We start from the raw sequence: 144,179 nt of genomic DNA, 5'->3' as shown, positions 1-144,179 counted from the left end.
GCAACTGAATATTATATTTTTCATTCATTTGTCCTTTTGTTCATTCGTTCCCTGACTGTGTTTTGATTACCTATTCGTACCAGCTCTCTGTTGTATAGGAATGGGAGAGGGAACAGGGGTAAACCACAAAAGGATGAGAAACATGGTCTCTGCCCTCTTGACAGTTTACCAAAAGCCCGCTAAATACTAGATTCTGGATTACTAATTTGCCTGACAATGCCCAGCTAATTCTGGGGCTTATCTCCTGAAAAATGTTAACAACAATAATAGTTAATATTTAGAGAGTATTTTTGCTATGCCAGGAACTCTGTTAGGCTATTTTTCACTTTCCTTAAAAAATTCAAACAATGCATGTATAGAATTTAAAAATTCATATAGTACTATAAAGGTTATTATAAAACTCGGAGGCCCTATTTTTTTAAAACGACCTGACCAGTTCTTCTATTTACCTCATTTTCTTATAACATGTTCATATTATAATTGCTTGGTTTTACATTTTTGGATACGTGTCTTTGGCTTCTTTTTTGGAAGATAAGGAATCATGTCTCTTCCATACCACAACCCTAAACACTTCTCCTCCCCCTGGTTCTGCTATCTCAATAGTCAGTGTTTAAATTTGTATATATGATATAGTCCTCATGGCTGAGTCACATAGTGTGTTTTATAATATTTTATCTTTCTTTTTCCCATTTTGGTATGTGTTTCAGGGGATAAAAATTGCCCTACTTTTTCATTTGTTCCATGTAACTGTCACAAATGCATCTACGAACTCTCTTCCAGGTGGCAAACCTCTGCATATTATTGTCAAATGCATGAAGTAATCTGTTGGTTAAGTGTTTTGTTTCTTGGTTTTGGTTTTTTTCCTCCCTTGGAAGCATCCTCCTGGAGTCCTTTCTTGCTTTGGTCTCATCATGCTGCTTCCCACCCCGGCTGTACCACGGTGACCTTTAGCAGCATCTTGGAATTACCTTCTTTTCTCCGCTAAGTTGGATCTCCTGCTTCCTGGATCTTTTCCCTGTCTGACTCCCTTACTTTGATGGAGTATCGCTTCCAACAGTTTTCTGAGGAAAGGTGTCTGGGAGGCAATATTTTGGGACCTTGAATGTCTAAAAATATCTTTATCTCCTCATACACTTGACTGATAATTCAGAGGGTTGTGGCATTCTAGGTTGGAAGCCATAGTTGCCCTGGTGTTTGAGGGTATTATTCCATTGCCTTGCAGTCTTGAACATTGTTCTTAAGCCCAATATCATTCTAATTCTTTATTCTTTTTAGATGATTGTTTTATTCCTCTATTGCAACTAACTGGACATTTTCTGAGCTAATATTCTTAGGAGCATTGTCTTGCCACGTTCTCACACCAGTTCTAGGAGACAGGTATTGTTCTTGCCACCTTCTTAAAGGTGAAGAAAGGAAGACACAGAGATGTTAGACACATTGCTAATACACCTGGCAAGCAGGTGAGAGGGCTGAGATTTAAACCTGAGTCAGTTCTGTCTACATCACCTTTATTCTTCATCATGATGCATGAAGACGTTCCATAAACTTCAGGTTTAACACCATACTTTGTTTGAGGCCGTTTCTGTACGTGCCCACTCTCCCTTGGGTCCAAATCTAAGGTGCTGAGGCAGTGCTTACAGCCCATTCAATGCCTGGCTCACCCCATTCCCTTCTCCCAACCACCCTGCTGTCTCAGTACGTGTTAGAGCCTGGTGCGTGTGCGGACCATGATGTTCCTGGAAACTGAGTACACTCACAATCTGCATTTCTCATCTTTTTACAACTTCTCTTTTCAAACATCTGATATTTGAAAATGCAGGAGTCTTATATCATTTTCCTTGAGTTATATTTGTGTTCCATATTTCTGCCACTTTCTGTAAGGGAACCTTATTTATATTCCAGTGATTTGTTATCTTTTCCTTGGCTATAGATCATACTTTTTCTTAATTTGACGTACATTCAAAGTACCTGAGATAAATTTTTAAAAATTCCTCTTCATTTTACTCCTGGCAAGTACCCTTTCCTAAGGTCTCCATTGTGCATCTTGAATTAAGAAGGATTCATATTTAAGTGTATATGCAAGGGAAGAGTGTCACTGTCAGGAAGTGCAAAGAGCAGGGAACCTGAAGTCAGTGGGCTCTCATTTCAGTCCTGGATCTACCAGCTACTTGTTGTTGACCTTGGGTAATTCATCCAACCATTCTCTGTCTTTGCTTTTTTGTCTCAACAGTGGGTTAATTACTCGTATCCTCCCTGCTGTTACCGGATGTCACAAGGACGAATGAAAAAAAAAAATATGTGGGAAAATACCCTGTAATTCTACAGTAGTCTTTTTCAATCTGTCATTCATTTATAATCATCAAGATTTGGGACATATCTATATTATTGTGCACTATTACTTAGTATTTAGTAAATATTTTTTCTTTAAGTCAATTTACTTTTAAAATATAAATAAATTTATTTTTAAGGGGAGATTAATGGAAGGGAAATAAAGACAGGGGAAATCTAGGAAGAATCCTAGGTCAGAGAGTGAGAGTTGCTCAATGCATGTGCTAAGGAAGAACAGACAGGAGTGAGTCTTGGGCGTGGGCTTGAGTTTTCCAGGGTGTTGGATCAAAAAATAGGCAGGTGGAATGAGTAAAAGAGAGGAAGACCCAAAGCAGTGGGTTGATTTTCTGAAAGAGAAATCTAATCTGAAAGGGAGGATTGTGGTAGGGAGAAATAGATACTGAGAAGTGTGGTGTCAGTGACTGATGAGTGGTAGGATGGTGCGCTGTCGGTAGGGAAAGGCTGGGACTGAGGAAGAAGAGTTAGGGGTTTAGAGAAGGTTTGGTTTAAGGAGGTCATATAAGAGTCAGGGGTGAGGGATTGGGGGAACTTGAGGAGACATAAGCCTGGTTTAGGAACACAGGAATGTTGAGATAGTTAAGGGAAGGGATGCTGATGAAAGGTGGTGAGGGATGTTGAGGAAGACTTGAGGGATGGGAATTGCTATGGTGACACAGCAGCCGGGTAAGCTAGGGGACCCATTTGGAAGTGGGCAGATCATTGAGATCAATGTGTCCTCACCACATTAAGTTTCACAGACTCTCTTCTTGGGGAACAGACTCTATGAACAGGGATGCCCATGAGCAAGTGGAACAGTCAATGTATCACAGACATGTCCTACTTTACATTGTTGTGTATATTGTATACTGTATACTGTATACTGTACTATGTGTGTTTACAATACTCTGGAAAACACTGCTTTAACACCTCCTGTGAATAGATGGAATTATTTATAATTAGCTCTTTGAACACACTTTATTGTCTTTATAATTCTCTTCCACTCTTTCCTGATAAATATATCCCAGGGTCTAGAAACTCAAAAGGATCCCTTGGGCCCAGTTGTCCCTGTATTTTTATGGTGGCCGGGGAGCGGGTAGAAGATAGATCTTGGTAAAATTTTAAACTTCTTGAAGTTCAAACTCAGAACACTTTTGAACATCTGGTAAATGTAAATCCTTCCCCCTTTTTGATTTTCATTTGGGCCTTTCTCAAAAAACTAAAAGTTCTTGTTCTCACAGCTTTGGCTTATATAGGAAGGGGTCTGAAAAAAAGAAATGTGGTGGAAACAGTTACGTCATAAACTATTTCAAGACCTGCCCTAAAATGGGGAATCTGGGAGATAGCCCAGCACTCCATCTTGCTGGATTCTTACAAGGGAAAGCCGAGGACAAAAGAGCATTAAGTGTCCTAAACATTATCTTGGGATTTGGGTTTGATGCCTGGGAGGCCCAAGCCTACAGCTCTTCCTAAGCACAGAAAGATGGCAACAGCTCTAAGCCTGACCTGTACATCCTTAGCTAGAGTGGGGTCATTGACAAGGACGTTGGTTATGGATGACTTCGAGCAGTTGTGTCAACACGGGGAAACAATGAGGAAATGATTTAAGGAGAAAAAATACCAGCTTCTGTAACCTTCCGTGTTTTCCTCTTTCTTCCTTCCCTACCCTTCCTTCTCCCAAGGCGAGGATTTAAATTGAAATTTGGGTTCCTTTGCAGAATCCTGTAAATGTCTGCTTTTTAACATAAAACTAACCACGGTGCTTTTGAGAATCCACGATCAGTGCTTGGGCTGAGGTGGTAAGATGTGGAAGCTATGCGGGAGGTCAGAAGTCATCTAATTCTGACCCCTCACTTTGAAATGAGAAACGTATGGGCCGCTGGGGTGAAATGATGTGCCCAAGGTCACCTAAATGGTTAGTAGCAGCGTCAGGGCTGGGTTGCAATTCCCTGCCTCCATCTGTTGTAAATCCTCTTGGACAGGCTTTGTGGCAAGCTACCAGGGAAGCTTATTGGAAAGCATTTAAAAACGTTAGACCGTCTGCAGATGTGATTTTAAAGGTTATTTATTTGTTTTACTGCAGATCATGACTTCCCCTCCATCCGTCTTCTTGTTCCAGGGCCAGATTCTGCCCTTTGATGTTCTTTGTGGCATTCAAGTTGCCTTTGGCCTGAATCAGAAGCAGGGTTTGACCCAAAGCTACTGGTGCCTTTGTTTGCTCTCAGAGGACGTCCCCTCCCCGCAGGAGGCCCTGAAAAATCAGTTGTCTTAGAGTTACTTTCTACACAAGATGTGTCCTGCTGTGTCTGTGTCATAGAATCTCTGAGCTGGATGAGACCTGTAAGGTCATCAGTCCAACCCCCGACCCAGTTCAGGCACGTCTTCCAAAAATTTCCTGGCATATGGTCACACAATCTTGTGGCTGAGAGTTAGCTTGTGGAGCAAAAAAATATCTTGGGTTTCTTTTCTCAGGTAAAGAAGCTGAGATTCAGAGAGGTGAAGTGATTTATCTTCACCCAGGTGGAGGAGCTAAAGCTAATTCTGGTTTCTGACCCAAGTCTGTAGCTCTGTCTAGTGTACCATCTTATCCTTAATTAAATGCTTGCAGGAAATGTTCAGTGAATCATCCATGCATTTATTCATTTGTTAATCATCGTTAATTTACTAAGCCCTTCCTTTAGTAGTTATAGGCAAATTGACAGTAGAGCAAGAGGAAAAATCCTCACACCGAAGTCTTCTTTCCCTAAGACAATCAGTTTCTTGGAAGTTGTGTTAGTTTTCTAATGGTGCTGTAACAAATTATGACAACCTTGGCTTAAGACAGCACAAATTTATTATGTATAGTTCTGGAGACCAGAAATCTGTAATGAGTCTCACAGAGCTAAAATCAAGGTGTTGGCAGATCTCTGTTCCTTCTGGAGGCTCTAGGGTAGGATGTGTTTCCTTGGCTTTTCTAGCTTCTAGAAGCTGCCTACAGTCATTGGTCCCTAGTATGATCCCTTCCTCCATCTTCACTGTGTCATCCTAACTGACCCCATCATCACTGACACTCTCTTCCCTTTCTCCCTTCCCTTCAAAACTCATGGGATTGCATTCAGCCCACCTGGGTAATCCAGGATACCCTCCCCATCTCAAGATCCATCATTTAATCACCCCTGAAACGGCCTTGTATCATGTAAGTTAATGTATACATAGGTTCTTCGGTTTAGGATTTGACAATCTTTAGAGGCTTGTTCCTCTGTGTACCACAGAGATCCCAGACAAAGCAGCTAGAGAGGGCACCAACAGATGTGCAGAAGGAAAAAACCACAGAGAACTGATACTTCAGCCAAGTTGTAAGGGATGGGAGAAGTTCACCAGCCAGTTGAGGTAAGATGGGACATGACATGTAGAAAGAATAGCATGTTTTAAACTTCCCACATAGGAGAGGGAGCACATGGCACTTCTGGGGAATGCTTGGTCTCTTAGAATGCCTCTCAAAGATTACTGGCCTATTAAAATATCTCTCCTAAAACCTCAACAATTTGCACACACAAACCAATTAGGATAAGAGATACAATGAGATATCCCAACTAATCCCAGGTAATATTGTAAGAATATCATTAGAGATGGAGGTTTGCATTTCAAGTCTATTGAGGGCTTAGATAATCAGAAATGATCAGGTGGTGCGGACTGACCAAATAGATTGCCTGGAGAACAAGGAGAGGCCTAAAGGATAAGAAATGGTTTAAAAGGGTGGTGGTGGGAGGTGGCTACAGAAAACATAATCTTTTTTTTTTTTGGCTTCAACTGTGTGATTTCACAAATGAGACACACTCATTGTTGCCAACCGAATCCTAGAAATTGCTTGATTTAGGTCCATCCAACGGTGATTCTCAAATTCCATCCTTGTAGAACACCTTATTTGAAAAGTTGCTTTGAGTGGTCCTTGGCTATACTTAATCAGTATGATCTTTCTCCAGTTCACAGAAAACAGAATAAAAAAATTAGAATTTCTTTCAATTTATAATTTTTCTCCCTTACCTTTTTTTTTTTTTAAACCTACTTCGACTTTCCTGTTAGCAGGTACACATCCAAATGAATGGATGGTAATAAATGCAATAGATGGAAAAATGCAGATATTGTGCTAGGGTTTGATATGTAAAGAACTACAATATGCATCAAAGAGCCCTATTTCTGATTTGGTATGAATAGATGTGCCTACAATTTATTGGGCCCCACAGAAAACATCACAATTCCCCTTTGGGCTATTATCACAATTTGTATGACCACTACATTTTTATAGTAAGTAGTTATTGGTGCTAATTATGTCCCAGGTTGTTATAAAACTAAGGGATATAGAAATACAGAAAATATTTTGAAAGTACACTTTCAGACCTTGGATCCAGAGAGAAATTAGGCAATATTAATTTCTTTGGCATCCTTTAATTCACTACTAAGTGATTTATTTGCATCCTTTAGCTTTGTTATCTTTAATCCTCCATACCGATTTTATACAAAAGGAAGCAGGAAGAATGCCTAGTACATGATGTAGTTCAATCAATGAAAGTGGGACACATAATTAAGACAACAAAGTAAAAATCTTGCCCTAAGTTGCCTATGATTACAGACCTACGAATTGGCAGCGCTCAACATGAAATACCATCAAGTCAACCTAGGTCCAAACCCTTGCTCTTTGCCCCCTCTCAAAAGCTGCTGATGTCTAGGAAAAATAATGGCTAACATTTATTACGTGTTTAACCTGTGTCAGATACTGTTTTAAATGCTTCATATGTATTCACTCATTTCTTCGTCACTGAAAAAATCTTTTGTGGTAGACGCCATAGCATCCCCACTTTCCAGATCAAGATACAGAGATTTTGAAAAGTTATGGAATTTGCCCTGGGGCGCCTGACTGGCTCGGTCAGTAGAGCATGCAACTCTTGATCTCAGGGTTGTGAATTTGAACACCATGTTGGGTGTAGAGATTGCTTAAAAGTAAAAAAAAGAAAAGTTATAGAATTTGCCCAGGATTATAAGCTTTTTTCTTCTTTTCCTTTTTTTAAATTTAATTTCAATTAGCCAACATATAGTACATCATTAGTTTCAGATGTAGAGTTCAGTAATTCAGCTGCCATGGCCCTCACTCTTAATACTTCTGTAGTTCTTATTCTATAAGTCGGGGGTGGGGTGGCCCTGGAGTTAGTCTGTCTGTGTCCAAATCCCTCTGTAAAATTTAAAAAGCTTACAGTCTTCGTTATCCATTCATCTGTCAATGGATATCTGGGCTACAATGGAATATTATTCAGCCATCAAAAAAGATGAACTCTTACCATTTACATCGATGTGGTTGGAAATGGAGGGTATTATGCTGAGTGAAATAAGTCAATTGGAAAAAGGAAATTATCATATGGTTTCACTAATATATGGAATATAAGAAATAGAGCTTCAGAGGGGAGGGGGTGGGGGAATGGGATAGACTGGTGATGGGTAGTAAGGAGGGCACGTATTGCATGGTGCACTGGGTGTTATACGCAACTAATGAAGCATCAAACTTTACATCGGAATCTGGGGATGTACTGTATGGTGATTAACATAATATAATAAAATAAAATTAAAAAAAAAAAGAAATAGAGCAGAGTGTCATAGGGGAAGGGAGGGAAAACTGAATGGGAAGAAATCAGAGAAGGAGACAAACCATGAGAGACTCTTAACTCTAGGAAACAAACCGAGGGATGCTGGAGGGGAAGTGGGTGGGGGATGGGGTAATTGGGTGATGGGCATTAAGGAGGGCACATGAGGTGATAAGCACTGGGTGTTTTATGCAACTGATGAATCACTAAATTCTACCTCTGAAATGAATAATACAGTATATGTTAATTAAATTGAATTTAAATGAAAAAAAAAAGGTATTGGTTAGTGGTCACATCCTAATCAAACCCCGTTATCTGGTAATTCAAAAGCATGTGTAGTGGAGCCCTAGACGTCTCCTAGTGGTACCTAGGCTCCCTGTAAAGTCTGAGGATACATCAATAGGGTTTTTGTCCATACTTGCTCTCCTTTTATCTGTTGTATATTTTATGCTTCTCACATGGCTTAATTTGAATAATGCTTTTCTAGCTTTAAAAGCTGGGAGGCTACTCTCCTACTTACAAAATCTGGGTGTGATCATCAAGGCATCCTTTAAGACTTTAATACTTTTTTCCTGCTTCCTTTCCCCAGCTGCAGTGGGTTTTCACTACTGTCCAGGGCCAGTATTATTTGTGGCTCCTTACCTATAAGCTTAATGCTTTTGCTGTGTAGGAGAGTGTAGAAGGATCCAGGTCGGGCTCATGCCTTTCCCACAGTGGCTGCTGGCCTACTCTCTGAGACCTATGTCATGAGGGGGAGTCCCTTAGGTTTCACACCTTGCCTCCAGTCATTCTTCTGAGTACCCACTGAGGTCTGTTGTCTGTTGAGAAGAACCAGTGAGTGGGTGGAAATTCCCATGGCGCCAGGGGTTCTATAATCTCATGTTACCCTGGTGTGGCTTTTCGCAATGTGTTAAAAATTTTAGTTGAATTCTTCTTAATAGCTTTTATGGCTCCTGTTAGCATCTGCCCTGGGTAAGTAAGTGCTCAGTCTTGGACCTTCTTGAAGGCATGTATCTTTCTTTAGATTTAGTGTTAGTTGATGTCCTATGACCTTAGTACTCTAATTGGTTCAAAAAACTGTGTGAATTTGCAGATTGTCTGGCATTGTGTTTGCAGGACCCATGGCAATGCCACGCTCTCCCACTGTACGTGTCCTAAGTAGAAACCAAAAGTCTTTGGGAATATTCTTTTTGATGGAATCGCAGACACTCAATGCGAATTTTACTTTGGGCTTCTCTCTGTCATCCATGGAGTATCTCAATAAGCATTTTCGGGCATCTGGGACTCCCAAATCTTAAAGTCTACTAGGAGCCATAAACACACCACCAAAAAAATATTTTTTGAATAGCAAGTAAGTGCTAGGGTAAAAGTAATCTATGCCAGTAAATAAAATGGGTAAATGGGGCACAACCTGAGGAAGAGACAAAGGGGCTACGTTAGTTCTTAAAATAAAAACATTTTCCTAGTGTAGAAATCTGGGTAGGGCCTTCTAAGAAGAGCGAACAATCTGAGTCGTGGAATTAGTGTACATTTTGCTTTAACATAATGAGATGGAGAGAATAATATTATGTCTTACTCACAGACTCTGTTGTTAACACTGTTTAAGGACATTCAACTTTTTTTGGCATATATATTTTTATATTTGAGAAAAATGAAATAATATATTCTATATTCTGAAAGATTCGATAACTGCGTGATAATATAATAATGCTGAATAATTCACTTTTCCTATTGTTGAACATTTGGGCTTACTTTCATTTATCTTGTTTTTGCAAATGATATTGTTATAAATATATATTACATGTAAAATACCTCTTACATTCTTTTTGGATTATTTCATTGGATGTACATTCATATGAGAAGAATTTCTGAATTAAAGATGACTTCCAACAATTTGATACATGCTACTGAATTGCTTTTTAAAGTGGTAGTGCCAATATTTATTTTCCCATTAGCTTAGGAAAGTGCTCATCTCATCATATCCTCACTTGCATAAAAAAAAAGTAGCTAGTTTGATAGGTACAAAAAATGGCGCGCCATTCATTCTTCAAAGTTGGCGCTCATTCGAATATGATAAGGTCTGACAACTTAAAATATTTCTATTAGCCACTTTGCTTCCTGTGAATTTTATGAATTCTCTTTTCATGCCCTTTGCCCATTTATATATTGGAGTGTCTGAGTTTTGGCTGCCCCTTTGGAGTTTTAGTTTACGAGATCATATTTATTGGCTTTAAATATTGTGAAATCTGCCAGAGTTCTAGAGCAAGGGCACTCAAATCTTACTGTTCGAAACTGCATTTGGAGCTTTTTAAAAAATACGCACTCCAGGGGCGCCCGGGTGGCTCAGTCTGTTTAGCTTCTGACTTCAGCTCAGGTCATGATCTCAGGGTCCTGGGGTTGAGCCCCGCTTTGGGCTCCCTGCTCAGCCGGGAGTCTGCTTGTCCCTCTCCCTCTGCGCCTCCCCCATGCTCTTTCTCTCTCTCTTTCTCAAATAAATAAATAAATAAATAAATACAATCTCTTAATAAAATATNCAGGGTCCTGGGGTTGAGCCCCGCTTTGGGCTCCCTGCTCAGCCGGGAGTCTGCTTGTCCCTCTCCCTCTGCCCCTCCCCCATGCTCTTTCTCTCTCTCTTTCTCAAATAAATAAATACATAAATAAATAAATACAATCTCTTAATAAAATACGCATTTCTGAGCCCTATCCATGGAAATTTTGACAGAGTTGCTCTAAGGCAAAGCTCAGGAATCTGCATAAAAACCGGGAGGGTTCTGACATACCAGCCCAGTTTAGGAAAGCCTTCTCTTGTTTTCCATGCTTTCCATAACCACCTTGGTTATCACGTTACACCTCTTAGGTTCTGCTCTTCACCTGGTAGTAAGCAGGATAAAGGCTGCATTCCAGAGGATGAGCCTGGTAAATACTAGAGAATAAAGAACACTGGCTTTTCGTTTGGCTTAGGTTTAAATCCTCACTTTGGTGCTTGCTAAGCTGTGGGACCTAGGTCATACTTGGATGATTTTCATGTTCTTTATCTTTAAATGGAGAGAATCGTATTATCTACGATGACTACTTTACTACTAAGTCAAGGCTACCAGTTCAGAAACTTTTGTCATGGTCTTGGGATAAGATAATTGGGGTCTAAAAGAGTAAGAAAGAAAAGATGGATCTAAGAGACATTAGGATGAAAGAATTGCAAGGCTATACTTGAATCACCCTTACGGAGTGCAAACCGTGGCTGGTACTCTGAGAAGCACTTACATCATATTAGCCCATTTGATCTTCACACTGACGTTCAGAATGGGTGCAATGCTCACTTTATAAATGAAGAAACTGAAATCCAGAAAGGTTACGTGATCTGCCTCATCTGGCATGACTAGGAGAATGGAGTTATCATTTCCTAATAGGAGGAAGATTGTAGGAAGAACAGGTTTGGGGATGAAGATAAGGAGTTCAGTTTTGCACGTGGTTAAGTCTGAGATATTCATTAAATGTCAAGGAGAGATATAAAGAAGACACTTGCATTTATGACTGTGGAGTTTGGGGGGGGTAGAAATATAAACTTGGAAGTCATCAGGACATAGGTTAATGCAATGGGAAAGAATGACTCTAAATGCGTGGTGAGGACAGATGAGAAAGGGAAGGGGTTCAAGGTCTGAGCCCTGGGCCCAGTTTTAAGAGGTCAGGAAGATTAGGAGTAACCGGCAAAGTGATGAAACAGTGAGCAATAGAGAAGGAAAATCAGGAGTGGATGGCATCTTGGGAGGCAAGAGAGAAAAAGAATAAATATTTGGTAAGTATGTGTCAAATAAATGAAATGACATGTCTGGGCAGAATTCAAATCCAGATCTCTTTGAACCCAAAGCTTATATATTCTTACCCAATATACCAGGGGTCAGCAAACACTGAAAGGGCCAGATAGTAAATATTTTAGATTCTGTGGCCCAATAGGCGAAATTAAGGCTATTAGGTAGGTTCTTAAATAACCACTTAAAATGTAGCCGTTTAAAAATACAAAAACCATTCTGAGTTCAAGGTCCATCAAACCAAACCAAACCAAACCAAACCAGGTTGCTGGCTGGCCCACAGTTGCATTTTGCCGACCTCTGTGCTGCACTAGATTATTCCCTTTAATTCTAAAACTATCGATTACCAAAGATATTCATACTCAGGCATCCTCCCCTTAACCAGCTCTCAGTCTCACACAAAATTCGACAATAACTTCCTCACCTCTTTTCAGCACTGCCATAGTGCCACTTTTTTTTTTCTTTTGTAAAGGTGGCCTGTATCTAATCCAGCAATTTTATTTCTCCCAGGACACTATTTCTTGTTCCATTTTGCTTAGTTGCACAGTTGGTGAAGAAACAGAGCACGAAAGCAAGCAGAGTATTTGCATGAGTGTGTCTGTCATCGACTGTGGCCTCCAGAGCATAATGGAGGGGAAGGGTATTTCCCTCTCCTCTTCTTTTCTCTCTGAATGTCAAAAGAGAATCTGTGGAAACCTCAGTGTAGGCAGAGATATTTTCCCAAGGGGTGACACAACGGGCGTCACTATGATTCATTACTCCTGCATACGAACTCTGCCCACAGAAGCACTGTTTTTAGGAAGATAAAGTTCAAACTTGGTAACAATTGATTTCTATTTTTCTCAACTTGCTTTCTACCAAAAATCAGCTCCGTGCCTAAAATCATGCATTGTGCTTACTCTCTTCTTCTGCGGTGCCTTCCATTTACGCTCTCTGTTCTCCCCAAACCCCTCAATCCCAGCACCATGAGGTCCATTCCCAGTGGAGTTTCCCATGTCACCAGCCACTTGTCTTTCCTCAATGCCACTGTCTGCCGAACTGTTCTCTTAGGACAAATGGACTCGTTAGGGAGAAAATCACAACACACATTTCTCATTCACCTCTCAGGACATGCATATTTACAGATATTTCCAATCAATCACAGAATGATTCCTACTAGAAATTCTCCCAAAGGTTAACCTGCCTTCTTGGAATTGCTCCTACTTGGAAAAGCAGTTTAATTATCGTAACCAACCATCTTTGTGTAGCAGTCTCTGAATACAGAGGATGATTAAGGGTGTTAAAGTCCTGGGCTCAGAAAGGGCAGCCCCTATTCATTTAGGTCTTGAGTTCTTCTGAAGCTATCCTCTCTCTATCCTCACTCTGGAATTGGGAATGGAATACTTTTTCTCCCTTTCCTCTCCTGCTGTTGGGTGGCAGATGCTGCAAGGTCTAGGGGTGATTAATGCCGCACAAACCTTCTTCATTGACGAGTCAATACTCTCTTTCAGAAAATCCACCTTTTCTCTCTTCCTGCTTCTGGAATGTTTCTTTTGTCCAGATTCTCCGCTGCCAGTTCAGCTGAGATTTGCTGTTTGTCCTCAAGCGTTTGTGACTTAACTAAAACACTTTGTAAACTATGAGATCTGTAAATTTGTAATTTTCCTTCCTTAGGACCCAGAACTGAGACTGGCAGAGGGAGATAATCAGTGAATGTGTCTTAAGTTCAGCTAAGGAGGGGCTTATTAATGCTGTCTGGTTGATAGATTGAAAAGGAGCGGGAAGGAGGTGGGAAGGCCAATTTAAAAGCCCAAATAATAGACTGTGAACTCCCTGGGGGCAGGGGATAAATGTTGGCCAACCTAGTGAATGATGTTGGTGGAGCTCAGCCTGGAGTGATGGCTGAGGGGGTGAAGCAGAGCCATGTCTCCAAGAAATATAGTGGAGAAAGAAATGTCAAGCAGGGAGCTAGTCTGAATGGAAGAAGATCACAGAAGGATCCAAGATGCTCCAGCTTATTTATCTGGAAACTAGCAACTAAACAGTTTGTCCAAAGAGAGAGCCATCTGACACTCAAAAGACATAGGTTCTGGGCTTGCTTCTCCCTCCTCTGTGTTGCTCCAAAAGCTAATTAATCCCCTTGGCCTCAACTTCCCCATCTGCAAAATAGACACAACACCACCACAGAGTTGCAAGAATTATTATCATTCATTTGCGTAATAACAACTCCCACTGGTGCACAACTCAAGGCCCACAAATATGGAAATTCCTCACAAGTAGGCAGACTGAGAGGTAGGGTAGTTTGGATGGGAGGGGAGAAGAGCCAGTCCCTGGAACTTTGAATCCACAGAGTGTGTGCAAGGCTTGTCCCAGTGGGACCTGAGGGCTGGTAACATGTACAAAAGAGTATTGTCTTCTCAGAATCTGCTTGTAATCTTTGCACAGGCCCATGTGTCACTTTAAAGGGTTAACAGGAAACTAGATGTCATCTTGTCAGCCTTCCTGATCTCTTCCAGCTGGAAGGAATCCTGCTCAGCTCTGAGCACCCACAGCCCTCCATCTGTACTTTTCTTGTAGCACATTTCTCTCTGTACCTCAGACCCTGGATATTAGTGCACATGGCTTATCTCCTCCCTAGATGGTAAGCAACTTGGAGGCAGGAGCCATGGCTTGGTAAAATTTATCTGGCTGATAAATTACGCAGAGTTCTGCCAACTTGTCTTGTACTAGTAGAAATTCATTAGCTGCTTGTTGAGTAGACAGGTGCATGAATGAGCTGATGGAGGGTTGGATAAACCATCAATCTTGTTCAGTAATGAATTCTGAGGCCCTCACACAGAGCCTGGCACATGATGAACAATGAACACAAATGTGCTCACAGACTGGACAGAAAGATGCCCCATTGATCCTGTTCTCACTGATTCTCTAGGGCTAGCACAGGGTCTGGCGCTTAGCAGACTCTTAAGAAATAGTTGTTGATGGACTTACTCACTGTGTTTCTGAACTGCAGGAAATCAACTAGCATAGAAGGAGAGGTCAGCAAGTTGGTTTCACGTGAAGGATTCCTCTCCAAAATAGAATAACACCAGGGTTAATATGCATCCCATGCATTTTCCTGCATCTCCAGTCTGTGGTGTGGAGCAGGAGTCAGCAAACTACAGCCCACGGGCCAAATCCAGCCAACCGTCCCTTGCTTTCATGAATAAAGTTTTATTAAAACAGTCATGCCTATTCACATATTGTCCATGGCTGTTTTTGCATACATTAAGAGTTCTGATGGAGACCACATGGCCTGCAAAGCAGAAAATGTTCACCATCTTGCTCTTTACAGAAAAAGTCTCCCAACTGCTTTTATAGAAAACTGGTTATCATAACCCAGAGAGTGACACCCTCCATGAACAGCTGTTGGGCCACAAGCTAATAGTAAATGGCTGATATTTTTGAATCTTAATCATGAGAGCTAAGTTCCTAACACACCCTCTTCTTAGGAGTAGTGATAGTTTTCACGTGCCCCCCACCCCTTTGCCTTCGCATGGCCACTCTCAACTCTGCCCCNAGCTTCTGACTTCAGCTCAGGTCATGATCTCAGGGTCCTGGGGTTGAGCCCCGCTTTGGGCTCCCTGCTCAGCCGGGAGTCTGCTTGTCCCTCTCCCTCTGCCCCTCCCCCATGCTCTTTCTCTCTCTCTTTCTCAAATAAATAAATACATAAATAAATAAATACAATCTCTTAATAAAATACGCATTTCTGAGCCCTATCCATGGAAATTTTGACAGAGTTGCTCTAAGGCAAAGCTCAGGAATCTGCATAAAAACCGGGAGGGTTCTGACATACCAGCCCAGTTTAGGAAAGCCTTCTCTTGTTTTCCATGCTTTCCATAACCACCTTGGTTATCACGTTACACCTCTTAGGTTCTGCTCTTCACCTGGTAGTAAGCAGGATAAAGGCTGCATTCCAGAGGATGAGCCTGGTAAATACTAGAGAATAAAGAACACTGGCTTTTCGTTTGGCTTAGGTTTAAATCCTCACTTTGGTGCTTGCTAAGCTGTGGGACCTAGGTCATACTTGGATGATTTTCATCTTTTATCTTTAAATGGAGAGAATCGTATTATCTATGATGACTACTTTACTACTAAGTCAAGGCTACCAGTTCAGAAACTTTTGTCATGGTCTTGGGATAAGATAATTGGGGTCTAAAAGAGTAAGAAAGAAAAGATGGATCTAAGAGACATTAGGATGAAAGAATTGCAAGGCTATACTTGAATCACCCTTACGGAGTGCAAACCGTGGCTGGTACTCTGAGAAGCACTTACATCATATTAGCCCATTTGATCTTCACACTGACGTTCAGAATGGGTGCAATGCTCACTTTATAAATGAAGAAACTGAAATCCAGAAAGGTTACGTGATCTGCCTCATCTGGCATGACTAGGAGAATGGAGTTATCATTTCCTAATAGGAGGAAGATTGTAGGAAGAACAGGTTTGGGGATGAAGATAAGGAGTTCAGTTTTGCACGTGGTTAAGTCTGAGATATTCATTAAATGTCAAGGAGAGATATAAAGAAGACACTTGCATTTATGACTGTGGAGTTTGGGGGGGGTAGAAATATAAACTTGGAAGTCATCAGGACATAGGTTAATGCAATGGGAAAGAATGACTCTAAATGCGTGGTGAGGACAGATGAGAAAGGGAAGGGGTTCAAGGTCTGAGCCCTGGACCCAGTTTTAAGAGGTCAGGAAGATTAGGAGTAACTGGCAAAGTGATGAAACAGTGAGCAATAGAGAAGGAAAATCAGGAGTGGATGGCATCTTGGGAGGCAAGAGAGAAAAAGAATAAATATTTGGTAAGTATGTGTCAAATAAATGAAATGACATGTCTGGGCAGAATTCAAATCCAGATCTCTTTGAACCCGAAGCTTATATATTCTTACCCAATATACCAGGGGTCAGCAAACACTGAAAGGGCCAGATAGTAAATATTTTAGATTCTGTGGCCCAATAGCCGAAATTAAGGCTATTAGGTAGGTTCTTAAATAACCACTTAAAATGTAGCCGTTTAAAAATACAAAAACCATTCTGAGTTCAAGGTCCATCAAACCAAACCAAACCAAACCAAACCAGGTTGCTGGCTGGCCCACAGTTGCATTTTGCCGACCTCTGTGCTGCACTAGATTATTCCCTTTAATTCTGGAACTATCGATTACCAAAGATATTCATACTCAGGCATCCTCCCCTTAACCAGCTCTCAGTCTCACACAAAATTCGACAATAACTTCCTCACCTCTTTTCAGCACTGCCATAGTGCCACTTTTTTTTTTCTTTTGTAAAGGTGGCCTGTATCTAATCCAGCAATTTTATTTCTCCCAGGACACTATTTCTTGTTCCATTTTGCTTAGTTGCACAGTTGGTGAAGAAACAGAGCACGAAAGCAAGCAGAGTATTTGCATGAGTGTGTCTGTCATCGACTGTGGCCTCCAGAGCATAATGGAGGGGAAGGGTATTTCCCTCTCCTCTTCTTTTCTCTCTGAATGTCAAAAGAGAATCTGTGGAAACCTCAGTGTAGGCAGAGATATTTTCCCAAGGGGTGACACAACGGGCGTCACTATGATTCATTACTCCTGCATACGAACTCTGCCCACAGAAGCACTGTTTTTAGGAAGATAAAGTTCAAACTTGGTAACAATTGATTTCTATTTTTCTCAACTTGCTTTCTACCAAAAATCAGCTCCGTGCCTAAAATCATGCATTGTGCTTACTCTCTTCTTCTGCGGTGCCTTCCATTTACGCTCTCTGTTCTCCCCAAACCCCTCAATCCCAGCACCATGAGGTCCATTCCCAGTGGAGTTTCCCATGTCACCAGCCACTTGTCTTTCCTCAATGCCACTGTCTGCCGAACTGTTCTCTTAGGACAAATGGACTCGTTAGGGAGAAAATCACAACACACATTTCTCATTCACCTCTCAGGACATGCATATTTACAGATATTTCCAATCAATCACAGAATGATTCCTACTAGAAATTCTCCCAAAGGTTAACCTGCCTTCTTGGAATTGCTCCTACTTGGAAAAGCAGTTTAATTATCGTAACCAACCATCTTTGTGTAGCAGTCTCTGAATACAGAGGATGATTAAGGGTGTTAAAGTCCTGGGCTCAGAAAGGGCAGCCCCTATTCATTTAGGTCTTGAGTTCTTCTGAAGCTATCCTCTCTCTATCCTCACTCTGGAATTGGGAATGGAATACTTTTTCTCCCTTTCCTCTCCTGCTGTTGGCTGGCAGATGCTGCAAGGTCTAGGGGTGATTAATGCCGCACAAACCTTCTTCATTGACGAGTCAATACTCTCTTTCAGAAAATCCACCTTTTCTCTCTTCCTGCTTCTGGAATGTTTCTTTTGTCCAGATTCTCCGCTGCCAGTTCAGCTGAGATTTGCTGTTTGTCCTCAAGCGTTTGTGACTTAACTAAAACACTTTGTAAACTATGAGATCTGTAAATTTGTAATTTTCCTTCCTTAGGACCCAGAACTGAGACTGGCAGAGGGAGATAATCAGTGAATGTGTCTTAAGTTCAGCTAAGGAGGGGCTTATTAATGCTGTCTGGTTGATAGATTGAAAAGGAGCGGGAAGGAGGTGGGAAGGCCAATTTAAAAGCCCAAATAATAGACTGTGAACTCCCTGGGGGCAGGGGATAAATGTTGGCCAACCTAGTGAATGATGTTGGTGGAGCTCAGCCTGGAGTGATGGCTGAGGGGGTGAAGCAGAGCCATGTCTCCAAGAAATATAGTGGAGAAAGAAATGTCAAGCAGGGAGCTAGTCTGAATGGAAGAAGATCACAGAAGGATCCAAGATGCTCCAGCTTATTTATCTGGAAACTAGCAACTAAACAGTTTGTCCAAAGAGAGAGCCATCTGACACTCAAAAGACATAGGTTCTGGGCTTGCTTCTCCCTCCTCTGTGTTGCTCCAAAAGCTAATTAATCCCCTTGGCCTCAACTTCCCCATCTGCAAAATAGACACAACACCACCACAGAGTTGCAAGAATTATTATCATTCATTTGCGTAATAACAACTCCCACTGGTGCACAACTCAAGGCCCACAAATATGGAAATTCCTCACAAGTAGGCAGACTGAGAGGTAGGGTAGTTTGGATGGGAGGGGAGAAGAGCCAGTCCCTGGAACTTTGAATCCACAGAGTGTGTGCAAGGCTTGTCCCAGTGGGACCTGAGGGCTGGTAACATGTACAAAAGAGTATTGTCTTCTCAGAATCTGCTTGTAATCTTTGCACAGGCCCATGTGTCACTTTAAAGGGTTAACAGGAAACTAGATGTCATCTTGTCAGCCTTCCTGATCTCTTCCAGCTGGAAGGAATCCTGCTCAGCTCTGAGCACCCACAGCCCTCCATCTGTACTTTTCTTGTAGCACATTTCTCTCTGTACCTCAGACCCTGGATATTAGTGCACATGGCTTATCTCCTCCCTAGATGGTAAGCAACTTGGAGGCAGGAGCCATGGCTTGGTAAAATTTATCTGGCTGATAAATTATGCAGAGTTCTGCCAACTTGTCTTGTACTAGTAGAAATTCATTAGCTGCTTGTTGAGTAGACAGGTGCATGAATGAGCTGATGGAGGGTTGGATAAACCATCAATCTTGTTCAGTAATGAATTCTGAGGCCCTCACACAGAGCCTGGCACATGATGAACAATGAACACAAATGTGCTCACAGACTGGACAGAAAGATGCCCCATTGATCCTGTTCTCACTGATTCTCTAGGGCTAGCACAGGGTCTGGCGCTTAGCAGACTCTTAAGAAATAGTTGTTGATGGACTTACTCACTGTGTTTCTGAACTGCAGGAAATCAACTAGCATAGAAGGAGAGGTCAGCAAGTTGGTTTCACATGAAGGATTCCTCTCCAAAACAGAATAACACCAGGGTTAATATGCATCCCATGCTTTTTCCTGCATCTCCAGTCTGTGGTGTGGAGCAGGAGTCAGCAAACTACAGCCCACGGGCCAAATTCAGCCAACTGTCCCTTGCTTTCATGAATAAAGTTTTATTAAAACAGTCATGCCTATTCACATATTGTCCATGGCTGTTTTTGCATACATTAAGAGTTCTGATGGAGACCACATGGCCTGCAAAGCAGAAAATGTTCACCATCTTGCTCTTTACAGAAAAAGTCTCCCAACTGCTTTTATAGAAAACTGGTTATCATAACCCAGAGAGTGACACCCTCCATGAACAGCTGTTGGGCCACAAGCTAATAGTAAATGGCTGATATTTTTGAATCTTAATCATGAGAGCTAAGTTCCTAACACACCCTCTTCTTAGGAGTAGTGATAGTTTTCACGTGCCCCCCACCCCTTTGCCTTCGCATGGCCACTCTCAACTCTGCCCCACAGATGTTAACCTCTGAACAACTGTCATGTATCTCCTAGGTAGGTTTTACTTCTAGAAAAAAAATTAACTTCAGTCCAAACCACGTATAATTCTCAGCTGATGCAGAATCCAGAGAAAAGACATATGAGGTTATAAAATGTGACTTGGAATAAAGCTGGCCTCTTAAAAATAATTAACTTAGAGAGAGAAGACATGGTCCCTGACCCTAAGGAGCTCGCAATCTCCTGGGAAGACAGGCAGTATAGCCCACAATTACAGTCGGAGGAAGACTGACAGGGCAGTCCATGAAACTTCGGATTCAGGGCCCCTCACATGCACAGACCCCTTCCACAGTCCTCGTAAGAGGTTCACGTGGTCCATATGTTCTTGTAAAATTTGCAATAGAAAGATATTTTAACCCAAATAAGCTGCGTCCAAATTTGTAATATGAATTTTCTGTGCTTTTCCTTAAATTGATTCCCCCTAAAACTTCATGTTTAAGGCTTCATGTCCCATAACACCCGGATCTTCTCCTGATTCCATTATCACAAGACATTGTTTAATGAGCTATGCCCTAGTCCTAGAAGAGAGCCCCTGAGGGTGACTAGAGGAATTTGAGGAAGGTGACATCTGACCTAAGGATGAGCAGGACTTCTCCAGGCAAAGAGAGACCTCTGTGGGGGGAAGGGGGTAGGATGGGCGTGGGAAAGAGCATGCGTGACTGCTTAGGGGTGAGAGAGTTTGCCATGTTCGGGGAAACAAATCATATGGCATGGTAAAAGCAGAACTGCTCCAAGAGATAAAGACGGGAAAGTAAGATTTCCTTCTTTTCTTTCTTTTTTCTTTCTTTTTTCTTTCTTTCTTTCTTTCTTTCTTTCTTTCTTTCTTTCTTTCTTTCTTTCTTTCTTTCTTTCGAAGATGAGAATGGGGAAGGAGGCAGGGGCCAGATCCTGAAAGGCTTAGCTGGGGAGGGGGAATTGTGGCTTTCTGGTGATGAAGGTCTATTACACAATATTGAGTGGGGAAATGGTTTGATTTTATCTTATCCTCAGAAAGGTCCCTTCAGAGATCCAGGACAATTCCTGGTGACCTTGTCAACAGGAGAGACCTGAGGATGGGGAGGAATGTTTTGAGGGAAGATGACTTACTGTTGGTTTTATGACTGGAATTTGTGAGGGCTACACACCTGGACTCCTTGGATTTTCTCCAAAAGTGTTCAGCTGCCCGGGCACGAGGGGAATCTCCGCATTTGCTGTTCTTTCTGGGCAAGCCTTCGCACGCTGCACTGTCCTCAAACCGTGGATTCTTCTGCTCACCACTACCTGGCAATTTAGCCACAACCCACAGGGAATAGAGGGCATCACCACCCCTGGGCCCGGCCACTGTCAGAGGGCACAGGGGACCCACGGAAAGGAAAAGCAAAAAAGAACTTAGTCCATAATAATGCAGGTAAAACGTGGGCTCAAGAAAGCTCAGAGAGAAAGAAATTCGAGTTCCTTTTTTAAAGCTGTGGTTTTAAACCCAGAGAAGTCTGAGGTTGTGTTTCTTGCATAGCCTCTTAACAGGAGTCTCTGTTTCCAGATTTGCCTCCTGAATGCCAGCAGGAGATGCCAATCCGTCCTTGTCCCTCTCCCTGTTAACCCCGCAGTGTGCCCCACAGGGTCCACATCTCCCAGCAGTGGCCCCTTGTCTCTGCCCTCCCTACCACGCTCCGGCACGGGTCAGCTTAGCTTAGCTCACCTCCTTCCCCTGCCATCTCTCTTGACCTTGGTGCTTCTCCCCCTTCAGGCCCAGGTGTGGCCGCTCCAAGCAGCCTTGGGCTTCTGGTCCCGGCTCTGTGTTCCCATCTCATGCCGTGCCTGGTACACTTTGCATTAACACCGCCTCCTCCGGTAGCCAGGCAGGGCATGGGGGCAGGGGCTGGCCTCCTTGCAGGGCATTCGCGCTGGCCATTCCCGCTGCCTAGAACACTGTCCTCCCAGCTTCTCTTCACTAGCCCATCCTTACCCGTGATGTCTCATGTATAATATCATTTCCTCAGAAAAGCCCTTCTTGACGCTCCAGCCTGGGCTGTGAACAAGATGTAGGTCATCAGAGTCCACCTTTCCAAGGCACTTGAGGTGACTTACTCTGTGTGTATTTACTAACATCTTCTTACCCCCGAGGCTGACAGCTTTATACGAGCAAGAAAGACATCTGACCCTTTGACCAAGTTACTTTTCCGATATAGTCACACTAGGAAATCAATTTCTGGGGGGTGCCTGGGTGGCTCAGTCAGTGAAGTGTCTGCCTTTGGCTCAGGCCATGATCCCAGGGTCCTGGGATCGAGCCCCACATCGGGCTCCCTGCTCAGTGGGAGTCAGCTTCTCCCTCTGCCTGCTGCTCCCCCTGCTTGTGCTCTCTCTCTCTGTCAAATAAATAAATAAAATCTTAAAAAAAAAAAAAAGGAAATCAATTTCTGGGGAATGAATGGAGGGGAGCTCACTTCTTAACTTTAAAAACAAAAAACAAAAAAAAACCCAGGCTGGGGAGGGTCAGTTTTCTGAGATAGAAACCAACCTCTCCACCAGTTAGTGACACAGAGGACGGATGTGCAGATTAAGTCTTCTCTGAAAATAGGACTTGGTCCTATTGTTCGAGGAAAATGATACACAACAAAGGGAGAGTTTTTCCAGGCAAAAGTTAAAGCATTGGTTTGTGTAATCAAGAGAAAGTCATGTGTCCCCCCCCCCCAACAACAAGAACCCAGGATCTTTGGGGAGCCCCAGCCTACAGCCCTAGGCACCGCCCTGGAAGCGAGCCATTCTCTAGTCGCCAAAATTAGGTTACGAGATGGGGGTTGGTCACAGGGTTTCAGAGAACGGCCCTATATTTAGAAGTTTGGTTCCAAATATCATCAGCTTCCAAAGGCCTACGAGGGTTCGCTTCTTTCTGAAAATGAAGAGCAGCGCGTTCGGACGTGAGCGGGTTCGGGCCGCAGCCGGGCTGGGCTGCCGCGGCGCTGCCCTGAGAAAGGGCGGCGAGGCTCCCGGGGCCCAGGAAAGCCGAGTCCGAGAGGCTTCTTTTGGAAGCGGCATTTGTTTTCTGCTGATCTAAAACATGCTCCCCGCAGGAATAACCTTCTGGCTGGCCCAGAAACGGTGACCCGCGGGTTGCGTGACGTCAGTCCTCCTGTGCGCTCCTCTCGGGGTCTCGTTCCTCCCCTGCAGCCCCCCCTTGCCATTCCTTCTGCCTTGCTCTTTTCTGAGAGCGACAGGGGGACTGAAATATGCACAGAAACATTTCCAAGAAGATGAGTCTTTTTGAAAGAAGAGGAAGCCAGGTGAAGCCATTTAAAAAACAACAAAAAAATTAAAAAAATAAAAAAACAACAAAAAAAATACAGAAAAAAAAGGAAAGGAAAGAAGACAATGTTTTTTTGCCCATTCCCCACTCAAAACCCCTTCCTTCCCAAGTTCATGTTTGCTGAGGCCTCTTTTAGTCCATCCTACTTCCTGGCCGCTTCAGAAATAGAGAGAGGGGAGCTTAACCAATGTTTCCGTGTTTGCTTTTTAAGCAAGGCCAGGTAAGAAGGGGCCCATTCACAAGAGCGCTGGGAAGCTAGAATGGCAGGTGGCGGCTGGGCGGAAAGAAATGAAACCCTAGAACATTTCAGTCCTCATGATCCTGTTATCTGCCCTTCTAATCAGAACGTGACTCCTGATTGATTTTGAGGAAAGTTCCAAACCTCAGGCTATTTGCATCCTTCCCTTTTCTCACAGAGTTCGCTCAAGTGTGTCTGGTCATAGGGCTTCTGATTTACACCGACTCCTAGTTCCTCTTTCTCAGTGAGACCTGTGAACTCTTGAAGTGATGATGCATGTGTCTGATGAGTAGCTGGAATAGACCCGTTAGCTCTGTCCTGAGGAACTTACATGCGATAGCCCTGGGGTGGGGGGGGGCATTGAAAGAAAGGGCACGGCCTTTCCTTCATCTTAACTATGTGTGTATATCTATTTTTTAAAAAGATTTTATCTATTTACTTGACAGAAAGAGCACACATGAGCAGGGGGGAGGGGCAGAAGAAGAGGGAGAAGCAGACTCCACACTGAGCTGGGAGCCTGACTCAGGGCTTGATCCCACGACCCTGAGATCATGACCTGAGCTGAAGGCAGATGCTTCACCGACTGAGCCACCCAGGTGCCCCTGTGTATATCTATTTTCAACAGCACAGGACAAGTCAAAAGGTGTAGGTCCAAGATCTGTGCAACTTGGGCATGCTACTTGACCTATGACTCAGTTTTCCTATCTGTGAAATGGGATAACAGTGTTTCACTTGTCATTTTACAGGGGGTACATTTGACATGGGGACCAAAAGAGATGATGGGTGTGGAGGCATTTTGTAAACGCTGCCTCTCTCTGTAACACAAAGTGTGAGGTTTAAGTGTCAAGTGAGTGGTGTGAAACGGGCTCTCGCCGTGACCCTTGCTATATACTGGAATTATGTGGGATGCCACGAAACACGTGAATGCCCTAGCATCATCTTCATATACTGGGGGGCTGTTCTGGGCCATTTTTTAAAACACCTACTTGTGCCACTTGAATATGCAGTCAGGTCTGGGAACTGCTGGTAAGTAAGAGTTGTGGATGTAGAGAGAAAGGGGAATTTGTGGAGCAGGGAGGGCAGAAAGGAAGATTTTGAAGGAAAACATGGAGATTTGAGTGGCAGAAAGGCCCTAGTCCAGGTGGAATGGTGAAGGGCTGGAATGGCCAAGTTAATTACTCTGGAATTAGTGTAGTCCGTGCATTTGGGAAGGCGGCACTTCCTCCAGGCATGCCCCTCAATGTCCTGGGCGGCCCCTAAGGGTCTCTCCGTGGTGGCTCTTGTACTTCTCTATATCACCGCGTTGCCATATGGTTTTGTAACCATCCAGGTGTCCATCTGTCTGTCTCACCCAATGGACCATGAGTTCTTTGAGGACACCGATTGTTCTTACTGTCTCTGAATTCTGAGCACTTAGCAAGGTGATGGACACAGACATGAGCTTCATACGTGACGGCAGGCTAAATGACAGGAATTGGGCAAGGAGTTATTTTATGGTAAGGAGTTATGTTAGGTTTGACTCTGTCACTAATTTACTGGGATGCCTGAGATTGGCTATTTTGCCTCTGTGGGTTGCAAAGTCTTCCTGTTGTGAGATGCGATGGCTCTAGGAATTCAAGTATTTGAGTAGCATTGTGTCTAGAATTGAGGTGTGGTGACATACCAAGTTCAAATAATTGGGACACTTTAATTCAGGTCAGTGCTTCTCAAACTTTAATGTGCATATTAAGTTACCTGGGGATCATGTTAAAATGCAGATACTAATTCAGTAGGTGGGGGGTGGGGGTGGGGCGCGGGCCGAGATGCTGCATTTCTGATAGCTCCCAGGTGATGTCATGAGGCCAGTCAGTGGACCGCTCTTGAATAATACTTAGTCCCAGGTGAGGCTGTTGCTGCTAGACCGTGAACCACACTTGGAAGAGTAGGTCATTAGGCTGCGTTGTATGATGCCAAAAACGACCTGTTGAAAAATCTTCACTTCACACCCTGAAATAATGGATTTTAAAAATATATATATATATATATAATATATTTTTGGTAGGGGTACTTTGTAGGCTAGAATAACAGGATTTAGGTCAGCCTAACCAGGGCTCTAATCCTATCTCCATTACTTCCTGTGTGATCTCAAAACTCTTTGTCTCAGGGGCGCCTGGGTGGCACAGCGGTTAAGCGTCTGCCTTCGGCTCAGGGCGTGATCCCGGCGTTATGGGATCGAGTCCCACATCAGGCTCCTCTGCTATGAGCCTGCTTCTTCCTCTCCCACTCCCCCTGCTTGTGTTCCCTCTCTCGCTGGCTGTCTCTATCTCTGTCGAATAAATAAATAAAATCTTTAAAAAAAAAAAAAAACTCTTTGTCTCAGTGTCTTAACCTGTAAAATAGGATCATAAACTCTATCCCAAGAAGGAAGACTTATAGGACATGAGGATTCAGTGTGACAATGTACGTAACGCAATTAGTATGTAGTAGGTGGCTGAGCCCATGTGGCTTCTCTTCTTACTGACTCAGCAACACAGGAAGTAAAGAAGTTTCAGGAATTGTAGACTGATTTTCTCTTCACACCAAGAAAGGAAGGCTGAGCTTTGTAGGAAATGCATGCCCTTTCACTTCCTTTCTTTCAGGGGCATGAAACCCCCAGGTGTGTCTTGGTACAGAATCAGTGGGACGAAAGAAGAGTGAAAATGAAAAGTGTTCAGAGAAGCTGACTCACAACTCTTCAGGGAGAAGCCACCAGCCTGGGATGCTTTGTGGGGGAGAATCTGAGGTGGTTTGGGGAAACATGAAGTAACAGAAAGAAAGGGGAAAGACACAGGGGCTCCCCCTACTATTTACCCACTCGCCTCACTGGCCTCCTTTCAACTCCGCTTTCGGTCCCGAACCCTGACTCTTGAGGGACTGACCTTTTAGACACATCTTATTTATATACCTAGGGTAAAGGGAACAGGGCAAGTCCACATTCTGGCCTCTTGGGAGGTCAGGCGTGAGCACAGGTGTTAATATCTGTCCCTTGCAGTAATGTCTGTAATCATTTCTCAGGCTCCTGAATAACGACCTCCAAAGGCAGCACCCGAGGTGATTTTTAGGGACATTCCCTCAGAGTAGGGGTACTCAGCATTGTCAATTCTCCACTGCCTTCTCTGTACCCTCCTTCTGCTTTCTGGGCACCCCCGCCCCCAACTCAAGCAGGCCCTAGACTATTCAAATGATAGTTTTGGAGGCCTCAATCCACAGCTCCTGGCTGAGCTGGGTTCATGCTCCATCTTTAGTCCCACTACACTCAACACTTGCCAATCCTAGCCAGGGCTTAGGAAAACAGTCTGATTGGGAATATAATCCTGTGACCATCTCATTGATCTATCACTCCCAGAAGGAATTTGCATTTCAGAAGAAGAGCTTCCGAAAGTAAACGAGTCTTTGAATTTGTGGCTCATTACAGTGACTGCTCATCAGGCATATTTGGGGAATGGAAAACCACGGAGCTGTACAAGCCTGAGGTTTATGTCCTGAGGATCTGCACTAGGCCTGAGCATCTCTCGTAAAGAAAGGTTTCCAGGGGATTCTCATGCACAGTTGCAACGTCCTGGCTCTTGGTGAATTACTAAGGGAGACTGAAAGTTTTCCCTTTGTCCGCTCTTGATGTAAACATCCATTTGATTATCTGTTACTGTGTAATAAAACCTCCCCAGACTGAATAAATTAAACAAAAGTGATTTCATACTTCTCAGGATTCTGCAGATTGCCTGGGCTCAGCTGGCCGGTTCTTCTGCTCCACATACTAGCAGCTGGGTCGTCACACATTTGGCTGTATTCAGCTGGTGTCCAGGCTGGCCCGGAAGATCTGAGAAGTCTTCATTCACATGTGCAGGGCCTTGCTCTCTTCCATGCAGCCTCTCTGTGTAGATAGTTTGGGTTTTCTCAAAACATGGTAGTCTTAACATAATCTAATTTTTTATATGGTTGCTGGCTCCAAGAATGAAAGCAGAAGCTGCCAGTCTTCTTAAAGATTTGTCCTGGAACTGATATAGCACTATTTTTACTATATGCCACGCAGGCTTAATGGATTCCACATTTTGATGGGTGACATGTGCATATAGGGAGGGAAGGATTAGATAGTGCTATCTTTGGAGACTGCTTACCACATATCTTCCTACCAGTTTGCTACAAAATAGGGATCTGAAACATAGCACCCTACCTCTGAGGACTGTCAATCCTTACAGCAAACAAAACAGCACAAAATGTCCTTCTGGGCCAGATGACAATTTGGGACTATTAACCTTAAAAAAACTGCCAGGGTGCCTGGGTGGCTCAGCGGTGAAGTATCTGCCTTCGCTCAGGTCATGATCCTGGGGACCTGGGATCGAGTCCCACATCAGCCTCCCCTGCTCAGCGGGGGGCCTGCTTCTCCCTCTCCCGCTCCTCCTGCTCGTGTTCTTTCTCTCTTTGTGAAATTAATAAATAAAGTCTTTTAAAAAAATAAATAAAACTGCCAGTTGTTTTATTAGCGAAAGATGCGTTTATTTGGGAATAGCAGAGAATTGCAGTCCAGAAGAAGAAAGCTATGGCAGAACCATAGTTGGATCCCCTACAAAGGAGAGGAATGCTTTTTCATAGAGAAAAGGAAGGAATTGGGAGCTGTTATGAACAGAAAGTCCATTGGAGTAAACTGGGAGTTGGAAGCATAGTGGTTCTCATTGGCTGAGTTGTGACTGTCCCTCATTGGCTGGGCTGTTGCCAGTTGAGGACGTAAGGCATTTTCCTCCTGCTGGGATAGCACGGTAGTTTCCACGTGCCAGGTCCATCCCTTCCTGCTGGGTTCGCAATTGACCACGAGTGGTAGGGCGTGAAAGCTCCCCCCTGCCAAACCTCCCAACTCCATTCTAGTGAGCCTTCCCTTCATTAAATTTCCCAAGACCGTCAGTGGCTTTCCTGAAGGAGTTAGAGGACAGAAAGGATTCCCCCCACTCTAATATTGCTGGAGAAGTGGCTCCTTGATCAATTCTAACTAGAGGAAACTCAGGCAAAACACACCGCATTCACTTTGTGTCCCCCTAATGCCTGAGGGAGCTTCATGGGATGGTGGCACGGGCCAATGGAAAAAATATGGTTTTGAGCCTAACAGGAAGGGGTTAGACTACTAGATCCACCAGGTGAGACCTCCGGTGGGTGAATTTTTTGAGCGTCTGTTTCATCTTCAGAAAAGTGCTCGTGATCATCTTCTCTCAGGCTTTATGTGAAAATGCAGGGTGGTGTTATACACAGGTGCTTACCGAACTATTTAACAAATGTTGTGCCTATTGCACTAAGCGACGTCTTCTTTCTTAAAAGACGTCACTTTGTAGAGGTATTTAAAGTTGCAGGGAAAAGAAAACATTCTGTCAAACATTTAGAGGAGAAGGAAAGGAGAGAAGGGCTGCAGCTCAGCATATACTTAATGAGCAAGGGCATATCACTTAAAGCGTCGAGGTTCATGTGTTGGGTAAGCGACTCAAAAGAATTTCTTAGATATTGATAAGCATTGTGTGTGGTTTTAGTTCATTTTCCAGAACAGTGAGTCCATCTCCCTGGGTACAGTCAGAGCTGCTGGGAAGCTTAAGGAGGGGGCCTTGGGAAAGCATCGGTGCTCTAAGCCAGGTGGGCTGTGGAGGTAAAATCTGAAGAAATCAGTGGAGAGAAGAAAGGAAGCATGGATTGCAAAAGATTGGCAAGAGGCCTGGAATTTCACATCTACGTCATCTCTTTTGTGGTAAAGGGGAAATCCCAAGATCCATTGCTACCCCAGATACACCAGTGCATCCTTGACCTATTGGAACAAGACTGTGGAGAACAATGACTATATTATTTCACAGAAAACCTTCCGATCTGGCTCAGAACACCAGTTTTCCATACTTCTGTCTAGAATATTATACTCTTCTTTCAAACCCATAGCCCAGGGGTTACTAGCAAAGAAGAATCCCAATGACTTGGTCTCTAAAGGGCTCCTAAATGGAAATCAAGTGACCTTTTTCCATTTCCAAGATTTTCTTCTTCCGACTGTGAGACAGACAACCTACAGGGTGGGAAGGAAGAGAACTAAAATGGGTTAATGTGTACTGTATGCTGGCCACTTTCCTGGGCCCTTCACAGTGTTTCTCTCATTGTATATTTTTACAACAATGCTTCAACGTAGGCATCATTAGTCCCATTTTATGGATGAGTAAAATGAGGCTCCAAGACAAGGTCAATCAGGTAAAGTTGAATTCAAAGTCCAAAGCATTAAAGCAGAGCCTTACTGTGAACTATATAGTGAGATGAGAAATCCAAGATGTCATAAACCTTTTTGCCTCAAACAGAAAAAACATCCTAGAAATATAAGCAGCTAAGCCACTTGTTTCAGAATGTGACAGAAAAATTTCACAAAAATTCCAGAAATATAGAGATAATTATAATGATTCAAATGGTTTGATTTAATATATGAAAGGGTCCTACAAATAGAGGATATTAATTATTCTCTTACATTGAAGTATCAATTGTAAAAACCTAACCTGTCATTGGTCACAATTAAAAAATACCCTAAAAATTCCCCCAAATAGAGATTTTCAAAGTTGCCATTCTTTGACCACAATTTAGTAAGCCTAGGAATCAAGGACCAAAAGTTCATATGCACAGCAAAGAGAATAACGAAGCAAATCAAATTTTTTTTTAAAGTTTAACCACTAGGAAAGTATAAAATCCTCTTCCAATGTAAGCATGGGAGCAAAGAAGAAATAAAAATAGAAATTAAATCTTATCTAGGAATTATGAAAAGACGGTTCCTTGTTATCAAAACCTATTGGATGTGAACCTATCATTAGAGAGACACGTAAAACCTAAACTGCTATAATTATTTTATTATTGGAAATAAATGAATGATTCCAATGAAGAATCTAGAAAAAGAATCATAAAATAAATTGTGAGGGAGGACACGTGAACTCACGCATACAATACGTGAAATTCATGATGTAGGAAAACAATACGGTAGAAAAGATAAAGACAAGCAAACGCTGGTTCTTTGAAAAGACCAAGGATTGACAGATTGACATTAATCATGGCAAGCCTGCTGAAGGGAAAAAGCTAGTTTGCTTCACTTGCTCCAGGGCAAATAGTGGGACATCTGTAATTAAAACCCTGCCTGTTGGGGCATCTGGGTGGCTCAGTCGGTTAAGGATCCGACTCTTGGTTTCTGCTCAGGTCATGATCTCCGGGTTGAGAAACTGAGCCCCGCATGGGGCTTTGTGCTCAGCAAGGAGTCTGCTTGAAGATTCTGCCTCCCCTCACTGTGTCTAAAATAAATAAATCTAAAAAAAACTAAAAAAAAAAAAAAAAAAAGAAAGACAAACCATGCCTGTCTGCATCCAGAACTCTGTCTAATGCATCATCTGCTATGAAAAAGCTCAAGAAAAATTGATCATTAATAAACTGACTCGAAGATGGTAAATAAAATAAAGGTTTTTTCCCAACGTTTCCAAGATATTGCAAGGCTATAAGAAGTTCAAAGGACCTTTATTCATATTCGTTTCCCTTGTAATGTCACAAAGCAAGTAATGCCTCCTTAACACTGAGGATTCGTGTCTGAACTATGGCTGGTGCCCAGTGATTTCCCATGTCAGAGCATTCCTCTATTTTTTCCATCCAAGTTGAATCGATGAGATCCAGAGAAAGGTGAGGAGATTGAAACTAGAAGGACAAAGACAGTCCAAGAGGAGAAGCCCGATGTGGACCTCAGGGGCTTTACTGAACTTGGTTTCTGTATCAGACACAGTTTCACCTAGATTGCACAGAAGGTAGGTTTCTGAACCCCTTTGCACAGAGATGTTCAGCAACCTACCCCAGGCCACATAGCCTTGGCAGTCAGGAGCCAAGTAAGGGGCTCCACACCATGGGGGGCAGGATTTGACCTCAGGCTGCCTGACTCTGTAGTCCATGCTTGCAAACCCTCTGCCGAACCATTTCCTACTCCCTGCTGAATGACTTCGGCTCTCTTGCTGTTTTCCCCTCCATCTCACTGCCTCCCCTGATGGCCCATTTCCTTGCTGGCCTGGGATCTGTGATAGGGCGATAGGGCGTTAGGAAATGATTAGGAATGGGAGGGGTGCAGCCCTGTGAAAAGAAAACTCACATGCTCCCCTTCCTCAGCTGCCCGTTCTTTCCTTCAGCTGATAGCTCTCCTGTTATATAAATGGAATGTTATACAAATGTTTCCGCCATGAGTTTCCTTTCAAAGGATGAATAAGAGAATGAGGCGTTTTGTTTTCCTTTGTTCCCCGGTAGCACCTATGTTAAGAATTTGTGCTCAAAACATGACTCACTAATTCTTGGAGCAAAGCACAAGGAAGTGAACGGATCTAATACTTCGGTGAGATGTAGGCTTGAGCTTGTGTGGGAAAGAATCAACTGGAATCACTTAGGAGAGGTTTCATTCAAAAAACAAAAATCCTCCCTCTCCTACCCCTTCCCCAACGGCTCCCGACACGACTGTTGTGTTCACGTAGCCCCGTTTGCTTTTTTGTACAATTGTCAAATATTTCAGGCAAGTGATATCCAGTTCCTTTGTCTGTGGGTGTGTGCTGAATTGTTCGGGTTTATAATCATTAACTGAATCATTGGTTTGTTGTTCGATAGGCAGTCTGGATTTGGGAATAGTTATTTACAGAACAAAGGCGGGAGGGAGGTGGTTTAAATACAGTGCAGAGTAAATACGCTTGATGAGTACCTAATTTTTGTGAACTTAAGTACAATAAGCTTCCAACTAAACCCAGAGCATTTTAATTCCTTCAGCCTATGTATGCTACCGGCAGAACACATCCTGTTGGAAGAGGGAGATCGTATTCTCAGCGCACAGATAGCCATTCTCAGAACCTGCTTTCTAGAAAGTGACCTATGTGGGCAACCTCCACTTCCCACCTCCTCTGGCCCCAGTAACTCCACTGCCTGGAATGTCCTCATTAGAATTCATTGGCTCCAGGGAGCCGCACCAATGTCAGTGAGTCAGCTTGCTGGCTACTGGGGATCTAGGAGCAGGCTGCCTGGGTGCCAGGATGTTTTCTTTGGAAGGAACCCTCTTCCTTGAATTTCTTTTCTTTGCATGAGACAATGAGGAGCTGGAAGTCACTTTGGGTGTGACTGTTTATCTCTCTTTTATATTGGTTGCTCAATTCCTTAAAAAACATAAGTCCTGGAGCAAACAGGCATTTGGGGAACCAGCTAGAAGGACTCCCCAGAGACCCTCCTTCCTGTGGTTGACAAAATTTCTTCTAATAGCCTCCACTGTCTAATTCGTCAGGTCTATGCCCTCTGTCGGAGAAAGCCCACCGTTTCCTCCCCCATACTGTGGCATAGACTGAAAATCAGGGTTATCACCAAGTTCTTCCTCATTATCAAGATGATATCACTCCCGGATAATTTAGCACCCCTCCCTCCCATCCAGGCACAACAGTACGACCGCCTGTATTACCAACAATCGCTAGCGCGGCTTTCACCATCATCACTTAACCTGTCCCCTGACCGCCACCAACAGAATCGCCACCACCACCATCAGGAATGTCGCCACCAAAATCTGTCTTTGTGGTTGCACCAGCACCACATCTACCACCACCACTAATAGTGGTGCTATCACTACTACCTTCACTTAATTCAGTTACTTACTGTGCAGTTACCTAGTTGCATAGCACAGCCTGGCACTCTACGAGGGCCTGGAGATACCGAGAATACTACCACGATTCCTACCCTGGAGGACAATAGCATATTAGAGGAACTTAGAAAATTATATAAATGGCAATATACGACATGGAGAAATAGATGCTGTAGGACAGATAAAATGAGATGCTGGGTTTGCTTAAAGCAGAGGGTAGATATTTTAGCAATTCAGGAAGATCAGTTTACTATCACTTTTTGTTCTGGCAAGCTGGAAGCTAGGAATGATTTCAGCTCCAAGTAACACAATAGCCAATCTAGAATAATTAAGACATAATTATTGCACATGGCAAGATGTCCATGGTGGGCTTAGTGGCTCAAGAATATCAGGGCTTTAGGCCACCACTGATGTCATTCTCCTTCGTTTTTGTTCATTGCTGCAAAATGGCGATCTCCTCTGGCAACTGAATTCAAAGTTAGCAAACGGGAAGGCCAAAGTAGAGGGAAACCTCCCCTCTTGTGTCTATCTACTTTATCAAAGTAGAGAAAATATTTCCCATAGGACTCTAGCAAAGGCCCCTTAATGTCTTTTTGGCTAGAATTGAGTCATATAGCCATCCTTAGCTGCATGGGAGGCCCGGACTGAAGATCTAGCATTTGTAGCCTCTCAGGCAAGACAGAAGGGGAAAAAGAAGAAATGAATTGAAGTCGCTGACGGTTAGGAAGCCAGATTACATGTTACAAAGAGAAATCCATGGTTCTGCCCCAGGAAGAAGCCTTCTTTGATCATCTAGTTCTGGGTTCTGGTGCTCTTATAATATCCTATTCTATATCGGATGCTACACACACACACACACGCGCACACACACGCACGCACGCACACACATGCGCGCGCACACAACGCACACACACACACATGCACACACGCACACGCGCACACACGCACACACACACACGCACACACAAATTTGGTGGATGAATTTTTTTAAATAAATCATACCCAAATAATGACAAAAATTATGGCCATATTTGCTTCATTATTTGTTGAATTTCTGTCTACCCATCAGATTTTAAGATCTAGAATGGGGCCAACGTCCATCTTGGTCATCACGGTATTCTCAGCATCTAGTGCAGGGCTTGGCATGTAGCAGACTATCAACATTTGTTAAACGCATATGTATAAGAATGAATGAATGAATGAATGCAGACTTTGAGATCAATTGAAGAAAAGATTTCAACAATGATAAATATTGAGATGGATATGTATGTATATATGTATGTGTGTATCTTTAGATTCTGGTATCTTATTTTTACAATAGTATTCAAAGCATGTTTAGAGATTTTTGTTGAGTACTCAATCTTTATGCTAGAAATTGCTGTTGTGTCTTCCATGTTTTACTTCTGCAGCGTTGCACTGAAAATGGTGGGGAATGATAAAGCTAAAGTGGTTCAAGTTTTATCTTCTCAACAAGGGTTTGAAAAACTGCAGAGAATTACGCAGTATTATTATTATTATTGGGGAATGATAAAGCTAAAGTGGTTCAAGTTTTATCTTCTCAACAAGGGTTTGAAAAACTGCAGAGAATTATGCAGTATTATTATTATTATTATTATTATTTTTAAAGACTTTATTTATTTATTCAACAGAGATAGAGACAGCCAGTGAGAGAGGGAACACAAGCAGGGGGAGTGGGAGAGGAAGAAGCAGGCTCATAGCGGAGGAGCCTGACGGGGGGCTCGATCCCATAACGCCGGGATCACGCCCTGAGCCGAAGGCAGACGCTTAACCGCTGTGCCACCCAGGCGCCCCTATGCAGTATTATTTGTAAGCAAGTATTTCCACTCTGAATGACCTTCCTCTTNCTTCCTCTTCTTCTTCCTCCTCCATCTTTTTCTTCTTTTGGTTGGTCATTTATAATGGTAAGGGAAATAGATAATGCAACCTAGGCCCCTTTTCAAATATGACAAAATTATTCTCTATTTTGATGTGTAAAACTCTGTAATCAATTGCAAATTATAAGCAGCAGGAAGAGTTTGGTTAAAGAGAGAAACTTTGAATAACAGATAATAATCTTTTCTTTCTTTTTTAGGAACATCTGAGAGAAAAATCATCCTTTTTTAAAAAAATAATTAAAAAATGTTTATCATGCAGAATAAACAATACTGGTTCTCTTTTACATTTTGTGAAACAGGTTGGTTGATGTGGGGTCATTTGGGGGCAGATGGTTTCTCTTTTCAGGGCATTATCATTCACAGTCATTTCTGGACTTCTAACACAGTAATGCTGTTTCCTCATTGTACTGCCTTTCCAATAATGTTCTATTCCAATAATGTTCTTTTGCCAGGTTATACATTCATCAATCACAAGATAAATAAGGAGATCACATGCTTGAAATATTCCTTAAACCTGTCTAGTATCACTTAGTTTCAGTGAAAACTTCTTGTCCATAAACTTTTTAACTCTCAGGAAGGATTTTTCTCATGGTTACTTCTTTGGTGAACTTGGCCCTATTCTGGCCCTATTGCTATGTTCAAATTACCTCCAAAACTCATTGGCTTAAAATGTAGCCATTTGATGATACCTATTGGATGCATCTGGAATTTAAGAGAGCTCAGCTGTACACTCCTGCTCCAAGCAGCACTGGCAGAGGTCACTCAGTGGTATCAGCTTGTGAATGGGCTAGGCTAGCAGGTCCAAAATGGCTTCATGCACACACCTGCTATCTTGGCAGGGATGGCTGGAACAGCTGAAGGCCAGGTGGGCATTTATTTCTACTTGCATCTACTCTGCAAGGCTGGCTCAGGCTTCCTGACAGCATGGTGGCTGGGATTTGAGAGACAGTGTTCTAAGAAAAAGCACCCTGACAGCATATATCTGAGAAGCCCAGGCACAAGCTGCAAGGCTCCTTATCACCTTGCCTTTGAAATACCAAACATTACTCTCCCAGAAATGCACTCCGGTGCATTTTATTGGTCAATCAAGTCATCAAGGCCAGCCCATGTTCAAGGCAGGCTTCTTCTCTTAATGGAAGGAGTATCGAAGAATTGGTGGCCATCTCTATTATGGAAGGAATGGTAAGAGCAAAGTCAAGAAATAGGGAAAAAGAGGAGCATTTTTTTTTTCTTCAGAGAATGAGTCATACAGTCTGGATGAATTATAAGGTACATGGGATTTAAGCTGGGAAGGTAGAATGGAAAACATAGAAGGTAAGAGTAAGACCTTTATCCTTAACAGAGTGGGAAATAGGGAATTAATAAAAGGATGTAAGAACAGGAGTGACCAGGTCAGAAAAGATGTGGGTGTTGGTTAAAGAAGGTGCTGAGTCGGGGGGTGGTGAGAAATGTGNAGATGTGGGTGTTGGTTAGAGAAGGTGCTGAGTGGGGGGGTGGTGAGAAATGTACTGGATGTGGGAGTCACTGGGATAGTTCACGAAAGGGAGGCAACTGGAGAAACCTGGGGGGAAATCTGCCCAGATCTGAATCAGGTGTTACAGGAGTAACTGGAAAGGAGGGACCAGATAGAAGAGCATTTCCAAGGCAGAACTGATATATCATTATCAAGCCCCAACTCAGTGTCTTGTAAATAACAGAGAATTTATTGAGACATGGAAACTAAAAGTCTAAGAGTGGAATCAGCTTCAGGTGTAGTTTGATTCAGTTGAATAGTAGAAGGAAGATCATCTTTGCCTCTGATTCCTCTGTGTGAGGGCTTTATTTCTTGGTTATTTCTTCGAATGCGGATAAAATATCTGAAACTGCTGTAAGCCTCACATCCTCACACTATCAAGCCCCACAGAAGAGAGCATTCTTCTCTGTCCTAGAAACCCTAGCAAAGATATCCTTGCGTTTCATTGGGTCTTACTGGGTTATGGGAGTCAGCGCCCCCGTCCTCTCTAGTCAGTCCTTCCATTCCCTAAGTTCTGCAAGGGCAGGCACCTGTGATGGATTGACCAGAACTTCTTGTACTTCTTTCTTATTCTCTTGGAATCCAGCCCTAGGCTGCAAGAAAGTTCAAGCAGCCCATGGAGAGGCCAGTAGGGAGAGGACCCAAGACTCCTAGCGGACAGCCTCGGCTGGGCTCTCAGTCAATATCCAGGACCAACCTGCCAGTTGTGTGAGTGAACCATCATGAAAATGGATCATCTACCTTAGAAAAGCCACCTCAGCTGATGCCACATGGAGCAGAGACAAGTTGCCCCTACTAAGCCCTGCCCAAGTTGGAGGCTCACGAGTAAAATAAATGATAGGTTTTCATTTAAATCACCGATTTTGGGGTGGCTCTTATGCAGCAGTACCTAACTGGAATAAAGCCCATTGTGGTATATCTATGTCACCTCCTCCAATCCAGCTTTTTAAATTAATAATGTTGATATTTTGATTTTCAGATTCAGCTTTGAATCTTTTGTGTTAATCAGTCAATTGTTTCTGAATTCACATTGGGAAATTCAGCTTGTACATGTACCACAGATGACTGAAATAGTGATTGAAGACAAAATTGTGTATAGTCTTTGCAAAAGCAGAGTAGTGTTTGGGTCCTGGGATAATGGCAATTTTCTTTCCATGGGAGAAATCTTCATAGAGAGAACAAAAGAACTTAACAAATACTCAGCTGGTGAAAATGGCCATAAAACTTTGAAAGCATTTTCAAATTCATTATTCATTTATCTGTCCTGTGTGTCTATTCATCCATCTATCCATCCATCCATCCATCCATCCATCCATCCATCCATCATCCATCATCCATCCATTTCTAGTTCCTCTCTTAACAGGCAATATAGTAATAGGCCTGACCAGTAAGACTTTCATGGGGCAGGTAAGGAGGAGAAAAATTCTCTTATTTGTAGAGTTCTGGAAATTAGTGAATGGTGGATTCATATTGGTTAAGATTTATAAGAAAACTTTTCTAAAATACAGAGACAGACCTGAAGAAAATGTTGGGAACAACAGAATAAAGCCAGACGATCCAATAGCCAGAAAATTCAAAAAAGGACAATTATGTTAGACTGGTACTTGGAAGGGTGGTCTAGACTAACTCATTTGTTCATCCAACAATCATTCATTACATGCTACTGTGTACCAGCAGTACCAGCAGCATATTACGAACTGAGGGTTCAACAGTGAATAAAAGACAATAATTCACTACCTTATTAGAGCTTACATTCAAGGGGAAAAACAGATAACATACATGCAAATCAACAAAGATCTATAAGAACATTCAAGGTACCAAGAGCTCTGAAGCTANAATGATAATTTTGAATTATCAAAACAGATAACATACATGCAAATCAACAAAGATCTATAAGAACATTCAAGGTACCAAGAGCTCTGAAGCTAGTAAAATAGGGTGGCTGATAAAACGACTGAGAAGGCAATATTAATGGTTAATCAGGAAAGATCTTTCTGGGAATACATTTGAACTGGGATCCAAATGACAAATAGAAACAAGGAAGGTAAAGACTTGGTAGACAAGCATACCAGAAGTAGTTACAGCAAGTGTAAAGGCCCCGGAAAATTCCATCAATGGGCTAGTACCCACAACTAGCTTCATGTGATGGGAGGGTTGTAGAAATTCATTGAAAGGGCCCCAGTGGCAGAGGAAGCCAGTTCAATTAGTCATTTATTTGTCCATCCATCCATCCATCCATGCAACCATCCACCAGCATACATGTTGGATGCTTTTCATATACCAGGAACTGTGCTAAGCCTGGGTGCTATAGAAATCCAAAGATCAACAATCTCTTTACTTGAGGAATGCATTATCAATCCCCACAATCACTCTCTGAGATGAACTGGCATGTGATTGAACACTCACTTTATTGGTAAGGAAACTGAAACACAGAACCTAATGACTTAACCTGACATCACGCAAGTGGTTATTGGCAGAGCTTAGCATTTTATTTTCCTTTCTTAATCAGGGAAAGTACTATGTATGACCTATTTTTTTTCAAACTCTCTTCCTTAGTGGGGTAACAATTAGAGTTTATCTATTGCTAATGCTTATTTACCATTTTAGGTTTCTTTAATTAGAGTATTTTAAATTAGTGTTATTTTAATTTTACTTATCTCCTGAGACATTCCAGGGGATGAATAACAAATGAAATAATGCACACGAAAGCACTTTGTAACCTATAAACCATAATACAGATGTGAGTTATATGCAGTCTTATATTTGAGGATATTGCTTCATGCATTAGTGCTGCTTCCTCCTCAGGGATCCCTTAGAGAAATTCAGAGTAAAATAGACTTCTGGATGGATGCTTTAAAGACATTTTATATTTTCTTTAAAAACGAGACTGTGAATTCTGAAAAGGACCCAAAATAGGTGCTTAATAAATATTTGTTGACGGAATCGATAAGATGAAATATGCCAGAAACATGGGTACCGTGTGTTCATTCAGCGTGGCTACTTGCCGTGGAAGAAGGGCCAATTAATTCAATACCACATTGCCACCCTAAGGAAACCGTCTGATTAATTTTCACATCTGTAGAGGGCTGCTTATTCGCTACCTTGGGAATGAGAAGCATATGGCTCAGGGAAAGAAGATCATTCTTTCGAGAGAAGGAAATAAAATTATCCGGGGGGAGATTACCCAGTGCTTTCAAAATATTATTAATCATTTTATTTTATTTTTTTTTAACAGTTGGTTTTAAAGCCCTGTGTTGACTTCACGTTTACTTTTGTTCCTCCAGCTGAACAGGTGATTCTTTAAGTCAAAAGCCACAATCACCTGCCTTGACCTAGAGACTACTCAGTGGTTAACAGCTTAGGCTTTGGAGCCAGGCAGACTGGATTCAAAATTAGGCTCTATTGCTTAGACATGTGTGACCTTGGAATAGTTTCTTAACTGCTCTGTATCTAAATTTCCCCTTTTTTTTTTTTTAAAGATAAGTAGTATCTACCTCATAAGATTGTTGGAAGTGAATTAATACATGAATTAATACATGTAAAGTAATTAGAACAATAATGCCCGGGAAGTATTAGCTAGTATGTGACTACTTGCTTGAGTTTCCCACTGTATTATAAAGGCTGAAAAAGAAAGGCTCCGTCCTGTTTCATTTATGTATCCCTTAGTGTCAGGATTGGGTTAACTGAGTGAGGCTCTAGTCTGAATGCAGAAATTTGGTGGAAGGGGGAAAAAATCAATACTATATGCTGGCTAACTGAACATAATAATAATAAAAAGAAGATAAATAATATTTTAATACACTACTTAAAAAATCAAAATTAATGCAAACATTCCATGGTGAACACAATACCAAAATTGTAAATAGAGACAGAACTAGTAACTTGAAGTTAATTAAAAATTATTTAAGATCATCGCTTGGTCAAGGGAAATTGTCAAACATGGAAATCTTCCCATTTGAAAATGAGATAAGAAAGAAATTGATTTTGAAACGTTATTGATTAGTTTGTTTCCAACAAAATGAGGGAAGAAAAAAAATAAATATAATGAAGGAAGTAAGATTATAATAAATTCTGTTTGGGGTATAAATAAAATACTTAAAATAATTCTCTGAGTTTTAATACTCCTGTGTTTTGATTTTTCAACCATCCTAATGTTCCAGAAAAAATTAGCTATTAAAAACTTATATTAAAATTCATTTTGCCTTAGTCTCCAATATAGCTTGGCCTGGCTCTGATCTTCCTAGCTCCTGGCTCAGGTCCTAGCACATTAAAAGTGTTCAGTGTGTGGTTGTGGAAGGAACCCTGAGCTCTACAAGGCCAGGGCAATAGGGTATCTGTTTTTGGAACCCTTCCCCCATTTCAGTGTCTAACACAGTGACTGGTACCCAGAGGGGTTCAAATCATGTTAGTTGAATGCTGAATGAAAATAATTAGATTTACCCTAGCTTGATTCAAAATTCACTTCATATCATGTTATTGGACTCAGTATAATTGAGATGTTCATAGTGGATTTCAGAAGTCCCATCTATGAAGTCCTAGCCTATGAGCCCCTTACCTTGGTGTGAGCCATTATGATCCCTCCCTTGCTTTGGAGTACCACAAAGGGCACCACACAGTCCCCAAGAGACTAATGGGAAGAGTTAGCAAGCAGGAAATTGTACCACATAAACCTCTGTGTCTTCTTCTTGCATGCCTACTAGAATTGATGGCTTTCAAACACTTGTGACAATGACCTTTAGAAGATACATTTTGTACATCATGATCCAGTATGCACACGTATGTTTTTATACATGATTACAACAGTATCATTAAATACTTAGTTGAATTATGTAAGAAGTATTCTTTTTTTTTTTTTAAGATTTTATTTATTTATGTGACAGAGAGACAGCCAGCGGGAGAGGGAACACAAGCAGGGGGAGTGGGAGAGGAAGAAGCAGGCTCCCAGTGGAGGAGCCCGATGTGGGACTTGATCCCGGAACACCGGGATCATGCCCTGAGCCGAAGGCAGATGCTTAACGACTGCGCTACCCAGGCGCCCCAAGAAGTATTCTTTATTTAAATTTTATTTAATATCATTACAAATGCATTTGTGACGACCTCAGAGTGGTTTCATGAACCGTTGAAGGCCTAGGTTCATAGTTTGAAAAATGCTGAAGGAGAGTTTTTTGGGAGGTGGATAGTGCCCGTCTCTCTGCTATGGTACCTAGTATAGCCCAGGGTGCAGGGAAGGTGGCCAATGAGCAACACCGGCTGCAGCCCTGATGCCAAATGCATATGCTTTGGAGGTGGACAATTGGGTTTGAGTTCTAGCTTTGTCACTAACAACCGTATGATCACGGGCAAGTGACTTTGCAGCCTCATTCTCTTGTAATGAGGATAAAGATGACAACAACAATGATAATAGCTAACATTTGTTGAAGGTTTATAATGCACTAGGCTGTGAATAATGGAGTAATGATTGGAACTTGGCATAGGTGTTGTGGGGACAAATGGGGTCAAGGTATAAAGTACTAGACACATAGGGGGAAATTAATTATTGCTGGGCCCTCTTTATTCTTTGTGGACCCTCTGAGCCAGGACTTCCTACTGGGAGTTAGAAGTGTGTTGCTTGCTCCTTGGGGTATTTGGCAAACTTGGAGCTGGAATGAGTCCAGCACTTTGAAGGGCCCTGTGAGAGCACACCACCAGTCACATTCTCAACAACCCATCTTCCAGCCTTCCTCCTGGCCCATTTGCAACCCTTTGGTCTGCTTTGTGGCAGTTGGGTCCAGCTGGCCCTTGTCCACTTTCCAGCCTTTCTGGGAAGGACAGTGGCAGTGTTGTTGAGGTCTGAGGCCCACAGAACACAGAGCTCATGTCCTCAGGCTACCTGTGGCATTTCTCCCAGGACATTTCATGTTCTCCTTATTGGTGTCACTGACACATGGGACCACAGAGGAGAGAGGGCTGGGCAAATTGCCACTACAAGTGCAAACCACTGGGAGGGGGTGAATTGTGTGAATCGGTCTGTTCTGATCAGGTTTTCTATAGGAAGAAGCATTTATGCTTGCTTGAAACGAGGTTCTCAGTTTTCCTGGGTATGCTGGTCCACCTTGCTCACAACTCAAGAATGTTTCTATCTTAGCATCTGGGAAGTCACCTCTTGCTTAGGGAAGAACTTGACAGTAATATCAATACTTTCTAGATATGTCTATCATCCTATATATACATGTAATAATTACCATTCATTGAAAATATACTATATCCCATTTGTTTGATTAGGCTATTTCAAAATCTTCATAAGAATATTTTGAACAGTGAATTATCATGCCTGGTGTGCAAATTTTAAAAATCAATATTTAACAAGAGTTCAGTGACTTCCTTCAAATCATCCAGCTCATAATGGTGGAGTTTGAATCAGAGCTTAAGTCTGCCTGACACGAAAGCCAAATTCCTTGTGCTTCCCACATCACCTATTCACAAACCAAGTTCTCATTAATAATCATAGTTCACTTTATGTTTACTCACTGTTTACTACATGTCTGGCTTTATTGTAAGCACTTCGCATGTATTCCTGCTAACATTTAATCCTCAGAGCAACTCTATGGGAAAGGCTTCTTATTATCCCATTTTTCAGATGAGGACTCTGAAAATAGCTATACTTGCTAAGACTTAAGTGGTGGATCTGGGATTTGAATTCAGGCAGTCTGTGCCCTTGACCACTAACCTATGCTACTTCATCTCTATTTCCTTTGGGTCTCACATGACCTATGGGAAAGAGAAAGCAAACATCAGCCCTTTACAAGTAAGGGCACTGAAGGAATTTATTTGCCCAATACGATAGAGCTGTTATGTAGAAGGGGGGCTGGATCAGTGCTTCCGGTTCAGTGCTTGCTCCACTAGATCAGGACATTGCTGTCCATGTCATTGAGGCATGCATGGTGCTCCTTACCTATCCTGTGCTTGGCACCTGCGTGTGGCGAGCAGGGAGGTGTGTGGTAGCCTCTGTGAGCTTCAGGACTTGAGTGGGTCCTGGAGCTTGGACTCAGATGGAAGATGTCTCTCCTGTTGGTATACTTTTCTGGTTCCTCTCCTCTGACTGTTACAGCCTGGCTTCAGCATGTGCTAGTCTTTCCTCCTGTCTCCCTGCTGCCCATCATTGTTCCTCGGGGACTTCCTGCATCCAGGGCACCTCTCCAGTGTAGCAATGACCTGGATTCTGAATTTTCTTGCTTATTCAAGATCTTGTCTCTAATTCTTTCTGGTCACAGTCTAGCGGCATAAAACTTTGGGGAAACCTCAACCAGCCCTTTCAAAATTCTCACTCTCTACTTTATGTACAAGTGCATGAAGCATGTAACTGAATGCTTGGCTATACCCACTCTTCTGAAGTCTTCTAATCTTTTTATTAATAATTTGGTTTCCCAACAAAATTGCCCTTGATTTTATCTACTTCTTATGGCTCCTCCAAAGAGAATAGCATAAGGCTAGCTTCACGATAAGTAGGAATAGAGACAAGAAAAAAGACAGGGTAAATAACCTTTATTACATGTCCCCCATGAACTGGACATTTTCATATATGCCATATCATTTAATTCTGACATCTCCTTGAGACAGGAACTGATTATCCCTATGTTTAGAGAAAAAAAACCTAAGGCTTAGAGACATAAAGAAATGTAGTCAGAAATGCTTTCATCATGAAATCACTGTTTCTAGGAGTTCAACATGCATGTATCTATGGGTGCACATACGTGGGTGTGCATCACACCCACACTTCTTTCTTTAGTTTTTACTGGTATAATGTTTTTTATCCATGAATCTACATAAAGCTCGACAGTTGTTTTCCCTGATTATATTGTGCATACTTGTTCACAGAATGAACATATTTTCCATAGCAACAGCAGTCCAAATCTCAGATTTTATTTTTTTCAAATACATATGCCTAAATGTGACAAACGTGTTTTGCACTGTAAGACATTAATTTAAAGAAATTCATAAATTAATAAAATCCTCACTTGAACTGGTTGTCTTAGTATTGGACTTGAAAACAAGGTCTGCATATCTATACAGACACAGGTGCATACATTAAATGCTATGATTCTATCATGTGTACATGTAATTAATCAATACTTGCCAAATCTGTCTGTTTCAGTGCCATCAAATAAATGCATTCATTGAGTGCATTAATTGTTGGGAAGTGACAAGATGTGAAATGTGTTTTGTGTTTCCAAAAGTAAGTAGATGGTTGCTTAAATAACCACTTTTAGCTTAATATATGATTCATTCACCACTTCTTCCTCTAACTTGTGATAATATAAAAGAGAAAAACTATCATATAAAGACTTTGCCCCATACATACTTCCCTTTCCCACATTCTGCAGTCCATGTTAGTCCTGTCTACTCTATCCAGAACCTCCCTCTACAAATATTTCTCCAGCTGGGCCTCAGATAACCTCATTGCTGACTCGGATTTTCAGATACATACATTATATATTGAAAGTGAACCTCTTGTTCCAAGAATTCTAAGCCCTATATTAAAAAGAAGAGGTAAATTAGTAGCTGTTTATAATAAAAGAATCTTAAAAATTAAATTCTCATTGATTTTCTATTTTTGATTATGTAAATTGAAAGCGACATCCATTGTATTATCTGGAATTTTGTGAAAATTCTGTCTACCAAAGCAAATACTCACTGAGCATCTACCATGTGCCAGGCACTGCGTTCTAAGCGGTGCAGTTAATATTTACCTACCAAAGCAATGAAGACTACATCTGCCACATACATGGTATCATATCAGATGCAGTGGGGTATTAGAAAAGTGTAGGAAAAACACTCCTTAATCTCAAGAAAAGTTTCAGTTTGTTATTTGGGGGACATAAGATTCAGTACAAACTAAGAAGTGAGCATGGTTATGAACAATTAAAATTGGTCCTGGAAAATTCTTTGGTAAGACAATCTTAAACAGGCTCTCCAGAAGGTTGGCGAGGAGACACAAAGATGAGATGAACATCACTGGTGTGAAAGAGAACAACGAACTAAAACCCAGGTCCCTGGGAAGTGTTGAGAGATGAGTTCATATATATATTTATATGAGTTTATCCGTATATGACACCAAGATCTTAGAGCAGGACGGGGAGGTGGGCATTGTACAGGCTAGGGGAACAAACCCGTTTAAATCCTGTCTCTGCTACTTAATCACTGAAGCACCAGGAAATCATTTGACCCTGTTAAGCTTCAAATGCCTCCTCTATAAAATGAAGATGATATGTATACCATAGTATTACTGGAAAAGGTTAAATGAGACAATCAGTTACAAATTGGCATGTCAGGTTATTTTGGTAAACAATGGTTTATGACAATTAGAAGTAGGTGGGGGGTCCTTCCTGCATCTGTTCCCCAACAATCTTACTTCTAGAAGGAGTACTTTGACAAAAGCCAGTCTCTGTCACTTGTATAAATACTCATTATGAAATAGCCCCAGACAGCCCTACAGCCTGTTGGGCTGGGTAGGTCCCTTTAAATATGAAAGAATCACTTCAGGGTGTGGTTTCCTAGTTTCTTTTTTCCCCACTAGAATTTCAATTCCACGGAGGCAGATGTTTTTGTGTATTTTATTTACTACTGTATCCCCAATATTGAGAACAATGCCAGACACATAATAACTGCCCAGTAAATATTGGGTAAAATGAATGAACCAATTAGTGAATGAGTGAACTTATCACCCTCCTGGTACAGAATAAAGCTAACATAATATATTCATGTGCATGTATATACTGATAAGTATTAAAGTAAATTCCAGATAGAACAGCATGGAAAACACCTGGCATATTGGTGTGCTTGTCTTCTGTGTCCTTCTCATGCAAACCCACTGAGTGTCTCATCCTCTACAATTTCTAGCTCAGAGCTTGAACAAATCAGGTGCCAGTTATATTAAATTAGGTTGAATAGACGTTCTTATGCATTTCTTTTCCTCACCTGTAAATTGGAGATAATAATTCCTATCCTATTTACTTTCTTGGGCTGCTGTGACATTCAAAACACAATGAATGTGACAAAAATGCGTAAGGTAGTTAAACATAAGACTGTATTTGCAAAATGTGAGCCATGAAATGCCTGCATCAGAATCTTCTAGATTGTGTTGGAAATGTTGGAAATGAATGTTTCTAATTCATAGTGTGGCAAATATACCTGGAAATCTGCATTTTAATGAAATCACCAGGTGATTATTTTCCACTCCTTTATTTTTTTAAGATTTTATTTTTATTTTTATGCTCATTTTTGTCTATCCCCACATGCTTTGCAAGGACAATTAGATTTCCAGCATTGCCTTAAGAGCTGAGAAGAGAGGTGGTAGTGATGATGAGTGTGACAGATTGAGCCACAATAGTGACCAGGAGCTCTATGAGGGAAGGGAAGGACACTGACTTTTTGATCATCTATTATAACCCAGGCACCCAGTATACTGACTGTCCTATAATCAGTGTTCCATAAATGGCCGTTGAATGACTGCCATCAGTGGTGGCAATGCTGGCTTGTGAACTCTCTCTGTGACGCCCAACACAAAGGAGGTGACACTTGCTCCTTGAGACGAAAGATGTAGGTCAAGCATGTGAAATTTGGTCTTGCCAAAAGGAAGAAGATTTCCTTCTTGCACTTTCTTCCCTTCCCATTTAAACAATGTCCACAAGCTGGGAAAAGGTATATAAACATAGAGACTGTGTTTGCATACCCAGCTCTGGGTTGGTAATGACCACATTTCTTGCCTTATGTTGTCAAAGTTGTCTTTGTCCCCAGAATGCAATTCATTAGCCCTGAACTTAGGAGGGTGCCCAGGGGCCTCACCCTACATTGCTGGTCTTTGCCTATGTCCTTCCAGTCTTTTCCTATAGCAGGTCAGAAGGGTCAATGAGGAGTTCCTTGAAAATTGTGCATAAAGCTGATTGCTTAAAGAGGTAGTTTATTGCCTAAAGTTAGGCTTGATTTCTTTTCATCACCCCATAAAGGAATCAAGTGATCCAAGAAACTGTTATGATTTACAAAAAGAAGGGCAAAGGGGGCAGGCGAAGGAAACAGCTATGAATGTGTTGATTGCTATGAAGATGTTCCAGCCTCCCTCTCAACACATCACACACACACACACACACACACACACGTTGCTGCTTGTCAACTTCAGTGTGTAGTAGCAGCTGGAAGCATCCTTGAGCTTGGCTTTAGGTAAAGGTTCTAACTCATTACCTAAATGAGAGGCCTGTGAAGCCACCTGCTCTTTTGCGCTAAGTCTTCCCCAGCAGACAGCAGTGGCCCAGAGGCCAGAGAGGAGATTGAGAAGAAAGGGGATAAATCCTGGGCCTGGAGGGGGAATAGATCTCTTGATTGCTACTACCACCTGCCAACCCCACTGTTTTCCTGTTAGTTCAGATCAGCTGTTTCCTGTGTCTCTATGTAAACAAACTGGGAAGTCAATCGTTCCAAATGGGAGGAGAAATTGTACAGAACACCCCAAGCACTAAAATTCTTATTGTTTGTGTGTCTGTAACTTGCCAGTAACTCCTATCCTGTGTTGTGGGAGAGCTCGGTAGGCTTGGCTCAGTTCTCATCCTCATGGTCCATGACGTCCAAAGTCCTCCCTTGATTTTTCGCTAATTCCCTGGTTTACTCTCTCATGGACACCCTCCACCTGAGACTTCTCTCTGTTTTGCCCTAAGTCAGAGTGGTTCCAGGAATTAGCCTTTATGTGTTTCCATAAAAAAATATACTAGAAATTTTTTCTGAAGATTTGGAAGTTCTAGGGAAGTTCACACTACTGACCTTGCTGCCTTCTGTCATTCCCTGACTTTTCCTGTCTCAACCAAACCTCTCTGTTCCTTTGTTCCTTCCACAATTGGGCCTGATGGCACCAAGTCTTCTCCTTATGTAAGGTGAAGAAGGAACATCAGCCATCCACACCTCCTGCCATCACACAATCCCATGGATGTCCAGAGTAGAAACACTCTGGCGTGGGTACTTCATCACCTCCTCGGAAGGCTGACTTGCTTGCCACCAATAAACTTACTTTTTTTGTTCTGATTTCTTTGTTTGCTGTCTATGCTGAAAATGCTGAAAATGAGATGAAGAAATAGAATCAGAGGCGTGGAGTTACCTGTCCTAATGCATGCTGTTGAGGAGTAATGGAACTAGGACTGAATTCATGTTTCTCTGCTCCTGAAGCCCATGTGGCTTCTACTCAACCATATCACATTCAGCACAAAGTTGAGGAGGAAGCCAGGGAGATGATGGGGAGAGCTTTACCACAGATAAAGATCACAGTTCCTATTCTTGGCAGGGCCTAACAACATTGACTAATAGCAAGCAATGCAAGCAGATTTTTATAAAGAGGAGATTTGTAAGATAGTTCTCTCCCTGTACCTTCATTTCTTAGTTTCTTTCTGCTGCAGTAAGAAATTACCCCCAATTTTGTGGCCTAAAACAATAGCAAAAAAATTTATTATCTGGTAATTCTAGGGGTCAGACTTCCAAAATGGGTTTCACTGGGTTACTATCAATGTGTCAGAGTAATAGCGTCCCTTCTGGAGGACCTGCAGGAGAATCTGCTTGCTTGCCTTTTCCAGCTTTTAGCAGCTGCCTGAAATCCTTGGCTCCATGAATCTTCCCTTTTCAAAGTCAGCAGTTCCATCACTCCAACCTCTGATTCGTTGCCCCATCTCCTCCTCTGACTCTGACCTTCCTAGCTCCCTATTAGAAGGGCGTTCATTGTGATTGTGATGGGTACATATGGATAATCCAGGATCATCCCCTCATATCAAAGTCCTTAATGACATCTGGAAAGTCTTTTTACCATGTAATGTCTCATACCACAGGTCCTGGGATTTAAGATGCGGATATCTTTGGGGGGATGGCATTGTTCTGCCTACAGTACCTTCATTCGTGATTTCTTAGTTCAAACTCCATTTCTTAAGAACCGACCATGTAGCAGGTAGTATGATAGGAGCTGGGTATATAGAAATAAAACACTCTCTCGAGGAGCTTACTCAAGAAGGGAGACAGACATAAAAAGTAGTCATTAGACAGCAGTGTGCTAAGTGCTGTGAAAGAGGTAAGTACAGGGGCCTCTGGGAGCCCAGAGGAAGAGATCAACATGCCATCTTCAGGGCTGGAGTTCATCTACAGTTCTGGAAAATGGGATGCCTGGAAAGTCTTTAAGAAAAACAGGTGAAGAGCAGGAGAGACTCAAGCCTGGTGGGTAGTGATTATTATGTGCACGTTTGTCCACATGCAGAGGGACAGAGAGTTCATCTAAAGGGGAAGTGCAGTGATGGGGAGATAGGGAAGGACAGCCATAGCCACATGCAGATATCTATAGGGGCATCAGCAAGCAGGATGGGATGGCTGCGGGGTCAGAACCAGCTCATGGCATGGAAGAGCACCTGTTGTAAAATCATACATGATGGGTAGGCTGAAGCTGTTGAAATGCTACGTCCTGTCCTTGGAGCTGGTCTGTACTCATGGGCTGGCTGCGCTTCAGATGGAAAGATCGTTTAGTCAAGCTTTGGAGGAATTCGTGCATGTGGGAGTTAATGTGGAAAAAGGAGGTGAATACTGGAAGAAGACTTTTGTAAAAGCCTTACGAGTTATGAAAAAAGTGGAAAGTTGCTATAGCTCATAAAATAAAAACAGAATTACAGTTAGTCAAATCAATATCTATGTATCTATATATCTATATCTATATTTGCGTGACCATACTGAGGATAATTTGATTTTCATAGCTTACTTATCAATTCCATATCCCACAAACATTTATTAAACATCTACCATGCACTGACCACTATATTTAGAACTAAGAACACAAAGATAAGAGGATACAATCTCTGTCCTCCAGGATCTCATAAAACAGCTTCAAAAATCCTAAAACAAGAATATGAACAAAGTGCTACAAAAACCTTTTAATAAAATTGTGTATGAATGCCTGGCATATGAATGTGTAACAGGGTTACATGTTTGCTCTCATAGCACTGGCTGCATTCCTCTCAAGTACTTTTCATGTAGCAAACATTCCTCAGGTGCAGCCATTTGTCCAGGCTCTGGAGATATGAACAGTGAGCAAGATAGAGAAGGTCTTATTTATATGTTGCTTACTTTCCAATCATAGAGTACACCACTAGTCCAGGGGGACAGCAAACAGGATAAACACAGACATGCATTACGAAGGATGTAAGTGGTGATGTTAGGGGCATCTCTGGGAGAACAAAGTTAGATTGAGTGATTAGGAAAAGTTTTTTTTACATTTCCGTTAAGTAGAAGCCTAAAGAAGATGATGTTGCAGAGTGAGGGTCTTTGGGGGACTGTAGTGAGGGAACTAGAGGCATTTGGGGTATGACAGCAACCCACTGGCAGGAGCCATCTTTTGGTGCCACACAATTCCCCGAGTTGTGCTTCTTTCACAAGCGCAGGTGAGAAGCAAGGTGGTGACTACATACTCTGACTGTCTAGCCTCCTAGCCTTATATGAGCCAAGCAGATGAGGTAAAATTTTAAATCTCTTGCAGTGTATTACTTTGCTGTTGCTATATAACAATTTACCACAAATGTAGTAGCTTAAAATGACATCCATTTATTATATCACTGTTCTGTAGCTAAGAGTTCAGGCCAGAGCTCAACCACATTCTCTGCCGGCAGTATCAAAAAATGAAACCAAGGTCCCGCTGGGGCTGTGATCTCCTCTGGAGCAAGGGGACCCACTCAAGCTCATATGGTTATTATCAGAATTCAGTTCCTTGTGGTATAAGACCAAGACCCCCACTCTTCTGCTGTTCAGGGATTGTTTCCAGTTCTTAGAGACCATTTCAGTTCCTTGCCATATGGAATCTTCCACAGACCCTCCCACACTTCAAACCTTTTTAACTTCTGGAAGAACCCAGTCCTTTGTAAGGGCTTCCTGATTAGGTCAGGCCCTCCTGGATAACCTTCCTTTTGGTTAACTCGAAGTCAACTGATCAGTTACCTAATCACAAGAGTGGAACCCCATGATGTACATGGTTCTGCTTGCACTCAGGGGGAGGACATTATAAAGGGCCTGCACAAAATGGGGCAGAAATCTTGGGAGAATCTTAGGATTCCATCTACCACAACCAGTGAATATCCAGGCTGACCTGAAATACTAACCTCCCATTTATCTGGCTGGTGAGATCAAGTTTTTCTATCTCAATCTTTCTCAAGGTGAAGCCATTCATGGCACGAACTGCCTACTTATGTCAGTTGCACCAGCCAGATATGCTAATAAAGACTAACATTGAGTGCTTATCAGACACCAGAAACCATCTTAAGACTCTTAAATATATATTAACTCATCTAATCTTTACAAAAACCCTATTAAGTACCATACATATCTCCATTTTACAGATGAGAAAACCAAGAAAGTCATTTGAGGAAAGATGAGTAATTTGTCCAAGTTCACATAATTAGTAAGTGGCAGAAGCAGGTTAGAATTCAGGCAAATAACTATGTAGCATATTGTTGTGGTATGTTAGATCCCACGGTGTCTCTCTCTGGTCTCAGAAAAAGTTCATAATCTCAAATTTTACTGAAATCACCCAACTGGCATTTCTAATAACTCCTTGACTCTACTAATGAGTTATTGATGATTTCACTGACCTGAGAGAGCCCAAACAGCATGAGGAGCTTTGAGTAGCAATATTACACTTTCTGTATATGGGGAAAAGATAATTTCCTTGGATTTTCATGAATGAATCATATTTTTATATACCAACTCCCAGCCCCTTGAATGTGTCCCAAATACTTCAGCAACCTCCACTAACAGCAATGAAGTTTTTATTTATTTTTTTGAAGATTTTATTTATTTGTCAGAGAGAGAGAGAGCACCAGAGAGCACAAGCAGGGGGAGCAGGAGGCAGAGGGAGAAGCAAGCTCCCTGGTGAGCAAGAAGCCTGACGTGGGGCTCGATCCTAGGACCCTGGGATCATGACCTGAGCTAAGGCAGACATTTAGCTGACTGAGCCAACCAGGTGTCACGCAAATGAAGTTTTAAAAAACTGCCCTTTACTCAAATATATTAGATGAGAGAGCAAGAAACAACAAACAATACAACGGGTTTCATACAGATGAAATAAACAGAACGTGTGAGCTATTTCTAGCTAGTGCTACTTCCGTTCCACCAAACAGAAGGGTAAAAAGGTTTTTCTAGTGAGTTGAGTTCCAGGCGCTTAATCATGTACCATTTCTATAAAATGGCTCTTAAACTTCGGAAAGGGGTCATGCAATGATTCATCTTTAGATAAGAGACAGAAGGAAATGATGTTCTTTCAAGTTTGGGTCTAGAATCTGTTTATCTAACCACTAGATTGTTTTTTCACTCACTGAAAAGAGAAAGGCAGTGTGGCTTGTGGAATTAGCTCCTCTATGTAGGTAATTTCATTTAAATGAAAGAGGCAATGAGTCATTAATTATGAATTCATGGCCAGATTCTCCTCTCTCTGACTTGTGAACTTTGCCAGGTCTTCTGACCTTTATAGACTGTGATGTTTTACCAGTCTACTACGGCACAATGGTCTACCATATGACTTTCATATTGTGCTACCAAATTTTGATCTGAACGGTGCATTTCTTTTAATTCTTCAAAAGGATTTAACTTGCAACAGTGATGATCTTCAAGAGAACATTGTGAAGCCGTGGGCCACCTGCTGAAGAGGAAAGAAGAATGGCGTAATATAAAGCCTGCTCCCAAAGGAAAAATGTATTTTTTATTAGAACATACCAGAAATTTCTGACAAGTTATAAAAAGCATGATCAAGGTAGCAAACATGCTTTCTACGGACTTTGCAAAACATGCTTATATTATATGTTACTGTGGTGTAATTATTGATGACTTTCTTAGTGTCATTTTGTATACTCTATTATTGTGATTTCCCTAAATAAACCTTTTGTATATTTAAGCAGTGACTACTTATTCTGCCTAATTTTCTGAAACTTGTTTAAAAATAAAAGCTTGTACTCATGGTTTAATTTCTTCGAGTGTGCTGTCAGTATTTTTAGTATTCTTCTTTGAACTTGGTTTGTCCATCTGTAAAGAGGTTTGGACTGGAGAGTAGAGTCCATAGACAGAGCTTTCTGGAAATTATGGGAGTACACTGTGAGTGGGGCTTCAGGTTTCCTACCCATACTTCAACCAGAGGAGTAGGGCTTTATCTTCTCTATATACTGTTGAGTTTTGGACACTTTTACCTTATTTTCACTTTCAAGTAACAGAAAATCCTACTCAAACTGGTTTAAGCATAAAAGATAATCTATTTATTTACATAACTAAGATAATCTATTTATTTACATAACCATTTATTTACATAACTAATCTATTTATTTACATAACATTTATTGGCTTCGGGTATACCTTGTTCCACAGGTTAATTATATTTACCTTAGGGGCTCATTTCTTCTTATTTCTCAGATCTGCTTCCTGTGCCAGCATTGGCCTCAGGTTGCAAATGTTAATGGCAGCCCCAATGGACTGGGTCGGGGTCAATCCTTCACAATATAAATGGAGTAAGGGTATTTTCTGAAAGAAAATTTAGGTATATTTTATTAAGAAAGAGGCAAAACAGGAACAATAGACTCCTACCTCGGGGTCCATTTAAGATGCTGTCTGAAAAAGGATTTCCTTTGTTAAAAACAAGTTTGAAAACTCTAGAAAAGGACATTCTGAAGACCTTCCCAGCTCTATAATTTCTCTGATTCTACTTTTCTCTCATTTGATGCAGTGTCAAATTCTCCAGAATGTTCTAGATCCACAGTTGATCTCATTAAGGCTCAGAATGGATTAATAGCTCAAAGCAGAAAGAATTGAGTATTACAAATAATGTCTCATATGTTCTCGGCAGAAGTCCTGGTAGTGTATCCCATAATTTGCATTAAACTAGAGGCCCATGTGTAATTATTTAAACGAGATTTTTCTTTTTAAAAGAGGAGTGATTCCCTGAGGGTAGATACTCATAGCTGATTGCCATTTGGTGAGTGGAGCCGGTTATTGCCTTTAGTCAAAATTTATTACAGGTACCACTGAAAGAAAAGAAAATCTTTAACTTACAAAGGGATCTGGAAGTTCTGAGCCTTCTGTGCATCCGAGCCTGGCTCTTGAAATGAGCTCCCTCCCTGCCTGCTCGAGGATTTACCGATGCTATCCCTGTCACTATGACATCAAGCAGGGTTTAAGAGCAAATCCCATACTTAAGAGCTTGGAGACCCATCTCCTGGGTCAAGCGGTGTGAAGTCAAACATCTAAACCACAAATAAGGCAATTAATAAATATACAGCAGGCATAAGGGTGTAGTGAGGAGAGCCTGGTCAGGGAGTCAGGGGCGCTACCTGTAAGAAGTCTCACAGATTCACTGTCCTAGGCCTTTTCTTCATGGTGTTCCCTTTGTCTGGAATGCCTTCCTCTCCGTTCATCCTCAAGGCCCATTTCAGAAGGCCGCTCTTCCAACAGGTCACCCTCCATCAGCTGGAATTACTGTTTCTAGAGATTCCTCTAGTAATTCCTAAGGCAGCACTTACCACTCACTAATGGCTGTTTTGGTCTTCTGCTTTCCTCCCTGGGACAAATTTTTAACCCTCAATTTTCTCATCTATACAGTGGAGCTAGTGATCCTTCATTGGAGTGATTGGAGGGATAAATGAGCAAAGCTTTGAAAGTGCTTCGTCAGTGTTTGTCATTCAGTAAATATTCAATACATTAAGGTTGTAAGTATAAGCCCTCTATAAAGGTTAAAATTGAAGATAAGGACGGGGGAAGTCTTGACTCAGCTTTTGAAGCAGCCGCATAGAGAACTGTTACTGAAGTACTTAGTACTTCAATAAGCCATCAGTTTTACCTTCAGCAAACCACCTGGGATTAACATGGCCTTGCCGATAGATTCCAGCATTCTCCAGGCCTGCTCAAAGACTGCTGAGTATCTTCATTGCTCATGTGGAATCTTTGCTTTGAAAAATGGGGTCCCACTGAGCGGAAACACATCATCTCTTCTTTGGATGTGCTGAAGTGGGCTTTGGGTGGTCATCACCCAGGGATATGCTAGAGACAATCCCTGTGTTGGTGGCAATGTTATGGTAACGTCACATTAGAGGTGACATATAGGAAGGTCTCTTTGAGATTTACGATTCTAGGCCCCTGAATGAGTTCTTTTTTTTCTTTTTCTTAATGCAGCTCATTTTTCTATACTTAGTTGAGTTACTTAATCCTAGTTCCTCAGATTTCCCCCTTGTATAGGTGGGAAAATAAATTCTAGTCTCCAGTTTATTTCCCCCATTAAGAGATGATAACACAGAAGGCAACAATGGAAGATTTGTGTTATAAAATCCTTGGAAGCAACACTGAATATAAATCTCAGATTTGACTCTAGGATATAAATGATTCATATGCCTAAGCAGTGCATATATTCCAAATACATCTGCACTTTCTCCAGAAAATGCCAGACTCTTATAGGGACTGCATTGAATCATTTCAGCCTTTTCTGAGTAGGATCACAGTGTGACGCAGTCAACAATGAACACTAAGAGCAGAATTCTATTTCTTTCCTTTTTTTTTTCCCTCTTTTCACAACCAGGATGGAAGTTGATGATTGAAAGGAAATTTACGTAAAATTTGGAATACTGTTTCAGATATTCAGCTGTGCCATATTCCCCTCAACTGCAGAACATTCAACCGCATCTGTTCTCTGATGATGCAAGTTCCCACTTGTACATGAGGCGGGCTTGCTTCTACCTGTTTCCACACCTTTGCTCCTTCCCATCTCCAACCATGGTACATAAGCAGAAACAAAGGCTAATGACTGAGCTTGCTTTTTTGGCAGTTTTATGGATTGGATTTAAAGTTAATGTACTATCCTTTCCTGCCTGGTGTCACAAGCCAGAATCCTAGGCTTGCAACGCTTTAGCTCCTTATGAGTGAAGTCTATTTGGGCTCTGCTTCAACGAGGAAGGGGTAGAACAGGGAGGCAAAGAGGTCAGAGTTTAAATCATTGCCCTGTGTTTCTTGGCTGTTTGACTATGCATGACTGTGTCTTAGTTTTCTCATCTGCAGGAAGGGGATAATCATACAGACCTCCTGCGGTGTTTGTGATATTCAAATACAATCATTATTTAAAAGCCTTTGTTGTATGGTAGGCACTCAGTAACCATCAGCTTCCTTTCTTGCTTGCTTCCTCATTCCAAGTTTAATCTGCTGATAGAAGAGGGAATAATCAGCCACAGTTAGGTGAACAGTAGCCTGACTCTAATACAATTATATAGGTACAGAGCCAACCCAGGACGAAGTTGGGGAGCCACTGACATTTGTCTTCAGGTTGGTCTCTCTCATTTCTGTACCCTCTGATTCCCTGACGGTGTCTGCTCTGGTCTTTGTCTAGTGGATTCCTACATGTGTTTTTCTCCTTCCTCTTGTCAATCGTTGTCTCTAGAAAATATCCAACAAGCTCATTCAAAACTAAGGTGCAAAGGACTGGTAAGGTTCAATATATTTGGGGGGATAGAGATTTAATCCAAACTAATGACCCGCTTGTTGGGAATATTGGGTAACAGCCAGGTCAGTAGTTGATTTCCACATCTGCATTTCTTATTTATTCAGCAAATATGCGCAGAACTCCTCCGTGCCAAGTTGTAGAGGTTTGACAAGGTCACTGCCCTCAGTGGTCTCCCAGTCTTGTGAGATGCAACTATGTAAATGTAAATAAGAATAGCAAACATTCATAGAACAAAAGCAGTGTTCTCTGTGCTTTAAATATATTAATTCATTTATTCTTTGCAACAACTCTGTTAGTTACTTTTATCAGTTACAGTTTGAGGTAAGGAAGCTGAGGCTCAGAGAAGTTAAATATCCTACCCAAAGTCACACAGCTAGACAATGTGGTCCAGCTCCAGAGATTTTGTTCTTTATTACTCACTGCCTCACTATACACAAGACAGTGGGATGACCACTTCTAGGATTCTGTTGTTAGGAAGTAGCCCGTGATGAAAAGACTATGGATAGTTTACTTGAGAAAGTAATAAGCACAGGAAATTTTATAAATATCTGTCAATAGTAGAATGTTTAAGTTCATTATCATATGTCTATATATGTCTATATGATGAAGTACTTAAAACCGCTGAAAAGTTAAGGAAACCATTCTAAACTTCACGAGGAAGAAAAGGAGGGTACCAGTTTCTACAGTATTATTCTAACTTTTAAAAAAGTGTGCTCATGTATATAACATCTCTGCACGTCAGCGGGTAAAGCACTTGTATCAACACGAGTACAACACAGTCCCAGCCCTGGAGGAGCTGCCGGTTCCGGAGGAGAGAGGCATTTCAATAACGGATTTCTCAGCAACATGAGAAGGCCATGCATGGAGCCGTAGTGCCTAAGGGATCTGGGCTTTGCCGAGGCAGTGAGAGGGATCAGAGAAACAGTACCAGAGAATACCAGCCTTGCCTTTGTCCTTCTGGAACTTCATCTTCAGAGGACAAACCAACCTACGATGTTTACAGTTACATCTCTGAGAAGGAATGAGGGAAAGTCAAAGCATATCTATCTTCTTCCAAACCTCTAGCAGCCCCTCAGCATGCTCATCTTTGGCTTCTGCTTCCAGGTTTCCAGAAGCCCCGTCCCTCTCAATCCCCTCCCAGTTTCCCAAGTAATGTGTCATTTTAATATAGGACACACTCTGGTTTCTGGAATGGTCAGTGAGTTGAAGCTCAAACCCCAAACTTTCTTTATCAGAAACTCTCTCCAGACTTGCAACTGGGTGTTTGGCTCTCAGATGAATGGCTCCCACTCTCCAGGACACCTGGCAACTAGCCCTTCCCAAAGAGGAACAAAAATCATCATTTCTATTGACTGCGTGCTGGCCATGAGCCACCCATGATCCCTGCACGGTCTCTGCTCCTTACAACAATTAGATCAATTTATCACCCTCATTTTCAAGGCGAAGGTCCAGCTCGGAGCCGGCGAGACCCCTGCCGAGGTCTTAGACAGTTGCAACAGTCATGCCTAATATAGTTCTTAGCACATAGACTCCATTAGCAGCTGTTTTTGTCTCTCATAGCCACTAAGTGGTAGGTTTGAGACCAAAATCTATGTCTGTATGGTCCCAAGCTTTTTCTCATTCTGCCATGCCAAGCACTCCTCAGTCTGGGCTCTTGCCTGCCACAGTGTTCTTTTCCTGAATATTCTTCCTCCCTGGCTGCTATTACTTTTCGAGTGGAGATAACTGCATTCATCGGGACCACCCCTTTAACTATCAGCAATTCGTGATGGCTTCCAGATCAAAGGGCTAGGGAGCATGCCCCAGTGGAGGGTGGGAGCCCTCTGGATGTTTGCAGGAACACTATTTCACACTATGTACCCGGGAGGGTAATCTTTCATCCTTTCGTTGCCTTCCTTAGAAGCCTATCAAACAACTCTGGGCCTTTTCCTTGTCCTTTTTATCACTCTCTGGAACAGAGCTGGAACTTGTGTAACTGCAGGTTCTTTTCTGTGGGAAAAATAATCTCATTTCAATACGTGTGGGTGGGTAGATTAAAAGGAATAGGCTCAGAGCTCAGTTGTAGGACTAGGGAGGGTCTGGGTTAAATAGTTGTATGATTAACAACCCGCCGCGTTTTTATGGTCGAGGAAGAAAAGGTTACTGTAAGGATTATTGGTTCAGATTGGAAATGATTCACCCAAAAGTATTCAATACTTTTGGTGACAGGAGTGGGGAGAGGAAAAGAATTGACCCCCCTACCTCCTGGAAAAGAACAGTATGAAATATACTCAGAGAAGTTTAATCCTTTTTTTTTTTTTTAAAGTCTTCCTCCTCCTTGTGGGAGAGGTCTCTGAAATTACGGAGAGGAGGTGTCTTGTAAGACAGACTGCTTTACATTCTACCTGTGTTTGGTATTAGCAGCATGTTAGATGAAGTGAGATTTGCAGATCAGCTGTCGAGAGAGGGGAACCAGTCGTCAGATCACCTCTCTGGGTGTCTGCTAAGGGCAGGTTGGTCTAGATAAACTTTTAGGTGTCTTCCAGTTTCATTAATTCATCAAGTTCATTAGGACTGAATGAGCTGGCACTGGGCTGCAGGATCCATCAAGACCCCTCTTATTTCTAGCCTGAGTTCAGAACCAATTGAGAGGAAGACACTGAAGTTAGACAGATGGAGATTCACACATCACCGGTATTACAGACAAACACTACTGAGGGTAGAAGGCTAAAGAGAACAGAGCAACAGCTTTTCTACCACCAAACATCAGAAGGAAACTAATTTGCTCACCCATTCTCAAGCACTGCTGGACTGTCATGGGGTTCCCCATTTCTATGGGTGTTGGTGGGCATCTGTCTTCCACAAAATTTGCAGCACGGAGGAGCAGTGTGGAATATATTCTCTCTGCTGTCAGATGCACCCCCAGAGAGTTAAAGAAAGGGAGGGACTGTTCCAGCAAGCTTAGCTCCTTCTTCCAAATGAACCCAGTAGCAAAGTCACTTCCTTTCCCAGTGAAGGGTAAGACAGAGAGTGGAGAGAGGACTTTGGGCTTAGGGTAAATTCCTCCTCATGGAAACCAGAAAAGTTGGGGATAATTGTGATCAAGTCAGTAGACATTCTCCACACATCTACTGTCACCTCCATTTCCCAGTCTCCCTTACTGTTAGATTGGGGCCATGTGACTTTGTTTGGCCAATGGATTTGAGCGTAAGTAATGTATCACTTGTGAGTTTTATCAGTTAAAATACTCCTCTATCCCTCTCATTCTCTGCCTTGGTGACCCTGAGGCCACATGTTCTAAATGGCATGGCTACAAGATGAAGAAAACCTGTCCAAACTGAGATGGATTTTGCGTGAAATGGAAATAACCTTTAGTATTCTAAGTCACTGAGATCTGGAGATTTATCTGTTACCACAGCAGAGGCTGTCCTATCCTAACTAAAACAATGCTCCTCCTTGAACCTCAGGGACCAGATATACTGTGAAAACAAAACAGACATGCCGTTTGTACTCATGGAACACAGTCTAGCGAAGAAGACAGACAATAAACAGATGAAAAAAAAATAAGTATACCTCATGGTAAAGGCTGTGAAGGAATAATTGTGAAGAATAGTTGGCAGGTATAAACTTAAATTTGGTGGTCAGAGTAGGCATTGCTGAAGTGGTGACATTTTAGCAAATCTAAAATGTTATATCTCAATAAAAGTGAGAAGCACTTTCACTTTCACTTTTACATAGTGATCTCATGCCGTTGAAATTCCAGTATCTTCCTCTCATGGCATATCTGTACTAGCCAGTATATTATCAAGAGGAGCTCCTCTTGCTGGGGATATCCTGGCTAGTGCAGATATGCCAAGTATTTCTTTAGGCCACTGCCATTGGCGAAGATAATGTCATCTTCCTTTCCCTGTGTGGTTTCTATTATAACAGTAAGGCTTTGATTTTTATTTGACAGGTATGTACTTGTCATTAAGTATGTCATTAAGTATATTTTCCCAAATGAGTTCAAAACCCTTTGTCAACGATATTCAGTTGCACTCTCCCTTTTCCCCACCCTGTGTGATGTGTCCTTCCTGGTTGAAAAATCACAGATCCAGAGTGTGACTTTGAAATCTCAGGATTCTAACACCATCAACCAGTGTGTGGTTAGAGACCTAACAAGCACGTACTTCAAAAGGAGCCACATGTGCACTGATATTAATGGAAAGACCTGCACTTCTACAGATGGTCCAAACATAATCTGGAAATGACCATAGTGGATGATTATTTTTATTGGGTTGTCCAGGATCCTTTCTCTCTTATTTTGGTAACAATTCCCTGATTTTCCACTGGGGCATTACCCCTCCTCATTTTTCATTCACCTGCTCTGGGTGAACCTGTGACTCAGACTTTGACTATTGAAACATGGCATTGTCCTAGTTCTAGTTCACTTAGTTCAAATATGGCTGTGTGATGTGATTGAGTCCACTGATACTCAGGCCCAAGTCTTTTGTGGGAATTTTGAGGGAAGAGAAGCTTTACCTTCTCTGTGGGATATAAACCTAGGAGAACATAGGGCTGTAACCACTAGCTTTCATTTTCTCTTAGAATGGAACTAACACTAAAGAGAATAGGCCAATTCAAGCTATAGATGAACCCATTACTCACGCCCTCCTAGTCCCCAAGCCAAGTTGAGTTGGGTTGTCCATGGCTTGCAGTGAAAACAAATATAACTGATATAGAGGATACAATTTATGTGAGGAAAAGAAAGATGGGACAAGTGTCAATTATACTATTGATTTAAACTCTTCACTCTTTTCTCGAAAATTCTAGGTACTTCAGAGTGGTAATGATAATTGCCTGAGGAAGTTCATGTTCCAATAACTTTACCTTCTTTAATGGGGAATAAATTTATTGAGAATAAAGAAAAATAGCTCCTATCAATTACAAGGTATTATTCACGGTATAAAATGGGGGTAAAAAAAACCCTACAAACTACGAACATTGCAAAAAAAAGGGGGGGGATACATGAAATACATTTAAAAGCCAGACAATAAAAAAAGAATAAAGAAAAACAACAACAACAAAAATCGTGCTGAAAGTTCTTTGCCCAGTGGGAGCTTAAACGAATGTTAGCTGCCTGACTCCTTAAAGCAAACTTAAAACTAATCAACTCATAGCTATTAAACTCCCTCTCAGTCTCTGTATCTCCCTGGGTAGTGCATTATTTTTGGGGTGTGGTTGTACTTCTAGATGGCCCAAAAGAGAGGAAGCAGTTAAAAATTGATAATAGGTCAATTATTAATAAGTTGATAACTGCCTTAAGGAGTCTTCAGGTTCTGGTCAAGAGCCATTTCTTCCCTTCTCCGTTAGGGAAGGGAAGGGAAGGGAAGGAGGGAGGGAGGAAGAAAGGAAGGAAGGAAGGAAGGAAGGAAGGAAGGAAGGAAGGAAGGGAGGGAAGAAGGAAGGGAGGGAGGGAGGAAGGGAGGGAAGAAGGAAGGGAGGGAGGGAGGAAGGGAGGGAAGAAGGAAGGGAGGGAGGGAGGAAGGAAGGGAGGGAGGGAGGGAGGAAAGAAGGAAGGAGGAAAACAAACAAGCCAAGATTTGTCAAGTGTGTCATTAAAAACCCAATTGTTATATGTTGCTTCAAGTTTATAAAAGAGAAAAATGAGGGCTTAGAGAGGGTGATAATGATAATTGATCCATACTCAGTGCTTCATATGTCACAGGTGCTTTTCTAAGTGCCTACTATGAATTAGCCTATTTAATTGTCACAACAACCCCATGAGGAAGGAAACATTATTCTCAGTCCATAGAAGAGGGAACAGAAACACAAGGAGGTGAAGTAACTTTTCCAAGCTCATGTAACTGGTCTCAGAGCCAGGAATCGAACCCAGGTGGTCTTGCTCCAGAGCCTATGCCCTTAGCCATTAGGCTGTTTTGCCCCTGTAGGCCAAGGGATCAGTGCCTGGCTGATTTGCTCAGAGTTTCCAAGTGAATTAGTAGTTGTACTGGTCATGTTTCTTAACTGAAGACAACATGATTAAATTTAGCTGTTTTAAAAAGAAAGGGATCCATTAAAAGATGCAGCTAGCTCCCACAATTGATGGAGAGCCTGAAGTAACAGACTGTGGGCTAAACCTCCAGGAAAGATGCTCAGAGCCACATCTTGAAACCAACCCACCCAGAGAGAGGCTGCCGCTGTAGTGATCAGGGCACTGCGAACCAGGAGCTGCCCCCCCAGCTGAGGATTCCAGAATGCGGCTGCTTCTGTATCAATCTCTGCCAGCGGAATGGACTCCCTGAATCCTGCCTCCTTCTCCATGAATCTTTCTCACTGTCCCCCAAATGTCCTCCAGGGCCCATTTGATTAACGGAGTCTATGCAGCTGTTGGTCCAACAACAAGAAACATAGATTCCGCGTTAGAAAGGAGACACACTGTACAGAACCACCAAAACACGGAGAGGATGTTTACATGGGCTAAATGACAGAGGCTCAACCACAGTTGTAAAGTTGAGATTAGAGGCCAGGTCCAGCCAACTCCAGGGTCTGTGTTCTTAACCATACTATTCCAAGCTGCCCACCGATGCCCTTGACCCAGAGGACCCAGGGATCACCAGTGTTAGGGGCACCTCCCCCGCTCTGTCCAAAATCCCTGAAGAAATAGCTGCCACCAGGTTCACATTCATTATCCAGGAGGGCGTGTCTGTCTTGAATGGCCAGGTGCCATTTCATCCTGAAGAACGGAAGTGGACACCTGAGGTAGAAACCTGCTGGTGTAATCTGCACTCTCCGTGGCGTCCAGAGCTTGCGCATGACCCAGTGACCTGCTTTCTCTGTGCTCAAGCCTCTCATTGCTCTCAGACTGAGTGCTCCATGAGGGAAGAGTCCGTGTCTTCTTCATGCTGTTTGTGTGTACTGCTCCTGGGACTGGCCCAGGCACGTGGTAGGTCCTCAAATAATACCAGCAGCATAAAAGGAGGAATGGAGGGATGTACTAGTGGTAGAAAAGTTCTCTTGAATCCGTGTTGTCTCCCAAGGGGGGACACATCTAGTCAGGTTGGGGACATAGCTGGTGGGGAGACAGAGTGCAAAAGAGCAGGCCAGAGATAACACAGAAGACCACGTCCTACTCCAGAGTAAGTCATCATCCTCCCGTCGACACAGTCACTTCACATCCTACCGTAAACCCCCATCGCTTCACCTCATACAGTAGACGGCAATCCTCCCTGCCACAACCAACTCACACTCCACGTGAAACAGAACTTGTCCCTCCTTATGACCACTTCATACTCTGCAGCAAACCACGATTTTACCCTCCCCCAGCCACTTCACCTTCCATGGGAAGCCCCAGTCCTCCCTGCCCACAACCCAACCACTCATCCTCGCGAAGCACCAAATCTCGGCTGCAGCCACTTCACACTTGAGAGTAAACCCCCATTCTCCTCCCACACCACTTGATATTCCAAGAAAAGGCAGTCCTCCTTCCAGCCACCACTTCACACATCTCAGGGAACCCCAACCCTCCCTCCCCACTGGCCCTTGAAGTTCCAGAGTGAACCCAATGTGCCCGCCACAAAACCACGTCATGCTCCACGGTAAGCATCCACCCTCCCACTCGGGCAACCACTTGACACTCCGTGTGAAGCACCGTTCCTCCCTCCGCATGTGTCTTTCATACGAGACCGTAAGCCTCAGTTCTCCCCACAGCACTTTTGCACCTGCTACCACGTCACACTCCATGGAAAGCGTCGTTCCTTCCCCCCCACACCACACTTCTACCCACCTCACTCCCACGTGAAGCCCAATCCCTCTCCACAAAACCAGTTTACATTCCACATGAAGTACCCATCATTCCTCCCTCTAGCCATGTCACCTTCCATATAACCCCCAACATTCCCACCCCCGAACACCTCACACCCCAGGTTAAACCCCATCCTATCTGAAATACTTGATACTTTCCAGTGAACCCCAAGACTCACCCATCACAACCCCTTCACACTGCACAGTAGTGTTTCAAATCAGGTTTCAAATCCTCACCTCCACAGCCTTCTGACACCCACATGAACCCCCAATCTTTCCTCTGTCCGCACACTGCACACTCTACAGTGAACCCCAACCCTCCTTACCACAGCTTCCTTACACCCCACAGGAGACTGCAACCCACCCACCCTCAGAGCCCCTCCATTCTTCACAATAAGCTCCAGCCCCTCATTCAGTCACTCGTCACTCACACTACACCGTGAGCGACCAGCAAAGGTAACACGGAGCCGGGAAGGGGAGGACATGTGTCCTTCTCAATATTTAAAAAAGCCTTAAAGATATTCCACATTGATTTGTAGTAATACTTTATAAATGGACTAAAATATTAAACAACCTGTGCTTCAAGCTGGAATTACTGTCTGATTCCTGTTGATCAGAAGTTTCGATTAGTAATTTGTAGATCTCCAATCCATAAAAAATGGGAAATGAGTTAAGTACGAACTGAAAACTACCATCATTTACTTTTGGATCAAATCCTTTCAAAGCACTGGATCCCTGGGGCAAAAGCAACAAGAGAGATAATTCCTTATGATGAAAAGGCTCATGGACACCACGCCTGCGGCCCAGCTCTGTCTAGAGTGGTGGGCGAGTCTCCAGAGCTCCAGGCTGGGCAGGTCCCGTGCTCTGTCAGTCGGCATGCACTGGGAGGGCAGGCACCTTGCACCGTTGCTGGTTTTATTCCCCATGCACCTGTTTATCAGGGAATTATCATCTTCTGACTCAGTCTATTGTCCCAGATATTTTTTTAAAAAATTTTTTTGAAGCTTTATTTATTTATTTTTAAAAGATTTACTTATTTATTTTAGAGAGAGAGAGAGAGCACAAGCAGGAAGAGAGAGAGGGGAAGAAGGCTCCCCACTGAGTGTGGAGCCCAAGCAACCTACCAACAGAGGGGCTTGATCCAGGACCCTGAGATCATGACCTGAGCTAAACCAACAGTTAGGTGCTTAACCAACTGAGCCACCCAGGTGCCCCCCAGATTTTTTTCTCAACCAATTTCTGATGTTTTTATTTTCTCTCTCTTTTTTCTTCTTTCCCTTGCTGTGTAACTGACACTGGCCACTGTGTTAGAATTAGTCATTTGCTGAAGATGTCATGGAGCCTTGTCATGGATCATGGCTGCCACAGTGACTGGAATAAAAATGGAAATAAATGAAGTGTTTTTTTACCCATCCTGAAACACTAGAGAATGGCATCAAGCTCACAAATGGGAACTTGGGGAAGGAGTTTCCAAGTTCAGCAAAGCCTTTACAGTTAGTGAGCCTGGCTGGAATCTGGGAATATCCTGTCCAATGGGTTGCACGGTGTGACTTTATTGGAGTTCCACAGAGGCGATGCTTACTGGGGGTGGCAGGACACACTGGAAGAACGAGCTAAAGAGTATCTTGGGGATGTTCCGAGGGATGATTGGGAAGGGCGATGTCTGGAAGTGATAAGCCTCTGTGATTGTTTATACCTTACTGGAAAGCCATGTAAATTAAGGGAAACTTCCTGGCAAAATACCTTGACTTGTAGCAACTTCACAGGCATACCTGGACGATAATGTAGAAGAAAGGTTTGCCCACACCCTGTTCATCTCAACCCTGGCTGCAATTGTCCCTCTGTCCACTGGAGTGCTCAAGTTTGTGAATGGAAGACAGAAAGCATTGCATGTGGCTTTCATTTAGACCCCAGAGAGAACCAGGGCCTTCCATAAACTGCCTCAAATCACTTCACACAACTGACTTTAAGCCAGGTCCTTACTGTTGAGGGGTTCGCCAAAAACTCCAGAAGCATGGTACTTCTAGAATTAAGACCAAGTCAGCAAGCAGTGATTCAGGGGAGCCTGTGTGCCCACTTTTGTGTTAGGCATTCTTGTGCTAATTCATAAAGACATTGACTCACTCGATAAACACTTACTAAGAGCAGGGTGCATACTAGGGATTGTGTAGGCCCTTGCAGATCCGACAGTGGGAAAAGCCCAAATCGCATCCACAAGGGGCTCCAACTCTGGTGGAGAGATATAGATGTTCGTAAACTGAATATCATGCCACAGTGTGACAACTCAGCCCATAAGCTCCTTGCCCAGTCTCAGTGGATAAAGAGGGAGGACTTCCTGAGGAGGTGGCCCTTCTGAACTTAGTTACAGAGGTGTAAAGGTTGCCCAGTTAAGAAGTAGGGAGACAGGAGAAGAAAAAATGTCTGAACAAAATTACCTAGAAAGAAACCATCTGCCATGTTAAAAAGAAAACCACAGGCCCAAGACGGAGCCACTTACACTAGACCACATCACCAAAGCAGGGCTTAATGCCTAACCTAATTGCAGTTTCAACCTCCCCGAGAAAGGCAGTCTTAACGCATCAGTCAGGAATTTTCTGATTGGAACCAACCAGGTCATCTGTCACATGGGCCCTCTTCATACCCCAAAGGGAGATGAGGTAATACTCGTGATAAGACCCTCTGCGCAAAGGGCAGGTGACCTTGCCTGAAACAATCCTTTCTTTTCTTTTGCTGATGACGCTTTGTACCACCCTCTTTCCTATAAAAACCTTCCATTTTGTACAACTCCTCAAAGCATCTTTCTACTTGTCAGATGGGATGTTGCCTGATTCATGAACCACTTAATGAAGTCAATTGGATCTTCAAATGTACTCGGTTCAACTTCATTTTTTTTTAGCAGCTATGAGGCAGGGCTTGTTAGGTGTTGCTGGTAGGGAGAGAAGAAGGGGGACATGGTATTTAAGCTTTTTATGCCAGGTTGAAGGGTTTAGGTACTGATGGGAACCAAAAGTAACTAAGACAGTTGTAGTCTCATTAGGGAGGTGAGTAATCTGATACATATAATAATCTGATATATAGAGCCAAGATCCTGAGTGCCCGTTATAGTAGAACTCCAGCTGAGTTGGGGGTGGGGGGGAATCCAAGTAGCAGAGTATCAGTCTAGTGAAATGGAATAGATGCAGACTTTAGGGTTCCTTCCAACTCTGAGGTACTTGATTCTGTGTAGTCTTACTGATCTCCTGTAAATGGGAATTACAGTAATGCCTCCCCCACACGTAGTGGTATTTATTGCAGTGTCTGGGAAATTTTAAGGGCCAAAACTGGTAGCTATTATTTTCACTGAATGATGAATTAGAGTCTTTGCAGGGTCATATACTGTGTGAAAGAGGCAGAAAGGCTGGGGAACGCCATTAGGAGTATACTTGCCATGCAGGGCACCAAGACTCCAAGAGAACTAAAAATATTATGGAGACTCTGGCATGACTCATCAGGGTGTTTGCCTTAAGAGGAGGCAGTAGAATGACACAAATGGCAAAAGCTGCAAGTAATGACTGAAACACTACCAGATACATAAATTTTCCATATAATTCTCAGAGCAACCCTGCAAGGTCGATACTACTGTACCCCTTTTACAGATAAAGAAATGGTGTGTGAGAGAAGTCAGTGACTTGTTCAAGGTTACAAGGTCAACGAAGAAATGAGAAGTCATATCTGGAGTTGTCTGGCTGCCAAGCTTGCTAATCTGATGCATGTCACCTGTGTGAGGGCATGAGCCATCAGTGAGCATGACAGGTGTGGGAGGTGATTAGAAACTTCTCTGCCTGGAATAGCTGCCCTTGCCTGCACACAGTGAAGATACAAACGTGTGGGAGGAGTTGATTGAGCAACTTTGGTGTCAGGTTCAGGAATTTAGCAAGATTCTGACAGAAAATGAAGAGCTGTTGAGGGCCGTGAGCAAGACAGTATGTGAAATGGTCAGAGCACAGGTTCTGGAGACTGCATAGGTTCAAGCCCCAGCTTTGCCACTTGCCAGGCACGTGAAGCTGAGCAGAGGGAACACTAGAGAGGAGAAAGATTGAAGCAACATGGACAGAGAACAGCTCACATCATGTTTACCTGCCCTGGTTCCTCGGAAGGAAGAGCCAGGGACCAATGAACTTTAGAGAATTAGGGTTGGGAAATGTGCCTTAGCAGGTACAAAGCTTGCTGTTTGGACAAAGAGAGAGAACAAAGAACAAAGCACTCTGATGAACTAGACTGATAAGCCCTCGATTAGAATAAGAGGAAGAGAACAAGGGGAAACCACCACCTTGATGATGTAGCCAGTGGCAAAAATGCAATGCAAAACAAACCTGTTAGTTGCCTCCATTTGTAGTGATTTTTCATGAACACTACCGAGATCTTTTTCATCAAAATTCGGGTTCTAGAGCTACAAAACAGCCGCTGAGTAGCTGAGACCATACTGATTCTAGAATGAAAAGGCTGGAATTTACAACACAGATTCTACTGCCTTCTGGTTACGACGTCCTTCCAGGTACAGCACACCTCTGAATGTAAGCTATCCTCAGGAAAGTGGGGCAACAGCATCTAACTTGATGCTAGTGCAAAAGTTGTATCACATGGAGGATGGGAAGTCACTTTGCAACTTATAGTAGGATACGAAGAATGATTACCATTACAGTGGTAACAACCTCAGCATAAGCAACGGCATTCCTACATTGGTTAGGTTCTGTGCTGTGCCTTAACTACACGTAGGAAACAGAAATACGTAATTGATGTGACTGTATATACTTTCCCCTAAGAATAGAGTTGGAGAAAGCAAATCTTTTGGAACCTAGAGCAGTGATTCTCAAAATGTGGCCCCCAACTAGTAGTAGCAACATCACCATCACCTGGCAACTTGTTAAAAATGCAAATTTGGGGCCATGCCTTTGAACTACAGAATCAGAAACTCGGGGGGTTGGAACCAGTATCCATTTTAATAAGTTTGATAACCATCGACTTAGAGAGAAGAGAGATGTGATTATCTGGCATGACCGAACAACTGACTACGTGATGAAAAATATTCCCAATGAGGAAGAAATTGGGATTTTGCTGATGGGCTCAAATTAAGTGATCTAAAAAGCTAGATGGCATTGACCTATAATCAAGGTGGAATTAAAAAATGATTTTGTTATAATGTCATCTTTCTTCCCTGCAGTGGGTTGAATAGTGTCCCCCCAAAATTCATGTCTACCTAGAACCTGTGAATGTGACCTTATTTGGAAATAAGATCTTTGCAGATGTGATTAAGTTGAGGTCATACTGGAATAGGGCGGGCCCTAAGGCCAATTACTGGTGAAGGAGAGGGAGAATTGGAGACAGAGAGACACAGAGAGGTGGAGAAAAATGTCATATGAAGATGGAGGCAGAGACTGGAGTGATGCCTCTACAAGCCAAGGAAGACGAAGGATTGCTGGCCATCACCAGAAGCTGCAAGAGAGGCATAGAGCAGATTCTCTCTTCGGAGCCTCCAGGAGGAACCATCCCTGCTGTCACCTTGATTTCAGACTTCTGGTCTCCCGAATGGTGAGAAAATACATTTCTGTTGTTTTAAGCCACCAAGTTTGTGGTACTTTTTGATGGCAGCCCAAGAGAAGGATCCCCTTTAAAAGCAAACATTTCTCAGAGTTTAACATTCTGGAACCAGTCCAATTTCCCCCAGTTTCTCACACTCTTGATAATTCTTCTCAGTGTAGGATTTTTCCTTAGGTCATATTGTCTCTGACTATGGCACAAGCTTTTATTTCTTGCCAGACTCTATCTCTGAGGTAGATATTCAGATTCAGATATTTAAGCATCCCCTGGAGATAGGGTGTAGAATAGTGGGTAAGGCATGGGCTTTGGGATGGATTTACAGTTAGTGTGACCTTGGGGAAGGGGGGGTTATTGAATCACCCAGAGCCTCAGTTTCTTCGTCTGTGAAATGGGGGTGGGGGTGGGGAATTAATATCATCCTTATTATAATGTTCTGGGAGTCAATGGTTAATAACTGTTAAGGACACAGGAAAGAGCCTGGCATATAGTAGAATATGTAACAAATATTAGGTCCTAACATTTTTTGGTAATTACTTCACTCCATTTGACTACCTGACATTAACTCATTATTCTCATCCCCTAAAACTGGTCATCCCTGGTGTTTCTAATCTCGGTGTATGACATCCCTATTCACCTGGTTGCTTAAGTCAAATATGTAGAAATTGTCTTCGACATTTACCATTTCCCTCAACCCCCATCCACTGCCATGTAGTCCTGTGGTATATATATCTTGCAAATATAATTAAGATCCATGTACTGCTCTCTATCTCTATAACTTTCCTCTAAGTTCTTTTGCTTCTCAATTGGACCGTAACACTGACACCTTACCTGGTATCTCTGTCTTACCCTTGTCCTAAATGAATCCATTTTCCATAGTGCAGAGATGAATCTTAAAGAGAAAAACCCAAGTCTGATCTTGTCACCCTACAAATATTTGTTGATTGAGTGAAGGGAGTTCTCCCTAATACCCTGAAGACTCCATGAAAGAAGAAACTGACTTGTCTCACTGTTGTATTCTGCCATCTACTATTCAGATTTAGTATCCCCCCAAATAGATATTTGTTTAATCAATTGATGAAGGGACAAAGTAAAAACAACAGCAAGAATAAAGGGGGTTCAGGCTTCATTGTCACAGTTAACACCATGTTTCCTCTGCTTTCCATACCACCATTGGTAGGAGAGAGAAGGACTGCCTTAGCATTCTGGTGCTGCAGGGAAGACCCTGCACCCTGCCTCTCCCTACATTCACAGCCTCACCACCAATGTCTTGGAGGCCATCATGCCTTCATCTTCATGTCCATCAGACAGTAAAAGAAACCCAAGATACTCAGGTCATTCTCTCCCAAACATTTCCCTAACACAGCTCTGTATACAATCTGATCAGGCCACCTCTTCACCTCACCCTAATTCCCAGACCCTCCCACTGTGCTTTCTGCAATTCCAGTTCAGCCATCAGCAATACCCCTTCTATCCTTAACCCCTTCTTTGTAAGTTCTGTTACACCTTTTTGCTCTAACAGAAACGCAGATACTCCTGGGAATCCTGTCTCCCATTAAGCCCTTTTACTTTGTAATTTTTTGCCTCCCTGTACCCTTAACCTGAAGGCAGGATAGATGTCCTCCTGTTTCCCCATTACAGCATCTAGACTTTTCTCTCTCCTTCCTCTCTGAAATGCCACCTTAACGTTTATGTCATCCATCTATACCATCCATTACCATTCTTATTATAGGCACTTTTGGACCTGGGAGACATGCCCACCGCATCCCGCCCCCCCCCATTCCTCTTACTCTTTAGTTTGCAACTCTAACTCATTCTTATAATCTCAATTACTATTCATATCATCCACTGGTGATTCCAATATCAGTGAGGATAATCCTTCCAGGAATCTGGTGTCTTATTTCTTTTACTGCCCTTCTATCCTCCCCAGATCTTGGTATTAAAATAACCATCACCTCCATAATCTGTTTCAAGATTACACTCTACCCCTGCCACACTCTGTTCCAACTTGTCCATTCCAGAACATTGACTCCAAAAAGTTTGGACTGCACAGTGACCTACAATCTCTTGATCTCTTTACCTGTTTAACTGGGAATGTAGAAGAAAGCAGAAGTCAGTTTTATCTCCCCTCGCTCCCCCCCCCACTTCTATTTTTATGTAACTGCACTAAATAATTTCTCCCAGTTAGTGTGAATGAATGCCTGTGTTTGTGTCCAGGGCCAGTTGCTGCACTTTTGCACCAGAACCATCCCCTCTTGCCTTACTCAAGGACGTTGCCCCAGAAAGCATCCTTTATCTCTCCTCCACAAATATTTTTATTAGCAAATGAAGCTAGTGTATAATTCCTCCCGTCTTCAAAACTCCTTCTCTGGATGGCACATTTCTTTCCAGCTACCGCCACATTTCCCACTCCCCTTTTTAGCAAAACTCCAAAGAGATGCTTGTTCTCATTGTCCTTACATCTGCCTCCAAAGACGTGCATGTTGCAAACCTCATTCCTAATCTTACTTAACCTATTAACATTTGACCAACTGACCACTCCCTCTGCATTAAAAAGATTTTCTCATTTCTTCTAGGATACTGTTCTCATATTCTCCACTAGTTCCATCTCAATCTCCTCTGCATTTTGCTTTCCTTCCCCTGACCATGAAACCTCAGCATGCTCCAGGAATCAGTTCTTGAACATCGCCTTTCTCCAGCCGTACTCATTGCCCTGCAGTCTCATGGCCTTAAAACGATGTATACACCGATGACTCCCAAATTACTGCCCAGTCTGGGTCTGCTCTGTAAATGCCACAAAATGATATTCAACTACCAGTCTGACATCTCCACATGAGTGTCTAAAAGTTTTTACCAAAAAAACTCCTAATTTCTTCCATCCCCAACCTGCACCTCTACATTCTTCTCTACCTTGATCCCTCCTTTAGACCAAACCTCCTAACTCCTCTCTTTTGTTCACACCCCCCACCTAATCCATTAGCAAATCCTGTTGGTTCTGTCTTCAGAATATGTCCAGAGCCCACCTACTTCTCACCATCTCTAGCACTACCACTCTTGTCCAAGCCACCATTATTTCTTATTTGAAGGAGGAGTTTGTGTCTTTTTTTTTTTTCCTCAGAACATTCAGTCTTTTTAAGACTTGCTTCTAGACACTGTCATCAGTCCAGTTTTGGTTTTCTTTCTCTTCTTTTCTTCCCCTGCCTCTCCCCCTGCCCGTTCTCTCCCTCTCCCTCTCAGACTGGATTGTCTTCTCTTATTAGAATTTAGATGATATAGAGAGGAAGAGCAAATGGAGAAATTTCATTAAGCCTTTTGGAAACCTTCATGAACGTCATGTCCTTGTCACTACTCTGCTGCCTGGATTCTTTGTTTATTCCTTTGCACACCAAGTCTCTTCATAAGTTTAGGGGGAATTAAGCTTTTAAAAGTTTTTTTTTTTTTATGGACAAATACCATTTGATTTCACACATGTGTGAAATGTAAGAAAAAAAACCCCACAAACAAACAAAGAAAAAAAAGACAAGAAATCAAGCTTTTAAAAATGCAGAGAACAAACTGGTGGTGGGTGCCAGAGTGGATCTGGGTGGGGGGTTGGGTGAAATAGGTGAAGGAGATTAAGAGTGCACTTGTGATGAGCACTGAGTAATGTACAGAATTGTCGAATAATTATATTGTACATCTGAAACTAACACTGTATGTTAATTATACTTGAATTAAAAAGAAAGGTTTTCTTATTGTGAAAATTTCAAACATGCATAATGTGGAGAGGACAATATCATGAACACGCATAATTTGGAGAGAACAGTATCACGAACCCTCATGTACCCTTCACATCTAGCTCCTGGGATCCTTGTTCCTTGTCCTTTTGCTGCTCTACCATCAATGACATTTTCTTTTCTTCATGTGAGAGCAGAACCAGGCTGAATCCCAGACCTTTGTTGCTTTGAGTTCCAGAATACTGTTTTAAAGAATATATACAGTGAGACAGTGGTGTGAAAGCAAATGCTTTCGATATGCAGAGAGCTGGCTTTGTTAACAGACAGAAGACAAACTAAAAAAGGTCTCATGACTTCCACTGAGACAGAAGTTGAAGGTTGCTGTTGGAGGAAATTATAGAGTGTCGTGAGAACATTGATCAGACGCAGGGAAGCTCTCACAATCAGGAAGGAGACGGCCCCTCTGGGGATGGATGGGCTTAGACACAGAAAAAAGGGAAACCAAAGAGGCACAGCAATACTATCTGAGTTACAGCTTAGTCCTTGGTGTGAATGTCTCGTTGGAGGATACTGAAAGCTAATATCATTCAGGAGAATTTGACATCAGAACTTGGTTACCTGCATTGCTGTGCAAAGCCTTAGGAGTCTCCAACCCCTTCAGAGAAGCCTCAGAATCAGCACGAAGCTACCACCCGCTCTGGTGCGGAAGTATTGGGAAAGCAGCAGAGGCTGCCTCTCACACACCATTGTCCCGTGCAGGGAGAGCCACGTGCATTATTGCCACCCGCCCCCACGGGCCTGGACCTCAAGACTGAAGGCCACAGCAGCACCTGCTCTAGGCAGGGGTTGCCAGCATGATGGCTGGGGACAAAAGAAGAGCATCCGCTGAGGCAGGCTGCAGAGGAAGACAGGGAGGGAACCAGACAGTCCTCCCCTGGCACCGCAAGGCTACACAGCCTTCTTTCTCTACACAAGTGTCCTCTTGGGACACAGAAGAAGAGTATTGAGGAACCCCCAAAAGAAACACATGCACCTAAAGGAGTCTATTGTGGAAGGAGCCGAGATGCCCTCCAATAGACGAACGGATTAAGAAGATGTGGTCTATATATACAATGGAATATTACTCAGCCATTAGAAAGAACAATTACCCAACATTTGCAGCAACATGGACAGGACTGGAGGAGATTATGCTAAGTGAAATAAGTCAAGCAAAGAAAGACAATTATCATATGGTTTCACTCATTTATGGAACATAAGAAATAGCAGGAAGATCGGTAGGAGAAGGGAGGGAAGAATGAAGGGGGGGTAAACAGAAGGGGGAATGAACCATGAGAGACTATGGACTCTGAGAAACAAACTGAGGGCTTCAGAGGGGAGGGGGGTGGGGGAATGGGATAGGTCAGTGATGGGTATTCAGGAGGGCACATATTGCATGGAGCACTGGGTGTTATACGCAAACAATGAATCATGGACACTACATCAAAAACTAAGGATGTACTGTATGGTGACTAACATAACATAATAAAAAATTTAAAAAAATTAGAAAAAATTAAAGGAGTCTAAGGTTACCTGAAAGAGACTGAAATCACAGCCTTCCCCAGGAGCCTACAAGCTCTTCAAGAACCAGTGCTAGGTTTTATCCATTTCTGTAGCCCAAGCAGCTGATGCAAAACCTTGCATTGAAGAGTATCTCTGTAGTGGACCAGCGCATGATGAATGGACAGACTAAACCACATCATCAGTGTCCACAGCCTTGCCATGGACTGGAAAGATAGGGCTGAACTCAGAGGAAATGACAAAGGGAGAAAGACTTGGTTTCAAAACAAATTGCATGAAGACAGGGATAAAAGTCTCTTTCAGGTCTTTTACTAGGGATGAGAAACCAAATTCAATTGAATGCAATAAGATTACAAATTTTATAGACATAAACAATATTATAGTATAAAAAAAAAGGAAGGTGGCGCAATTTTAAAGGAAAGAGGAGGCAGAGGAGGAAAACACAAACCAAAGCCAATCTTGGGCTGTATTGATAAAAAAGAGTAAATAGTTTGAGGTAGCTGATAGGACCGCTAGACCTCCCCCTTGTGAGTCAGCATTCAGAGGATGGGGCTGGCTCTGGGCACCCCATAATGGAGGAAAATTAAGAACATGTGTGCCTATAAAAGCAAACCTGTTCTGGCCTCCTGGAGGATGAGACTAGCTGGAGGACAGCCCAGTTGTCTCAGCTGTGAAAACCCTAAACTAGCCAGTGGACCCCGGCCATGTGAGTGAGTCCAAACGAGATCAGCAGAGTTGTCTCCCCAGCCCATGGCTGACCGCAGATGCGTGAGTGAGCCCAGCTGAGACCAGAAAAATGGCCCAGCTGACCTGTAGATTTTTGAGCAATATATTTGCTTATTGTTTTAAGCATTGCCTTTTGAAATGGTTTGTTATACGGTAATTACTTATATCCCACTGGAGTCAGGGGGACATGTCTCCTGTTGTGTGAACTTAAGTTGTTGGTATTATATGTACTCATGTATTAATCGGGGGACCTAGTGTTATAATTTACATGAAATGCTTTTCATAGTGTCCAGCACATAGTTAACACTCAACAAAGTTTGTCTATTATTAGTATTTTCATGAGTGAGCTGGAGAAAAATGCCAGTGAGGAAATAAAGATGTTGCTTGAGAATAAATTGCTTGAGAATAAATCCATGACATGCATTTTTCACACAACAAAAAGGTGAAATAGCTATTTTCTTAATTTTTTTATTGATATGTTTATTTTGAGAGAAGTCACTTCCTTTACACTTGTGTGTACTGGGCACATGTCCAAACAGACACAAAGAACTATAGATGATGACACCTTCCCCCCTCCTTCTTTATGACAAATGTGCATGTCCTGTGTTTTATAGGTTCCCTCATGAAGGCTCTTTCTCTGCCTGGATGATGGTGGGCATAAAAACTTAAAACTAGTCAGGGCCAAGGAAATAACATATTCTTGTAACCTTGAGCCCTTCCTAAGCGGAGGAAGAACAGAACGAACAAAGAAGGTCATTTTTTAAGAATATAGTGCAACAAAAGAAGACGCTGAACATCATACTTTCCAACAACCTCTAGAAAAAAAATTCGCCCCATTGAAATTTATATATTATCTCATTCATAAATTCCAGAATCCAAAGCATGAACAAGAGGTCTCTTTTTCTGTAAGGGTGAAGGTGTCACAAATCAAACAAGTAATTGATTCAACTTAGCATTACAAGGGACAGCTAGGTCTAAATGTTGGCCCTTCGGTCCAATTGCCCATTTTATTCCTGGATCTTCCCAAATAGCTTCTGCATTCATGGTCAAAGACTTCTGCTATTGGGAATTTCACTACTTCATAAAACAGCCTATGTCATTAGTTTTGACTTACTAGGTTTCAGGGGCAATTAGTTCATTGGGAAGGTTATCCCAGTACATACAGTAGGGGCAAGGAGAACTGACGTTTGGGACTGACAGGGAAATGAATATCGGGTATGTTTTTAATTAAATTACAGCTTTGGGTTCCTGGGGCTTACTCCTCCTCAGAAACTCAAGGAATCTCAGATTATCTAACCGGAGGGATGAGGTAGCTGGAGTATTGATCCACCAGATTGCACAATTACTGCTTGTATCTACAACTGAGAGGAGTTAATTGCCATGCAAGGGACAGGCTAGAATTGCAGAACAATCTTCAGCCTTTTAGCAAAGGAGCATGGTGGGGGCAGTCGATTCAGCTGGTGTGCAGACATCGTAAGAGCTGAGGAGATATGAGTAGGGCTCCAACAAAGTGTGCCTCAAGGTGTAAAAGTCTGCTCCTCACTGTAAAAGTTGTCTGCCACGTTTGCCTTCCCAGGATCTCCCCCCGCCCCACCGCCCCGCTAACCCTTCCTGTAGAGAATGTCCCTTTCTCTTGTCTCAGTCCACATAATTTGGAAGGAGCTGATGCTAGCTTTCCCCAGCTCACCACCTAGCTCCAGAGTCAACCCATTACCCAGTCCTGGCTGGTAGTTCAGACTCAGTGACTGGTTCAGAGATGGGTACAAAATGGAAGCCAGCTTATTCAGAGCCACTCCTGGGATTTTTCTAGAGCAATTTTGAAAGGGCAGATATTCTTTCTGCTGGGGTTGCTAAACTGATAGGTTGTAAGCCTAGATGTTTTTGAGGCCATCTCTGTCCAAACTTGAGAATGAAGCCAACAGAAGAAAACATATTCCTGCTTATACTCTGTGAGCTTCCATACCGGCTAGGTTGGATTGTCCCTGGATTTTGGACTTTGCTCAGTTTGAATTGGATCATGCCTGACACACTTAATTGAAATCTCTATCTGCATTGTAATTTGTTCTCAGTTGTCCTCGGACTACTCAACAGGGACATACAGATCAATTCCCCTCTCTCTTCCAAATGTCATCCCATCAGAGAGATCAAGAGAGTTATGCTTCATAGGCGGTATGGACATGTGTAATGATTCAAAACAAGGGTTTTGGATTCTGACAGAGTCAGATTTGAAACTTGGCTCAGGCATTTGCCAGGTGTGTGGTCTACAGTAAGATATTTAAGGCTTGTAAGCCTTATTTTTATCATCCATAAAATGGAAAGAAGGAGACACAGCCTACTGGGCAGAGCTCTTGAGAGGTAAAGCTTGGAATCTGGTTAGCAATATGATTTCTTTTTTGTTTTTTTTTTTGTTTTGTTTTTGTTTTTCCTGAAAAGTTTTTTTTTTTAATTTTATTATTATATTATGTTAGTCACCATACAATACATCCCCGGATTCCAATGTAAAGCTCGATGATTCATTAGTTGCGTATAACACCCAGTGCACCATGCAATACGTGCCCTCCTTACTACCCATCACCAGCCTATCCCATTCCCCCACCCCCTCCCCTCTGAAGTCTTCAGTTTGCTTCTNCAGTCAAAACTAGAGGCTCTGACGGCCAGGGTCACCGAGGCAGAGGAACGCGTTAGCGAATTGGAGGATGGGTTAGTAGAAGAAAAAACGAAAATAGAAGCTGGTCTTAAAAAAATCCACGCCCACGAATGTAGATTACGGGAGATTACTGACTCTATGAAACGATCCAATGTCAGAATCATCGGCATCCCTGAAGGGGTGGAGAAAAACAGAGGTCTAGAAGAGATATTTGAACAAATTGTAGCTGAAAACTTCCCTAATCTAGCAAGGGAAACAAGCATTCGTGTCCAAGAGGCAGAGAGGACCCCATCCAAGCTCAACCAGGACAAACCTACGCCACGGCATGTCATAGTGCAATTCGCAAATATTAGATCCAAGGATACAGTATTGAAAGCGGCCAGGGCAAAGAAATTTCTCACGTACCAAGGCAAAGGTATCAGGATTACGTCAGACCTGTCTACAGAGACCTGGAATGAGAGAAAGGCTTGGGGGGGCATTTTTAAAGCTCTTTCAGAGAAAAACATGCAGCCAAGGATCCTTTATCCAGCAAAGCTGTCATTCAGAATTGATGGAGAAATAAAGACGTTCCAAAATCGCCAATCATTAACCAATTTCGTAACCACGAAACCAGCCCTACAGGAGATATTAAGGGGGGCTCTATAAAGGTAAAAAGGCCCCAAGAGTGATACAGAGCAGCAAGTCACAACCGATACAAAGACTTTAAAGAGAAATGGCATCATTAAAATCATATCTGTCAATAATCTCTATCAATCTAAATGGCTTAAACTCTCCCATAAAACGCCACAGGGTTGCAGATTGGATAAAAAGACATGACCCATCCATTTGCTGTCTACAAGAGACTCATTTTGAACCCAAAGATGCATTCAGACTTAGAGTAAGGGGATGGAGTACCATCTTCCACGCAAATGGACCTCAAAAGAAAGCTGGAGTAGCAATTCTCATATCAGATAGACTGGATTTTAAACTAGAGGCCATAGAGAGAGATACAGAAGGGCACTATATTATTCTTAAAGGAAGTATTCAACAAGTGGATATGACAATTATTAATATATATGCCCCCAACAGGGGAGCAGCAAGATACACAAGCCAACTCTTAACCAAAATAAAGAGACATATAGATAAGAACACAGTAATAGTAGGGGACCTCAACACCCCACTATCAGAAATAGACAGAACACCCTGGCAAAAACTAAGCAAAGAATCAAAGGCTTTGAATGCCATACTCGACGAGTTGGACCTCATAGATATATATAGAACACTACACCCCAGAACCAAAGAATACTCATTCTATTCAAATGCCCATGGAACATTCTCAAGAATAGATCATGCTCTGGGACACAAAACAGGTCTCAGCCAATACCAAAAGATTGAAATTATCCCCTGCATATTCTCAGACCACAACGCTCTGAAATTGGAACTCAACCACAAGGAAAAACCTGGAAGAAACTCAAACACTTGGAGGCTAAGAACCATCCTGCTCAAGAATGACTCGATAAACCAGGAAATCAAAAAACAAATTAAACAATTTATGGAGACCAACGAGAATGAATACACAACGGTCCAAAACCTATGGGATACTGCAAAGGCAGTCCTAAGGGGGAAATACATAGCCATCCAAGCCTCACTCAAAAGAATAGAAAAATCTAAAATGCAGTTTCTATATTCTCACCTCAAGAAACTGGAACAGCAACAGAGGGACAGGCCTAACCCACTGACAAGGAAGGAGTTGACCAAGATTAGAGCAGAAATCAATGAATTAGAGACCAGAACCACAGTAGAGCAGATCAACAGGACTAGAAGCTGGTTCTTTGAGAGAATCCATAAAATTGATAGACCACTGGCAAAACTTGTCCAAAAACAAAGAGAAAGGACTGAGATTATTAAAATTATGACTGAAAAGGGAGAGGTCACGACCAGCACCATTGAAATTGCAAGGATTATTAGAAACTTTTATCAACAGCTATATGCCAAAAAACTAAACAATCTGGAAGAGATGGAGGCCTTCCTGGAAACCTATAAACTACCAAGACTGAAACAGGAAGAAATAGATTTCTTAAATAGGCCAATTAACTATGAAGAAATTGAGTCAGTGATAAACAACCTTCCAAATAATAAAACTCCAGGCCCAGACGGTTTTCCTGGGGAATTCTACCAAACATTCAAAGAAGAAATAATACCTATTCTCCTAAAGCTATTTCAAAAAATAGAAACAGAAGGAAAGCTACCAAACTCATTCTACGAGGCTAATATCACCTTGATCCCCAAACCAGGCAAAGACCCCCTCAAAAAGGAGAATTACAGACCGATTTCTCTAATGAATATGGACGCCAAAATCCTCAACAAGATCCTTGCTAATAGAATCCAACAGTACATTAAAAGCAATATGATTTCTGAATAATAAAACGGCCAAGGAATTTCGTGGCATTCGAAGAAAAAAACTGCAAATTTGAAAACAACGGTTGTATTTTAAGGTTAACAATCTAATGACATAAGTATTTGTCTGGCGTAGAGCAGGAACTCTGTACAGGTAGCTACAATCATCATATCTTTACTCTGAACCTTCTCTTCTCTAGGGTGATTTGGGGTTCCCAGTCCTATCATTTACCACTTTTATCTGAGTATAGTCCAGGTTAAAAATATATCTACTTGAAACCTTGCCTGGCCGGCATAGCAGTGGCTTACTCCATGGAGAAAATTGTCTTCATTTTTCGTAAAGCAGAGATTGTTACTAGGTCTGCAATCTCAAAGTGAGGGGACAGGTTTGACTTTGCAGGCTGCTGGTACTTTTGCTCCTCTTTAACTGCAGGGTGCAGTTGAGAAGCTGTGGTGGTAGAGACCCTTGAGAAATAGAGGCTTAGGAAAGTTACATGGCCTGGACCAAATCACAGAGTGACCCAAGGGGTGATGATGCTCAGGGGCTGAACTTTCACCCCAAAGTACTGGGTAGAGTGCTTTTCCAAGTTCATGATCTATGGCACTTCCTGAGCCAGAGAATACGCTCAGAGAGACAGGCATCCCCTCTGAACCATACCTCCCATCCTTAAACCGCTGCTAAAAGGTTGCTTACAAATTCTTACTAGATTAGAAATTTGTACTCAGGGACTTCCTATTATCTTATCTGTGCTTGAGTTTCCTGATAAACACTCTGGGATGGAGATTTGTGTGCAGGAAGCTTACCGGGTAGTGTCCTTGGGAACACCACCTGTAAGAGAAGGGGGGAAGCAGGATGGCAGAGGGAGAAACTGAACTGTAGCATACATTCAGTGGAAGCCCCAGACTATCCCACAGGGGCTTTGGAGTTGGAATGGCCCTGCAGATCTTTCCAGAATTGAAGTAAGCAAGGAGGCTTTGCCTTTGTACCTTCACAATGACCAGGTATGGAGACAGAGGGTATAAAAATATTCATCATAAGGGCCAAGTAGCTGCCTTTAAAGATGGCAATTCCTATCAACAACCAACATCCCCTGCACCTGGGAAAATGAGCGCCTTGGTTCTGGGTGACATTCCATAGCATCCACAGTTCAGGGAAATTTAAAAGCGCATTTGGCATTTGGCTCGATTTGAACCAAAAAATAAATTTGAAAACACGAAACTAGGGCTATATCTTAGAAGTAAGGGAAGCAGTGTGATGATAGAGAGCTGGCTTGGGGTTTAGAGTTAGACAGACCTGGGATTCCATTCTGAATATCTTACCCTTGGTGTGATCTTAACACGGTCCCTCTAAATCACATAGCCTCCTGGAGCAGCAGAGTTTTTGTTTGTTTGTTTTTTGTTTTGTTGTTTTTACTTATAAAACAATGATACTGATAATCTATCAGTTTCACGGCATATTTGGAATGATATGATAAGACACTTGGAAGTACCAAGAAGTGACTGGCATACCGAAAGCACTCCATNGTTTTTACTTATAAAACAATGATACTGATAATCATATCAGTTTCATGGCATATTTGGAATGATATGATAAGACACTTGGAAGTACCAAGAAGTGACTGGCATACCGAAAGCACTCCATAACTAGCAGTTTCCTTCCACCTTGAAGACACTGAATGGTTTGTCTGCATGTCATTCTTTATCCAAACCTTGTAGAGAAGAATGTATCAGAACGTTTGAAGAGTTCACAGCTGATGGAATGCAGGGGAATGCAGGCAAGAAATGGGAAGATAAATGCTGAGATGCAAGCAAACACAGAGTGTGTCAGGAACCGTTGGAACAGTCTTGAGGAATCAGGGAGAACTTCCTGAAGGAGGAAGAAACTGACCTGTATTCTGAATCATAAAGAGGGTGAAGGTGATGATGGTGCAGTGAGGACAAGAATTCAGGGAGGGGTCTCTCAGGTCCAAAAGCATGGAGGCAACTGAGCCTATGGCATATTTGAACATCTATAGGTGTCACAGTAGTACATTTGGAATAATCTGGGAGGGAGTCGGCAACAGAAAGAGAAGCCTTCATTTCAAAACACTTGGTAATGGCGGCTCTTCATTCATCGCTCTGGCTTGGGTCTCACTTGTTTCAAATTCACAAAGAAGTATTAAAGGAAAGAGGTAGCTGAAAGAGTTCATGGCTGTGTTTAAATAAAGTCTACCTAGAGCTTAAACCCATCGGCATGGGGCCCACTGCTCCAGCTTGTTAACAGCTCTAGATTTCAGGCTTATTGGTCCAGTTAGGCAAGTCCAGTTTTAGACTGATTTTGGTAAGTAGCCATGTATCCTTTGGATGATTGGAAAAGTTATCCTTTCAAACTAGATGGTCAACTGGAACTAAGCTCCAAACAGTGTTGCAAGTTCACTATAAGCCCAGGGTGTTCACAATACCTTTAGTAGGAGTAGCTGGGTAAAGTGAGGGGGGTCTACCCTAAAAGGCTAGTCTCTGAGGCCAGACTCCATCCTCCACTCACCCAGTTCTGGTGGATTGGCTGGGGAGCAAAGAGCCCCGTGGCCTGTCTATGACATGATTTCCACTATAAACTTTGTTTTTATTCTCTCTGAAAGAGTACTTTATGCTCTGAACCTTATGAAAGTTGAAAAAAATCCATTTGCAGATGAAATTTTTCAAGTTTGGACTCAGCCCAAGTGGGATTAAAAAAAATTGGCAAGCGAAAGTAAAATATTCCAGGAGGCTTTTAGAAATGCAGAGTGTTAACCAAAAAATAATTAAAACTTACAGAGTGCCTGGCTTGTAGACTTCAGTGGGGGTGGTGGGCTCACTCATACACATCCATTGTCCAGGTCCACTACCACACTTCCTGAAATCTCACCATAGGCATATATAGGACTTTGTGCTTTCAAAACTCCTTTCCCTTATTAACTCAGATTTTATTATATTATCACTGTGAGGTAAGCAACGCCAAGAGATGAAGAAATTGAGGCACAGGTAGACAAAGTGACTTGCCTAATACTGATTATGGCTAATATTTTGTGGGAGGCATATAGTCTCTGGAGATGAGACATGACAGGGGTCCACAGACGGTGCTGCTGTTGGACAAGTTGGGATCAAAACCTTGATTACTTACAAACTCTGAGCTTTGACTTATGCATCTGTAAAATAGGATAGTAATATTACACAGAGTGATGTAGGGATCAAGTGAGATGGTGGAGGAAATATTCCTTGTAAATTAGAGTGTCACTTAAGTATTAGTGATGTTTAATGTAATTAAACATCTAGTTAGGGATGTAAGTGGGAATTCAACTCATGTCTCCTAAATCCTGGGTCAGCATTTCTATTTCCAATGGACAATCATGATCAACTTCCAATTACCATCACTGGTTTATCTGGGAACCATTTGGTTCGACTTCTTCCAAGTTTTAAATAGATTACAGGATCCATTTTAGATTTCTCTCTTAACTCCCCAATCTCTTTTGCCCCTCGTCGAGTGGGGATGAACATGATTCATATGGAATGTGCTGCTTTTTCTCACACCAATTCACTCTGCTTCCTGAAGAATGACCTGTTACGTAACTTGGACTGACATTGTTCAATGCTCATGAACTGCATTGATTTTAGAGAATGCAACCTATATAGAAAGATATCACCCAAGTCCTCAAGTACTCTGTGTTCTCAAAGACATCAAAAGCAAGACACACCTGCTACTCTGAACATCTGCCAAATCATGTCTGCTTTTAAAGCTGTAACAAATGAAGCCAACCAAACCCCCCCAAACCAAAAATCAAAACAGTGACCAACCATGCACAGAAAAACCTGAAGTTCCCCAGATGTACCCTATCAAGGAACTGAGTACATGAATATGAGGAACTTCCTATAAATAGAGGCTAGCTCTTTATCTTTGCCTGTCTCTGATACACAGATTTTAAACATAATAGCATTATGTATGTTTCTGATTCCTATCTTCTCAAGTAGACTGTGAAGACTGAGACAGGTGTTTCATTAATTCCTGTACCCCCGCAGCACTCGGATGGGGTTGAGGAAACAACACGTATTAAGCCCATATTCAGTGCCAGGTGCTGTACGAAATCCACCACATTGATTATCTCCTTCATTCTTTGAAATAATCCTTAAGTGGTAGGTATTAGTATCATTCCCATTGACAGGTAGAGAAGCAGGCTGGAGAAGGGTAAAATAACTTGCTCAAGGTCACATGTTTCGTAAATGGTATAGCAACAATTCATATTGGGATCTGTTTCCTATTACACCTCTTTGCCTTTCACCTACTTAGTGGTTGATAAATACTAAGTGCTTATGGACACAGCCTGAGTTATCAGATTACCGTGCCTGAAATCACGCTTGTATAAGATGCAGCAATGTGGGTAGAAACAGACTTCATGATGAATTCTAGAAGGGCTAATTCTTAGATGCCAGATCTTGGACCTCGATCATAATGTTCATATAACTTCCACCCATGCAGACAGAGACAAAAGGCATGCATTGTCATTGTAAATTATAACTTTTACAATGGCTTTAAATAAATTAATTTGTTTAATCCTTTGAGGTAGGCACCACTGTTAACCTCTATTACACTTATTTTACAACTTAGTAAAACGAGGCACAGAAACTTTGCCAAAGCAGAACTGAGATTCAACCAAGGCAGCTCTGGTTCCTTTATGCCTATGGTTCTCAAACTTGATTGTACTTAGAATAATCTGCAAATCTTCTGTACTCTGGGAAGCCCACACCTCACGCCCAGAGATTCAGATTCAACTGATAGGAGGTGAGGTCCTAGCATTCATATCTTTATAAGCTGCACACGTGATTTTACTGTACAGACAGGGCTGAGAGGACTGCACTAGACTAGACCACCTCTGAATCTCACTGTGCGGAAATCTTGCTCTCTAAGCAAGCCGGAACTGAGAACATACATATTAATACGCCCACCTTTCTCATTGACTTCTGCTAACCAGGCTGTCTGAAATTTTAATATGAACTGAATTTATAAGACAATTGGTTAAAAATAAATTGAACCCACCACTTGAAATGAGAACTCTATGTGGTTTAGGTGCCAGACATCATGCTAGGAACTTTATATGGCTTATTTCAGTCAATCAAAGAACAGCCCAACAAGGTAGGTGTTATCACTATGAGTCAGGTATGTCCAACAGATTTCATCTTGCTTCCTTGTAATGTGGTTGATGGCTGGATCTTGAGGTCTTACGAGCTTATTTTCAGTCCTTTTTCGTCAAAAAGTAGTTCTACTGTGTAGTGCATGTTAAAAATAAATACCCCCTACTATAGAAAAGCAAATCCATACTTCTTCCCCTCCTTAAGTGCTCCTCCTTGTCCCACTTCCCTCAGCTGCAAGAGCGCAAGGAATATTTGTTAATTCCTTTGTGTCAAATACGATGTGCTTGAGGACTGCTTGTATAAGAACCAAATCCTTCCAATTTGGGTGGCCTCTTTGCCTCTAATCTCTTTGGAATCAATATTCATTAGGATTAAAGACCTATTTTTAGCTGTATCCCAGGGTCACCCAGTCTTCAAGTCCAAGTGGTAGGATTTATGATACCAGAGACTTATTTATCTTTGTATGTTACTTAATTCCCTTTGATTCTTTACTGTGGAGGTATAAGGTTACCTTTCTGCCATCTTTCTTTGTAACTTACTGATCTTCATAAGAGGAAGTGGCAGATTAGAATTTCAACCACAAAGGTGAAAGAATCTGTTCAAGAAGCTCTAAAGTTTCCTTAAAATCAAATGTTTTATACTGTAGCATACTTTAGATGACTGCATTGGATATTTCCATCTTAATCCATACAGTTTATTGGATATTTAGTTGAATAGATGATACTGAAAAATAACAGGACAGATTCAAAAAACACATATATCTGGCTTTTCCTGTGGCTGGGAGAAATTGACACTGGCCAATTCTAGGTATATTAATTTGTTGTTTTAATTATATTGAATTATATGCAGTGCAGTGCAGTAACACTCAAGATGGGAAATGGATGTATTTTCTGTCCTTTCCTCCACATTGAGGGATCATTAAGATAACAATCGAATAGCCTGGGTGTGTGGGTGTCAGAAAAACTTCATTATATTAATAACCACTGCTAGTGGCTGTTTATCATACTGATACCTGCTGTGGCTATAGGAAGAGTGAATGATAATTTGTATTGTCAAACCACAGGTGCTTTTTTTTNGAGTGAATGATAATTTGTATCGTCAAACCACAGGTGCTTTTTTTTTTAAAGTCACATGATACAGGGAGTTGACAGAGGTGTGAGCTCAGCTTCTAGAAGCTTCACATAGGGTGCTAGTATGTTCAAACTGCAAGTGACTCAGATAATTTGAACCAACTTCTCTTAGCTTACAGATGAGGAAACTGACACATACCAAGCTTAAATGACTTGTTCAGGCTCACGTGAGATTATCAGGTGGTAAAGAGTGACCGCTGACTCACAACTCAGTGGGTTCTCCCTGTTCACCATTTTGAATTGAGCTGCAATGCCTCCCTGACTTCCTCCCCACGTCAGCTTCTTACAGTGATCTCTCACCTTGCAGTAACCGCAAAGATTCAAGCAAGCATGAGATCCAGAGCTATTCCTTATTGCTATTTTGTTACACCTGAAAGGAGGCTTCACTGATGCTTGATTCTTCCTTCTTCAATAAGGAAAGCCAAGACAAGGACGTCTCTAGTGATTTGCCATTGTTTTATAATTCTCTCGTGTATGAACTTCCCTTTTTTGTTTATCACAAGTGATTATGTAATGATATGCTAGTATTGTGTCACTCTAATGTTCCCAACTGTCAGCCCATCCGACATCACCCAATTTTCTTTTCTTAATTTTAAATAAATTTGGGAACTATCTTAGAGTGTTTCAAGCTATGTTAGTACACTTAGTTCCAGCTCATTGTGGGAAATCCATTCTAGTTTGCAGATCTCTATGCTTTAGAAAAGGAATAGTAGATTTGTCTCCTCAGTTGCAAAGGATTTTAACCGCTACTTGTATGATAACCATCACACACAACATCAAGGCGTGGGGCAGGCATCTTTGGAATGTGTTGATTTTAACATTTTATAAGCCTATGGCTTCTATGGCGACTTGTTCTTATCTCCATTGATGCCTCGATTTTTTGATAAACATCCCACAACAGAAGTCAAAATTATCTCTAGGTAAAATAAATGTGTTCATTGGGAATTATCCAGTAGTCAGTGAAATGGGGAAATTTATCCTTTGATAGCATAAAATATCACGGATACTTTTCATAGTGGTTCTAAATATAATGCTAGACATGTGGTAGGAAAATAAATAGCTGTCCATTGACTGAATATAGCACCTCATGATGCTGATTTTCCTCCAACATAATTTTAGTGCTAAGTATATTGTATTCTATGACATCACTATTATATCTATGATATCACTCTAAGTAGAACCAACCTTCCTCAATATCAGATGTTGGGGAGGAAACCCTTCTTCTTTGCCCTTAGTGTTCCCTTCTATGGCGAAGAAGTTCCACCATGCTGACATTGCCGACCTTTGTCCCCCAGTCCGTCATTTCTCCTTGGAGCAGGAGTGTTTAATATGACTTGTGAGTTTGCAAGGAAAGCCCGGACACATGAAACCTGGTTCCTTCATAACCCTCCTCTCCTGCCCAGCACTGGCCTGCTCACAGAAGCACACAGATTCTCCACTGTTCTTGGACACGCAGGGAAACTTATGCAAACATTCTGGCAGAAGCCTGGGATATTATAGCACTGCTTATGTCTGGTGGGTACCCCTGTTTGCTTCTGGGATTTAGATGAGGAAGCCCACATGGCTGGTATAAGCCCATTTCCCAAAGCGATGCTTCTATATAAAGGTAAGGTATTTTCATCTTACATTCATCCAGAGGCAGAATGACATCATGGATGAGGACATAGGCAATGGCTTCAAACAGCTGAGGTTCAAACCTCTAATCTGTTACCTGCCCGACTAGAGTTGTAAGGATTTAATGAGTTAATATACATAAAATATTCAGAACCGTGCCTGCATGAGGTAAATGCTTTATGAAAGTGTTTGTATTAATGATTCCCTTTCGTTTTGTTGTTCCATTGGTTCAGAGCACAGACCTGGAGGAAGGTGCCATGTGTTGGCTTTCCATTCACACCAGCATAATAGAGTTTTAGAGTAACTTGTAAACTCAGTGATTAGGCTCATCGTACCCCTACATAGATCTCATCCCCAGAATTTTCATTCCTATTTTAGAATAAATAATGTCACTCTGAAATTCTTAACAAGTGCAGACCCTCCGGAAGTCTTCAGACCCTCCTGAATCTGACCTCAACTGGTGTTTTCTATCTCGTCTTTCTAACACTCTGTGCTTTGGCCCTGGTCTTACTCAGATTGAACCACTCACGGTCCCTGAGTCACAGCACGTGTCTTCACCCCATCCTGGCTCTGCTCCCACTCCTTTGAGTGATTTCTCTCCTTTCTCTGCTTGTTAAACCAGAGCCCGGCTTCCATGGCCCAGCTCCTATCCCATCCCTACTCCTTTGTCAAACCTCTCCTTCCTCCTCCTCTGTCATGGATGCCCCTCTCCTCTGTGTTGTGAAAGCAAAAGAACGTATCATTGCTATTGTAGCTTTTGTTCACCCACATTCTGTGACAGTTATGTGAACTGTGAGTTCCTAAGGGTCTGGACCTGGGACCACATCCTCTTCACTTTGGTACACTCATCCTACCCAGCCCCTCACTCAGTGATTCCCCTAAATGATTACCCAAATACTAATCCATCAAGAGGTCTTACCGATGCCTCCTCCAAAATATTAATCAAACTCATCTACCTCTTTCTTCCTCAACCTGACAACCATTAGCTCTTACCAGATCCTAAATGATCTGCCTGCTTCTATGCTGGCCCCAGTTCAGGTTATTCTCCAAACAGCCATCAGAACAATGGAAAACCAAATTATGTTACCTTTCTGCTTAATTAATGAACACGCTTAGAAGTGATACTGAAACCTAGATTTTGACCTTTTGTGCCTTCCACTCTTTCTCACCTCATCTTTTACACCCCCTCCTGTCTCCTTACTCACTGTATTCTGGGCACCTCGTCCTCTTTCGATTTCTCAAACAGACTAACGTTTTCTCGACCTCAGCCTCTTGTACATTCTATTCCCTCTGCCTGGAATGCTCAAGCCTTATTAGGATTTTTTAATTGTTGGCATTAAATCTCAGCTTAGGAGTCCCCTCCTAGGGAAGATGCTCCTGACCCCCATCGACACTGAGGATTCCCTTCCATCACGAAATTCCCTAGATCATGTAATCCAACACCTCATTATTTGTTTCACTAAACTCATAATGGTTGGTAATAATCTTTAACATATGTTTTTTAGTGGTTTATTGTCTCTGCTCCCCGTTAGACCGGAAGCTGTGTGATGGCAGGAATGAAGTCACCTTGTTATGATTCCCTTCTCAAGGCCAGTTACAGAGCAAGAGAGAAATGACAGTGAATGCATTCATGACTGGCGTTGGAAGCTTTAAGGATTCTTGGTCTAGGAATTGGAACCAGAGCGCACCTGGTCAAAATCGTTCATTTTACAAGTGAGAAAATCAAGGTCCAGGACTTGTAATGAGCTCTTCTGAGGCTTCCTAGCCAGTGCCTGCCTGGCATCTCCCGGTGTTTGTGGTATCCTTCATTATCAAGTTGTCTTGCCCTAGGCTTCTGGAAACTATGCAATAACTATAGATTGTTAATGAAATAATCTGACAGGAAAACCAAATGCTTCATGCATTTCAACCTTTCACTGAGAAATGAAAGCAAAGCTTAAGGAAATGCCATCTGACTAACTTCTAACCAAGGCAAATCTTCTCTCTTAGTCACCCCTAACAAAAATGTCAATGTTCTACAAGCGTAGTGAAAGCCACCAAGGTCCATGGCCGCTTCCCAGATCTGCTCTGCCCCACAAGGGGATCTGGGGTGTGCTGCAGAGCAGGGTGGCTTAGTGTATCCTGGGAAAGCAGAGAAACCTAGCCCCTAAAACAGACACCACCCTTTCTTTTCCTAGGGAAGGTTTCAACCATCCTCTGTGGCCATAACGTTAATTTAGTGTATTCATGTTCCCGTTTCTTTCCCTCACTGGGTCTTAGATTTCTTGTTTCTACACTGCAGTGGTTGATATTGGGGTCCTTCAGCCTCGGTATTCTATAATTTTGCTTTATGGAGTTAGTTCTCAATCTTCAATTTTTCTTAGATCTACCATGTGCAGGAAACCAGATGATCACTTCAGCTCCTATTAGCATACCATTAACATCCTCTACCGTCCCGAGCAAGGTGCCAGTGAAACCTGGAGCTAACACCTCCTGTTTTATGCTCCCTAGGACTTCACCGTCTTTGCTAAACCAGGATATGCAGATGGAGAGAAGGACATTCTCAAAGCTGATGATGAGACTCGTGACAGAGAATGAAGGGTAGTCTGACTGGCTGATCACAAGGACGCTTTCCAGGATGGCCAACATCACCTACCAAATGCCAAGTCACTGGGGCACTTGTTATTTAATAATCTACAAATATGTACTAAGCAACTCTTAGGTGATATGCATTGTGCTAGGTACTGCGGAATCAGAAATAACTAGGAAACGATCTCTGACTTCTAGAAATACACCGTCTCATGGTGAAGGAGGGAGGTGAGCTATTACCATGCAGTCAGAAAGGCACATGAACAAAGCAGCTTTTTCTGGGCTTGCTCACAGGAAAAGGTGTCACTAATTCCATCTGAGGCCATCGGAATGGGCCATCAGGATATTTGAACTAGCTCATGTAGGGTAAGAAAGAATCTGCTTGGTGGATAGGGAATCCACATCACATGGAGAAGCAGCAGTGCACAAAAGCACTGAATTTGGGCTTGGGATCTGTAAGAAATGGTGAGGAAAGTGAGATGATTTTGTGGTAATATCAGGGAAGGGAGAAGATGAAGAAGAGGAGAGTGGGAGATGAGGTCAGGGGAGCAGGTTGCAGTTGGATTGAGAAGGGTCTTAGATACCATGTTAATGGGCTTGGACTCCATTCTACACAGGAAAGCGGAGATTTGGATTAACGTGGGGTGTGTGCATGCGCGTATGTGTGTGCACACAATATAATCAGCTTTGGTTTATAGGAATATAATGGCAGCAAGGGAAGGATGGAGAATGTGAATTAGAGAGGCACGGAGAATACAGCTTTTGGGGAACAGTGAGTATTCTGGTAGCTACATTGCTGAAGAGTAAATGGGGAGGCAAGCTTTGGAAAAATGTTTCGGAGCCGATCAATGAGTGCAAGGTCTTGTATTTACACTAAGGAGTTTGTGTCAAAAGATACAGCTAGGGAATGTTACTCATAGCTTTTTTTCTGTGTCTTGTATGACAGTCATTAATGAAGCACACACTGGGAGCCCTGCATGGCACTGAGTTGTGTGAATTGAAATAATCTATGCTGAAGACAGGACTTTTCTACAGGAGGCAAAGCTCCCCACCTCCCATATATGCTTATGGCTGAAGTCATGTCATGCACCAAGGAGTGCATGGTTGACATTCTCTGACCATGCAGCTTTGACAAACTTCTGGCATCTCAGAGCCTGCATTAGCTACTCCCTCAGGAAAGCTAACCTCACATCTGGCTCCATCACTGTTGAAGAGAAGCTCAATTACATTCTCAAGCAGCAGGATAAATACAACTGTGCTCCTGAATGTAACAGGGACAAGAGGACCAGTGTGAAATCCGGACCTTTGGAGGAAAGAATGCATAATTTAAAAATGAATAAACAGAATTCTTCTCCCTTCTTCCCATTGGCAACGCATCTGAAGGCCTTGACTCAGCATTAGTAGGTCTAAATGCTCATGCTTGCCCATCCCTCTCGGCGGTGATAGATTGCATTGTTGGCTGTTTTCGCTACATGAATGTGGGATCTGCAGAGTGCCTAATTCCTCGCAAGTTCCATTTGAGGGTGGAAGAGCTAGAACAAGCTATAACCGGTAGACGGCCCAGTGACTCAGGAGCTTAAGCATTTAACTAATGAGTAAAGAAAAATGTGGCAAAGATTTGCAGTTAATAAGAATGAAAGAAGAATCACTGGGGCCTGAATTATGCAAGCTTCTATTTCCTTTTGGGACCTTATCAGAACTTCAGGAGAAGAAAGGCTACCTTTTACCTTTGAGGAATCTTCAGAGCATTTTTTTTTCTCTCATTGGTGACTGACAAAGGGAACAATTTCAACACCTCAGAAAAATGCCTCATCATTTCCTCTTGTGAAATCTGGGTGCTTTTGAATGAACTCACGTTAGGAATGTGGATCCCTACCCATGAGGGTCATTTTTAACTAAAAGCTGCTACCAAGTATAAGTTCTGGTCAGAAAGAGCAGAGCCCTTGCCTTCCCCGAGCATCCTATGACCTATATTTATCCTCTGAAGGCAGGGAAATATAATAATTGAGAGCACAGCCTTTTGTCAAATGTGTTCAAATCCCAACTAAACCTCTTTCTAGTTATAGGACCGTCCTCTCTGAGCCTCAGTTTTGTCATCCCTAAAATGGGTCTAATTATGGCTGCTTCAGGGAGTTCGAAGGATTAAATAACAACATGTGAAAAATATTTAACATCGTGTCAGGCACACAATATTCGTTCAATGTCACAGTTGTGATTATTAACAAAAATAAAAGAGATAGAAAATGCACACTGACATTGTTCGTTAACATTTATAGTGTAATCGACTCAGTTTGTAAATGGGATTTCTCCGAGTAAAGGGAAAATTTTGATTTCTACTTTTATATGATAAAAATGTTAGGTTGAAAAAAATTACCTTTATGAATGATACTTTCTAATGTTGAAGAAAGATAGAATTTTAATACTTTATTTTTAGACCATTTAATTTAGTTTTTATTTTCCCTGCCTTATTTCAGAAAAGAATTTCAAAATAACTTATAACTTTAAACAAAATAAAACAAACAATTATGATTAACTTTTTTCACCTGTAATTTGTTTTCACTGATAATCTTAGCAACATTTTTAAAAGTTGCATAATTCTCCAATTGACAAATAGGCATTGCTCAACATGTATCTACTGAATTTAATTGAAATGAGCAGAAAGAAAAAATCCAATAAATGTTTTTCTTTGAGAACGTTTCCTGTTTTGTCAACATATAGTTCTTAAATTTGACTATCATGGGGATTTAAACTCAGAAATAATGAGATTTCTTTTTATTACTTAATGCTCATGTTAATCTACTTTAAAATCAATTTTGGGGGTGCCTGGGTGGCTCAGTCGGTTAAGCAGCTAATTCTTGGTTTGGGCTCAGATCATGATCTCAGGGTTGTGAGATCAAGTCCTGCCTCAGGGTCTGTCTTCTGACAGGAGATTGCTTGAGATTCTCTCTCTCCTTCTGTCCCTTCCCGTTATGCTCTCCCTCTCACAAATAAATAAATGAATCTTTAAAAAAATTAAATTAAATTAATTTGGACACTTTAATTATTTTGAATAGGTACTAAATTCACATGGTTCAAAATTCAAAGATACATACAGTATCCATGGAAACTTCTTTCCTGTTACTGTTCTTCAGCCACTCACATCTACCCAGAGGCAACCTATGTTGCCAGTTTCTGGTTTTGATCCACTGTTGAAGTTTGTAGGACACCACGTCAAGATTAGCATGTACAGCAGTGACTACTGTTTGCCTTTGAGATTAGAGATTTGTGGATTCTATCATGGACTCTTCTCCTTAGTAGCTGGAGGTTTTTGCACAAGGGACTTACCATCTCCACGATCCAGTCTCTAAATCTGTAAATGAATACATTCATTCCAGGAGGTTATGAGGTTTAAATGAGAGGATATATGCAAGCCCTGGCACATAGCAGGCTCTCAGCAAATACCACATTCTTTCATCTGCTGTGTATTTCAGTCTTTGGATCTAAAGCTTCTTTGATTTTTCCGTGCCTTAGTGACTTGAATGTATATTTAATACTTTTTGAGTGGTCATTTGAAAGATGAGGGAAATACGGAGGCATTTCTTCATCCTCTCATTTCTAGGTTGCTGCATGAATATTGATGCATTTATTCATTTAAGGTCCATGGCCTTCTGTGTATTCCTCACTGCCATGGGTTTCCTTTCTCCTCTAGTTGCATCCTTCTCATTCTCACTCACACAACTCCAAAGCCATTGACTTCAGAAAATCCTACACTTGCCAAATGGAGCAGGAATTAGATTTCCTTTCGTTCTAGTCCATCTTTCTCCTACAAACGTAATGGACTCTTCAGTGTGGTGGTTATGGATGCTCGTTTTGGAGGCACACAGACCTAGGTTGGAATCTGGACTTTGTCACTTTCTAGCTAACTAACCTTAGGCATCTAAATTACTGTATCTAGACTTCCGTTTCCTCATCTGGAAAATTAAGCTAGAAATACCTCCACCCCTGGGATATTTGAGGGTGAAAGGAAAAATATAATAAAAGCACCTGGTACGGAGCAAGTGACCAATAAACTGTGGCTTTTGTAATTATTATTCTGAGACACAGGAGAGGCCTAGACACTTTCCAAATGTTCTGCCCTGTCTGGCCAGCAAAATGGGGGCTTACAGATATGCAAATCAGCTAGTGTTTTGTAATGGTGGTTAATGATACATGGTATTTCCATCTGCCATTTGTATTTTGTTTCACATGATGGTCTTCAATGCATCACTGAATAAGCATTGGCTGTTTTCATTCATGAGGATAGGGCTGGAACTAAGTATGGTAGACCTGCTGAAGAAGACCGTGTTGAAGAAGAAAACATCATAACTACTTGTAAACTTAGCTTTCTTGATTGTACCATGGTTACTGCTTACATTTCTTTCTTTCTTTCCCTTCCCTCCTTCCTTTCTTTCCCTTCCCTCCTTCATTTCTTTTTTCTTACTCTTTCTTTCTTTCTTTCTTTCTTTCTTTCTTTCTTTCTTTCTTTCTTTCTTTCTCTTCCTCCCTCCCTCCCTCCCTCCCTCCTATATCCCTTTCTCATTTCTTCCCTTTGTTCCTTTCACAATGTTATGTCTACTGTAGAGAACAAATAATAGACTGGTTCTGCTTTCGGAGATGGTACAAGGAGGGGAAAAAAGTATAATTTATTAGATCGCATCCACACGCCAGGCCTGATACTTTACACACATTCCACACTTTCTCATTGAGTCTTCACAGCAGCCCTGAAGGTATTAGATGCCCAGAAAGGTTAACCAAGTTGTCCAAAGTCACACAGCTAACAAGAAAATCTGGGGTTTGAAAATAAGATTGTCTGATTGCATATGTAATTGGTAGATGAGGGGGTAGTGTTGTGGGTGTGTATGTGTGTGTGTGTGTGTGTGTGTAGGGAAAATACCAAATATCACAACTTCCCTGCAGACTCTAGATTCACTCTTAGGCAAACTGTGATGGTGTTTCTTGTTCACAGTTCTCGCACTTGTAGAAAGTGAAGAAGTTTGGGTGTCCACTAGCCTTCACTGCTCTTCCCCTTGCTTTGAGGTTAGAGAATAATCTTCTTATCTTTCCCATGGGGCTTTCGGGCTTGTTCTCTGCTCACTCCTGATGTATGCTTGCCTCATCACCAAACAGGGTGTCCCAGCAAGCGTTTATTTAATGGATGAATTAATAAATAAATGAGAGAGTGAAGGAGAGTGGCTGACATCAGGTCATTTATATCTTGGCCTTTGTCTTGTCCTTCTGGATTTGTGGTATTGGTTTCTAGCAGATGTTCAAAACCTCTCTTTTGTTTGTCTCCTCCTCTAAGTTACTCCCCCCCTCCACCACTGCCATACACATGCACAAAGATGGGGAAGAAGGCTAATCTGGGCCTTCAGTTTCAGGATGCTAATTGAGAGATTTTAGAGAAGTGGAGCCCTAGGGATTGGATTAGAATCTTTCTGGGTAGATGTGGATATGGCCTTTAAAAATAGAAAAGTCCAAAATCCATGAAAAATAGAGGAGTGGGTTTTTGGTTCACTTTAATTTAATTAGTTTAATTTCCTTTTACTTTGTCCAGGAACAAAAGGAATTTTCCAGGTAGTCTTGTCTGTTTTACTGGAGTCTCACACTGGGGTTTGGGGCTAACAATCCAGCTTATATTTATTACTTTTCCTTGATATCAGAGATATAATGGGAAGGGGTGGTCATGGACAATGGTGAGATTCATATATTTACAAGTTCCTGGCCAAATACCATATCTTTCAACCCTGGTATTCCAGTTTCACCCATACCCTCAGTGGCATTTCTCAATGTTCTATTTGATTTGGAAGCCATGAGGCAACCATATTCTCCATGCCTACGTCTTCATCTCATTTCTGTTGAGATAGTGTTAAGATTTAATCTGTGGGATTCCAGGGAAGAAGAGATAAGGCATTAATCCCATTGACTAGATGATTTGGATCCCAGACTGACTTATTAATAAGTATTACCTGTATTGCCCGCTTTCTTGAGGGGGAATTTCTTAGACTTTGCCCCTTCTCCACCGCATCTTCCCCCCTCAACAGATATCAAATATGGAGAAAACATACAAATAGAGAAATCAATTAGCTCTCTTAGGGTTCTCACAGCGTGATTCCTGGGAATTGTTGATTCACCTGATTAATTTTGGTCAGGTGTATACTTAGCACTTAACCCATCAATTCCCTCAAACTCTTTTGGGTTTAAGATTCCATTGGCAATAAATACACTAAGATACAAGCATATTGAGTTTGCAGAGAATGCTGTGGATCTGCTCCCTCTGAGGTACATGGAAAAGTCCTTAATTGCAGTCCTGATCTACCATTTACATAGTAAATTCTCTATAATCATTTGCCTTGCCCAGGTTGGTGATTTTAGTCTCTCATCTCTGAATGACTGAACATCTCTAATTGCCATTTTAATCATATTACCTGGATGAGCAAAAGTAGCTCTGGACTGATTTATGCAGTTTAGCTGCCACAGAAAAAAAAACCAATCAACGTGATGCTTAACCCATTTTGAGGGCAGCTACAGGCCATAGCCATTGGTGTTCTTGCAGACTATGAGATATTTTATGTTCTGATAAGGGATAAAAATTCCTGTCTCAAATGGCTCCCCATCATACTGAGATCTTGCAACAATAACATTACTGATTCAAACATTAATCTTAAGTATCTAGGGAGCCCTAAAACATTGTAACCCACTAGCAAGGACCATGGTAATTGCCACGTAAATCCCCTCCATAATCTGGCTCTTATTATGACCAGCCAGCCAAGGTTTGCCCTTAAATCATCCTGGTTGAACAGAGCCTTGTAGAAACACTATCACCTACGCATATCTCTGCTTCTTTTCATTAACCTGTTATCCTCTTTACAAATGGGGTTCTTCACCCGCTCCCTTTTTCCAGATTAGTAATGCCCTGTTAAGTAAACAAACATGAAATTTCAAAGGGAAACAGGAGCAATAATCATTACCAGCTGCCATGTTAAGCATTGTGAAAATGCTCACGATTCACAGAGAAAAATCCATGCTGCTCTTTGAAGGCACTCAGGCCTTTAGAACTGGATAAATGTATAACTCCCAGGCCAGGCTCCATTCTATTTCAACAATAAGTCCTGAACCTTGGGAAAGGTGCTGAGAAATGAACTTTGGTTTTTCTTCACAATCCATCTAGAGCATTCAGTGACGATATTGACTTTGAAGTGAGGCTGACCTGGCCAACCCTACCACTTAACCGGCTTGGGTCAGTTACTAATTTTTCTATTCATTCATACCACAAATACTTTGTTTTGTATACTTGCTAGGCACTGCCTATACAAAAAACCCACTCACCCACCCAACCAACCAACCAAAGAAACAAAAAACCCAAAAAAACAAAACCAAAAAACCCCACAACAACCACTGCCCCCAAGAAAGACAATGGGAACCTCAAAAAAAAGTTAACCAGACTTGGAAGGTCAAGGAGGGCTTCTTAGAGGAAACAATATCTAACATAAGACATGGAAGATGAAGAGGATTAGTCCCAGTTTTCTCATCTGTGAAATTGTCATGGTATACCCATCCCTGAATATAGTTATAATGTTAAATGAGATGATGGTCCTTAAATGTACAACTGCAATGGACTCAGATCTGGCATCTGATAAATCTTACTAGTGTTTTTATCTGGTTATAACAGTTACATTTTTCAATGTATACAATTTGGAAATGGCACAGAAATATTAAAAAGGAAGAAAATAAAAGCCACTCATGACCCATATTTTAAAAATGTTTACCTTTTCTTAACATTTTAACATATTTCCTTTCAAACATTTTTGTTCCTTTGTATACTCTCATTTTGGGGTTATCTTTTTAATGTATTTTGGATCCTTATTATTTTAAAGTTAGCTGTGTATCATAAGTATTTTCCCACATCATTAAACAGTCATTGTAAACGTTATTTTCAATGACTATGTATTACAACAAATGGATTTATTATAATTTAGTTAATAATTCACCTATTTCTATTCATTTAGGCTGTTTTCAATTTGTAGCCATTATAAATTGAATTTTAGACTATTATAAATCATGCTTAAATGAACATCTTTGTGCATAAATCTCTGTGCCTATTTTTGATTATTTCCTTAGGCTAGATTCCCAGAAGTAGAATGGCTGGGTCATAGGCTATGAATATTTTTAAGGCTCTGTAGTAATATTGCCAAATTGTCTTCCAAAGGGGTTATAACAATTTACATTCTGACGGGGAGTGAATGAGCTGGCCTATCTCCACATGCGCTCACCAGCTAAAGTGAAGTTACCATTACTGTTCTTATTACCATGTGCCATTAGGTCCTCAGGGGCATAATAGGCTCTGAAAATTCAACTAGATTTTTTTCGTTTTGCCTCTAAATTTAAAAGCAGTACCTGTATTTTATAACTACTGGGAAAATAGAGAAAAATAATCAAACGAACAAAAAAAGAAAACCAAAGTATGAACAATCCCACTAATCAGAGAGAACCACTCTCAAACCAATATTTTTAAATTGTATTTCCAATGTAGATGTGCTCTCATAATTGTTCTTCTGCATAGCATTAACATTCTTTTTAAAATGCCATTTTAGTAAGGAGGGCACGTATTGCATGGTGCACTGGGTGCTATACGCATCTAATAAATCATCGAACTTTACATCAAAAACCAGGGATGTACTGTATGGTGACTAACATAATACAATAAAAAATACTAAAAAAAATAAAAAAATAAAATGCCATTTTAAAAAATTGTCTGTACAACCATTTTTCTGATAAAAATCTTTTTTTTTTTTCCTCCTAGCTCTCGGGATGTTAGGAATGAAACATCTTTATCAAATTCTATAGACTAGGGTTTCTCAACCTTGGCACACTTTGGACCAGATAATTCTTTGCCATTGGAGGGCTGTCCTGTGCGTTATCGGATGTCTAGTCAGTCCCTGGCTTCTACCCACCAGATGCCAGGAGTACCATCCACCCACACCCAGACTTGGGACAACCAAAGATATCTCCAGACACTGCCAAATGGTGCCTGGATGGCTAACCTACCCCAGACTGACACCACTGGATGACACCCACTGTCCTGTGCTTCTGGAGCAGCCGTGGTTAGGTTGGACTTAAATGACTCCAGTGAGGGCACATTCTTAATCAGCCAAGATGGCACATGCAAAATTTGGACAGCTCTGCCCAAAAAGTGCCTTCTTAAATTGATCTGAGTCTTCCTGAACTTTCTAGTCACTATCTTAGCTTCTCATAAGATTTCCCTTATAAGAGAAATCTCTTATCTTTTGTACAACTCTTTCCAGTACTGGAAGGCTAGTAACATCTCTAAACTAAAGAACTCCCTTTCTTTTTCCCCATCACTGAGACATCCTTTCAATCTCCTTTGTAACATTGTCTCCATCTTCTGAAAGTGTCTCTCTTCCGGTCTTTCACCGTCTTTTTTGGTGTGGCATTGAATGTGAGCTGAGCAGAGAACAGAACAAAATAGGTTTTTCCTGCTTCTATCTCACTTCACAGACTATGACCCCTAGGAAATTGCCTTTATCTGACCACTTTTGATTCACCAAAATGGAAATTTCCTATTCTAAAACCTAACATATTTCCATGTATTCAAACATCAAATTTACCTTTTTGGAGACTATATCATATCAATGGCTCATATTTTGTTTACTGTTGACTAGAGACTCTAAAGTTGTTCACAAATCCCCCAGCCTGGCTTGTCTGATTAAGCTGAGAGTCAGCTGCCCCATTACTAATCACTACGTGCCCCACAGAAACTAGATAGAAAAGTATAGAAAGATAGAGTGATGGACTAGGAAGGGACCAAAGAAACCATAGGCTCAGAGAGAAAATGCTTGTCCAAGTTTCACAGCTACTAATTCCTAGTAAGATTCATCTGGAAGCCTGATTCCCAGACTGCTGATCTGTCTAAGGACACCAAGAGAAACATGGAATGAGTTAGGACAAAGAATATATATGTGTGTAAGTATTTTGTTAATGTAGATGGATTAATAGAGCAAGGAAAGAAAGACAACGAGCAAGCACAACCTGCAAGGGTGGGGTATGTGAAGACGGAATTGATGAGAAGCTCAGGAAATCAGCTAATATGCTTTGATGAAAGTGGCAAAGACGATAAACTATATTTGACTGGGCAAATCTGAATGGCAAAAGGAATGGGGTCAATCGAATCCTGCTTCTTCGACGTGTTTGGGTCCTCCCTTTCAATACAGTTTCTTTAAATTAATCTCATTAATTGACCGCAGGAGTCTTGGACAGACAGCAATTATTGCTATGCTAGATCTCTGAGTGAATTAACCCTAGTCACACGAGCCCTCTGCATTTCCCCATCTCTTCTTTCCCTGTCTTCCTCTAGCTGGTCAAGGCTCTCTGCCACTAGAAAGAGAACACAATTTCTAAAATGAGCATTTGATGAATTTAGCCGAAAAGTCACCGCCACCATCCACTTTAAAAACAATAACAATTTAAAGCAATCCTTACTATTTTGTTTCTAACCGGCTTCGGTTTCCCAAGCACCTATCAAGTTCAATAAACGGACAATATAAATAAACAATGTGGCTATTTCACAAGATGCTTGCACACTTATCTCCCCTCCCTGCAGCCTTTTCCCTGTCAACTCATAAACTTTGTATGAGCTTTGTGACTCAGCATACCTGTGACAATAACTATATGGCCCTTTATAGATATCAACAGGATGTTTGATTTAGGTTAGCCATGAATAAATACTGATATCACTAATCCTACACATCACAAGTAAGATAAAAATAAATATTCTGACCTTGCAGTGAGTGAGTAATTGGACATGAATTACATTTGTCTTTTTGATAATGTTGCAAAGCAGAATGGCGGAGTGAGGGGACATCCTGTATTTATGTGCTTCCATGACAATGGGTAATTAAGTGGAGTTGAATAGTTTAAGGTCAAACTGTAGTTCTGCCCCTCGACTTGCTGCTTTCAGGAGCACAGTTGAGACTGAAGGGGTAAACAGCGATACCCTCCAATGACCAGGATGTTTAGGAACATGGGTTTTAGAATCAGGGAGAAAAATTGCTCTCGGATTCCTGCTCCGTCTAGCGTCCTGGTTTGTCTGGGCTGAGATGAGATGAAATATGAACACATCATACAGTAGGAGACACACACACGGTAGAAATTAATAGCATTGCTTCCCTCTGGGTAAGTGAAATTTTTGATTCCATTTCTTCAGGTAAATAATTCCTAACCCTTTAAAAGTGGTCATGCAGCTTTTTGAAAATATGATGAAGACTATGGGCCTACTTCCCAGTGGAAACACACACATAAGTACACCACTCATGCACACACATGTGCACATGCAATCTCACATACCCCCCATATACATCACACACCCCACATATACCACACATGAACACATGCACACAATCACACATATACCTCATACATATCACACACCTGTGCACACATACCACACATGCGCACACATGCACATGCAATCACACACACCCCATACATATCACACACCCCACATATACCACACATGCACACACATGTGCATGCAATCACACACACCCCACACATATCACACACCCCACATATACCACACGTGCACACACATGCACATGCAATCACACACACCCCATACATATCACACACCCCACATATACCACACATGCACACACATGCACATGCAATCACATACACACACACCCAATACATATCACACACCTGTGCACATACACCACACATGCACACACGTGCACATGCAATCACACACACTCCCCATACATATCACACATCCCACACATACCATGCATGTGCACACATGTGCATGCAACACATACCCCATGTATATCACACATCCACATATACCACACATGTGCACACATGCACACACAATCACGCACACACCCCATACATATCACACACCCCACATATACCGTACATGCACACACATGTGCATGTAACCACACATATACCCCCCACATATACACATAACACACACCAAACATGCACATGGACTTATACACACTTACATAACATTAAAGAAGGTTCTTAGAACTTCAGCAAGCTTATCCCTTCCAGGACTCCCTGAAAACTAGAAAAAGTTTTCTTTTGGGGGCAAAAAGCTTTAGATTAATATCCTTTATCAAATGTGTCAGTTATTTCCTAGTCTCTTCCCATTTAAAAAATAAGGCAGAAAAATGTCTGCTAGCTTGCCCAAAGTCAGGGCTGGCTCATGGGTGTGGGACCTGTGCAGACATACCGGGAGGGCCCCACACATAGAAGGACCCACACTTGGCCTTATGCTCTCCTGTCCGACTTGACATTTTGAAGAGCAGGCCCCATGTTTTCATTCTACCTGGGACCCCACAGTTATGGTGCTGGTCCTGCCCAGGGTCACAGTCATTCATCCTGTGGGTTGCCAACCAGATATTCAATCTCTCCCCACCTCTGCCTCCCCAACCCAGCTTCTCTTGCATACCCATACCTCTTTCCCTTTATTTCCCTCCATCACACTCACCCTCATTTCACAGAGAAATTGTATACATTTATTGTTTGATTCTCTAATCAGCTCCATGAGAGCAAGGCTTTGATTTCTGCCATACACCATGCCTAGTACAACACCTAGCACGTGGCCAGTCCTTCATAAATATGTGTTGAATGAATGAATGAATTCAGCCCAGGCACTTCGAGAGCACAGCATACGTAACACTTAAGCAGTTAACACGATGAACTACCATCCTATCGTCCCTTATTACAGCACCACCCTGCCCTGTACACTGAAAAAATTCAGAATTCTCTGGGGGTCAGTGGATACACATGACTCTCTTGAAATAAGGATCTGTGCATTTGACTGCAGGAAAAATAGGAGGCACTTTTCATGAAAACAAGCTAAAATTTTACTGTCACACTGGATTGTTAGAATAGTAGAGAGAGAGAAAAAAAAAAGACCCAAACGCTTCTCAAATACCTACTCTATGCTAGGAGATAGGTACTTAAAAGTATTTTATTTCATTGATTTAATTTAATTATCCCTCAACACACTTGTGTGCGCTTATTATCTCCATCTTATGGAAAAGGCTCAGAGGTAATCCCTCCCTCATCCAAGCTTCCTCAGCCAACAAGGGATGAACGTATAAATTTGCCATCACCAAATGGTGATGGTGACAGCGTATCAATTTTTATAACTTGGGAAGCTCACATCTTTCTGGAAATAAAATAGAGTATTCGTCTGGGAGCCAGTTTTCCTCCCTGTCTTTTGCTAGGTTTTGTTTTCTTTGGTAAGAGTGAAGGAAAGGGGGTCAGGAGGCAATATGGTGTCAGTTATTCATTTCCTCCCATATCCATTTACTTAGGATTTATGGTGCCAGGCTCTGTGCTGGCTGCTTGTGGGAGACACAGAGGTGAATCAGACACTGTCCTGTTCTCAAGAAGGTCACTGCTTCCCGCTGGCAACAAAATATTCAGTCATTCCATAAACATCCCCTTAGCACCTACACTGTGCCCAGCACAGGGATAATTGACAAATGGCACATCACCTTTTTCCTCATGGAGCTCCCAGCCTGGGAGAGAGGCCCCTGACTTCCAGCTAACGTAATGATCAAAATGCAGAAGCTGGTGTATTTGGTCTGAGAAGAACAATGGTCTGTCTTGCTCCCGGCTGTATTCCCAGTGCCTAGTGCAGTCCCTGGCACATACTAGGTGCTCAGTAAATATGTTAGGAGATGGAAGTGTTCCAGTGCTGTCATATGTAAAGGACTACGGGCCCGCGGTGGTGGGAGATAACATATATATATTATGATATGTTAGTCACCAGACAGTAACATCTTTAGTTTTTGATGTAATGTTCCATGATTCATTAGTTACATATTACCCAGTGCTCATCACAACATGTGCCTTCCTTAATACCCATCACCAGGCTACCCCATTCCCCTTCCCCCCTCCCCTCGGAAACCCTCAGTTTGTTTCCTGGAGTCCATAGTCTCTCATGGTTCATCTTCCCTTCTGATTTTCCCCCCTTCAGTTTTCCCTCCCTTCCCCTGTGGTCCTCCATACTATTCCTTATGTTCCACATATGAGTGAAACCATATGATAATTGTTTTTCTCTGCTTGACTTACTTCACTTAGCATAATCTCCTCCAGTCCCATCCATGTTCATGCAAGTGGTGCGTATTCATCCTTTCTGATGGCTGAGTAATATTCCATTGTATATATGGACCACAGCTTTATCTAGTCATCTGTTGAAGGGCACCTCAGCTCCTTCCACAGTTTGACTATTGTGGACATTGTTGCTATGAACATTGGGGTGCATGTACCCCTTCTTTTCACTACATCTGCAACTTTGGGGTAAATACCTAGTAGTGCAATTGCTGGGTCATAGGGTAGTTCTATTTTTAACTTTTTGAGGAACCTCAATGTGAGAAAGGAATCCATCAAAATACTAGAGGAGAACATAGGCAGTAACCTCTTCGACATTGGCCACAGCAACTTCTTTCATGACATGTCTCCAAAGGCAAGGGAAACAAAAGCAAAAATGAACTTTTGGGACTTTGCCGAGATAAAAAAACTTCTACACAGCAAAGGAGACAGTCAACAAAACTAAAAGGCAACCCACAGAATGGGAGAAGATATTTGCAAATGACATTACATATAAACGGCTGGGAGATAGTATTTGAGAGAGAGGTGATATCAGACAGGCGCTATTTGAGTTTTTCTTCATTAAGAATGTTTGCAAGGAAAGGACACTTGAGAAGAAAAAAATAAAAGATCCTGATGAGTCGAAGATAGCTGTGCTAAAATATGCATGGGGACAGTTGAGTTTGGCAGGGGTCTGGGTTCCCAGAACAGCTGGGGAAGACAAGAAGCCATGGGCGGTGGGCCAAGGGCAGGTTGTGAAGGCCTGTGTGCCTGGCTAGCAAGGAAAGACACTCTCAGACTTACAGTGCAATCATTTTGACCAGAAGTAAGTCAGTGGCAGTGTGAAGATAAAAGAGAATGGACAGGCAGAGTTATAAGAATGTGGAATCATATTTACTACTCACAACTAGTCATTATTATCAATATATTATTACCCTAACTCCAAGAGAAAGGTATTATTATCCCTGCTTCACAGAAGAAGAAATAGAGGCTTATGGAGGTTAAATGACTTTTCCTTGGTCATAATCAGTTTCGTAGTCAAAATTCAAGGCTAACGTATCTGATCCTAGCCAAGTATCTGGGAAAAATGTAGAAGATGTATGGTTAGAAGAGGCTGATTAGGTAGACCCAGGATTGCAAGTGTAAGACCCTATGGGCTTGATCCAGTCAATACACTGGAAACTTCTTGGCTGGCACACTGTTGAAAGATTTTGAATTTGCATACCTAGACCACAGACCCCGCTACTCCCTATTGCCCACAAAGCCTCTTCACATGTTCATGTGAACTGTCTGCCTCAATGAAGGCAACTAACCAAGAATGGCTAAATGGGGGGTCTTAAAAAGGCAGAGCTCATTACAACTCATTTTGAGACAATAAGAAAATTTCGGTAAAGGATTTGGAGTTGAGATAGAGAAGCGAAAAAGCATAAAAAGAGTTAATTTGGAATTGACATTTGGGACCTTTTGTGGGGAAACAGGAAACCAAGGGATTTGTATTCAGTCCAGATGTGAGATGGGCAGGAAGAGGGAAGGAACATTCAGAAAGATAATAGGTTCCATTCTTTCCCCTCTGCCTGGAGCAGAAGAGGGGGGTGGATTTGGAGGGTGCAGGAAAGGAGGAAGAGGGAGGCCCCTGATCTCTCAGCATTCCCTTCTAGTAGAGTCATCTGTGTGAGTGAAGGATGAGAAGGGCCAGTGACCTGAGTACCATGTTTGCATAGTTCCTAACTTATCTCAAATGATCTGTTGGAAAATTAGCAATGATTTACAAAGTGGTGATATTCAATGTTGGTATGGTTATGGAGAAATGAGCAATTTCCTACACAGTTCTTGGAGTAAATTGGTGAAGTCTTTTGAGAACCCCCTCCAAAAAATTGGCAATATTTTCTAAGAGCATTTAAAAAATTCCACTTCCAGATCTCTGTCCTATGGAAACAACCTGCAATGCACACAAAAATCTAATGTCCACACGGACATTCATCATAGTGTATAAAACAGTCAGAAAACTGTAAAACGTCTAAATATCCACTGTCATGCAAATTTTGGTATATTCATAAAATGAATAATATGCAACAGTTTAGTGCGTATTTAGTAAGAATGTTCAATAATCTGAGAAAGTACTGTTATAACATCAAGTGAAAACAGCAGGAAGCACAGTTGTATCCATGATGTGGTATGCATAGAAAAATTCCAAATCCTATATGCCGGGGGTTGGCAAACTATGGCCCATGGGCCAAATCTATTCTGTTGCTTGTTTTTGTAAATAACCGAAACCCAGCCACACTCATTCTGCATGTATTGTCCATAGCTGCTTCTGTGCAACGATGGCAGAACTGAGTTGTTGTGATAAGGACCATCACTTCTCAAAGCCTCCATATTTATCATCTGGTTCTTAGAGAGTTTGCTGATTCCTGCTGTACGCTGAAATGTTAATAGTGATTTCGTAATTGCAGCATCGTGTTTTTGAAAAAGCTCTGTTATAGTTATCTTTTATTTTCATAATAGACATGTATTATTTTTATAACATATAAAAAAAGAATATTTAAAAATATCTGGCTACCAGAGAGAACAGAACATTCGATACGATTTTCCTCAGTTCCGAATTCAGCTATGCAAAGTGAGGCAGTTTTGCTTACGTTGCTCTGAGTATTAGGAAGTCCCACAGTGAACCCCCAGGGGTGATGACCTGTTCCACATTTGGAGTACATTCTTCAAAGGTGTGTGTGCGGAGGGAAAATCTCATGTTTTCCATAGCTATAGATTTGGCTACAATGTTGATTTTATGTTGAGGAGGTTTGTGTGATAATGGAGAGAATCATTTCCCACAGGGGCTGACCTTCGGACGAGAAGAGGATGCCTAAATATCTCTGGGCCCCAGTTGCCTGGTCTTCAAAACCAGCATAATAACCCATCACCTGCTACTAGTCAAAGGGCTGACTCAGATACCTTCTTGACCTTCTGTCTGGCTTTCAACTCTGCATTTCCATGATTTATCCATAATATTTGCTCGGCTTTCAGCACTGATGATTTTGCTCACTTGACGTCCAGAATTAGTGGGATGTAGGGATGGCGGTCAGTATGGGCAAAAAAGCCTCTCTCTCCTCTGGGAAACTCTCACCTATCACCTGATGCTACCTGGTGACCTCTGAGAAACAGAACCCCAAGTGGGATGGTACCCCCTGCTTCTTCCCTCTCCCTACCCCATGTTCCCTCTAGTGGCTTTGACATTGTGTATTAAATGTCCTGCAATGCGTACCATTGCATGTATTGTTCGAAGAAACATGATGTCTGTGGGAAAGAAACACAATTCTGTTTGCTATGCTTCAGCCACCAAGAAAATGTACTAAAATAGCTAAACAGGCAGTTCACCGGAAGAAAAATTCAAATAGATATTTTTCTTTTAGTTCATAGTTCTGGTTTCTGTTTTTAATGGGGTTTTCATGGGGGAAAACATTCAACCTGAGAGCTGGACATTTTGAGACAGCAGAGGTGAGGACACCCACATATCTTTCATTGTTGCCACAATTTCCCAGCCAAGTTCACGCACCATCCCTCGTAGGCAGAGACTTTTTTCAAAGTGTCATGTGGGTGATGTAGGACAAAGGGCATGCATTTTCAGTTCTAAGAATACGTTGTGAGGATCTGCCATACAACAGGGTGACTGCAGTTAATAATGTGTATGCCTGAAAGTTGGTGAGAGTCAGTCTTAAGCATTCTCATCAAAGAAAAAGGAGAGGTACCTATATTCACTCTGTGAAGTGATAGATGTGTTAATTATCATCGTCTTGGCAATCATTTGACAATGGCTATGGATATCAAATCATTGGGTTGTATACTTAAAAAAAAATGAAAAAAGAACAAAACACCCCCCAAAGTGTCATGTGCAAATTATTCCTTTGTAAGTACAGAATGTAGCCAATGAGAAATTTGACGGTTAGATGACCTTCATGGAGGAAAGGGAAAAGACAGATATCTTAAATATCCCTTCTGTTGACTTGCTTAAATTATCTTCCTCCAAATAAATATTCTTTTGGGTGACTTTCCCATCCACGGCTCTGTAGGCCTAGGATTTGTTTGCCAAGATCCCATGGCAATGGGAATAGGAAGACCATATCTTCCATCCCATTCCACAGGGCATGACAAGCTGGTGAAGGCGTCACATGTCTGGTTAAATGCAGACAGTTGGAAAAGGCTACCTATCTTCCTTCCGCCCTCTAATTACTGCCCAGAAATTTACACATTCTTATCCATTGTTCCATCTTAAGCACTGCAATTCTGTTCCTCTTGCTGAAAACACATTGCATTGACTTTAGGCACAGTTTCTGAGGTTATACCTGAGCCACAGAACACATTTTACCTTATGACCTTGGAAGCACTTACCTGATATGAGTAATGTCCCTAATCATCCACTTTATTCACATTTTCAACTTCAACTAACTGGGCTCTCTCAAATCCAAAGCACACACCAAGATTGAGGTTCTCCTTTGGCATTGAGAAGATGGCCATTCAAGTTTTGATTGAGAAAGCTTAGACTATTTTAGCCTCATTTCCATCCGTGTCACCACCACTCAACCCCACTGGGAGGAGGAAGGTGTTCACCAATGACCTTGGCATCACGATATAAGTATAATAGGAAATTTGTAATTTTGAGATGTTTAGTAAATGCTCCCTCCCTCCTAGAATGCCTTCACTTCTCTTCCTTAACTGCAAGCTTCCATTTATCTTCAAGACCCAGCTGGAATGATCCTGCACCAGGGAATTCTCCCTGAACTTTTGTGGCCATGATATGGACCTGAGTCATTTCATTCATTTTTCTTCTAGTACAGAAGTGACTTGCAATTCAAGAGTCAGACTGTTTGAATTTGAATTTTGAATCTCTCGTCAGTAACTTGACTGCTCTAGGCAAGTTATGGAACCATTTTACCCTTAGTTCCTCATCTCAAAAACAGGTCTAATGAAAGTACCTACCACATAGAGCTGTGGTGGGAACTAAATGAGACAAAGGGCCTTAAAGCCTCTGCTTGGTGTTTACAACAGAGGAAGAACGTGGTGCAGCTCGCCAGTTACAATAAAGCAGTCTCTGTACTGGTGAGCTTCAGAAGCAAAAGAATTCTGTCCCGTGTATCCTTGCGCCTTGAGACCCTAACCAAGTCCGCAACTACTTACTGGGGACGGAATGTTTGAGGCTTAACTGAAAAGAGGTCACTTAAGGAAACTGTAAACTGACCCCTAAACAAGGAGAAAACTGTACAGTAATGAGAGCAAATAGTTCAAGCCAGATGTGGGTGACAGTTGGAATCCAAAGTATAGGGCCTGGGGTGGGAAAGAGGATGTGTGTGAGGCTTACTCCCCTAAATTTAGCTAAATCATCTCGAAACATGCTGAATATTTTAGGTACTCACCTGGGTAGCCAGCCACACTCTGTCTTGTGGGAAGGCTCACTACAACACCGTGATTAGTTCTATGTTCTGCTGTGTATTTTATTTCAGCAAAATTCTAAGTGTCTGATATTGTGGTTTTTTGCCTGTATAAATAAGTCCTATTAATACCAGGATCTGACTATGTATATACTGGAGTAGGAATATGAACCTGGATATGCCTGATTTGCAGAAAGTCTCTATTTCCCCCACCTTGCTGGTCAGATCACAGCCATCAGTGTCAGTGCCAAGCCCAAAAGAGGAGCACCCCCTGTTGGTCGATTAAGGGATTTGTGTTTGTAAGGTATCTGAAGATACAGATTGAGGAAGGACTTGGAGCCAGGGAGGGCTGACAATAAAGGAGATCCGTCTCTGTGAGCATGAGCTGGCTCAGTCTGTCTTGCTGTCTCCAGCCTCTGCCTCTCACACAGACTATCCTTCCTGCTTTCCCCCTTCTTTTTTCTTTTTTCTTAAATTTTTAAAATTTATTTATTTATTTATTTGACAGCGAGAGAGGGAACACAAGCAAGGGAAGTGGGAGAGGGAGAAGCAGGCTTCCTGCAGAGCAGGGAGCCTGATGCGGGGCTCAATCCCAGGACCTGAGCAGAAGGCAGACGACCGAGGGCTGAGCCACCCAGGCGCCCCTCCCCCTTCTTTTGAATTACCCTTAGAATACAAATTAGGGAAATCCCTCCCTAGTACCTCTCTTTCACCACTACCACCAATGACTTTATAATAGAACTTAATGGTGTATATAAAAAAATTGCTACCCTTTTATATATTTAATCATTCAACAAATATTTTGAGGGACCTGCCATAGGCCAAACACTGTGCTAAATACAAGACAAAGATGAACAAACCAGGAATGTTCCTTATTTCCACAGAGCTTGGAGACTATAAGCTATAAGCTTATGCTCATCCAATGCATAACAATCACTTTTTTTTTTAAGATTTTTTTTATTTATTTGACAGAGAGACAGATAGAGAGAGAGGGAACACAAGCAGGGGGAGTGGGAGAGGAAGAAGCAGGCTCCCAGCAGAGCAGGGAGCCCCATGCAGGGCTCGATCCCAGGACCCTGGGATCACGCCCTGAGCCGAAGGCAGACACTTAACAACTGAGCCACCCAGGCGCCCCCATAACAATCACTTCTGAGACCATTATTACAGATGAGGAAACTGAGATCAACTAGTGAAAGGAAGAGGAGCTGGCATTCAGGGTTACAGGTTTCTCCTATACTATGCACTGGTCCCCATCAGAAGACAGGACATGATGAAAAAAAAAAGTAAAGGCAAGGGAGAAGATATTAGGTATGAATCCATTAGTTTCCTCTTAAAATTATGTATGAAAGACAGGGAAAGATGTAGTGGATGGAAAGGAAGATGAGTTCATGCTCTAAACACCAGGTTTCCCCACTCCATCCCCTTCTCGTTTAAATGCCTGGTCATTTATTGGACACCTTTCAAACTCTAGGAAACACTCTAAAATTCCAAGCTAGGAGGGGTTTCCTTTGCAAGTCTGGCTATTGTAACTTTACGAGAAACTGGTCAATACTTCCTCTTACCAGTTACAAAGCACAGTTTTCTGAATGAATTTTGTATTCAGTAAACAGTTAACCCTTCACCTGGCTCATGTTTTTCATGTTATTACTCAGCTTTTATAATAAGATAAAGCCTGGGGCAGCTTTTCTGTACACCTCCACACATAGTCACACATATAAACACAGATCATACATATGTGCGTCCTTATATGTAACCGCTAGGAAACACATGCACACGTGAACACACATGTTTACAAAATCAAATGTGTACCTATGTATATTCACTATACATGTAAATACCCTTACACACACGTGTGTGTATATGCACGTGTGCATACGCATGTGAACGCACACTCACTGACATGGTGTTGCCTTTATACTATCTGTGAGAGGAAGGAAGTAGAAAGACCCAAAATACTCAGCTGAACACTTAAGAAACCTGCCAGTCCAATGCCTTTGGGGCTGTTTTCTCCTCTAAAAGAGGCAGGATATCACTGCTAATGTTGCCTGTTGACCCCTCAGTTCCCATCCCTCCCTGTTGTTAGGGTGGGGAGATAACCCTTGCATCAAATGACTAATATTGTTTTCTTTTTTTTTCTTTTACACAAAGTAAAATCATAAGGATAATTGAATAAAGTAGAACTGAACTCCTGAATTCGAATCCCTCATATGACACTCCTCGTTTACAGAAGACACGGGGTAAATATTAGTTACATGGAAGAATAGAGACTATTTGTATTTCATTAGAACAAAACAGGATATCTAAGAACACATGGCCCAGCCCCTTCATGTTTCAAGCAAGAGCTCAGGGAGACCCTGAGGGCTGCGTGATCAGCCTGGAGTCCACAGCGCTCACTGTGAGTAGACTGGTCTGACACCATCATCTTTTTGGTATCCAGTGAGCATGGTGAGTGACGACCACTATTACTGGGAAGCTATTTTTCTCTTCTGCTGTAAACTCCTCCTTAGTATTCAAACCAGAAACTACTGACGTACATAACATAAAGTGAACTGGGATTTGGGGCAATTATCCATTAAGTCTTTGTTACGGATAACCAAAGCAGGCAAGTCAAGTCTCAACTTGATTTTGCTATCTTCGTTTTGATGGTTAAAATAGCCTACTTAAATCCAAATTCGTCCATGTGGATTTCCTTTACTTCTCTGAGATTTGACTTAGCTTTCCAAGAAAGGGAGGGATAGAAGTAGGGAGACAGGGTGGGAGAGAGAGCAAGATTGAAAGAGAGATTGAGAAAGGGAGAGAAAGAGAAGGGGGGCAGCGGTTCTAGGAAATGGGACATATAATAATTTACAAATTTTTAACGTTTTAAATTGCAGTATAAAATACATCAGTAAAGTGCACAAAGGGCTCGAATCTTAAGTGTTCAGCTTACTAATTGCTTAGATATATGCATATCTGCACACACCTATGTAATTGCCACTCACATCAAAACAGAGAATATTTCCATCACTTTATTTTACTTATTTTTTAAGGAGACTCCAAGTTCAGCATGGAGCCCATGTGGGGCTCAAACTCACGACCCTGAGATTAAGACCTGAACTGAGATCAACAGTCAGATGCTCAACTGACTGAGCCACCCAGGTGCCCCTCCATCACTTTAAAAAATTCCCTTGTGTTCCTTCTCAACTATATCTTCTTATATAACCAGTATTCTGACTTCTATCACTAGAGAGTTGGTCTCCCTGTCCTTGAACTTTACATAAATGTAATCACATTGTACGTATTCTTTTGCGTCTGACTACTTTCACTCCACATAACAGCTGCGAATGTAATCCATGTTGTTGCATATATCAGCAGTTGGCTTTTATTGCGGAGTAGTGTTCCATTGTATGATTAGACTGTAATTTATTGATTCATTTTTATGTTAATGGGTGTTTGAATTTTTTCCAGTTTTCAGTTATTATGAATCAAGGTGGTTATGAATATTTTTGTAGATGCCTTTTAGTATATTTCATTTCTCTTGTGTATATATCTAAGAACAGGGTTTCTGGGTTATAGTGTAGGCAAATGTTTTGTTCTAGGAGATAGTTCCAAGAGTTTCTCAAAAGCAGCTTAGTTTATTCCCACTCTAACCAGCAATACATAGAGTTCCAATTACTCCCCAAACTTACCAATACTTGGTATTGTTTGTCTTTTTAAAATTAAAGCAATTCTGATAAATATGTGGTAGTAACTCATTGTAGTTTCGATTTGCACTTTCCTGATGAATGATCTGTATAAAGTGCCGTTCCACTATTTTTTTTGTCATGTTTAAAGTGAGTATTTGTCCTTTTGTTGTTAATTTCTAAGGGTTCTTAACGTATTCTAGGTATGAGTCCTCTATCAGATATAAACACGCATAGTATTACAAAAATCTTATCCCAGACTGTGGCTTGCCTTTTCACTTTCCCGTGTTCTGTTTAAAAAAATCTCTACTACCCCAAAGTATGAACATACCTTTTTCTTTTTTTAGAAGTTCTTCCTTCACGTTTTGTATGCATTACATCTAAAATTAATTTGGGGGTATTGTCAAGGTATAGTCAAGGTTTATTTTTTAACACCCAGATACCCAGCAGTTTATTTAGAACATCATTTTCTCTCCTCCAAATTGCTGTGGCACTTTGGTCATAAATCAGTGACTGCGCTTCTGTGGACTCTCTTCTGTTCATTAGTCTGTCTATTCGTGTACCAATATACACTCTGTTAGTAATTGTAGCTTTCTAGAAGGTCTCAAAACCTGACAGTGTAAGTCTTCCAATTTCCTTCTGCAAAATTTCTTTGGCTATTCTAGGTTTTTTGCAGTTCTGTGTAAACTTTAGAACAGCTTGTATATTCCAACAACAAAAAATGAAATGCTTCAGAGATTTTAACTGGGATTGGATTGAATCTGTAGATAAATCTGGAGATTTACGTCTTAGAAATACTGAGTCTTCCAAACCATGAGCCCAGTAAGTCTCGCCACGTATTTAAGTCTTCTTTAATTTCTCTCAGCATTAGTATCCAATTTTTGGTGTAGAGGTCTTGGAAACTTTGATTAGAGAGAGTCCTAATAATTTGATATTTTCTGATGCTACTGAAAATGTTATTGTTTTTTACATTGTCTCCAATTTTCTGTTCTTAGTGCAAAGAACTACAATTAACTGGCCAATGATTTTGCTATGGCCGATGACCTTGCTCCATTATTAGCTCTGATAGTTTGTACATTCTTTTGGGTTTGCATTCTACACAATTATATCATCTCTGAATTAGACAGTTTTTCTTCTTTTTTAATCTGTATGCCTTTTATTTATTTTTCTTGCCTTATTGCACTAGCCAAGACTTGTATAATATTAACCACAAGTGTTAATAGGAAGAGAGACATAATATATCTATAGTTTGAAGGTGAGGAAAATAGAGTGTGAAATATAGAGGTTGAGGGGACAAAACCCAATTTTTCTGACCTAATAATTGGCCGAAAGAGAAAGAATACTGCCTCTGGAACAATTTTGGTGAGGCAGGTCTTGTGCTTGTATTAACAAACCTTTACCACTCAGGACTGAGTTAATCATTCTGGTACAGTTGTATCCAATGCCCTCTGTAACTCCTTGATCTAATCTTGTGAAGGCATGATTGACTGAGGTTAGACTATCTCAAAATTGATTTTCCTATAACCCTCTACTGCCTATGCAATTTGCATTAATCCCTTCCATCCTTTACTCACTCATTAAACAGGTGATTATTAAGTGACTCTTACGTGCCAGGCACTTTGGAAGATACTGGGAAATCCATTTAAAAAAATAGACACAACCCTGTCTTTTTTAGGCCTACAATTTTGTGACTTTCAGCTGCAAATAATAAAAAAACTTACATTCTTAGATTCACAAAGCTATCTAATTTTCCAGGACAACTGCGTATCTGGAGGTATTTGATTTTAAGATTAGTGCAGGAAAAACACATTATTGAGGACCAAAGGTTTTCTACTTATCCTTTTCTTTTGGCTTTTGATCATCTTAAGACCACTGTGGCTCCTGCAGTTCTAAACATGACAACTTCCCACCAAAATTTTGATGAAGAAACAAAGTGGAAGGGCAGGTTTTCTCTAGTATTCATCTTTTCTTTTTTTAAAATTAAGATGTGAAATCTTTCCTAGAGGCTCCCCTGAAGACTTTTTTCTATGTATCAGTGGAAGGAACTATATCACAGGTCACCCTTAGCTACAAGAGAGACTGGAAAATGGGTATCTAGAAAAGAAGAGTGGATTTACTATGGAAAACACAGATCAGTCATGGTGATTCTACTAAAGCTGTGTAAACTGTCACTTCGGAACAAACAGGGATGCTATCAGCAATGAAAAAAGGGAAATGGCCAACACATAGGCAATAAGCAGTGTCTGCTACCAGGGGTGGTAATGTTTACCATACTGCACTATCAATTAATTCAGATTCAGTCATCAACTTCCATTATTCTCTCTTCTAGCACACTGTTCATTTCTCTCCTAGTACTTACCTCTATTTGATTTACTGACTTGAACACTTATCTGTATATCATTTCTCTACCCACCAGACTATAAACTACATAAATGCAGAAAGCATGACTGCTTTGTTTACCACTAAATACCCAGGTCCTAGCCCAATGCCTGGGGAGTAAGTGCTTAATATACATTTTTAAAATTAATAAATGGGTTACTGATAAATGTATATTTATTAAGTAGTAAGTGAATGACTAATAGATAAATGTGTAATTAAAAACTGTAGCTCTTTACTATGAAATTGTTACTTGATTAGTAACAATTGTATCAAGTTGTCTTCAATTTCCCCAACTAAACCATCAATCAAGATTGAAACATGGGCATATTCAAAGGTATAAAGAGTACTTTTGGATTTAAACAAGAGTTTGAGTCAATTGCTAGACAAAATTAGGTTAGGGAAAAAACACAACTGATGTCAAAACTATTTATTTGGATATTTAAGTTTATCCCAAACTCTCCCATAGTTTTATCTCTACTCTACTCTGCCATCTTCTCTAAATCTTATATAGTCCATCCAGGAACAATTAATTTTTTAAAAAGATTTATTTATTTATTTATTTATTTGAGAGAGAGAGAGAGAGAAAGAGAGAAAGGAGGGGCAGAGGGAGAGGGAGAAAGAATCCCAAGCAGACTCCTCACTGAGCACAGAGCCCAATGCAGGGCTGGATCCCATGACACTGAAATCATGATCTGAGCCACAATCAAGAGCTGGACGTTCAACCAACTGAACCACCCAGGTACCCCAACAATTAATTTTTTATGCTTCTCCAAATGCTCATTCATTTATTCATACATTTATTCATTCATAAGACAAATACTTTATGTGGCTACTCACGGCTAGGCATTGTGCCATTTTGTGACTCACTGTTTTAGGACATTCTCTGCCTTGAACACACTTCTCTACCTACTAAGATGACACATTTGAACACATATTATAAGACTCATTCAAATATCTTCACTTCAGCGAAAATTTCCCCTCCCCTGGACAGAATGAGATATTCGATTTTTCCTCTGCGATCACATGACACTCTTCCTATAGCTCAGTAAGAATTATTGAAGTTTTGCTAAATTCATTGTTCGCTTTCATACTTTTCTCCTTCACTAGACGGTGACTCCTTCCCTGCAGTAATTCGTCTGCAGCAATTCAAGTGTCTTGCATAGTCTCCGATACATACATATAACACGTTTGTAGTGAGCACTGGGTGTCATACGCAAACAATGAATCACGGAAAACTACATCAAACACTACTGTTGTACTGTACGGCGACTAACCTACCCTAATAAAAACATAAATAACACATGTTTGCTGTAGGCATATTCAGTGAACAAAAAATGAATACACAAACTTGTGAACGTTCAGTGACCCATTTTGCAGGTGAGAAAACAGGCTTACAGAGGATTCTAGCAAGCAATAGATCTTGGGAAGTAATCTGGATCTTCTGACTCGTGCTGGACAGGAACCCAGCTGCCCTCTTAGAATCCCCCTAGTAATGTTCCTCCTGCCCCTGCCCCTGCCCCTGCCACTTTTGAGAAAGGTGTGGTCATCCTGAAATGGGATAGTAACTCATTGGTAGAGCCAACCCTGCAGTTTTTGCCACTCGCCGAGATGAGCCTGTGTGTGCAGCAATCTGCGGATTCATCTTTTCCGTCTTCTGTGGGTGTCTGTTCACAGGCAGCACCTGAACAACAACAGGGCCAACCTAGGGAGCGGAAGAGGGCATTTTCTGGTTCTGAACACTGATAAGCATCACACACTTTTTCCTTCTAACAGTAGTGGCCTCAAAAGTTCCCACTCAGAGGAAGAAGCCAAGGAGGCCCACTACAGTGTGTGAACAGTTAGAGCAAACCCTGCTTTTCTCAGGACTCTGTTTCCTTCCTCTGGAAATTCACACTTTCGTACTTTTAAACAAGTATCACACACGGCACATGGCTCATCATAGACACTCGGTAACCTTCAGCTTCCTCAGGTTTCCCTCTAACTCCAGGTTCTGAACTAGAAAAAGCCTCATTTGGATCTGAGGTTTGTTTTTCAAACTAGTTTATTTCAGACTATAATTACACTATTTCACGTCGTAACAGTGTTTACTACTGCGGTCAGTGAAGCGTTTTGACTTTCTTTTTCGTAAGAACTCTGTTTTGTCCTTGGCCTACTTCATAGGAGTGAAGTCAAGACTGAGGAAGGTCACACTAGTTTTTATTCAACAAACATTCATTCAACATTCATTCTCAAAGTATTTATTAAATGCCTATTATATACTGCTAAATATGATGGGTTTTATCACGGGGCAAAACCAGTGTTCCGGACTGAGATAACTTGGGAGACCCTGTGAGGCCTAAGAAAGTGACATTTAAATTCAGGCTTGGCTGTGACAACACACCCAGAGAGTGGCTGAGTTGGGGTACGAACCCAGGCCTAAAGACCCTGCTCTCTCAAACTCTGGTACTAAATCATGAAAGCTGACTTTCATCCTTGCTTAATTGCAATTGGCATGGTATGACACAGAGCCCGGTGGCCTCAGATGGCTAGTGGAACCGTTGGCAGATTCTACGTGCTAGACGTAGCCAAAATGCCAAAGCCTACATGCCCACCATGTCTGACGTGGCACATGTCTTCAACAAAGAGAAGCAGTTATAGCACTTAAGAGCAATAAGTCTGGCAACAACATAAGGACAAAGCTTGTTTCCCTAAAACAGAATAAACCATTTACTGAGCAAAAGCCATAAAAGCAATGATTGGAAGATACAGGAGAGGCTTTAGTGTTCTAGCTTTCTTTATCTGTAGATGTAGATACTGAGACTTGAGAGAAGTTATATGACACAATCAGCATCATTCAGCCAGGCAACAGCAGAGTTAGGATTAGAACCCAGCTCTTCGGACTCCTAGTACTGAGAGGAAACCTGGTGTACTGTTAGAGCCTGCGCTACGGGCTCACCTCTGACTCGAGATCCAGGCTCTGTCCTGCACTGGTTGTGTGGCTTCAACTTTCATAATTCCTGAGATTGCCTGTCTCAAAGCAAGTGTTCAGGCCACCCTAGATATTTCCACCTCTCCCTCTTTGACTTAATGCCCCATGTTCATTCATAATTTTCCCAACAATGTTACGTTAATTAGTTTTACATGTAGAGTATGTATTATTGCAAGAGAAATTGAAATCAAATCCCAATCAGTGTTCTGCTTACATTGAGCAATAGCTAATAACTAGAATTTCAGGATAGCCCGAAGAGTTTGCCCATCCCCCAAAACCAATGCCATGGAATTTGACTCTTATAGCCAGCTCAGAACAGAGAAGATTGCAAATACAGAGAGCAGAAGGAGACATGAGAGGGTTCACAAAATTCACCAACGCCTTCTTTGTCACCAAACATTTGATCTGAAAGGCAGAAATGGGTAACACAGTAAAGAAGTGGCTGAGCCTTTGGTATTTCTAAAGGAGGGGAGCACTATTGGCCTTTCAGGAAGGACAGTTCCTCATGGCACAATGATTCTACTGGCTAAAAGATGTTTACACTCTCTGCCCCTCCCAGAAGACAGTGGTGCTCCAGTCATTGGAATGGGCTAAGAGCCCCACTCTCCATTTCCAAATGCTTCCTGAGATTATACCACTCCTGACTGTAAACCACTGGACTTGTTAAGAGAACCCAATGACCTTGGGGACTCAGTTTCCAGGACTCAAATCCCAGCTTAGGGAACACATAGCTTTGTGACCTTGGGTGTGTTCACCCAACCTCTTTGTTCTCTGGTTTCCTCATCTTTAAAATAGAGGCAGTAATAATACATATCTCAGAGGTGTGTTATGAGAATTAAGTAAAATAATTTATATGAGGTTTAGAACCCAAGCCATTTTAGTTAAAAATACATACATGTGTTTTTATTATCTTTTTCTGCTCTTGACTCCCAACTCTAAGATGGCAAGCAGGGATGTTTTACTCATCACCCATTATAAGAACAGTGATTAGGACTACGAGCTTTTTGGTGGCCTGAGACCCAAAAAATAAATATAGTGCTCTAAACACTGAAAAGAAAATTGAAGCATTAAAAATTAATAGATGTTAATAGAATTTCTATAATATGTAATATCAAGGTTAATTCAACTCAACCCAATTTTGTTGATATTAACACATAGTTTAGATCACAAGAACATATAGAAAAAATTGTGAATAAAGCTCAAAGTATAATTCTTTCAAATATTTTTAAAGCAAAATGAAGCTGCAGATAGAATTCCAGTGTCTTCTTTCCAGTTGCTCAGGCCAGTATTGGCTCATCCCTGATACCATTTTCTTGTGCCCACCCTTTCTTATACCCAGAGCCCAGCCACTTCACCTCTGCTGCTCACTCCGTGGTCCAAGCCTGCACACCTCTTTTCAGGATTATTCAACAGTGTCTTGCCTCCCTGCTCTCACTTTTGCCTTGAAATGATCCCATTTAAACCTGAGTTAAATTATAACATCCTCTGCTCCAAATTCCCCATCCCCCCCCACTGGCTTCTCTTTTATTTTATTTTATTTATTTTATTTTATTTATTTTTTATTTTATTATGTTATGTTAGTCACCATACAGTACATCATCAGTTTCTGATGTAGTGTTCCATGAACAACAATGAACCTGTGGCTTCTCTTTTGTCTTAGTGAAAAACCAAATCCCCATTCACCTAAGAAGCCCTTGTTTCTTACTGTTTCCCTGACCTCATTTCCTACCACTTTCTCCCTTGGTCAGTCTGCTCCAGCCATACTGGCCTCCTTGTCACTCCACATATGCCAAGCACACATCTGCCTCAGGGCCTTTGTGCTGGTTGGATCCTTTCCTGGAATGTTCTTCCCTCGGTTTAGCTTGACCAACTCCCGCATCTCCTTCAAGTATTTGCTCAAACATGGCTTTCTCAGTGCGATCTTGTAATCCGTCTCTTGGCTCTTCTGACTTCCTCCCATGCAACATCTTCTGGGATAATATATAATTTATTTGCTTGCTTTATTGTCTGCTCATACTAGAAGGTCATTCCAAGTAGAGTGGTGCTTTTTGTGATTTTCTTTTTAATGCTGGGATACTGGATGACTAAGAGAGTGCTTGGCACATTGTAGGCGCTCAATAAACACTTGTTGAATACATGTGTCAATGTGTGATGTGAGTACGTTTTATTAGGTTTGATACGATGTGGGTTCTGCCACAAAGAGAGGAGTGCTTAATTAAATGTCTACCACAGTTCTTAAATATTCTACAAAGGTCTTAAAATATCTCATATAAGCTTTCCTATCTGTATCTTACAGCAGCCCCTGGAATTTAGCCTGTGTAAGCCTGTTTGTGATTTGCCCAAAGACTAAAATGTCCAGGCTGTCCTATGCCTCTTTACCTTTATTCATGCTCTTACTTTTCACTGGAATTTTCTTCCTCCTTTCTTTTTCTTTACAGTTCTCACGTACACTTTAAGACTCTGAGGTTTCTCCTCGAGAGGTTTCCACAAATCCCCGGTCCTCTGTTCTCCACAGTCACCAACGCATTCTTCTGGTTTTGCATTTACTATATGACATTTAAATTCTTTCCTCACATGTTCATTTCTCCTTCTAGATGGCAAACTCCTAGAGAAGGGCCCAATAATAAGTGCTGAGTTTGCACAGAGGATGAAGGCAGAGCAAGTGATGATGGAAGGCTTGCGAAGAAGGTAAGTTCCAAGAACCAGTCTCTTTTCACATGGGATCTATGCTTTCAAACCTAGACTATCTAGAGATAGATGTAGTTATGGAAATAATGGGGACTTGGGTATCAGGCTGATATGACTTTGAATCCTGGCTCCCTAATAACCAGATGTGTGCCTTGAACAAGGCCCTGAGCCTGTGTTCTCATCTGTCTAGTGGTGAGAGTAATACTGCATAACTTCTATAAGGCAGTCAGCAGAAAGTAGATATCCAGTACATGCTGATTCCTTCATTCCCTTCTCAACTCTGGGAAGGAAGTGAAATAATTTCTTCTGGGTGCTCATTCATCCTCCCCCAGTTGGAACACGGAAGAGTTAGGTGTAGAGCTGCCTGACCTGGGGGAAGGGCTGTCAGCAGTAGGCGTTGTTAGATGTGGTGGAGCTTGCTGACTTCCTCCTGGGGCCCAGTTAACAACTGGTTTGTTCCTTGATAGTCAAGTTCAACTTTCACTTCTTAACTCCTAAGAAAGTTGGCTGAAAGTTAAGTGAGTCTGTTTCAGGTGGAAGATATCTTTGCCAGATCTCCATCCTTGACAGCTTCATCCCAGCTCTTCCCAGTGAGTATCCAGGGATCTGCAGGCTGCCTTTGCTCCCCCAGCAACACTTATAGGCAGAGGTATCCAGAGCTGCCACATAGTGAGGCCTGTCATGTGGCAGGAGCTGTGCTAAAGATTTTAATACAGGGGGCCCTCCCTGAATCTTCAGGGCAACCCCATGGTAGAGAAGGGATGCCATGATCATTGCTTTGTTGCCTGTGATCAGGCTTAGTGAGCCTAAGTCACCGAATCACTAGCAGTGGAGCTCATACGTCAATGCCCTTGGTCTTTCTATTACAAGGACTCATAATTCATCATCATGGGGCTTCATTTTCAGGCACATGCTTACCCATAGTTTTCTAAGTGTTCATTCTACCAGTAGTGGGGAAAATCAAAGACAGCAAAGGTGAGGGAGAAATAGAACATTTTCTTTTACGTTCTAAGCTCTCCTCTTTACTTCAGTTTCCCAAGTAGGGCTATAAGGATGAAAATAGTGACCACATGGCACAGAAGGATTTGATGAATCTGACTTTGGTAGCGTGAGATGGACTTCCCCCACCCCCCAAAGATAGAAAGACTACAGCATAGTGGTTAAACACATGGACTCCGAAGTCAAATTTTTTAGGTTCATTCTTTCCTTTCACATGTGTTGATTTTCCAATAAACATCTTGCAATTGAATTTAAATTTAAAAAAAATATCTTGCATCCGAACTCCGTCTCATTTGGATTGCAGAGAACCCAGCTTGTAAAAACTAGCTATCTGAATTTGCTCTTCTTCTTCCTTTTAATTCCTTAAACGACTGCAAGCATTTACTCCTATGCTACTCCGCTGAAAATGTCTTTGATACGGCCTCACTGCAACAATATTTCGTTTTTAGTTTTCACCTTCTTGGTTTCTTTGCAGCATTTAATGTGGTTGACCACTTACTCCTTAAAACTCTATCCCTCTGGCTGCCGTGATGTCACACACACTGGCTCCTCCTTTAGTCTGTTTCCCAGGGATATCTTCTCACCTCACATGTCTTCTGAGTCTACAGACTTTTCCCAGCTCAACTCTTTGAATTTCACTTAACTTGACAACTCCACATTTTTTTGTGTTCTGTTTTGATCTAGTCTCTGTCCCCAGACCTAAATACCCAAGTGCCCGATTGATCATGCTTTTTGGTTTCCTCCCATTCCTCCAAAGGCAACATGTTCTAAGGGGATTCATCATCAGCCTAACTATACATAAGCTTCCTCCTTGTGTTCAAGTTAGAAACTAAAGAGTCTTTGTTCTATCCCCTTCCTCATGTCTCCATAATCCATTACCAGGTCCTATGAGTTTTGTCCCTAAACATGTTAACTTCTTGCCTTTCTTGTCTTGTCTCTATTATGTCTATGTGCCTCAGACCCTCAGTATCTCTCACATTGGCTTTGGCGGTGATTTTCTAATCAGTCAACCTGACCCATAGGTCATTCATACTCCATGTAAATGTGAATTGCATAGGCTTTCCCCAGCAATATAACCCAGAATACATTAGAGAAACTTCAACATATGTGCACACGGAGAAATGCACAGGAATGTTAAGAACATGTGCATGATGTTTTATGGCAAAAATATGGAAAAAACATAAAGGTTTATCAGTAGGGAAGTGTACAAATAAACCATGCCATATTCATGCAATGAAAAATAATACTACAGTCGAAATGAATGATCTAAAGAAATATCAGCATTGCAATCTCAAAAAAAAGATTGAGTTAAAAAAGCAAGTGGTAAAAAAATTTAATCATTTGATACCATTTATATAAAATTGAAAAACAAAAAACAATTCTATAATCATTTACGTATACACAGAAATCAGCAGTAATATTAAATCATGCATGAGAATGACAACTATCAAAGTCAGAAAGTGGTTACCTTTGAGGAGAGGGAGATGTGTTAGAAGCAGATTGAATCTGATTCAAACATGGCAAAGTATGACATTTGACTAAGTAGGTTAGTGAGTGTATGACTCTTATATTATTCTCTATAATTTTTTTTCTATGCTAAAGCATTTTATAACTGAAAAAATCTGACAATGTTACTCCTTTGCTTAAAATATTTCAATGGCCTCCAATTGGCTACCAAACGACACACAAATTTTTTAATGGAAAATCCTTCCTAACTTGGAACTTTCTGACTTCTCAAGGGCATTGCTAGTTGCTTTCCTGAAATCTACTTCCTGTCAACAGAGTCTGATTTCCACTTGGGTGTCTCTGTGGTTCTAGGGAAACTGATGCCAAAACTCAGTTCCAAGTTTGGACCCTGTGACCCTGGCTGTCAATCAGCATATTCCCTTCCCCTCACTTAGTGCCTGTTTCAGGGATGGCCACATGAACTAAGTCAGTTTAAAGAGAGTGAATCTCAGTGTTTCTGATGAGAAACCTCAAACAAAATGCCTTATTTTTCTCTATTTCTGTTTGCTTTTTTATTAGGTAAGGTAAGCTGCTGTAACAAGTACAGCAAATGCAACAGCAAAACCAAAAAGATATAAACATGATGGCTCTGCCAACTGTAATAGACAGCTGTCGTTGGCATCAAGAGGAGGTCTGGGAAAGAGCACAGGGTGTGTGTCTGGGAGCCTGCAAGGGCAAGTGGTGACTATCACTGCTGCTCACATCCCATTGTCCAGAACTCCATTGCATGGCCACGCCTAGTTTTAGACAGACTGGGAAATGTAGACTACCTGGGTGCCTGGGAAGAAGAAGAAACTGGTTTAGAGAAGAAGCAGATCGTCTCTCGCAGGTGTGAAAAAGGACATATTTAAGGACATGGAAGTTAATAGCAGCCATTTTTGTGCCCGTGATGCAAGTCAGAGTAAGAAAGAAGTGGAAACCATGAGCAAAGAGTGACACTGAAAGAAACCAGGTCTTTGAGGGCATTTATTTGTTTCCCCATGAATTCATTGAGTGCCTAGTCTCATGCAGGCAGTACGCCAGGTATCGGGAGGACAGCCGTTAAAACAGAAAACTTCCAGCTGCCCGGGTCTTCCATTCCAGAAGGGCTAGAACAACTGGACCGAGTCTAACTGGAAGTCTGCTGCGCCTCTAGATATCTCAGTGATGCCAGCCAATGCATTCCCTTTACTACTTTACTAGTTTGTTCTAAATGTTCTGTTACTTTCAACTAAGAACGCTCTTCCTTACGTACAACTTCCGTCTCCTCGTCTCCAGCCAAGCAAAATAGCTCATTCCCTGCATAACCTATGACATTCCTCATTCAGCTTTGTGCATAATTCCCCCTCGACTTGAAATGCCCTCCTACCCATCCTCAAAGTCACATATCTTAATAACTGTAGACATGGAGTTTGAATTATGGTCTTCTAAAAATACCCTCCTCTCTTCATTCTTTCTTCACTGCTTAGATCAGGTATCCTTTCTGGTATATTATTTAAAGGGATGCAACTATGTGCATGAGACCATTTACATGCATTTGCGAATTCTATAAAAAATCCAGGGCCTCGGAGTCACCTTAGTCTGCTTGGGCTGCCATAACAAAATACCATAGACCGGGTGGCTTATACAACAGACATTTATTTTCTCACAGCTTGCTCAAGGCTGGAAGTCTGAAATTAGAGTGCCAGCAGTGTCTGGTTCTGGCGAGGGCTTCTTTCCTAGCCTGCAGGTGGATACCTTCTCACTGTGTGCTCACAAGCATGTGCATGGAGGCCAGGGTGGGGGACACCATTTTCTCTTCTTATAAGGCCACTAATCTTATTGGAATAAGGACCCTACCCTATGACTTCATTTAACTTTAATTATATCTCCAAATATAATCACATTGGGGGTTAGAGCATCAACATAGGGATTTGTGGGGGGCACCCCTCAGTCAACTGTAAGGGTCTGGCATTCTACAAAAACATTTAGAAACTGTTACTCAAGAGACGCATCTCAAATTTCTCTCAAACCTGAAACATTGGATCAGCTGGGAGCTTGTAAAACATCCAAGTTCTGAGGCCACACCCCAGAGCTCCTGAATCAGAATGTCTGGGGGTAGAGCCAAGCAACTTGTATTTTAACAATTTTTCCCACGTGATTTTTATGTATTCTCGAGTTTGAGAATCAGCGTTCTACAGCACTATTTCTTCAACCAGAGTTTTTGAGCAAACTTATTTCATGATGAAATGTTTAGGAGATGCTGGCTCAAGAAAGCTAAACAGGTTTTCATTTTGTGGTGTGACTTCAGGAACTCGGGATGGGCTACGCTGTGAAACTCTAAGAAGGGGTGCATACCGTGTCTCCAGAGAAAGTGTCCCCACTATGAAGCACCACTTTCCACTTCAGTCTGTTAAAGGCAGACCAATTATGAACACCTGGAAGAGCTAGTAAGACACCTTACAGCTTAGGAAAAGTTGGCCTAAAGTAATGACTGATTTCCAAACACTATTATTTTGTTTAAAATCTGGCTTATATTCATGTAACTACACTGTATGTTTCATCCCTGGGAACAGACACGGGGCCTTCTATTTCATATCTACCGCTGGCCTAATGTTAGTTTATAGATGTGCTCAATAAATATTGTTAAATGACTGGCATTTAATTTATTTTATAAATAGACGATCCTAACTCTTAAGCCTTAGATTCTATAGAAGGACATTTATTTACTATTATTGAGTTGTTATTAACCTTAAACATTCTACAGATACTAACAATAATTGAAGAACGGGAGATTTGGTGAAGACGCTATCATTCCTGGTTCTTGGTCTTCCTGACTTGTTGATCTGGAGAAAACAACCTCTCTGTTCTCTCAGTTCTCTCCTCTATAAAAATGGGAACACGGTACTCCTCCAACTGCAGGATTAGTCTCAGGGCTGGGTGTGGAACATTGCTGGAAATGTTTTTCAAGGTAATTGAGAAAAGCTAATTGTAAACCTCATCCAAATTTTCAACTGTTTGAGATAAGTGATCCTATCAGCCCACTATTAAGTGCAGAAATTGTGGGGTTAAGAGATCACTCCTTTCAAAGAGGTTTCTTTTTCTTTTTTAGAGAGTAGCTTGGGGTGGGCTCATCTGAGGGTTTTTTTCCTCCCACTTGCTCACCCTACTTTCTTCTTAGTGTCTTCATTCATTGGGATACAATGCTGCAAAGCTTTATGGCATTTAATATTGTGGGAGAGGTGAATCTGAATAAAGAATCACAGTTGAATCATTGCTAACCTTGATGGATTAGCACCAAGGAGCTCTTCAAGATGTCATTTTTTAAGCTTTTTGAATGATTGGTTTTCAATGGCTCCCTCTAAGGAATTTTAATTTTGAGAGCTGCATAGACAAATGCACACACAAATCATTTAGTGTCCACCTCCAGGAGAAAGGAAAAGTGCTTATAAAGTAAAATTTCCTCTTTTTACTTCACCAGCTTCCTGCTAGAGCAGAGTTTTTCTTTGTTCAAAAGTCTAACTTCGAAGAATTTCTTCTAAGTAGTTGTCAGAGTAAGGAGTGTATATTTGAAAGGTTGAAACATTGTGGAGGAATTATCCACTATTTTTTCCAATAATGTATAAAAATGAAGTCTGCTAGGGGCGCCTGGGTGGCGCAGTTGTTAAGCATCTGCCTTTGGCTCAGGGCGTGATCCCGGCGTTGTGGGATCGAGCCCCACATCAGGCTCCTCCGCTATGAGCCTGCTTCTTCCTCTCCCACTCCCCCTGCTTGTGTTCCCTCTCTTGCTGGCTGTCTCTATGTCTGTCAAATGAATAAATAAAATCTTTAAAAAAAAAATGAAGTCTGCTAATAATGGAGATGATTTTACTGATGATTATAACCAATATTTATCACAGACCTGATGCCCACCATGAATTGTTAACCAGTTTATAGATCTAACCTCATTTGATGCTCCAGTATCCGGGGTAAACTCTTATTATTCCCATGTTAGAGGAAATTGGTTTAAAGAGGTTTAGAGAAGTAAAGTAACTCCCTCACCACCACAGACCATTTGTGGTGAAGCTTGCATGGTAAATATGGGCTTCCTGGTTCTGACACTCACTCAGTGATCAAGACCCTTCAGCTCTCTTTGACTCGTCTTCTGCAGCTGCGAAATGGGAATGATTAGGACCCATCTCAGTACGAGACCGTATAGGTAAACAAACACTGTCTATTGTAAAGAGTATGAAAGGTTTAGAGTGTTTTTCTTTTTGTTAATTCACTGTAATTGATACTCTTGGCTAACACTAGCAAGGCTGGCCCGAGAATCTGAATGCCTGGTTTAGAATCCTGCAGATACCATCTGTTCGCTATAGGACCCTGGTCAAGTTACTAACTTCCCTGTGCCTCTGTATCCTCCTCTGTGAAATGTAGATAATGGGTGTGGCTGTGGGCCTATATATACTGTTCTCTGTTTGAGAGCTGTGTTGACTACTGAACCTCTGTGCTCCATAAATTTTACCTATTATGATTACCATTGTTGGGGCTTTTCCCGCAGAAGCTTACTTCTGAGCTGAGCTTCAGAGAAGACACTGGCAAAAAAGGCAGACAACGCAAGAAACCTCTCGATTCCTTGCAAGCATGAAAGCTACTTCCCCAAAATGAATTGTCCTCCAGAAAGAAGAGGCACTGCTTCCTTTTCAGGTTTCATTTTCTTCTCGCCCACTCTATTCACACCTTCCCAGGAAGGACAAATCAGAGAAAGCCCCGAGAGATTCATTGTAGCACAGATAATTATGAACCCGCTGAACCCTTGTGATGTTCAGTATTTAGGCTGTTAAGTGCAGAAAATTAAAGGCCCATCAGCCTCCAGTCTCTCACGACTGTACAAGCCGGGTCCACAAAAGCCCACGTGGCACGTGGGGCTGTGCGGTCCACACATCCTCTTTGGTAAATCGCAGCCCTCCTGTACTCCCTGGGGCATTTCACGACAGGGTGAAGTCCCTCATTGTTTCACATTTGCGTATTTCCTGAGTTTGCAAATTTTGTTGCATTGCTTTCATTACCAGTGTTCCTAGTCCTTTTACGTCTGTATGCATTTACTGTAGTTTGAAATGGTTTCTAAGAAACAGGATATTACAAATCCTGGGAGAGATTCTAAGGACTGGAGACAGTGTCCTATGTCAACTGCTCAGGAATGCTTAGCATTGGTCTAGAAAAATCATTTTTCCCCAAAGTCCTCCAATGGACACCTCAAAAGGGGCTGATACTTAAGTGTAGACTCTATTAAAGGATCCGTCTTGAGTGTTAGAAACCCAGTGAGGAGAGGCCTGCTGTGATTTATTCCAGGAGAAAGAAGATGTAAACGTTAACTAAATACTTTCGAAGTCCTGGACATTGAGTCAAACATTTTCCTATCCCTTCTAACATATAATTGAGCCCAAGGTAAAAATTTAATGTAATTCTCACAATAGTTTGGTGAAATGAGTATTATCTCTATTTTATAAATAAAGATTCAGAGGCTGCAAGAGATTTAGGCATGGAGAGGTTCAAAAAGTTAGACATGACCTTTCATTACCTTCTCTATTGCTTTGTAACAAATTACCTCAAACTTTAGCTTAAAAACAACAAAAGTGTATTATCTCACAGCTCTTGGAACATAGGAAGCACTGTATTATCAATCACTATGTCTGTGATGACACTGCTGTTCCTGATGCTGGGTACAGCTGAACTGGAATGGTCAGTGGATAAAATCAAGTAAGGTAAGGTTACGCAGTAATGCTCATTCAGGCAAGCGTTAGTTATTCCAAGTGCTTACATCTGTGAAACCAATTAAATTTCGCAGTAACTCAATGAGTTGGATATGAGCATTCTTCCCATATCAGACGTAAGGAAAGAAACTCTGAGAGATGCTGAATTTTGCTCAAGGTTTCACAGCCAGTAAGTGGCACAGAAAAAGTCAAACCCAGGCAGTCTGGTTGCAGAACTTCTGTTCCAGCCTCTACACCATACACTCTAAGGGGCTGGATTAAGACAGGGCCTGTACGCCATGAGCATATCACTTCATCCAGGGAATAACTGGGAGCTATCGAAGAATAAAAATAAGAATGCAATTATATTTATGGATTAGAAAAGGAGTTCTGACCACAGTGCACAGCACAGATTGAAGAGATAGACGAGCAAGAGACAGGAAGACTGGAAAAACACTGTATTTCAAAGGATAGCGTGAAAGCTGGTCCAGTAGGTGAGATCAGGTCACTTCGAGAAGTAATGGGAACTAATACTGAAGAACAGTGTTTTCTTACTGAAAGCTTTAATTTTGTGTGTGTGTTGGTATCTTGTTTCAGATACTGTTTACTGTCTTCCTCTTTCTTCTTCATATACAGAGGTGGCCTCACCGAGCTTTCTCAGTTTGCTGCTGCTATGAGATTGAGCTTCGGCCAACAGAACGTGGGTAAGTATGATATGGGCCCCTCCACGCATTCTTTACTCCGTTGTTCTCTTCTGGCTGACTCAGATGGCAACACCAGGATGACTTCCAAAGCCACATGTTCAAGATGGCAGATTCGCTACCAGCTTGGACTCCTGAGTGACTGGGGACCAGATGCACACACCACCCCCAAACCTTCAACACACACTTTATTTGTCACCTCCCTGGACTGTTCCATAATGATACAATGAAAAATTTTTATTGCGCTGAGTGCTTACAATTTGGATCTGTTTGTAATCACCGTCTAGCCTACTTGAATACATATGTGATCCTAATACTGCTAAAATTATGAAAGCCTGTTGCCCAGAGATATTTTAAACCTCTGGTGAAAATGATTTCTCTTTGATACAGCTCTCTCATGCTCTTTTTTGCTATATGTTAACTAACTGGAACTTAAATAAAAACTTAAAAAAAAAAACCCAACTCTCTTCACAGTTTTTGAAAACTCTGTCACAGTGCTTTTGGGGAAGTCCTTTTGGATATATTTTAAGTTAGGGGAAATTAAAAAGAGAATAATGTGAGAAGAGAAAAAAAAATAGTACCTCATGCTTCAGGATTTACAAAGGATGCCATCTGCCCTGGTGGGAACAGCATGAGGGTCAATCATTTGTAACTCACGGAACACAGGGTTTCTGAAAGTACACTATTCTTAACTTAGGTCCATTTCACTGAAGAGGTTACCCTGGTGATTACCTCAAACACGTAAAATCCAAATTTTAAATACAATGGCAGGAAACCAAAAATGGGTAGGCATATTTCTGATTCTCAGAGAGTACAAAGGGGCCCCTGAAGACTGACAGCACTGGAAAAACAGAAGAAACGGGTTTGTTTCTTTTTTTGAAGAGCAACCAACCTCAAACTTACTACTAATGACTGTTTCATTTCAGTCTACCCACGTGGTTTTGTTTCTTCTACTCTGTAAATGTGAGCCTTTTTGGTCATTCTGACAGATTTTCCAGCACTAAAAATATCAGGGGCTTAACTGACAAATCATGGGTTTTTTTGACAAGAGAGTAGATTAGCCCTGGGAAATTCTCCCCACCTGCTGAAAAAAAAAAAAAAAAGACACCTGAGTGTTGCAGAGACTCTTTCCGTGGTTGGCCTAAGGCTTCTCTTTCTTCACCATCTACTCATACTTATTTATACATAAATGGCACATCATTATTTAGGGCAGTATTTTAGAATATGCTAATTTTAATCAATCAATATAGGAGTTAATAATTCCATTTACCTGTGACTTTTCATGCACTAAAAATATATGAGGATGAAAGGTATGCCTGTTTTCACTAAAAATTAAGTCACTGATCTCCTACTGCTTTCAAGGGCATTGATTGGCACCCATGATGTGAACACTCAGCTTCCTGATGTGAAAACCGAAGGTGGAGTGTTTATGTAACCCAGTGAATTCCTTCCGCCTCAGAAGTGGTCCTCTACCTTCTACGCTACTTTCCTCCCAACTGGCTTTCACATGCTGTGTGCAGTCAACAAATGCTTACTGGATGGGGACTTTGGGCCTGGCTTTTTGGTGCATACTAAGGGTAGAGACTTTCCCCCTGCCATCACAGAGGTTGCTGTGGAGGAGGGAAGCCAGATTTAATCAAATGTGCCCACAAATAAATATTTGTTATGACATTACAAAATAATAAATGCTGCAAGAAAAAGGGGCAGGAGATTTACAACCAGGTAACAGAGGACCTAACGGTATCCAGTGATTCAGAGTCATGCTTTCCTCTAGGAAAATGAAGACAGACATTGAAAGGAAGTGCCAGCTTTAGTTTGCCGGGCATGGTAGATCAGAAATGGTCAGCTGCCCCCATCAAGAGGTAGAATCAGTTTCCTTACCCACAGAATCTGGGCTAGCCTTTGACTTGAGTATCCAGTTAGAATGTCCAAGTAAACACTTCTGCTCTTGCTCCCTGGAGCACAGCTTTGAGAGTGCCAACTGAAGAAGTCCAGTCCGATGATGAGAGGTCCCTGGAGAAGACCTGCCCCTGCTGGGTTCTCTGAACCCAGCTAACTAACCCCTTGCTCTAACTGTGAGCAACCCTGCCTTAGGTCATTCAGCCAGGTCTGGAGGCCAGATGCCTAGAGCTTACAAAAACAACTCTAGCAGATACCGCCGAATCAGGAGCTAGTGAAAAGGCTCATGGTAAGACACTGAGTTTGGGGGTGGTTTGTTATATGGCAATAAGTTACTGATAAACCAAGTTCAGTCTGGGGACAGGGACTGAATTCTAGGCAGAGGGAGAGATGTAGCAAAGGTCTGCTGGGGGAAGATCGTACTTTTAGGGAATGGAGAGAGGGGCGAAGACAGAAGATTCTGGAGAAACAGACAAGGTTCAAATCAAGCAGACTCTGTCAGAACCCGTCAAAGACCTCCGTTTTTATCGTAAATGCAAAGGAAGGTCATTAGATGAATTTTAAACAGGGAAGTAACATGCTTGGATTTACACATGCGCATAGCTTTTTTCTTTTACCAGACCATAAACCCATTGTGGCAGGGGTCTATAGGGGACATCCGTAGTGGAAACTCAGAAAGCCTTGTTTTGCTGTTTGACTAGATCATCAGGATACCCAGTAGGATAAAGTGAAATAACCCAGGAGTCTGGGCAAATTCAGAGAGTTGTGTACGATCCAAAAATAGAGGAGATGGGAGGTGAGACACCGCACCTTCTCACAGTTTAAAACCACTGGAGTGCTCTATTTATGGCTGAAGAAGTCATTCTTTCTACCAAATTCCCATTAAAAATCTGTCTTTGATTCATCTTCTGATCGGCCGGCAGCCACTGCTTTCTTTACATTTGAACTAGAGTTCCTTTGACTAGGTTGGCTGGTAAATAGGGAGAGGAGACACAGGGGAAGTCAGATGACTCACTGAGCTGCATCTCTGCCTCCAAAACTGTTAAGGCTTCAGACCTAGGGGTCACATGTGAGGCTCCAGAAGAAGTTGTCAGTGTATCAAAGGAGAACCTAGGGAGTCTGATGGCTAGTCTACTTCTTAAACAATGTGAATTCAACAAGGGCTCATGGAAATACCCATGGGATTTGGGGTTAGACTGTCTTAAATTTAAATCCATACTATACTATTTACAAATCACATGATCGTGTGCTGATAAATCTATGTTTGCTTCAGTTTCTGAAACTGTAAGGGGCACAGGGATAATAAAGTCTAACAACCACATGGGTGAAAATTAAATGAAATGGATACAAAAAGCACCTGCGCAGAAAGTTGTCAACTAAAACAGGTTTACTTTCCATTATTCTTCAGAGTTCCTGAAGAACTTTGGACGGTAGGTGTCAATGGCATTTGTTTTTTCTCTGTTTATTCTTCATACACACTTGAATTCTATATTTGGCCTCGCTGTTGATTTATTTAATGTCAAATAGGAACATCGTCTTTCCTTGGCCCATGTTTCAACCTTCTCTTTACTCCAGTTCAGTGGTTCTCCTCACGAGCTGCACATTAAAACCTCTGGGAAGTTTTAACAAAAATATCAATGTCTGTTTCCATCTCCAGAGGTAAGAATGTAATTTGTCTGAATTGTGGCTGGGCCACTGGGATTAGTTTAATAAAATAATCTTTTGTAAATAAGTACATGCATGAATCCACTGAACTGCAGAGATTTTTTGAGCGGTAAAGAGTACTACTGATTCCTAGAACTCACTGTTGGATTAGATCTATAGCCAATGTTATTTCTACTATACCACAGAATGATATAATTAAAACTTTTTGGTCAATATGGTGACTAAGTAGGCCTGGGGCCACCTGCTGGGTTAAATGGCTTTGTGGCTCATTAAATGAACACTCCTAGATAGAGCCTAAGGAAAACCAGCCTTGTACCAAAGACGAGGGATAGAAAATAAAAATACAAACACTGTATTTAAGTTACAGGGGCTTATGACCATCTAATACTTCGTCTGTGTGATATCAACTCATGTGATGTGATTTCTGTCGCTTTATACATTTAGACTTCTCGATTTCACACAAAAACGAATTGTTCAATTAGGGTATGCTGCCACCAGGTGGCAATAAGGACCTCACTTGTGATCACCATCTTTGAATAATAATTGTTCATTCACACATTTATTCGTTCACGGTTACTTGGAAAAGTTAATATACCTCTCACTTACTATCATTTAAAATTCAAAATGTAAACCTTAATAGCATAACTAAAGTGGTATATTTAATTTTCGTTTCAATAATTATAAAGATTGTATAGATGAGTGTGCATGAATTGCTGCATATGGATGTGAAACTTTACATGTCTACATGTTTGAATGCTTTTAGAGAAATTAAAATTGAAGGTAAAAGTTCGTACCTTCCACACTGTCCCTTATTAATGACTTGTCACAACATAACCACGCATTGTTCATTTCTGTGTTCTATAGCCAAGTCTTGCTGTTAGCACCTCTATGAGACTAAGTGCTAGGATGGAATTTCAGATGAACTTAATATTAAAATTCATTCACATGGATTCTTGAACTTTCTAGCAATGTGCATTCCCTACTAAAGAGTTATTAATATAGCTGCTTTCCCACAGCCTGCTAATGAAATTACTTCTATCAACTTTACTTCCTGGTAAGTTATCTTTCACTTCTTTCACATAAGAAAAGTACAGAGGACAGTGACATAGCTCTGTGTTATTTCTGGGCATAGTGAGTCTTCATAACCAATTCCTCTTAACTACAAAAAAGAAACTCTCTTCCTTCCGCCAGGGGAAGAAGGCAATATCATGATGATGTTGCCATTAGCTATGCACGACTTGAAAGCTATGCACAGTGATTCTCTTCTATCGATAAGCTTGACTTTAATATCATTTTGAGCTTTTGACAGATTATCTTTGACATAATGACTTTAGTAAGAAGCAACTTAGAAATTATTTTAAGAGCATCTTGTTATTCATAAAGAGGAATTGACAATGCCTTTGTATCTCCCTGTGTGCTGGTATCTTCTGAAGGAATCTTAATGATACTCCCTCCCCCTACGTGAGGGCATCTAGGCCAGGAGACATTGTTAAGAGGCAACAGCAAATTGCAACAGTGAATCTGCATGAGCCAGAAAGCCCTGTCTTTGTGCTGAGCATGGCCTTACTGGCACTACCTCTGAGGTGATTGACTAGAATTTTGACCAACCAAACCCCTTCCTGCTAATTGCTCCCTATGAAAACTAATCCTATGTTCTTCTTTATAAATTTGGCACAAAGACATTGGAGGCCCACTTATCCCAAGTTATCCACATGGAGCAAAGCTGAGCAACTTCCCAGGTAATTTTGGAAGCCTGCACAACCTAAAGGAAGGAGAACTGGGCTCAGGGAGATGCTGCTGTTGACGATACTATGTCTAGTTTGAGCTCCCTTGTTCCTTCAAACAGATTTCTGTTTAAATAATCTGTGAACCTCAGGAATCTGTTCAGCTAAACTGGCCCAGTCATATCACTTTTAAGACAGCCTTTTTCATGGCATTTACATGCAAGCTGTAAGCTGAGACAGTGTTATCAGACAATGGCCATTTGTGGTTTTGATCTTCCTGACTTTGACTCTTTGGAAAAGATCCCAAAGACCCATGAAAAGTGTTAAAAGCCACATCAGATCTGGTCTCTCAAAATTCTGTCGTGGGCCACTCCACAGAACTCTGTCCCTTCATTTTCTATATTCATTCTCCAATTAAAGGACCAGATTTGAGATGCTGAAAATGCTTACAATTTTCTGAAACTGTTATTCTGCTATTTAGTGCTTGTATCATTATTTATCTTTTCTTATATTTCTGCCATGTTTCTTCAATTAGTGTGTGATCTCTTCCAAGGCTAGGACCATAGTTTGGCACTCCATGGTAGTAAATTCCTGATTCAAAGTTAGAAGCCCCGGTCCATCTAACTTACTTTTACATTCATTTTTTATTATGCTAATTCTCTCACTATTATGCATTTGTGCAATATTTATTGAGTACCTGTTCTGTTATAGGCACTCTTCTTGATGCTTAGTATCCAAGAGTAGATGAAAGAGACACAAGTCCTTGTCCTCATGGAGTTCATGTTCTAGTAGATGAAGCAAGTGAAATATACAGGAAGCTAGGTAGTGATAAGGAAGAGGCCATCTTGACCAGGTCAGGCTGTCTCCATGGAACCTCGGCCTGGCTACAGTTCCTGCCTATGGCCAGCTGCTGGTATATGCCTGGTGTGAACCCTAATTAGTGGAATACTGTTTGCACCAAAGGCTCCCTTTCAACCCAGCTAGAATAATCAGGTTTCTTTCCTACTTCCTGCTCTGAATTTTACTTCACCAGGACTAGAGTTTTATCTTAAAGGTTCAAGCCCTTGAGTTGAAAAATTATTCCCCGATCAGTTCTTCCCAAACCTCACTGGTAGGGGATTTTATTTCATCATTACTCCCTCTAATCCTGGCTAAAAAGACACTGCTCCAAAATCAAACCACCACCTGGTGCCAAGGTAGTTCCATTTCTCTGTTGTTTTTTCAATAACGTATTCATGTGTTAAACACTAGGCTTATCTATATATACTATATACTAATTAGATGTTAATAGTGTATTCATATGTTAAACTATCTGCTACATATAATACGCTTTACTGGGGGATCTTGTTTGAAATTCAGAATATTAGGCCCTGTCCCCAAATGGCTGAATCAGAATATGGTTTAACAAGATCCCCACACGCATGTTAAATTTGTTGAAGGGCTGAAAGTCTAGAGGGATGGTAAATGAAAGGCAACGAGAAGATCCATCTTTAGCACTGTGGGGAGATCCAGGTTCCCACCCCTCTTCTCACCCAGAAGCTCCATGAGAAGAGAACTTACTGGTCTGCTTGATTTGACTTCGGGACTCTGAGTGGTAGGACTAGGGTGAGACAAGTGAGAGACTTGGACAGTGCAACATTTCTGGAGGCACAGACTCTCAGGTGCCCACCCTGCACTAGCAGGAATCCGAGGGTTTGTGCCTGCTTCCATTCTGTACTCACGGGACCCTGCTTGCCTCACCTTAGGCCTGACCCCAGGGAGTGCCCAGACTGATCATTGATGGAAGGTTACCCACCTGAGTGTGAGCCTCTCTCCTCCCTCCTTTCTGTTCCTTAGGAAAAGCCCCTCTAGATGTGCTTTCTTGGGCTCCCCCTCTACTCTTTTGCATCTATCTTCTGTGGCTTGATAGTCAAATTAGGGAATAAAATGGAATGGAATGGAATGGAATGGAATGAAAAGGGTTGCAGAGCCCTTCCAGTCTATTAGTTGGGTCCTGTAACTCCACTCATTTCACTAAGAGTTCAGAACACTACACCAACTCGGGATGACCTAGGTCCTTTTTAGTCTTGTCAAGGGTCCTTGTGCATATAGCTTCCTTGATAGCCACATAGAGGGGTGTTTGGAAAATGGGGTAAGATTCAGGCATTCCTGCTTCCTCAACTCCTTACCAGAGAGTTCCACATTGAGAGATACTGGGAATGTACCTGTTATTTATAAGGTGTTGATTTATTTTCTGTTTAGACGATGATCCCAGGAGCATGGCTCCCACAGTAGAGAACCCTGAAGGGAGGAAGTCTGAGTGATTGGTTCACCACAATACCACAGACACCTCCAGCAGGTGTGTGGGACCTGGGGCAGGCTCCTGCACTTTCCATTGTTCACTTTTCTCATCTGTACAATGAGAACCATAATAATACTTCTCACTGTACAGGATTACCGAAGAGATGAAATCAACAAATGCATGTGACAAGTACTTCATAAACTACTGTGCAAATATTCTTGTTTGTAACCTTGTAATTAAGTTTAAAAGGAATGCAGGAAACAGTATTTTTGAATAAAAGAGGCTCAGAGACCTTAAGTATCATCTCAAGGTCCATAGTCTGTAGGTACTGGGGCTGAGGCTTGGACCAGAGTGCCCCACTCCTTTCCCTGCCTCCCCATCACAGTGCCTCTTGGACACGTAGCATAGGCATCTCACTGTTTATGTTCTCTGAAATTTGAATGACATACCCTCCACCTTCCATTTACTTTCCCTCTTTCTATCAAGACATCTTTCTAGATTCAGCCCTTTGGAACCTAGTGCCTTCACTAAAATTATTATTGATCAGCTTCTTGCAGAGCTGAAGGTAAGACAACAGCTGAAGCAAAGTGGGCTCTTCCTATTTGCATTTCAGGTGGGTCAGCAAAATGTGGCGCTGCAGTTGTGCCTGCATGGTAATAAAACATCTTGGAATTCACAGGCCCTCTATAGCAGGCTTGGGCTCACATTCAGGCCAGGCTACAAGGCTCCACATGGACTAACAATCCCCCTGAAGACCCAAGTGATGCCTTCCTGAGCAAAGCAAAAGCCAACTTGGAACTGTCTCCCCGCCAAAAAAAATCACCCCCAAAAGTCTTGCCTGCCCCAGACTCTGTACTGCTTAGTTCCTCCAGCTGTATGGGGCCACGTGACACTGCACGGGGCACTCCCTCTGCCTGCTTCTAAAGCTAACCTTCATTAGAGGCTGGAGAAAGTCTACAGATTCCAACATCCTGAGATCATCAAGTGCCCCATTTGTGTACCTCACTTCTGAAGTCCAGATTGATCCCTTAGCCCTGTCCCATTCTCCTGTCTAGAATCTAATTTGGGGACTTCAAAATTGGGATATTGACTTGCTTTTCCTAGATGACCTCCTTAGGTGACGATTAACCAGGCAGACCTTCTGCTTTATATTTCCAAACCCTTTCACCATACGTTCTGTGATTCTCATCCCATGGTCAGTGAACTACCCTAATGATTCATTCATTCCCTATTCCATTCACTCTTTAATTCAACAATGTTTATTGAACATCTTTTATGACACAGATTCTGCTATGCATTGGGGACATGATGGTGAACACTAGTCTTATGGAGTCAGAGCTTCTTGGCAAAGACAGACATTCATTTATCAACATGAGATATTTGTTAAGCACCTGCTATGTGGCAGGGATTGTTCTTAGCATGAGGGATACGGTAGAAAATGAGCAGGTATAATACGGTAGAAATGAGCAGGTATAATGAGCAGGTATAAGCAGCTGTCATATAGTTTACATTGTACTGGGGGTAAGGTGGGAAGGAGAGCAACAGACACAAAATAGTAACATGTCAGGTGGAAGGAAGTGATAAGAGAAAATTAAAGTAGGAGATGGAGGAAACAAGCAATGAATAGTTCTATTTTACATAGGATGATCAGATATGCTTTCTGAGAAAGTGACACTGGATCCAAGACCTGAATGAAACTAGGAAGCAACTTGTGCAAATATTTGGAGGAAGCATATTCTGAGAAGGGACAGCAAGAATGGAGACCCAAAGACAGGGGTGTGTTTGAAGTGCTTAAGGATCAGGAAGGAGGGCAGTGGTCAGGAAGAGAAAGGGCAAGTGGTGGAGGTGAGGTCAGGCAGAATGTAGAAGCAGAGTGGTGAGCAGTTTTGTATAGAGCCCTGTCATGCCCTTATGGGAACTTGGGTTTTACTGAGAGAGATGAGAATGCACCAGAAGGTTTCGAGTGGAGGAGTCATCTGGTCTAACCTTTGTGATGACTCCTAAGTGAGAAGAAGGTTGTTTGGGCCAGGGTGCTGGTAGTGGTGTTGGTGAAGGTATTTTGAGGGTAGAGCTTTCAAAATTCCCTGAATGATCAGACCTGGAGTATGAGAAGAAGAGAGAGGTCAAAGACGACTCTATGACTTTAGTCTGAAGCACGGGATAAATGTGGATGTCATGAAACAAATAATCTCCCAATGAAGGGTAACATTATAAGCTGAGGTCAGTGCTGTATTTAAAAGACTCTGAACCCCATAACTTATCAATCTCACTTCCATCATTCCCCTTTTCATCCTCTGCTATTCTACTAACCACTTTCCCTCTTATCACAGGCCCTTTGCACAAGATGCTTCTTGTTAAGGACTTTGGATATTATCTAAGAGTGTGGAAAGCAGGTGTTACACAATGTAGTGAAATGATAATATTAGAGCTTTGGAAAGCTCCCTTTGACTGCAGGTTGAGAATGGGTTGGGGAGGGATACTAGTTAGGAAATGATCACAGAGATAGGTGAGAAGATGAAGGCTTGGACCAAAGTGGTAGCGTATTAGATAAAGCCTGAGGTGGGACCATACTGGAGGCACCAAGGCCTAGGGCCTTCCTAAGTAACCCAGTTGCCATGTTGGCATGGCTATAATTAGTAGGTCAGAAAGGACTAAATTAGAGTGTGGTAGGAGAAAGGTAGGGGGCAACCAGCCAGTATAGATTAAGTACAAGAGGAGGTTAAATGTGGTCTTTTGGGTGGAGCCCTCAGGAAGCCATGAACTATTTCCAGGAAGAGATAACATATTTCTTTGATGCCCCAGTGGTTTTAAAATTTTTCTGCGTGAAGTTCACCACTTTCTACACATGCACTCCTCTTCACACCCCTCCCCCTTCCAGGACTGCCTGAAACTCCACATTCCTGTCCAAGTGCTGGTGTCCTTGTCTATGCTCTGGTGACGTCCTAACAGCTTGAAAAGAAGGCAGTATTGAATTGCATAATGGTTAAGAACACTGGCTTCTGAGCTGGACTAATTTGAATTTGAAACTCATTTGTACTACTACTGAATTATTATGTGGCTTTGGGTAAATTACCTAATTTCCTGGAACCTCGGTTTTCACACCTGTGAAATGGCAAAAATTATAACACCCATTTCATAGGACGGTTATAAGGATTTAAAAAGAAAATTCTTAGGAAGCATATGATGCAAAGCCTATCCAATAATAATAGCTGATATTATGAAGCTCGTCATTTGTGATGAGCAGTGTTCTGAGAGCTCCAAGCATATTAACTTATTTTATCTTTCAAACTATCCTCTTATCTACAATTCACCAAGGAGGAAATTGAGGCACAGAGAGGGTTAATAGCTCACACAAGGGCAAAAAATTACGTAGCAGTAGAGCCAGGATTTGAACTCAGGTAGCCCCTCTCAATCAGTAGATGATACAGGCTTTCTCAAGTGGTAAATACCAAGCAAAAGCAGCTACTGGTATCCTCACTAGACGTTCTCTAGAATAAGCATTCTGGCATCTCATTGGGATGGGGAGGGTCTAGTTATCTGAATTTTAGTTGTATGGCCACCTTTCTTTGTTAAGCATATTTCTAGAAGAAGTGAATCCACTTTTTAAAAAATCGTTAGGTTTCAAAATAATAGAATAGATGCTCAAATGTTGAAAGAGAAATGAATGATCAAGTTGTCTGTAGTGGCCCTTAGGAGGTGTTGAGCAAATGAGTACTGGAATTAGGAATGGTTAATAGGTGAGGAAAGCCCCCAGTGAGACATGGTTTAAAGGGGGTAAGGGACAATGTGGTTCTGAATGTGTCGAATATGGCAGCAGAGCTGAGTGCCTTTGTGACCATGCCCTGTTTTGTCATGCTTGTATCAGAGCAGTGCCTCCGCCAAGTTTTCCGGTCTTTTTGTAGGTGACATTTAGTGGCTAGAATACAGTTTATACCAATCCTAATATTTCTACATGCAGTGTCATAGGTTATGAGTCCCTGACGTGGTGAGAAGTGGTTTGTGTACTGGGTCAGCACACAGGAGCTCCAGCCTAACCACCTTGGTGTAATTCTGATTCCAGTACCTCTCAGCTTGGGCAAGTAGGTTAAACTGGTGCCTCCATTTCCCTATCTGTAAATGGAGATCAAAACAGGACTTATCCGATTTGACCGATGTGAGAATTAAAAGAAATAACACATACAAGGGGTTTAGCAGAGGCGACACTATTATTGGTTGTTGTTACTACAGAGTGCCAGTTGTGTGCCATAATCATAAGGTAGATGACCATCCACAGAATAATTCAAGGAAGGCACAAAGCTTTTTTAGGTCCTAAGTTTAGGTCCCTAAGTTTCTAATCATCTGGACTAGAATTATGATGGCAATTTCCTGAGTCTGCTAATTATTTTCATGCCAATTAAACAAATTGCTTATCTAT

The 144,179-nt window shown here is 41.7% G+C and overlaps 2 long non-coding RNA genes across 4 annotated transcripts; one reads left to right on the top strand and one right to left on the bottom strand.

Annotated features, from left to right (window-relative positions):
- Positions 1 to 25,378: 25,378 nt before the first annotated feature.
- On the bottom strand, positions 25,379 to 75,994 carry LOC117803816. Of its 3 annotated transcripts, none has more exons than XR_004627914.1 (3): positions 75,848 to 75,994; positions 27,392 to 27,689; positions 25,379 to 25,662 (listed from the first exon to the last, which is right to left on the bottom strand). It is a non-coding gene; the product is annotated as an uncharacterized LOC117803816 (long non-coding RNA). The 3 variants fall into 3 exon arrangements; XR_004627912.1 differs by having other exon boundaries at positions 27,392 to 27,565; XR_004627913.1 differs by lacking the exons at positions 25,379 to 25,662; positions 27,392 to 27,689 and adding exons at positions 52,668 to 53,399; positions 54,131 to 54,268.
- A 402-nt stretch (positions 75,995 to 76,396) lies between these two features.
- Positions 76,397 to 132,617, top strand: LOC117803817. Its single transcript, XR_004627915.1, has 4 exons — positions 76,397 to 76,541; positions 123,207 to 123,300; positions 130,304 to 130,449; positions 132,132 to 132,617. It is a non-coding gene; the product is annotated as an uncharacterized LOC117803817 (long non-coding RNA).
- Positions 132,618 to 144,179: the final 11,562 nt, after the last annotated feature.

Source organism: Ailuropoda melanoleuca, chromosome 9 (assembly GCF_002007445.2).
Source record: "Ailuropoda melanoleuca isolate Jingjing chromosome 9, ASM200744v2, whole genome shotgun sequence".
Lineage (NCBI taxonomy): Eukaryota > Metazoa > Chordata > Mammalia > Carnivora > Ursidae > Ailuropoda > Ailuropoda melanoleuca.
Note: the sequence above shows the minus strand (reverse complement) of the source record. Positions and strands in the feature narration are given on the sequence as shown.